The 141,181-nt window shown below is 43.6% G+C and overlaps 7 protein-coding genes, 2 long non-coding RNA genes and 5 other non-coding genes across 23 annotated transcripts in view; 3 read left to right on the top strand and 11 right to left on the bottom strand.

The window, feature by feature from the left end:
- The window catches only part of Rfc4 (replication factor C subunit 4), a 17,944-nt gene extending 12,009 nt beyond the window's left edge, over positions 1–5,935 (top strand). For both annotated transcript variants that reach the window (XM_063261212.1, XM_005006870.4), the window contains 7 exons: positions 2,488–2,607; positions 3,423–3,566; positions 3,910–4,030; positions 4,548–4,673; positions 5,415–5,495; positions 5,578–5,694; positions 5,769–5,935. In XM_063261212.1, coding sequence (XP_063117282.1) covers positions 2,488–2,607; positions 3,423–3,566; positions 3,910–4,030; positions 4,548–4,673; positions 5,415–5,495; positions 5,578–5,694; positions 5,769–5,864 — 805 coding nt within the window. In that variant the 3' untranslated portion in view covers positions 5,865–5,935. The remainder of the gene's footprint in view (positions 1–2,487; positions 2,608–3,422; positions 3,567–3,909; positions 4,031–4,547; positions 4,674–5,414; positions 5,496–5,577; positions 5,695–5,768) is intronic.
- On the bottom strand, positions 5,929–12,052 carry Eif4a2 (eukaryotic translation initiation factor 4A2). 5 transcript variants are annotated; one of them, XR_010051640.1, is made up of 12 exons: positions 11,937–12,052; positions 11,146–11,194; positions 10,929–11,061; positions 10,502–10,641; positions 9,601–9,769; positions 9,404–9,513; positions 9,022–9,165; positions 8,595–8,732; positions 8,255–8,344; positions 7,951–8,030; positions 7,419–7,527; positions 5,929–6,712 (listed from the first exon to the last, which is right to left on the bottom strand). XR_010051640.1 is itself a non-coding variant. In XM_005006868.4 (11 exons), exons 1-11 carry the CDS (start codon positions 11,963–11,965, stop codon positions 6,568–6,570), a joined length of 1,227 nt encoding a protein of 408 aa, XP_005006925.1. In that variant the 5' UTR covers positions 11,966–12,041; the 3' UTR covers positions 5,929–6,567. The 5 variants fall into 5 exon arrangements, 4 of the variants coding, with proteins under 4 accessions (XP_005006925.1, XP_003477124.1, XP_063117281.1 ...); XM_005006868.4 differs by lacking the exon at positions 7,419–7,527 and having other exon boundaries at positions 11,937–12,041; XM_003477076.5 differs by lacking the exon at positions 7,419–7,527 and having other exon boundaries at positions 11,146–11,191; positions 11,937–12,012.
- On the bottom strand, positions 8,094–8,229 carry LOC111753667 (small nucleolar RNA SNORA4). The gene has a single exon (XR_002788452.1). It is a non-coding gene; the product is annotated as a small nucleolar RNA SNORA4 (small nucleolar RNA).
- LOC111753665 (small nucleolar RNA SNORA63) lies at positions 8,414–8,545 on the bottom strand. Its single transcript, XR_002788450.2, has one exon. It is a non-coding gene; the product is annotated as a small nucleolar RNA SNORA63 (small nucleolar RNA).
- Positions 8,810–8,987, bottom strand: LOC111753627 (small nucleolar RNA SNORA81). The gene has a single exon (XR_002788425.1). It is a non-coding gene; the product is annotated as a small nucleolar RNA SNORA81 (small nucleolar RNA).
- Positions 9,232–9,358, bottom strand: LOC111753666 (small nucleolar RNA SNORA63). Its single transcript, XR_002788451.1, has one exon. It is a non-coding gene; the product is annotated as a small nucleolar RNA SNORA63 (small nucleolar RNA).
- On the bottom strand, positions 10,743–10,812 carry LOC111753629 (small nucleolar RNA SNORD2). Its single transcript, XR_002788427.1, has one exon. It is a non-coding gene; the product is annotated as a small nucleolar RNA SNORD2 (small nucleolar RNA).
- Positions 12,053–26,722: 14,670 nt separating the features above from the next.
- On the top strand, positions 26,723–33,286 carry LOC134478765 (uncharacterized). 4 transcript variants are annotated; one of them, XR_010051636.1, is made up of 4 exons: positions 26,725–26,870; positions 26,991–30,476; positions 31,604–31,721; positions 33,031–33,286. It is a non-coding gene; the product is annotated as an uncharacterized LOC134478765 (long non-coding RNA). The 4 variants fall into 4 exon arrangements; XR_010051638.1 differs by having other exon boundaries at positions 26,725–27,103; positions 29,887–30,476; XR_010051637.1 differs by having other exon boundaries at positions 26,725–30,212; positions 30,350–30,476.
- A 1,986-nt stretch (positions 33,287–35,272) lies between these two features.
- On the bottom strand, positions 35,273–65,138 carry Kng1 (kininogen 1). Of its 2 annotated transcripts, XM_003476935.3 has the most exons (11): positions 64,753–65,136; positions 62,519–62,629; positions 59,911–59,995; positions 56,055–56,227; positions 54,835–54,942; positions 48,395–48,479; positions 47,437–47,609; positions 40,280–40,387; positions 40,069–40,155; positions 37,604–37,678; positions 35,273–35,510 (listed from the first exon to the last, which is right to left on the bottom strand). In XM_003476935.3, exons 1-11 carry the CDS (start codon positions 64,945–64,947, stop codon positions 35,460–35,462), a joined length of 1,251 nt encoding a protein of 416 aa, XP_003476983.1. In that variant the 5' UTR covers positions 64,948–65,136; the 3' UTR covers positions 35,273–35,459. The 2 variants fall into 2 exon arrangements, with proteins under 2 accessions (XP_003476983.1, XP_013015827.1); XM_013160373.2 differs by having other exon boundaries at positions 35,273–37,678; positions 64,753–65,138.
- A 4,940-nt stretch (positions 65,139–70,078) lies between these two features.
- Hrg (histidine rich glycoprotein) lies at positions 70,079–81,253 on the bottom strand. The gene is made up of 7 exons (XM_003476934.3): positions 80,980–81,253; positions 78,889–78,993; positions 78,162–78,252; positions 76,707–76,873; positions 74,945–75,025; positions 73,129–73,230; positions 70,079–70,831 (listed from the first exon to the last, which is right to left on the bottom strand). The coding sequence occupies exons 1-7, from the start codon at positions 81,193–81,195 to the stop codon at positions 70,157–70,159; spliced, it is 1,437 nt and encodes a 478-aa protein (XP_003476982.2). The 5' UTR covers positions 81,196–81,253; the 3' UTR covers positions 70,079–70,156.
- Positions 81,254–89,672: 8,419 nt separating this feature from the next.
- On the bottom strand, positions 89,673–96,699 carry Fetub (fetuin B). Its single transcript, XM_003476933.4, has 7 exons — positions 96,331–96,699; positions 95,929–96,039; positions 94,449–94,536; positions 92,473–92,636; positions 91,726–91,827; positions 90,812–90,895; positions 89,673–90,161 (listed from the first exon to the last, which is right to left on the bottom strand). Exons 1-7 carry the CDS (start codon positions 96,580–96,582, stop codon positions 89,790–89,792), a joined length of 1,173 nt encoding a protein of 390 aa, XP_003476981.2. The 5' UTR covers positions 96,583–96,699; the 3' UTR covers positions 89,673–89,789.
- Positions 96,700–109,652: 12,953 nt separating this feature from the next.
- Positions 109,653–117,250, bottom strand: Ahsg (alpha 2-HS glycoprotein). Its single transcript, NM_001172913.1, is given in 7 exon segments — positions 109,653–110,350; positions 110,952–111,035; positions 112,007–112,105; positions 113,025–113,188; positions 113,535–113,619; positions 114,686–114,796; positions 117,011–117,250. Coding segments are annotated over 7 exon segments (1,077 nt in total). The 5' UTR covers positions 117,224–117,250; the 3' UTR covers positions 109,653–110,029.
- Positions 117,251–129,036: 11,786 nt separating this feature from the next.
- On the top strand, positions 129,037–130,470 carry LOC106029179 (uncharacterized). Its single transcript, XR_001202847.2, has 2 exons — positions 129,037–129,417; positions 129,994–130,470. It is a non-coding gene; the product is annotated as an uncharacterized LOC106029179 (long non-coding RNA).
- Positions 130,471–138,457: 7,987 nt separating this feature from the next.
- Dnajb11 (DnaJ heat shock protein family (Hsp40) member B11) overlaps positions 138,458–141,181 on the bottom strand; it is a 14,173-nt gene continuing 11,449 nt past the window's right edge. The window contains exons 8-10 of the mRNA XM_003477075.5: positions 140,184–140,295; positions 139,615–139,774; positions 138,458–139,165 (exon numbers count right to left, since the gene is read on the bottom strand). Coding sequence (XP_003477123.1) covers positions 139,101–139,165; positions 139,615–139,774; positions 140,184–140,295 — 337 coding nt within the window. The 3' untranslated portion in view covers positions 138,458–139,100. The remainder of the gene's footprint in view (positions 139,166–139,614; positions 139,775–140,183; positions 140,296–141,181) is intronic.

The raw sequence follows: 141,181 nt of genomic DNA, 5'->3' as shown, positions 1-141,181 counted from the left end.
ATATGAAGACGTCTCCAAAATTAAAAGTAGAAATTCTATTTGACCCAGCTATTCTCCTTCCAGGTATCTTCCTAAAAGAGCTAAAGACATCATATTACAGAGATCCATGCGTGCCAATGTTTATAGCACCACCATTCATAATAGCTACATGTAGGAAGGTGTTTATATGTCAGTCAGCAGATGAAGGAATAAAGAAACGTAGCATCTACACCTAATGGAATAGTAAGGTAAAGCGAAGGCTAAACTTGGGACATTTGTAGGAAAACACTTTGGAAACAGTGTTAAGTGAAATATGTCAGACACGAATACTGTATACTTTCTCATTCGAGCAATCCAAAGTACAAATAAAAAGCAAAATAAAAAACTGATAAATGGAAACAGGGAGGTCTTTTGCACATGGGAAGAGGACCAAGAGTCTGAGGGTAGGGAGGAGGGGGAAGAGACGGGGCTATAACAAATGGTAAGATGCATCGTGTACGTGTTCTGATTACTCTCAGTGAATATAATCTCTGTCGGAAGCATGAACTAAAAATAATGATAATGAAAATAGGGAGAGAGGATCTAGAGGCAGAAGGAAGGAAATGGTGGGAGGAGAAGAGGAATAAAAAGAAGCAGATATGTTCAGTACGTGTTCCCACTCCCTGGGGTAAAGTAAGCATCATGTACTCCAAACAGGTACACATTTTTCTTTTAAATCATAAACCATGCGTGATGCCATCCAGTCAAGGGAAATGTAGAAGATACAGTATTCAGTTATAACTGCATTAAGTGAACTGTAGTATATGCCATACTTTTATAATTTCCTGTTGCTGTTGAACTGAGCTCAGATGTTACAGGTATGCTTTATAATCCCAGCACCATGGGAAGGTGAAGCAGGAGGATCACAAGTTCAAACTCTGCCTAATTTATCAAGTTAGTGAAACCCCATTTTACAAAAACTTTTTTAAAAAGTCTGGGAAAGTTCAGTGCAGAATCCCTGGGTTCAGATCCCCAGTACCACCAAAAAAAAAAAAAAAAAAATGATGCTAATCATCTCTTTGTTGAGCAGTCGGTCCTAAAAAGTTAGTTTTTCCAGTAAACTATGTATCTTTAGAACAGTCTTAAAGTTTACACCTGTTTTTTGCTGTCTATAATACTTACAAAGTATGTGTTAATTGACTGTTATCACTAAGACTTCAGGTCAGCCACAGGCTTGTAGGTTTTGGGAAGTTGGAAGTTAACTTGGATTTTCAGCTCTTACCTGCCATGAGCATCGACCTTTGGTTAGGCTAATTAGTTGTGTCAGAATGTGAAGGAAGACGAGAGAAGCTGCTGTGAGCCTCTTAGCAGACAGCAGCGTTTCTTCCTCAGAGCTTTTTTGATTGCACAACTCAGGTTCCAGCTTAACTAATTTAGCAATGTAATCATTAATGGAACTGTTAATTCCTTCATTATTGTCATGTGTATCCTGGAGTAACTCGGCCCAGATTATGTAACTTTTTGTATATCCCTTATAAAATAATATCTGTCCTTGATTTTAAAAAAAAAGCTTATAAATTTACTTTTTAATTGTAATTGTGGTTTCAGATAGAATATCTGTGCACAAGCTTCCTGTTTATGTTGGAAGAATGATTAAGATACGTTGCTAATTAGGAAAAAGAAGTGTGTGACAAAATCATTACTGTTGTGGGGTGGTGGGGTCTTTGTTTTGTGCTCTGCACTGAACCTAAGGCTCACTATGCACTGTGGCACTCTGTACCCCAGGCCATCTTCTCCTTGTGTGTGTCTGTGTGTGTACATGTGTAAAGAGATTAAAGGGAAGTTTCAAAACTGGTTTGACAGAGAATGCTGGGTATTTTTATTGTCTTTAGATTATTCAGACTTCTCTACAGTGATATCATACTACTTTTGGTCATTTAACTTTAAAAAAAATACACTTTAAAAATCGTTTGTGCTGGGGGGTATGGCTTAGTGATACAGCTCTTGCCTGCCATGAACAGGGACCTTGGTTTAATCCTCCCGCACTGCAAGAAAGAAAACACAACTGCTCACGTTTAATGCAGTGATTTCCCCAAGAGCTCTCCCTTCTATGGAACTAGTTCAAAATGTGCTGAACTGAAACATGTTTAAATCTAGATGTGTAACATTTGAAGAATGTTAAGTAAATTAAAAAACATCATCTAGCCATTAAAATGACATTTACAAGAACAGATGAAACCAGCCACCACAAAAAAAATGACATTTACAATGGATACTGCAAGATGTTTATTGTAGAAAATAAGTGGAAAATTGTCCTAAAATCTTACTTGCTATATAATAATCTACATTTTCTAATGAATGGGAAGGAACCAAAATGTTAATTGCATGACTTTGCAAAAGAAAATAAATTATTGTATGTCTTATATCTGTTAGGTGGATTCTAAACCAAAGTGTATGAATGTTAAAATATGACTTAGGCCTGGGTTATTTGTATGCTTTATGTTACATATTTGTTTCATTTTTAAATAGGCCTGACCTGTTTCGATCAAGAGTTCTTGAGTTAAATGCATCCGATGAACGAGGAATACAAGTAGTTCGAGAGAAAGTGAAAAATTTTGCTCAGTTAGCCGTCTCAGGAAGTCGTTCAGAGTAAGTGAACTTGCCTTTGCTTCTCCATAGCGTGACATTATGGGTTGTAGTTTGAATGAATCCCCAAAAGTTCATGTGTTGGAACAATTCCCAGATCCGCTTGCTAATACTCTGCGAGGAGCAGCTGAGTGTGCCTGGTATGTCCATGCCGCGCATGCGCTCAACTTCCGGCCGCGTCTCGGTTCTCAGTTCTCGGGTCGTGTGGCATCAGTGCTCGTGTTCCAGGCACCCTTGTTTTACCTAACAGTAGCTGCCAAACACAGGATTAGAAATCCTGTCAATTTTATTGTTACCACAACTGTTTGATTTTAAGTAATTGCTAATGGCTTCCAGCCATTATTCCAGCCAAAATTAATTTATAAATTTAGGTATCCTAGGTGCTGGGCATGGTGGGATATGCCTGCAGTCCCAGCATTCTGGGAGCCTGAGGCAGGAGGATCACAAGTTCAAGCCCTGCTGCAACTTAATAAGACCCTGTCTCAAAAAAAAAAAAAAAAAAAAAAAAAAAACGCTAAGGATGTAATTCAGTGTGAAGGCCCTGGGCACAGTCCTGCCAAGGAAGAGAGGGACGGAGGAGACAGAAAAAAATAGCACTAATAGATACCTATATGTAGGGAGAAACGGTTTGTGTAAGGTTTGATACTATCTGGTTTCAGGTATCCACTGTATTCTTAAAACACACCGCTATAAATAAGGGAGTTGTCACACACTGAAATGACTGAACTGTGTACACTTTCCATGAATTGTTCTGTGTCTCACCAAAGCTGTTAAAAGCTATACGTATTAATGCTCCACTCCGTGTTTCTCTGAATTAGCGGGAAGCCGTGTCCTCCTTTTAAGATTGTGATTCTGGATGAAGCGGACTCTATGACCTCGGCTGCCCAGGCAGCCCTGAGGCGCACCATGGAGAAGGAGTCTAAAACCACACGATTCTGCCTCATCTGTAACTACGTCAGCCGGTGCGTAGGTTGCCCTGACCGCAGAGCCTGGGCAGCTTTTCTGACCGACACATGGTGCCTATTTATGGAGTGCCATGTGACATTTCTATACATCAGTACAGTGTTATAATAATTAGTTCTGCTGGCCTTTCTTTCCCTTCAAAATCATGTATTAGAACATTCCAAGTTCTTTTTCCTGTTTTGAGTATTTGCTGTCAGGCGATCTATTTTGATAAACCCCCCAGGGAGAGAAAAATTTATTTTCAATACTGCACTAATTTCTCCATCAAACCTTACTTGTTCTTGATCAAAGTCTGGAAAATTCTTGAGACACCAACAACATGGTTTTTCCAATCTTTTTCAGAATAATTGAACCGTTGACATCTAGATGTTCAAAGTTCCGCTTTAAGCCTCTCTCAGATAAAATTCAACAGCAGCGGTTATTAGACATTGCTGAGAAGGAAAATGTCAAAATTAGCAACGAGGTAATTCTGAGCCCCTTTGAGGATTCCATATGGATCAGCTGAGCTGTGTGAAGCAGCAGTTGGGATGTCTAGGAAATCAAGGTTGAGCTGCTGTTGCTTTTGGAGAGATTTCAGCTGGTTTACCTGGTACTTTAGAGACTGGTAGATTTCATATGTTTATTCTGCAGTAAATCTCTGCATAACAAGTTTTTAGACTCATAACTAGCAGCCCAGGTATAAGAAAATGTATAGCCCTTACTCATCATAGAATTTACAATAACTTGAATTTTCTTTGCTTGGTATGATCCAGCAAATAGTCCAAGTATGGAAGATCTTCCATCTCTACCAGTTTTGATACATCACTATTCATTGGATAGATGCTGCCTTGATCAATTTCTACCACTGTACAACTGATATTCCTCTAGAAACAAGTATTTTGTTCCCCAATTCTAGGTTGAAACATACTGTATCATTTTTCTTTAAACTCAGAAAACTTTAACTGGTGATCACACATTAAAAACAGCTCTTCTGTCTTCAGGGAATAGAGTATCTTGTTAAAGTGTCAGAAGGAGACTTAAGGAAGGCCATCACATTTCTTCAGAGTGCTACTCGATTAACAGGTGGAAAGGAAGTCATGGAAAAAGTGATCACAGACATTGCTGGGGTAAGAACACTAGGTATTTTCAAATTATAGTTGACATTTTTGTGGCTTTTAGAAAATTATGTGCAAAAGACTATACAAGAAAGTGTAGTAAATCACTAGGGAGTTACCCATACTTGAGAGGAAAGAGACTGACACCGGCTTTCAGATGTCAGGCATGTACCACACATCACACAGCTGTAAAATCCAGTTGCAGCACAGTTGATTTTCAGTAATTATGGTGTTCACCTACAGTTTTCTCCCAAACACATCCCTTGACATCCATAGGGCACGGACAGAAATTCCTTATGCAAAATGATGTATTTGCAGAGACTGAATCCAGGCACTTTACAGCTTCCCCGCAGCTTTTCTGAGATGGGCCCATGGTAAACTGCCTGACTGGATGACTCCTTAGCTTTTAAATGTTACACCTGGCTCACTGTATGTCTGGATTATTCGTATACGTATGTCTTTCTAAATTCCATTTAGAAAATGACGTTTACTGTAACAGCTCATCAAATGATTTTTGTTCATGGTGCTGATTAGAGCCAGCTGTATAAACAGAACATGACTAACTTACAGGACATTCATAACTTAGGGTTCTAGGACATTTTAACTGGTAAGTTTTCTGTCACATTACTTGGCCCATTGAACATGCTGAGGGCCACAGGATGGCTAAGTACTGCACAGACTATATAATAGTTCCCTACCCTAGGAACAAAGTTGAAATAAGTACATGATATCCAAATTGCCTCTACCCCAAAGGTCATCCCAGCTGAGACAATCGGTGGAATATTTGCTGCATGTAAGAGTGGCTCTTTTGACAAACTAGAAGCTGCAGTAAAGGTACTGAGTACTAAGTCATAGTCTTAACTAAATGGGGGGGGGGGGTGTCGGGGACTTTGTGGTCACCTTTTCTCTTTTACAGGACCTGATAAATGAGGGTCACGCAGCAACTCAGCTTGTCAGCCAGCTTCATGATGCAGTTGTAGAGAACGATAACCTTTCTGATAAACAGAAGTCCATCATTACAGAAAAACTTGCTGTGAGTAGACATTGGGCAGTATAAGAAGCAATTGTGGCTAGAAATGTCCTAACCTTAATATATTTTTCTTCTAGGAAGTTGACAAATGTTTAACAGATGGTGCTGATGAATACCTGCAATTGATAAGCATCTGTGCAACTCTAATGCAGCAATTAACTCAGAATTGCTAGCCTGAAAACTGGCTCAAAGATGCTTTGTAATACAGAACATGAAAATAAAAATGACCAAACCACCTTATAAAGTGAATATACAATTTATTTAACATTCAAACTTCATTAAGACATGTGCAATATGGCAATTTTACTGGGGGTTTAACCCTACCTAGAATATGATTGCTTGCTGGGGTTTAGCAACAGGGTCCAGTTCACACTTAGCACTAATTAAATACTTTATTGAATAAATACAATACCAAAACAAAATGCATTCAAATGCTTCCTTAAAAAAAAATCAATTTTAAAGGCCTTTCTATCCAGGCTAAAGACAAACACAATAAAGGCAGATATGCTAGTTTAACATAATTGGCTGATTTTATACAGCACTTATATCTTTTAGTCCACAAGTATATTATTAAATGATAGAGAACATCTAATACAACCATTTCTACAGAACTAGGAAATAAATTTCTAAGAAAGAAAGATTTTACAGACCCCATCTTTTTATACCCACCCCAACAGTCTAACTCTAAAGAGGATAAAGCCAATGACTTTCCTCACAAGAGCTCACGACTAATGTCGCTTTGCTATCAAAATCTGTATTTCTGATCCGTTATGAGCATTGAGACAAGATTCAAAAATTCCCAAAGCAGCACAATGCACGTTGTGATTGCCTATTCAGCAACAGCGAGCACTGCATTCGAAACTCTCATCCCAGGAATTAAATAAGGTCGGCCACATTCATGGGCATTTCCTCCACTGTAGTATTGTAGAAAGTCTCAATGTCACGAAGAATCCTCTTGTCTTCTTCAGTAACAAAGTTTATAGCCACACCTTTCCTCCCAAATCGACCCCCTCTGCCAATTCTGTGTAAGAGAAAGAAAACGACAATGAGAATGTTACTTCTCACATACTGTATGAACTACTGAACATGAGGATCCACTTGTTAACCATCAGCTGCAGTTTACTTAAAGGTTACAGTTCGTGCTTCTAATTGGAGCACTAGCGGCCAAATCAGTGTGTAGAGGAAAAAAAATACTACTTTGCAGTTAGTGCCAAAAAGGATTCAAAGACTTGTCTGGCTGCAAAATGAGATTTTCAGGCATCTTGAGCATTACTATAAAGCAGATGACAGTATTGTGTTTGGGGTAGTGAAATTAAAGCCCATACCAAAGTGGGCCAGCCAAGAGCAGTTGTCAGCCTGGGACAGATGTGAACACCAGGGATAAAACAAAAGAACAGTTATGTAATCCACTTCGACGCACTTCTGGAACTGTAAACTGTAAATACAAATGCTGAAGGTTAACTAATTTCTAAAACTTAAAATGTTTTCAGTGGGAAAACAGATTTGGTATGGTGACCCAAACTCATCACTGCTTTTGTTTGCTCAGTGTCACACGTTGTACTCAATTACTCAAACGTGTTCACCTCCAAAAGAACTCAACCTTCCTACACAAACCAGACAACAAACCACCTTACGCTCCCTAGTAGAAATGCCAACATGAAATGCCTGGGCTGGAACAACTTACAATATCAAATAATCATGACAAAAGAAAAACAAATTATAAATACCGACTCGCTCTTTATTCAAACAGTGCTGTTTCGCTTATGACTCCACGTCCTAAATTACGTCAACGCCGCTTCTGAGCGCCATCTCGTCATCAACTGCTGCTATCGACTCCTGTATTTTTTAAAAAGTCTTTTTTTACATCATATAACAAAGTACAGTTCCAATTTACTTAGGGATAAAGCCACTATGACTAAACCAGGGATCACTCAAAATGCTATCAAGCACACCAAGAAAAACCCCAACTACAGAAAAATCACCAAAAAAAAAGCACATAGACAAGAGCATCACTAACAATAAAACTCAAGACCTAAGCAACGTCAAGTCATCTGTATGTATGCACAATCTGGTCATAGTTACAAGTTTTCCCACTTTGCTCTGTTCTGGCCAGTCTTCCCAAGTGTAATTTTAACTGTATCTTACTAAACTGCTCTTTTCAAACAATCTACACCCTGATTTGACCATACCTTTCCTACAGTTCGTAGGAATACACATGAATTTCGCCAGCTACACAAATGGTCAGGATGCTCTGCTCACCTGTGAATGTAGTTTTCACGATTGGTAGGTAGATCATAGTTTATAACCAAAGACACTTGTTGCACATCAATTCCACGAGCCTAAAGCACAAAGAAGTATGTTCAAAACTCTGATCAAATTTTAAAAAACTGGATTACCTATGTAATGTAGCCACAAAATAGTAATGAACTATACTGAGTGGTATAGTTCACTGTGGAGTGTGGTCTTTTAGTCTCCCAAATAGCCTAGATTGGTAAAGCTTATTTAAAAACTTTACCCTTGAAATTTAACTTTTGGTAGATTAGAAAAAATTTAAAAACCTTACCAACAAGTCAGTAGTGATCAGAACACGGCTGGACCCTGATCGGAATTCCCTCATGATAACATCTCTCTCTTTCTGATCCATGTCACCATGCTGTATGAATGTAAACAAATGCAGTAAGCTAATTCAAGAATCACCTGTAGGCCAAGTTGCAGTTTCATCATGTATGAGACCAAGCGTCCCTGGCTGCTACACAGGCATGGCAGACAGGTATAGTTAAGAAACAACTTTATTTTGAGCAGGGGGAACGACAGCACAGCACTTTACAGCCATGCTGTAGTCTGAATCCTGCTTTAATGAATGTATGTTTATTCTCCTCAGCAATACTAGTACCACCACTTACCAGAGCAGAAACTGTGAAATCCCTGGCATGCATTTTCTCAGTAAGCCAATCCACCTTGCGCCTCGTATTGAGAAAAATAACAGCCTGCGTAATGGTGAGTGTCTCATACAAATCACAAAGTGTATCCAACTTCCATTCCTAGGTATTTTCAAAGAAAAATTTACAGTCAATGACAGTCACATTTTTCAATAGAATTTTTAACAGTAAGCCTGAAGACATATTGCACCAAACCTTAAGACAAAGGACACTGGACATTAAGAAAGAGGTCCACCCCAGTCTTTAGGGTCTAGTGCAGTTACTTTTCTTCTTGTGTGTACTCTGCTAGCATTATTACAAAAACCAAGACATGATCCTAGTTTCTGCAATTTTAGCACAGTGCTTATACAAGAAGGTAAAATCTAGCTGTATTTCTAACTAATCAAATTACCTCTCTTTCAACATTAATGTAGAACTGTTTGATTCCTTCAAGGGTCAGTTCTTCTTTCTTCACCAGAATCCGAATTGGATCTCTCATGAATTTTTTGGTCACTTCCAACACATCAGTTGGCATTGTGGCAGAAAGCAACACAACCTGGAGACAATGATTATGTTGTCACACAAGCTCGTAGTGTAATTTTCAGTGAAAGTCAAGAAAAAAATGTTTGAGACCAAGCGTCTCTGTCTCACCATGGAATGATGTTAGACAGAGATAGTAATGTATCAAATACTTTAAGCAGGGGGAACGACAATAGAACACTTCAGTTATATTGTAACTGTACCTGCATTAAAATCTAATCCCTTTAACTATGAGGGGATAAAATAAAACTTACCTGAATACTTGTATTTAGTTTTTGGAAAATCTCATAGATTTGATCCTTAAACCCTCGGCTCAACATTTCATCTGCTTCATCCAAAACAAACATTTTGATCCATTTTGGAGCTGTTAATAATTAAGTCATACTGTATCATCTCCAGATTCTCCAAGATTTGACAATTACAACAAGCAATACACTTAAAATACACTTACAAAGGTATCTTCTGTTTAACATATCAAATACTCTCCCTGGTGTTCCAACAACAATGTGTGGTGCTTCAGCCTGCAGTTTTTGCATTTCATTCCGAACATTTGTTCCACCAATGCAGGCATGGCAAGTTGCTCCCATATAATCTCCAAGTGCCAGAATTACCTTTTGGATCTAAAACCCAAAAGACCATAATTATTACCCTATAGAATAAACTAACTTCCAAAGCATAATGGCAAAATACCTGGTCGGCCAACAGCTTCTAAGCATGCAGAGCATAACACCCCTTTTAAGCTTCAAACAAGACTGACCTGTTTCAAGCTAACACTCTCTTTAATGTTTTGTGCAGTTGTTTGGGATCCTATTGCCCCAGAAATCATTCCCTATATTATCCTTCACTGTGTAATAATTTGTTAATAAACCCAAGTTCCATAAATACAATAGGGCAAATAATTGGGGTTTTTTCCTCCCACAATGTACTGAGTCTTATTCGGATCTGGACCTTAATAAAGCCCACTGCTTTATTAGGTTTACTTCAAAGCCAATACAACAGTGAGCTTTGAAAACATAGCATGCAACAGATGCATCACAAACTACTGAGACAGTCAAATGGTAACATGTCACTGCAGTTTTCATGTTGCACAACTGCATTCAATCTTCAAATCTGGATTAGTCCACCCTGAGCAGAACACTTTGGATTCTCAAATGTCAGCATACAAACCTAAAAAACATACCTACACACCCAGTTCCTGCTTATCTTTGAACAAATACTCCCTGCATGCACAGAAAATTAAGAGGGGGCTCTGATAGGACCGAGTTATGCTAAGCTTTAAATTCTTCACAGTTGTGAAACCTGAAACCTATGCAACACGCAAGCAGTTTTTTTTTGAACTACACTATCAATACCTGTTGAGCCAGTTCTCTGGTGGGGGCCAATACTAGTGCTTGGGTCTCCTTGAACTCAATCTCCAACTGTTGCAGGATGGAAATAGCAAATGTGGCTGTCTTGCCAGTACCTGACTGAGCTTGAGCAATCACATCATATCCTAAAAAAAGTAGGATACATATTTACTGATCCCACATCAAATTGTCACTTCTACTTCACACCATGTATTCCAGTTGGAACATGAATTATGCCCAAACAATTAAGCGATCAGCAAGAGTATTCTCTTCATTTCAGGTTCAGTCCCGAAAGATGATTTGCCATCATTTCACTTTTAGGAATACAGAGAGGTGGTAGTAGACCCCCTGCGGTTGATTTCCCTTTTATGCTCCAAAGTCTACGTGGAACACTGAATTTACTTTCTTAAAGAGCCAACGAGTTTCCTTTTACCTTTGATACAAGGAATAATAGCTCTTTGCTGAATAGCTGAAGGCTTCTCAAAACCGTAAGCATAGATGCCCCGAAGAAGTGATTCCTTTAAATTCATATCATCAAAGTTATCGACAATCTCATTCCAGTTGCTCTGTAAGTCGAAAAACACTAACGTAAATACGGATGCCAAGCACCCACCATGTCACAGATCCAAGCCCCACACCCATTTTCTTACCTCGATGACACCATCGGGGTCCATTCCCTCTGGGCCTCCATGTTCTCTGCTGGCAAGAACACTGCAGTTAGGCAACATCCCTTCCCCAAGCCACCTGTGCCCCACCTTTAAAGCGCGCCTGCCTTTTATGACCCGCTTTGTCACATCACTCCTCCCCACCAGTGTACTCTGCCCTCCGACAGCTAACAAAGCTGGCACCGCGGACGCGGGCACCGCGCTCCGCCACCCACCAGCCCCTTTCCCCGCACGCCCGTGCGGGGCCGCTCCCGTTTCGGGAGCCAAGGCTCTCGCGAGAACGCCACGCGCCGAGCTCCGCCCCCAACTCTGCGCAAGCCGGGTGATTGACGCGGGCGAGGCGGCCGGCGAAGCGCTGCCAACCGCCCTCCGGCGCCCCCGCGGCCCGTCCCGGCGGCTCCCGGCCACCACCCCCTCCGCTACGGCGCAGGGCCCCGAGCCGGGCTGAGGACCGAAAACCATGCGTCGGCCGCCTGCCGCACCGCGCTTAACGCGGGCTGCGCCACGGCCCTTTACGAGACGCCGTGTCCCACAGGGTGGCAAAGGCGCCAGGCTTCTCAAGCGCCTTTGGAGTCCCCGTCACCATAATGCTGTCGTCCCCTCGACCTGTCGCCCCGTAGCCCTTCCCATGATGGAAGCTTCTCGAAAGGCACAGAAGACCTGTGCCCTAGAGACGCCCGTGGAGCTGTAGCTCCTTACCTCCAGGCCCCCCGCGAAAACGCCAGGCGCTCCGTGACCTTCCCCACTCAACGCCTCCCGCCGAAAGGGCGCCATACCTGTTATAATCCGCAGAACCACCAGACATGATCCGAGAAACCACTCAGCGCCCGACTGAAAAGACAGCCGCACCGCGCCGCCCGCTTTTTATAGCCTCGCGGCCGGAACCCGTTTCGCGCGGAGGAATTTTCTTGTAGCCCTCCGGTCGGTCACAAAATTAGGACCCTGGTGTTGTTACCTCAGGTAAAAGCCCAAAGCGAGTCAACGAGAAAAATTCAGATTTCCTATTTTTTCCATACTACTAGTGAGGTCGCCAATATCGAGGCCCGGAGGCGGCCTGGGACTCTTTGTTCTGCGGCGGAAGAATATTGCAGCAGCGGTGAAGAGACTCGCGTCCCCGCCCGCCCTCCCTGCTCCTACGGGGTTTCCGCGTCCCCGACGCAGAGGCGGGCGGCGGAAGCGTGCGGCGTGCGGCGCGCGGCTGCGGGGCTGCCCGGCTCCCCCGGGTGCCGGAAGAACGAAGGCTCCGTGCTGCGCGCCGCGGGGGACTCGTGCCGTGCGTGGGGCCCGCCACTGTTGAGTCCTGGCGGTGTGAACCGCGTCCCTGCCGGGGAAGGTGGTAGCCCCGCGCGCCCCCGAACCCGCCCGGCCGGCCGCGTCACCGCCGGACGCCTCGGGGCTGGCTGCTCTTCTGTCGCCTCTGCCGTCCCTCGGTCTTTTCCCAGTAATGCTAAGGATTTGAACTGGCCGGTGCAGAGGATGACCGACGGGGCCGTGATTAACGCCTGCAAGCGGCAGGGACGCTCAGGACCACCGAGGGTCCTGGCAGCCGGAATTTCAGGGGACGCTTCTGGCGGGTAGAGCTGAGTGCTCTCTCGGACCAGATAGGCCTGGATCCTGATCTCAATGGGTGTTTGTTTTAAGACAGTTTTAATTGCCTCTCATGTGAGATATTGATGCCTTGAGATTCAAGCAAGTAAACGTGCTGCTTAGATAAACCGCAAGGCCGCTTGGGCGGCATGTTTCAGCTAGGAGCAACACAGGCGGCTTACTAAAAAGGAGTATTTGTATTCGTGGGCTTCTAAAACAGTGCAAGATACTCAAGGCAACATTGTGTCACTTAAAAAGACCAGCCTAAAGTCTGCTTAATGAACCAAAGTAATTTTCTATGTTAGAGAAGACATTTGGCTGTCAATAACATTTCACATCAAGAAATCATTTCTGTTGAAAATTATTACCATGCCAGTAACTGTGACAAAAATCAGTACTGGAATGTCCCTCACCCTAATGATCCTGCCCCTCATGCACCTCTCTGATGTTCTAATTCAGATTGGAGGCGATGCCAGACCTTTTCAGAGAATGATGATCAGAGACCTTGTTTCATTTGAAATCAACTAAAAGTATCTTGTGATCTAAGAGTACTGAATCGGATACTAAATACTAATCTATAGTGTCTCTTAAGTCTTAACGTGAAATCATTCAATTAATATCTACTTGCCCAATGTTTTCCTAAGGGTTAGCGTTACCTAACTATTCCACTAGATGCTGTGGCTTCAGGAAGTCATCAAAGGCTGACTTTTAGATTACACGTGTCAAATGAGTTTCAAGTTTTAAAAGCATACTGGAAATTCAGTGTGGTAGTGCACACCTATAATTCCTAATTCCAGTACTCTGGGAAGCTGAGGCAGGAAGCTGCCAAATTCAAGCCAAATCAGGGCAACTCAATGACTTAGCAAGTCACACAATGTCTCACAATGAAATAATAAAAAGTACCAAGATACAGCTCAGTGTGAAGGCCCTAGGTTCAGTTGTCAGTACAATAGGAAGAAAAAAAAAAGTTGTTCAAGTTATGTTTCAGATCTAATCATTACTTACTAATATTATTTAGTAAGTGTGGCATAGTACCTCTTGTCTCTACATGTCTAATTCACACATTTGAAAAGAATCGCCTCCAGAGTGCTGGGATTACATGTGCGCACAACCATACAACTTTCTCTACCCTTCAAAAGACTAAAATAGGGGCTGGGGATTTAGCTCAGCGGCATAAGCACCTGCCTTGCAAGCAGGCAGTCGTGAGTTCGATCCCTGGTACCGGTAAAAAGGAAAAAGACAAAAAAAAGAAAAAAAAAAAAAAAAAGAAAGAAAAAAAAAAAGACTAAAATAAAAGGACACTGCTGTCCTTCAGATCAGAGGACTAACACTGTGGTATGAGAGCTGGGGGCGAGGGCAGCTCAGTGGTAAAAATCTAGTCTCAACATGTGCAAGGCTCTGGATTAGATTCCTAGCACCACACCAAAAAAAGAAAAAGAAAAAAATTTAAAATGATAAAGGGGGTGGCAAAACAGCAGAAACTGAGACAGGAGAACTGCTGTGAATTTGAGACCAATCTTTGCTACAAAGTGAATTCAAGGTCAACCTGAGCTACACAGTGAATCTCTGTCTCAAAAGGAAAAAAAAAATTAATGGGAAGATGTATTTGAAATGCAAATGCCTGTGTCTCTGTCCTTCCACCCAGATGTATTAGGTCTGCTCTGAGGTGGGAGTAGATTTTTTATTCTGGGAAGTATTAAACCTACTGTAGAGTTGGGAAGATGAAGCAGGAGGAATGCCACCGAGAGTTTGCAAGAATAAAGCAGTAAATACCAAATGCTTATCATAGTTACCATTTGTTAACAATTTTGCATTGTTTGTTCACTCTGTTCTAAATCTTCTGTAAATCCCAAAGGTGGATGCTTCATTCCTAATACTTCAGCAATATATCCTATACATCTGGAAAATGAAGATACTCTTCCAGAAAACCATAAAAATGCCGAGCATAGTGACACATACACATGTAATCCCAGCATTCAGGGTGCTGAATTTTTAATAATTTAAATTTTTAATGATTAAATTGGTCACATCAAAAATTACCCAGACTCCAATTTGTGGTCCGTCTACCTCAACCTCTCAGGGTGCTGGGATTACAGCTGCATACCACTACCCCCAGCTCATTAGGAATCTTAAACTGTGCCTGTGCTGACACAAGATCCCAGAACCTGTCTCCATCCTCACAGCCAGAGGCAGTTCTTTCCTCTTTTTTTTTTTTTTTTTTTTTTTTTTTTTGTATTTTGAGATAGTCTGCTTTGGTGCCAGGCTGATCTTAAGGTCCTGGGCTCAGGTGATCCTGTCTGAGTTTCCCAAGTGCTGGGATTCTAGGTACACACCAGCTCATTATTTCAGTAGCAAGACAAAAGGAGCCAAAGTCAGCATTAGACCATCAACAGCTTTTCTATGCTCCAGTAGTGGACTAGCTGAGCAAAAAAATGAATAAAAGTTATTTCATTCATGATTGCTTAATAAGCAAAACCGAGAAATCAACCTAACCAAAACCTCTGCAAGGAAATAGTAGAACACTAGAAAAAAAAATTGAAGACATGCTAAAAATGGAAAACACCACCCATGTTCATGGATCGGCAGAATTAACATTGTTAAAATGACCATATTATCAAAAGCAATCTACAGAATCAATATGCTCTCTGTCAGAATTCCAATGATCTCCTTCACAGAACTGGAAAAACCAATCCTAAAATTCACATGGAAGCACAGAAAACCCAAATAGCCTAGGGAAACAGAGCAAGGCTGGAGGCAATCACAATTATAAAGCCATAGTAACAAAAACAGCATGGTACCAGCCCAGGCAGAGACAGAACAATGGAATAAAACAGAGCACACAGAAACAAACCCACACAATCTGATTCTTGACAAAGGAACCAAAAACATACTTGAGAAAAGACAGCTTCTTTAATAAACTGTGCTGGGAAAACTGGATAGCCCTATGTACAAGATTGAAAGTAGACCCAACTCCACACCTGTACACAAATCAAAGCCACATGTGGTGGCACACATCTATAAGAAAGAAAAAAAATCAATTCAAAGTGTACCAAAGACCTGAGAATAAGACCTAAAACTTTGAGACTGCTCAGAGAAGATGTAGAGGAAACACTCGAAGCTACAGGCAAAGATTTCCTGGATAGGAAGAATTCCAACAACCACCACAAATAATAGCAAGAATTAATATATGGAAGCTCATCAAATTAAAACAGCCAACAGTGGGAAGACACAGCCTGCAGAATGGGTGGAAAAGAACTCAACAGAAAATAAAACAAAGAAAAAATCAAATACTGTAGCCAAGTCAATAAATGGACTAATGGGGCTGGAGATTTAGCTCAACAGCATAAGCACCTGCCTTGCAAGCACGCGGTCCTGAGTTCAATCCCCAGTACCAAAAAAAAAAAAAAAAAGAAATAAAGAAATGGGCAAATGAATTGAACAGATACTTCTCAAAAGCACAAAGGGCCAACAAGTACACGTTAAAAGTGTTCAACATCTTTAGCCATTAAGGAAACAGAAATCGCCAGGCATGGTGTCACAGGCCTGTGATACCAGCCCTCCCTAGGAGGCTGAGGCAGGAGGATCATCCTGATTTTGAGGCCATCTGGGTTACATAGTAAGTTACATAGTGAGTCCAGCTACCTAGTAACACCCAGTCCCAAAAAAGTTTTTAAAAGCAGGGAAGGGGTGCTCCAGGGACTAATTATGAATACACGTGAAATAAATTTTTAATGATTAAATTGGTCACATCAAAAATCTTGACCTGTTTTTCTCCTTCTCTCTGGCCCTCCTCCCTTATTCGTCTCCTGTGACTGGGAGATTTCTTTGGCCTGGGGGACCTGGGACACTAGGAAAGGGTCCCAACGGGAGGGCCGGTGCAGGAGAGGAGTGCGGGGTGGACAAGCCAGACCGCGGGGTCCCTGGTCCACGGCTGCTTCTCCAGGGCGGAGGAGCCCTGGGCGGGGGAGGGTGAGGTAGGGCGGGGGGGTGGGGGGGGCTGCCTTGCAGAGTGCGCACCCGGCCACGCTCTGGATGGGCCGGAGGCAGCTGGGCAGGAGGCTCGCAAGGAGGAGCTGGGGGGCGCGGCTCCGCTGCAGCCCGGGCCCGCCCGCTGACCTCCTCAGCGAAACCCCAGAAAAGCTGGCGCTTCTCCATCAGGCTACAGCTTCTCCTTTTTCCTCCGCTTTGTTTTTCCTTTGTTTTGCTTTGGTTGGTTGGTTGTGAGACAGGATCTCGCCGGGTATTCTAAACCCGCCTTGAATTCACTGCGTAGCAGGCTGGCTTCGAACTAGCACGACCCGCCCGCCTCGGCCTCCTAGGGAGAGCTAGGAGTTCAGGCGTGCGCCGGGCTTTTTCCTCCACCTTCTGCTCTGTGCAAGCTCTGTGCGCTCACTTGGTTTCCTCCGGACGCCGCACCCCACCACACACACCGCCCCGCTCCTCCAGATCTTGGGCACGTGGGGCGCCCAGGATAGCGGGTCTCACTGTGCGGCAGGAACCCAGTAGGACCAGGGGGGAAACTTGCAGCCAGGGCTCCACCGCGAGCGTGGAATACTGTACCCTGGCTTTTCAAAGATCCTACTACAGAGAAGGCCAGGCGTGGTGGCATACACCTGTAACCCCAGCACTCAGGAAGCTGAGGCAGGTGGAGCTCTTCGAGTTCAAGTCCAGCCTAGACTACATAGCAAAAACCTGTCTCAAAAATCAAAACAGTGAAATAAAGTAAGACGATTACAAATTGAGCATGGTGGTGCATGCCTATAATCCCATCACTGGGGAAACTGAGTCAGGAGGCTCATGAGTTCAGAAACAAACTAGGCCACATTAGTGACACCTTGTCTCAAAGAAAAAAAGACAACTGCAGATTGAGAGGAAATGTTTGCAAACTGTATAACTGACAAAATGGTGGCACTTAAAATGTATTTTAAACCGGGCGTGGTGGTGCATACCTGTAATCCCACCACTTGGGAGGCTGAAGCAGGAGGATTGTAAACAAATTTGAGACCAGCCTGGGCTACAGCATGAGCTCAAAGGCCAACCTGAATGCATACTGCGACCCTGTCTCCTAAAGACAAAATAAATAACTAAATAAATTTAATTAAATACAGTATATTTTAAAATTCTCAGTAACAACAACAGCCCTGATATAATGTGAGCAAGACATGAAAAGGCATTTCACTGGCGAGGAGATACAGATAGCAAAGAAGCACAGGAAAAGACCTGGAACACTTAGCCCCTTGAGAGCACAGCTATGGCTGGGGCTTTGGCTGGTCCGAAGGCCCTGGGTTCTGTCCTTAGCACCACCAAAGGGAGGGTGAGAGAAATAAACCACAGCAAACACTTACTGTGTACCTATTAAAATAGGAAAAATGGAAAATAGTAACAACACCCAATTCTGGCAAGAATGCGAAGAACCCGGATGTTGGAGGGACCATAATATAGTGCAGCCACTTTGGAAAACAGGGTGGTAACTTCTGGAAAGAAGAGTCTGATAGACACAGAGAATGGTGTATCCGGAGGCCTGGTGACACCCCGAAGGCCAGGAGCTGGCTGTGCTTCTTTGCAAAGCCTGGCTGCCTTCTCCTTCCCAAGGCCTGGCTCCCGGGGGTGGGGCAGCTGCAAGGGCCCGCTGGAGCAAGGATGAAGTGATTCTCCGCATTGTGCAAGGCACCACTTTCAGACCCTGCGGGCAGCCCTGGGGCAGCGCCCTGTGCTGACCAATGGAGAAGGGTCTCTGCAGGCCCCACCCTGACCTCCCCTGCCCTCCCCAACCGGGAGGATGTTTCTCTGTAGATTCATGGGAATAAAATTTTGTTTGTTTGTTTGTTTTAATTTTATTTAAGGAGAAAAGAAAAAAAAAGCAGGGAAAGGGTACAAGTTATACAGATTTACAGAAAAAAAATGAACAGTAGGAAATCACTAGTTAATGGATTACATATTGTCATCTTAGAAATAATTGTTCAAGTCACAAAATTAAAGCTTGTAAAGTGGACATTCCATCAATGATACTGCAAACAGTTCTGTTCATTGATCCAATAAAACTCTGTGATATCATTTTCTATCTTATACACTTAAATATACATGCAGTTATATAGTTTGGAGCATTTTCTTTTCCTCTCTTTTGTACCATGACTATTACACATTTTGGGTTTCATTGCTCCCATGGTTCTTATTACTTTTTTGGAAGAGAGTAAAACCAAATGAGACATAACAGAACAGAATCGGTCAAGTCAAAAGGGTGGACATAATAGATAATGTAAAAACATAATACAAGGTGATCAACAATGGTTACCATAATGCCTCCCGCTATCTCTAATAGAATTGCCTATATCGTTAGTTATAATACAATTGAACAAAACAGTAAAGAATAAAACCGACAAAACCAAAACTTTGGAGACATTGTAGGTCTTCAAAAGTAGATAAAAGTCAACAAGAATGGGCGTCAACCTTGATTTAAAGCCCTGTCTCTCACCATCTGGTTTTTAACTGATGTTCCCCTATTCTGTTTTGCTGGATAGTATCAGGTTCGAAAGTTTAGGCATCAGCTGTGAAGATCATGGGAATAAAATTTGCAGACTGATGGTAACTCCTGCTGTCTTGGTTACTTTCCTCTCATTGCTGGGACAAAATACCCAACACCCAAAAGGAAGGAAGGAAAGGTTTATTTAGCTCACTGTTTGTGGAGGTTTCAATCCATAATCAGCTGGCTCCAAGGCAGGTGGCTTAGCCCTGCGGCAACACTTCAAGGCAGCAGCTTGCAAAAGCAGCCAGAGGAAAGGAGGGGATGGGCCTCTGAGCAAGCATCTCTTCCTCTTTTATACTGTACATAGGGCACCACCCCCACCCCCCAGGGTGGATTTAGTGCTCACAAAATCTCCTTTCCCCCCTCTTGCACAAAATGAGGATATTTACAAAGTGAGCCGGCCCTGGCTCCCTGCTGATAATCTCTCAAGTTAAACTTCTAAAGTGCTCAAATTGATACAATGTATCAACCATAACTCCTGCCCTCTCCTGACACCTCACTAAAATATAGCAAAGAGGGTTTCCCTTTTTATAAATTCGCCCTCACAGCGCACAATGATCTCATTGAGGTGAGGAGCTGGAGGGTGTACATGGCTTAGTTCTTTTTAATGTGCCCTCCACCCCTCCTTCCCTGTCTTTTTCATTTATTATTTTGTTTCCTTTCTCACACCTGGTTCCTATTTCCAACACCACTCCAAGCCTCTGCCCCCATCACAGGCACTGGGGGAGGTGGACGCCCCAGAGGTGGACAAAGCCCTCCAGCTGCAGTCAGGGGGGGGGGGGGCAAAAGGCCTTCAGTTTCAGGGGTGCAAAAGGATTCTTAGAGCACCAAGAGCAGCTCATTTGATGCCCTCCACAGCTACAGCCAGAAAGGAAGGGTGTTTTCAAAAATGACTTTAACATTAAAGAAAACTGGAAAAGGGACAACAGCCCACTACGCTTCTTAAATTGGAAAGCAAATGGGGAAACGGTGACAAAAAATAGATGACAGAAAGCTCAGTCCCCAGCTGGATGTGAGGAGAGCTGACAGGCAGCCCAGATTACCCAGTGGAAGGAGAAGGCTCAGGGTAACAGCACCACATACCTTTGGGTGAGGAGCTGAGAGAGGACACCGAGATGCTGGAATGAGATCTGCTGGGAAAGCAGCTGGACCCTGGACCCCCGGCTACCCGGCAGCCACTGACCAGGAGGCAGGGCTCAGGGCCTGGGTCTCATGGCTTGTTTCCCATATCCCGGGTCCTACGTCCTGCATCCCTTATCCATATCCTGTGGTGGTGAAGGAGGAAACCGTGGACAGAGGAGCAGGCTGTGCACAGAAATTTGTTTTTAAATATAAAGGCAAAAATGTAGGAGACAGAAAGGCAAGAAATTTGTAAGGCTTCCCCCAGCCAGCAGGGGCTGAGTAGGACATACATGCTGACCCATGTGGCACTTGAAGTTCTTGGGGTGAAGGATAAGAAAATAAAGAAGAGACAAAATCTGGGGAAGCCCTTACTCACCTGATGGTGTTACAAGGCAGCTGAGCTAGTTAGAAGCGTTACAGGCAATCAGACAGGGCCAGGCCTGCGAAGAACCAGCACAGAGGACCAGATAGATGTCTGGTGATCTTGGAGGAGACACACGCCTCTTGCTGTGGGCCAGATCTTGGCACAGAAGGCAAAAGAAATGCAACCACACCCTAAGTATAAACCTCAGGGATTAGATATGGATCCCCTTGAGAAGCCAGGGGTCACCATCCCAACCCTTACAGGAAGAGTCGTTGATCCTAAGAATGCTCATTTGCTGTGTGACTCACTTCCCCGTTTGTCCCTGATTTGGTCAATTTTACCTGAACAATTACACTTATTGGTTGACCATAGCTCTGTCCCACCTCCTGCCCCTCTACCTTGCCAGTTCCCAATTTTCCCCATCTTAGACCCGCCTCACCTCATGGTTTTCCTCTCTAAAAATCCCTATTTGGCAACCCACTCGGGACCCCTCTGTCTCTCTCTCAGATAGATTCTTTCTCTCAACAAGTATTTCTGCTCTTAACCTCTGTTATTCCTAAAATTTGTTGTTCAATTTTGGGGGAACACAAACTCATACTGAACATACAACCCCTGTATCAATGAGAGAGAAGGAAATGCTCAACCACTATAAGGGGTTTATTTATACACTCAAGAGTAAGATGTCAATTGCAATTCTGCTGCCTAGTAACTTGTTTGCCTGGCTGGGCTGGACCCCTGGCCTTCCTGGAGCTGGTACAGCTCCTTTACCTGGCTTGTTTTGGGCTGAGTTTTCAGGACTGGTCTTGCCTTAGCCCCACTGGTATGATCATCTCCAGCTTCGTTGGTTCCCTACACACCCAAGAAGGCTTTGTGTCTGGGGCTTTTAGGGGCTTTCAGGGGCTTTCAGGAGCTCCAACCTTTGTGGAAGCAGCATAAACTCTCCCCTAAGGAGATGCCATACTCTTTAGGTCCAATCAGTACAGTGCTGACGCAGTGTCTACATGGAGTCCATGTGTCTCTGAGCCAGGGGACTGTCTGATCCTGCACTGGGGTAGGAGTGGGGGGGTTCCCAACAGCCACACCCTGATCCCCTGCCTCACTGGGGCTGAAGGACCCTCAAGAAAGTACACCTTGAGTTCAGTGGTCCTATATAGAGAGGTCTGGTTTTGCTATCTCACAGTGTTAGACTCTGGGCAGGGCCAGGTGTCTACTCTCTGCTCTGGAAAGAGTTTTGTGGAAGTTTGACGCCATAAGGTTACTTTTCTATCCAATTGGTTACTCCAGTTGGAACCAAATGGAGAGTTCTCCTATCAGATTTGACATTCAAAACAAGGATGTTCAGTGGGCAGTTGTATGCATGAGCCTGAAAATCAGATTGAAAAATCTCTTACTGGGCATGGTGACACAAGACTGTAATCCCTGCATTTTCGAGGCTGAGGCAGGAGGATCAATGTGAATTCAAGGCTAGCCTGGGCTATATAGCAAAACCTGTCTCAAAAAAAAAAAAAAAAAAAAAAAAGAAAAGAAAAGAAAGAAAAGAAAAGAAGAAAGTGGCATTTATGTGACACTTAAACTACTGGAATGTTTCGTGTCATCTAAGGAATAAGTGCAGAATTATGAATCTGGGTAGTATATGGAACCCAGAGGTACTCAGCATCTCTTTCTTTCTTTCTTTCTTTCTTTCTTTCTTTCTTTCACAAAGGAACATTTAACTCTTACATGTTCATATAGGGCTGAGAATATGATTACCAAGAATTGGCCACAGCTTTTATAAGGGAGATGTTATTTATAATGTGGGCTGGGGCAGATGCTGTGGTCAGAATGAGCTTGACCAGAGAGGGTTACAGACAAAATGAGAATTAAAGGTCCCTGTGTCATGCACTAATGTGACTTGAGACTGCACTGGCACCGACTTTGAGAAGTGCTACATGAGTTACAGACAAATTATTCTCTTTGTTTATTCATTTTAATTATTCATTTTTAAAATCAGTACCGGGGATTGAACTCACGAGCATGTGCTTGCAAGGCAGCACTTATGCTGCTGAGCTAAATCCCCAGCCCTAATTATTCATTTTTGAGATGCAGTCCTGCTGTGTGGTCCAGGCTGTCTTTGAACCACTATGAGGTCTAGGATGGTTTCAGACTCAACACTTTTCCTGCCTCAGCCTCCTGAGTGCTGGAATTATGAGCATACACCACGATGCCTGGCATTACAAGTAATTTTAAATCCAGCTGAGCTCAAGGAAAAAATTGGTATCTACAGGTACCCAAAGTGAAGAAGGAACTGAAACAAGACCAGTAAATTAATCTGACACCAGCTATGTAAGGATTAAACTGGATTCAGGAAGCTGGGAGCTTTGCTTTTTATGTTTATTTATTTATGTATTTATTTTTGTGCCGGGGATTGAACCCACAACTCCATGCTTGCAAGGCAGGTGCTTATGCTGCTGAACTAAATCCTTGGCCCCTAATTTTATTTTATTTTTTGTCTTTTTCCTTTTTATCGGTAACGGGGATCAAACTCACGACTGCCTGCTTGCAAGGCAGGTGCTTATGCCGCTGAGCTAAATCCCCAGCCCCTCCTAATTTTATTTTTTGACACAGGGTTTTGTTATGCAGTTCACGTTGGCCTTGAACTCACTTTGTAGCCCAGATTGGCCCTGAACTCACAGTGATCCTCCTGCCTCAGCCTCCTGAGTGCTGGAATTACAGGCGTGCATCACTGTATGAAGCCTTGTATTTATTATTATTATTATTATTATTATTACTATTATTATTTCTTACAGCAAGGTCTTGCTATGCAGTCCAGGCTGGCTTTGAACTCACTTAGAGTTTACTATAAAAATATTCAAATCAATGTCATCCTAAAACCCTTGGCAGAAGTCAATCAATGGAGGAAAAATCTTCCAGGATTCTTTATCACTGAGGGCACAATGGATCTCACTAGAGAAGGAAAGCCTTGTGACAGATGATCTCATAATCAAAACACGCTTGGAAACAATTCGTTATGCAAGAGAGAAACAACAAGCCAGGCATGGTATAATCCTAGCCCTTAGGCATCTGTAATCCCAGCACTCAGTTGGCTGAGGCAGGAGAATTACTGTGAATAAAAGATAAACTATGTAACAAGACTTTGTCTTGAGGGGCTGGGGATTTAGCTCAGCGGCATAAGCACCTGTCTTGCAAACAGGCAGTCGTGAGTTCAATCCCCAGTACCCATAAAAAGTTAAAAAAAAAAAAAAAAGACTTTGTCTTGAAACAAAACAAAACAACAAAACCCACATGCATGATGACCCATGACTGCAATCCCAGCTTGCATGAGACTAAGGCAGGAGGGTCATCACCAGTTTGAGGCCAGCCCGGGCTACATGGTGAGTTCAAGGCCAGCCTCAAAAGACAAAAAAACAGCAACAACAACAACAACAAAAAATCAACCAACAACACTTAGAAGGATTCAATGCCTATGGCCTCCAGATAATAGGGTATCTATCTAAAAGACGACACAAAGTAAGAATATTTAAAACAACTGCAATGTGGATGAGCTGCATCTCTAAGACTAGAAGTCATACAAAAAGGAAACACTTGGAAACAAAGACTGAGGGGGAGCAGGCTCCTCTTCTTCCTCATCCTGGTCTCTCGGGAGCCTTTATTTTCTTCTCCTTTTTCCTCCCAGTTCCTCTGCTCTTTCTTCCTCTCTTTCCCCCTAAACTAACATAAATGGGGGAGGAGAGACAAAAATGCTTTCCCGACTTAAAAAAGAAAAATCACAAGCACTTATATTTCTCAAGGAGAAAAGATGATTTAAATATTTTTAGCAGATCAGTTATTTATGACATGGGGGTGGGGTGGGTCTTGCCATGTTGCCCAGCCTGGTGTTGAATCCTGGGTTCCAGGGATCTTTCTGCCTCAGCCTCTCAAGTAGCTGGGACTCGTAGCATGCTCTAGGCCATACCTAGCTTTAGACCAGTTATTTTTCTGTTTCTTTTTTTTTTTTTTTGAACTTTTTATTTTATTGGTGCATTTTATTTTATTTTGGTACCGGGCATCGAATTCTCGACCTCGTGCTTGCCAGGCAGGCACTTGTGCCACTGAGCTAAACCCCCCAGCCCATTTTGGTGCATTTTAGTGATCACATAATGATCACATTCTTCATAGGGAATTTGCACCTGCACATGATAAAGCTTGCTGCTGTTTCCTTCTTTCCTCATTCCCTGCCCTGCCTTCAACCCTTCTCCCCTCCTTGTTTAGGAAAGCTTTGTTTCCGTTTTTTCCTTTTAGTCTCTTTTTTTCATATCCCTTCTTTCCTTTGTCCCCCTTCTTATTTGAACATTTTCTTCCCATTTCCCAAAGTCTATGATACATTTTCTCCTTATTTTCACTTTTGGTTTCCCACCCCAGAGAAACCATGAGATATTTGAACATGTGTGTCCGATGTATTTCACTTACCAGTGTATAGACCGGTTATTTATTAAGAATGACAACCAACGAGAAGTCAAGCATTAGAGGGTCAAGGTAGTTTACAGAGACACAACAATAATTTCCAAACTAACAGTGTATGTTTCCATTTCTTTTCTTTGGTACCGGGGATTGAACTCAGGCTCTTCGCTCTGAACGACATCTCCAGATTTTAATTTTTTACTTTGACACAGGGTCTCTCTAAGTCAGCCTTCTGTGGAAAAGTCGGTTCCTGTGTCTTTTTTTTTTCTTGTACTGAGGGTTGAGATCAGATAATGCTGAGCTACATCAACTTTGCTTTTTAAAAATTTATTCTGAGGTCAAGAGTCTCCCCGAGTTACCCACGTTGGCCTTGAACTTGCACCCCTCAGGCCTTTAGGTTCCCAGGTAGCTGGGATTACAGTGATGCATCACCAACGCTGGCTGATACATTGTCTGCCTTTCTCTACCACAATACTGCCATAAACGACTTCGCACCATGATTTCCACATGCAAAGAGGAATCTATGAACAGTGCAATCCGTGGGTCACAAATATAAAACTGCAATGTAGAGGCAGTGTTTTATTCATTTTTAAATACGTAAAAATATAAATTGTACAAAACACAAAAGAACATGCTAAATGGTAAAAAGGAAGTCTCCTTCATTCTCTTTTACCTCCTGTTCCTCTTAGAGGTCACTAAGGCTGCTCGTTTTTGCCATGGGCAATATTTCTGCCACTGTACTGCAGTTTATTGAAGTCTTTGGCTCGTGGGTTGGCCTTGTCTTCTTTTCTTCCTTTTTTCTTTGTTCCTTTTAAATGAAGACTGACCCTGACCCCGGGCTCAGGCTGGGCAAGTGCTTGACCACTGAGCTACACTGCTGTGTCCTGCATCCTTCCTTTCCTTTCCTGCTTTCCTCCTTTTCTTGTCTTTCCCTCTGCTCCTTCTTTGCCTTTTTATGGCTTGCTAGTTACTGGTTTAACATCACTGCTCCTGTATCCAGTCTTTGTCTCGTCACTAAGAGGGTTAGTAAGTCATTCAATGAAAGATTTTTCTTTTTCTCATCTACTAAATGGTTTTGAGACTGTCTCCATTAGAAAATAACAGACACTTGAAATTTTTAATAATTTAGGTACTTTTCTATCATAATTCATATCATCTAAGTTTAATTTTGGTCAAATATAGATTTTGATATTTTGTCACAGCCTTTTGCTTGCCATGTACTCAATTTGTCACAATCCTCCTGCATCAGCCTCCAAGTGCTAGAACTACAAGCATTCACCACCACATCCAATTAAATATAGGTGTTTTGGGGGTTTTTTTGTTGTTGTTGATGTTGTTTGTTTGTTTTGGTACAGGAATCAAACTCATGACCTCATGTTTGCCAGGCAGGTGCTGCTGAGCTGTATGCCCTGTCCCTTAAATAAGTCTTTAACTCACATCTACGCTTAAACTTTTCCATTTAGAGGTTATCTTTTCAGAGTCAAAAACTTCCGCTAAGCTTCAGCTCCTGCAGAGCCCTGACTCATTCCCGTGAGTCACAGAGTGTGCTCTGAGGGCTGGACCCGCACAGGCAGGGTGGTGGCTGTTTGTTCTCTCAGCCGGGAAAGTTTTTACTCTGGCTCAGCGCCTCACTCCCGTAGATTCACCTAAAGTCCTAGGGGTTCTTGGAATCCAATCGTAAGGGCTGCTTTGCATTGGTGACACTTTTCCGGGCCTCGTTTGCTCAGGCTCCGCCTGTGAACCTGGTGACTTCGCCACCCCAGTTCTCCAGGAACAGAGCAGGCTTTTCCACTGCAGGTTTCAGAACGGCTGGAGCCCCTTCCGGGGCCCTGGACCCTCCTGCCTGCCCATGAGGTCTCAGAGAAAGCAAAAATCACAGCTGGCTACTGAAGAAAAGCTGACACTGCCAGGTAAGCCAAGGGGGCTGCAGGACGAGGTCACCGGAGGAGCACAGGAGGGCAGGGGCCCGAGGGCCCCTGGGGTGCGCGCGTCCTGGGGCGCAGCTGCCCCCCACCCCATCGGCGGTCTCGGGAGCGGGGACCGCCGGAGCCCACCCGCTCCCCGCGTCTGGACGGGAGGAAAAGCGCCCCACGAGGTCCCCACTCAGCTCGGTAAGGTCAGAGGTGCAAGCGAGTCAGCGCTCACGCGCGGAAAGGCGTGTGAAGAAAGCGGGGCTCCGTCCGCTCCACCCGAGGGCACCGGTCACCGCCACCGCCCCAGAGGTCTCTGCTGCCCTGCCTGAGGCGTCTCGCACTGGACCGCGATAAACAGAAGAATGCAAGTGTAAAGACACACAAAAAAGAAACAGACACACACACACAAACACGCACACACAAACACCCTCAGAGAGAGGGGGAGAGAGAGACAGAGAGGAACAGACAGAGAGACAGAGACAGAGGGACGTGGGGGGGGGCCGAGAGAGAGAGATTACCTGCTGTATTCACAGTGCGATTCCTTTTGAGGAAAACATAAAGCCATTTCTGAACTTTGCAACCAAAATCTCAACCGCAGTTTCCTTGGTTAGTAAGTTACTATAATTTTTATTTTGTTCTTTCCATTATACTGTATTTTCTTTTTCTTTTCTTTCTTTCTTTCTTTCTTTCTTTCTTTCTTTCTTTCTTTCTGGTCTCAGACTCACAGTGATCCTCCTGCCTCAGCCTCCAGAGTGCTGGGATTACAGGCCTGAGCCGCCGTTCCTGGCTTATTTTTCAAATTTTCCAAAAAATAAAAAAAAATCACCACATCTGCTAATTATTGAGATACTTGGCCTTGTTTTTAAACGTTCTAATTTTCATCGTAAGGAAGAGTCTGTTTCTGTGCAGCCTCCACGTGAAGAGGAATAAAAACAGGATTAGAGCTAAAAGGGATAAAGGGAGCCAGGGAGGGAGCCGCGGAGGTGAGCGCCCCTTCTGCTGTCACCCTCGTGAAGCCTGGGTAGGAAGAAGTCCCTGCCTGGGGAAAGTGGGGTGGGAGGAGTTTCAGTCACCGAAGTCTTCACTGCTGCAAGAGCCAAGCTAACTCAGTAAGCTGCCCACCGGTGTGTGTTCAGTCTGGGGAGCCTTGAGTTCCATTCCATTTTGTATTTCTACTTCATCTGTACTTCCTGTTAACCAAAACCCTTGGAATTCTCACAATACAAGATGCCCTTGGGTGAGGGGAGGGGGACCCAGCTCCCTGGCTTGCTGCCCACTTCCGATGCCCAGGTGGACCGGTGGCCACGTGGGAGTAGTGGCTTCTGTCCTGTCCCCAGCAGCTGGGGTCCAGTTGTGGGCTCCGGCTCAGTTGCAGAAAAACACTTTCTGGGGCTCCTGTCAGGGACGCTGACTCTGGACAGCCACACCTGAGACCCACTGCCGCTGGGGAGAGGCAAATGTAGATGTTTCTGTTGCTCAGGTCATGGTGATTGAGTATTCGGATGGACTTGTTTTTAGGACTTTAGTGTTGTTGAAATCGTAGAAGAATTGGATCTAATCCAGCAGTCAAAAAAAAAAAAAAAAAAAAAGCAAAGATTCTCACCCCCTGTCCTGCCCCAGGTTAAGCTGAGTTCAGAAAAGGGGGGAAATTCAGAGTCCACAGCTTGGCCCCTACAGCAATGGTGGGCATTCTTCTGCCACTGTGTCCATGGAGGTGACCAATGTGCAGCCAGATGTGAAGATGTTTCTGAGACAACTGTGTGAGCGCAGCAGAGCTGGAAGCAGCAGCAATAGAGACGCCGCTGCTGGGCAGGTGCAGACCAGGCTGCCCCCTGCTCACCGCACTACTGGGGACCGGGAACTCACCGTGGCTAATTTGGATAGTTCCCTGAGCGATGGAGGCTTGGGATTATGGTGTCACCCTTTGGAGACTTCCCATTAATTCTTGCGATGGGCCATCCTCTCCCACCAACTAAGGGTAAACTAAAACTATTAAGATGAAAAAGAACACTCCAAAATAAGATCCTTCTTAGCATAAAATCATCTCCACACTCTTGAGTCATCCCAGGATTATTTGCTGCCCGCAGTGTCTTGGTGCCATGGACTTCTGAAGCTTCCCCAGCCCCTCCTATCATGGCATGCCCCTGTTGCATTGCACACACCCAATACACAGCAATTGGTTTGGAGTATCTAGACTTTTGCCCATCCTGAGCCACTGACCTCCAGGCCTTCATCATGCATTACTAAATTTATCTCTGTTTCTTATTTTATCCTTCATATACCCCTCACACAGGCAGTTGGAGATCTTGACCCGGTCCCTGATACCACCCCACAACATCTCCAGCCCCAGCCCTTGGTTCTTAGCACCTCCTGCCAATCCCTGCAGTGCTTGAGTAAAGAAAGTGGCAGATGGACTTTTCTCCCCAGTACAGGAAAGAAAAACCATACCTATTTCTTTTGAATACATCCAGATTCTATCAGGTGATCCTGAGTTACAGAGGATTGTAAGTCCAGCCTCCTGCTTTATCTCCAGGTTTCTGTGGATGGTTCCATCTGTCCTGAAATCAGAATTGAAAGCTCTCTGGGTCTCCTGGAGCCACCGCAGGAAATTTTGTGATGCTGAAAGCAGATGTGATCCTAATCAGTCTCCTGTAGAATCCCTGGGGGCCTGGAGGGCCATGTCACACTCTGGCGTCCTCTGCAGACAACAGGGTTGTGCTCTGAATAGACAGAATGTGTCTCTTTTGATGCAGCTAGTTTGCCAAGGTACATCTCAACAGGTACTGAGCCAGGAGGACGTCCTGGGACCCTGTCATCTCCTGAGTCATGGACAGAGTGACAAGTGCTGCCTGCCTTTGGAAGAGCAAATAGTATAGGTTATATTAGTAAACACGGATGTTTGTATCTGATTTCATAATGTTATCATGAAGTGGTAAGTGTGACTTTCACATTAGAGGGAGAATGTGCTCTCGGAGCCCAGCAGCATTGGAGGTGTCCTTGGGAGTTTGGGGTTGTTATTTTGTTTTGTTTTGAATTTTTGTCCTACAGGAATTATGGTAAAGTTCATTCTAGGTGTGGAAGAAACCTGAACTGTTTTATCAGTAAAGTAAGTGCGCATGGGTGATGGTGAATGTGTGTCCTGCAAATGGAAAAGCAAGTTTTATTCTGTTAACTTACTCACCTGGGAACCAGCGTGGTTCTTTCTAATCCGCTCTTGTTCTCCAAAAAACGCTTGGCTGAAAGTTGCCAAAGTGGAGATAGACCAGTGACGATCAGATGTCATCAGGGATCGTGAATTCACCTTATTCTACAGTGTGGAGACAGCAAATTTGAAAACTCACTGATCCAAAAGAAGCATTTCCATATATGTGTGAGAAATAGAATTCATTTGTTAATTTAAAAAACTTTTCCTCTTGGTCTCTTAAATTACACCTTTCATGTAGTAAGGATGGTTTGTATTTTCAGAGAAAAATTGTTTCCTTTCAAATCATGTAATTTTACTAAAATTTTATTTGAATGAGTATCTTTCCCTTTGACATTTTTCTTGTTTCTAACTGTAGGAAATCCAAAAGAATATGGGGGGGGGGGAACTATATTTTAAATTTGTCATTGACCTCTGTCCCATTTTTGCTTTGTGACTTCTCATTTAACAATAAATTACCTAAAAAAATAAATAAATTTTTCCACACTAAACATTAAATTTACATATAGTATGCCAAAGAAAGAATAAACAGGATCCTTAGAAGTTAAAAGTGAATTTCAACACTTGAATGAACTTTTTTTTTTTTTTTTTGTCTTTTTCCTTTTTATCAGTACTGGGGATCGAGCTCAGGACTGCCTGCTTGCAAATGCCGCTGAGCTAAATCCCCAGCCCCCCCCTTTTTTGAGACAAGTTTCACTACACAATTCAGGTTGGCCTTGAACTCGCTATGTAGGTCAAACTGGCATCAAATTCACAGCAATTCTCCTGCCTCACCTTCCCAAGAGCTGGGATTATAGGCATGTGCCACCAATCCTGGCTTTGAATGGATATTTGAATATGAATAGCCTCAGTCTTACATTTTCCTATTTATTTATTAATATTGATAGTACCTAAATTGCTAGCATAGTTTAAAAAATTAAAAACTAAATAACTAGAAATTCCAGGGCTGGGGATTTAGATCATCTGCACAAGTGCTTTCCTGGTAAGTGCAAAATCCTGGTTCAATCTTCAGTACCAAAAGAAAAACAAAAAACAAAACTCAACCATAGCTAGAATAGTTGTTTGGGGTGGATAAGATTTCGTGACCAAATAGTAGTAATGATCAAAAAAAAAATGGGAATGAAGTGCAGTGAATGAGCATAAACTTATCATTTCAGGGCAACTCTGAGGAAATGTCTGTGCTCATGTCTTTCCATTTTCCTTTTGTCCAGTAAAGCAGCCCTCATGTAAACCCCTCATAAAGCATTCTGGAAGGGTGCTGACTGGTCATCTCTTCCTGCCCTCACCCCACTCAGGAACCCTTCCACGATCCTCCAAAATCTTGCCTTCAGAGACGTGGAGCTCCAGACCCCATGGGATCAAGAGTTTCAGATCAGTCTTGGCAACTCAGTGGGATCCTGCCTCAAAATTAAAGTAAGGGTTGGGATTGCAGCTCAGGGGTGGAGTGCTTGCCTTACAGACATGAGGCCTTGGGTTTAATTCCCAGTATTGCCTCCCCCCTAAAAAGAAGATTCAAAAGTATTAATCAAGTAGCACCCTACAAAACTGGAAGATTACTATTAAAGAGAATAGAGAAGGTCTCCACCAGTCATTCTTACCCAGAGATACATTCTCAGTGGGGAATTTTGGAAAAACACCAATACCCCAAACTCCTACCAGAGAAGTGAATTCAAAGCATCTGGAGCAGCCTACGTTAGGACCTGGGGAAATGGAAATGAGGGAGTAAATATGGCCAGCCAACTTGATAAGAGCTGACTACAACATTTGAATCCCAAGTGTATCTGCAAATGCAGAGAAAGAGTCTGTACTGTATCACACATATCTCACTTTCTGACAAAAATATTTCTTCCCAGAGCTAAACTCTAAAAGAAAGCTATCATATGTCCTGGTAATGTCATAGTGATTCATTTTCACTAAGTGCTTACAACATGCTAAGTATTACAATACAGTTTCAGGAATTAATGCCTTTTAATCCTCATGACATGCCTGTGAGGTGATTCTATTAATCTAATGTTTCCAGTGAGGATTCTTACTTAGACTTTGAGAAGTTAAATACATTGCCAGCTTTGAGATTTTTAGTTCTAACCACAGGATCCTAGTTCTTCACCATTTCATGGTATTGTTTCTGATGTGAATATATTAGGTAATACTTGCAGTCAAAGTCTTGCAAAAGACAGAAACAAATGGAGAGGCATTCGGGACACAGGTTGGGGAGAGCCAAGATGGAAGCTAAGCCCCCGCCTGTGAGCTGCCAGAATACAGGCTGGGGAGAGGAGAACAGCTCCCCCTTCCTAGCAACTGATTCGGAGGAACAGTATTGCTTGATTGACTTTATAAGCCTAAATAAAGCCAAGCAACTCTTAAGAGGACAACAATATGCAATATAGTAACTATTGTAGATTTCTTGCTGTCTTATCACTGTTTTGATTTGTTTTATTGCCCTGTTTTATTCCTTTTAAAATTACAGAGGAAAAATATTGAAGAAGTTAGTGGGATCCAAAATGTACAATAGATACTGTGAAGGTGAAAGAGGAGGAAATGACTACAAAGGGAAGGAGGCAGCCACTGCTGATTTCCTGTTGCCTTGTTTTGAAGTCCTGTATCGTTTTCATTGTTCTGTTTTGTTTGTTTTGTTAGATTCTATTATATCTGATGGTATGGGCAGTTATTCTTTTTTTTTTTTTTTACTGCTATAAGATTTTTTTAAAACATTTTTTTCCAGATCCATTTTATTTCAAAGATTAAAAAAAGAAGACGAAGAAGAAAAACAACTGCAACAAAATTTCAGAACACATCAGTCAGGGGGCAACAGTGGTGGGCAGCTATTCTGAAGATAACATGAAACAGTACTGTAGCCATTGCTGATTTTCTGTCATCTTGTTTTGAAGTTCTGTATTACTCATTGTTTTCTTTCCTTTTTTTTTTTTTTTTTGCTTTTATTCTCTTTAAAATAAAATTAAGAACAAACAAAAAAAAAACCCAAATGGCGATTCCTTTAAAATAAAGACAGGAAACTATGAAATAAAGGCTGGAGGTAAGAGCTCTAAGTGATTTAACACATGCATTTCTGTGAGGTCTTGGGATACTGTTTCGCCTTCTGGCCATCTATGGGGAGAGCCTGAAGTTCCAATTCCTTGGGAGGCTGGAGCTTCTAGAGGGTGGTGGTTACCACTGGTTACCACTTCCACTGGGTCCTCCGATGCACCCTGGCTGCAGCCTGGGGGAGGGTACGCCTCTCTCACAAGGTGAGGTAAGCGCCCCAGCTCATAGGGAGCACAGGTGTAGCGCAGGCTGGAACGAGGCCAAAGAGCATATATTCTCCTGTGAGTGAAGGCTTTTGGAAGCAAACTCAGCAGGACGTGGAGGGTGGGGTGAGATGCCAATAAAAACTTCCTATTTGAGGAATTAGACGTGGGGAACATAAAGAAAGTGGGCGGCACTGGGCCTAAGGAAATCCCCTCACTGAAGAGAAGCATTAAGGGGTGAAGCAGTGTGGTCCCAGGCCAGGATCCTAAATGTGGGGTGTGCCCTTGGCCTCAGAGGCAGCAGAGAGGACAGCTACTCTAAAAGTAAGGAAGGCTGGCCTGGGAGTGTGGCTCAGTGGTAGATCACTTGCCTAGCACCGGCAAGGCCTGGAGTTCAAGCCCTAGCACCGAAGAAAAGAGAGCAAGAGACACGGGGAAGGTCGTAGGAATTCAAGCTTAGGGCACCCAATAAGGGGCCGAAGAGTTCACACGGTACTTCTTGTTGATGAATGAAGGGAGAATCGTCGGCTGTGTGGGTCGCCCCTGGGTGTCACCTTTCCCTTGAAACGTGCCGGCCTGGAGACAGCGGAAACACGACCCGGGCCGGAACCTCTGCATTCTCCTTCAGGCCACCCAGAGTCTTCAGAGTCAGGGGAGTCAGGAACAGCACAGCAGGAATGGTGCCGGGCACTGCCGCCTGCTTCACTCCCCGTCATGCATGCTTCATTCTGCATTTCCAAGTTGGCCCCTCCACCTGGACAACACCTTCCAGACGCAGTGGCCCGGTGGGTTTGAGGTTCCATGGATACCAAGGTGCTGACCGAGCCTCTCTTCCATCTGCTTGGCTTCCCGATGGCACGGCAAGCTTATGGAAGGGGAGGATTCCTGTCTTTTAAAATGTCTCTTCTTCCCAGGACTCAGGGCTATTCAACTAGAGTTTACCCTGTGTATTTTTCAGAACAGCACCAGACACAATGACATATTTAAATGCTGTTTTTGATTCAGTCTTTACCAACTCAGAGTTGGAAATTACCGGTTTTTTTTTTTTTTTTTTTTTTTTGGTAAAGATAATATTCATGATAAAGCCTCACTTTGACCAGGTGGGTTGGAGTTCAACAAGTCTGAGACTGAATGCCAGCCCTGGCACTTATTAACTATATGACCCTAGGCAGGGCCCTAAGAGCTACAGTTTCCTGGAGGAGAAATCTGGTTATAGGGCCTCTTCAGAACGGCTATAAGGATTAAGCTGCACTCCAAAAGCAAATGGTCTGACGCAGTCAATGGTTACCATTGCATTCAATAAATACTTTTGTTAAAGAACAATTAAAATTCTCCATGTTTTATTTCTATTTTCTCTTTTCCCCAAATCAGAATGATATTTCCAATTTACCTTTGGAGGTTAGATATTTTCTGATTGTAGGATGTCGGTAGGTATCCTGTTAAACCAAGGTTTTTTTCTTTTTTGGTAATGATCTAAATTCTAAAACCAATCATAAATAAGTCTAACTATTCCCAGTTGAGGCTATAGGAATGTGAGGCCCTAATCCTTCATTTAGCCCCCACGGAGATGATGACCCTGGTGGTGGTAGGCAGCGCCCATCTGAGGATTCCACTTCCGGTGGTGAGCTCAGAGCGAGCCCTGGTGGCAGAATTGTAAGCCCTGGTGATCAGCTGAAATCAACCACCACATGGCTGTGGCTGAAAGGAAACCACTGTGAATCACTCAAGTCTAAACTTTATTTCACCCAGGAACAGAGTGATAAAATGGCATTCTCCTCCGTTTAAGTGGCAGCCCAGTTTCTTCTTGTCTCCACTCAAGGCTGCTGGCAGGGGTTGTTGGAGGTTATAGTGCCAGGCATGAAGATTCCGCCCTCCAGGTAAGAGACCATGCTCTTGGCTGTTGGCTTTACCCTCGCCTGTGGGGTCGGCCCTGGTACTCGCAGACCCTTAGATGCCTCTGTAAGTATAGTAAAACTCTGTTAATTTGACATTAGTATTCAGTTTAGAAAGAGTGAAACAGCCAGTTGACAAGGTGAGACATTTTCTTGATATAATGGGTTTTTTTTTATTGACAGCGTCAACAATATTTGAAATGAACTAAAAAAACTCAGAGCCCCCATGCAGCCAATAAATCACAACAGCAGTGACATTCACACCCTCAGTGGGCAGCTGTGAACAGTCATGTCTTGCTACTCTAAGCTGGAACACTGGATTATAAAATACATGCTTTCCCTGCACTAAGGCAATGAAAGAACATTATTAGTCTCTTTCATGATTTTAAGGTAAGGTAAAGAAGAATTTCCTGATTAAATTTCTGAACAAAGTTTTCATCACATATTTCCTTGTCAGTTGTAAAACAATGTTGTCCTAGCATCTCTGATTTTGTTTTGTTTTGTTTGAGACAAGAACTTGCTATATCATTCACACTGGCCTTGAACTCATTATGTAGCCCGGGCTGGCCTCAAACTCAAGGCAATCCTTCAGCTTCAGCCTCCCGAGTGCTGGGATTACAGGTGTACATCACTGCACCCAATGAAAACCTGCTTTTATATAACTTGCTGTGTTTTTCAAACCTTATCATTTAACTCAGAGGTTGTGAAAACAAAACATTACTCAACCTAACAGCAAAAATAAACCAAAAACTCCTATTTAAAATCCTTGTTGCAAAGCATAGTTAATGAGTAAACAGAAATTATTGACTTGTGAGAAACATCCTTATTTAGATAAGGAATGACCAGAACACACCGGAAGAGGAGGAGTACCTATCTGACATTAAGAGCCCATTGTGGAAACAGAAAGTCAATTAATTTACTTTCTCCTTTCCTTCCTTTTGGCCAACTTGTCTTTCTTTCTGGCTCATCTTTGGTATCTGAAAGTTCTTATATATATTTTTATCCCAATAATAAACTCAGACTTTCCTTATATCCACACATACTTATGGACCGGGTGCCATACTTTACTCAGAATGGCAAGAATCTTTGCATGAAAATTGATAACATACATTTTAAGGTGCACAACCATTTTAGAGAAGCAGATTGCAGTGGGCCATAAGTTTGTCCATTTTCTATGCTAGTTTAGAAAACTTATGAGGAAGACTGAGGAAGGATTTAGCACCCTTGCACTCAATTTTACCTGTCTCAAAAAGGCCAAAAAAAAAAAAAAAAAAAAAAAAAAAAAAAACCAAATGAAATCCATAGGAGATTGATGGTGTCCCCACTGGGAATCTCACACATCTCTAGCTGTTCTGAAGCTTCATGGGTTCTGCTGCCTCATATCAGGATATTTAGGTTTGGACAGTGGGGAAAGAGTTGTGAAATGTTAAAAAAATATCATGGCTGTTAATATTTTGCCATAGCCTTAGGGAGTTCAAAATTAGGGAAATTCAACCATTTGCAGGAGAGCACGTTGATAAAGTGGCTTCCAGAGCTGTCCAGGACATTTGGAGGGGGTTGTTTCTGGAAAGTCAGGTATCGGTTTAAAGGAAAGATTATCTGGTTTTATCTGGATATTTGGGATCCAACCATCATCATCCTCTGTGAGAGTTGGTGGCATGGCAGGCATCACAGCTTCAATGAGATCTGAGTCCTGAAATCCAGCAAGGGGAACTGTTACACCTGGCGGGGGTAGGAAAGGGACAGGTGTTGGCCCTCCTGCGTTCTCTTCGGTCTGTGCAGGAGATGAGGTACCAGCTTCCAAAGAGCCTGCCACATGCTCTGTTCTCCGGTCACTGTGCCTTCCATCGCTTTGGCCTTTACTTTTATGTTTTCCATGGCCTTGACCATGCTTATGCTTATTTTCATGTCCATGGTCAAGGCCATGTCCTCTTTGATGTTTAAAATCATAGTCAAGTTCAGGCTGATATCCATGACCAAGGCCATGTTGTTTTTGATGCCCCTGGCCAAGGCCAGGCTTATATTTACGGCCATGGCCAAGCCCATGTTTTGTTTGCTTTTTGTGGCCCCCGCCATGCCCAGGAGTTGGTTCTTGTCCTTTCTCTGGATCCTGCTCTTCGGCTTGTACAGGTGCTGTGGTAGTGTAGGGTGGACTTACAGTTGTTTCTTTGGTGTTCTGTATGTATGTGGTTCGGAAGGGTGAAAAACCTGGAGGCCTTCTCGTCAGTAATACCTACATAGGAAATATGAAGATGGATGCATTACTCCAAAACCCACACCATCAGTGAAGACAGGAGGGACCTGACAATGCTATCTTGCTTATGACAGGGTAAGTCTTGGCCCAGTTTTCAATCCTATATTAATCTTCCAGAAAGGATGAATAATATATTATCATTTGTGATGGATCTTAAAAAGTGTGGATATTGAGTCTTGTTCTTAATCATACTCTAAAACAAGCTGGAGGGTTTTGTCTTCTTCTGGAAAAGCTGAGTGAACTGTCTAATCTGCAGTGTACGTATCTTGTAGGCCTAGGATTATGTGAGTCTATGGCACACTGTTGTCATAGACTTGATAGTATCTCTTACCATTACCGTGATTGCTTTAATCCTGAAAGGCCGTAAGTGTCTTTACGAATGAAATGCACAGGGAGCTTGCACAGGGAGTGATCACCTTGCTGAGCTGAACCACATTAGTATGAGGAGCCACACAGGCAATTCTCTTTGACTCTCCTTGAAAAAAGGAGCAACTATCTCCATTTTGAGTAAACCTGCCTTATGTACTCATATCTACAGAGCTGGCTAGGTTATTTCTTTGTCCCTTCAGTTGGCTTTAAGCATTGTAAACTGGGCTGGCTGAAGAGCTGATGTGTCTTCTCTAAAGCAAAGCGACAGGTCAGTATTACCCTACCCGGTGACTCCCCAAATACATGGTTGAGTCTGATGGGATGGAGAGCCATGCTCCACACTATTGGCTGGGACGGAGTCTCGAGAAATAGGCTGTAATTTCCCAGGGCAAAAAACGATTGTCCATCAGGGCTGAAGCACCAACCTCAAATTATTAGACACTGCCTTAGCTGTGTTACGCAGACTGCTCTCTCTGCATTTCTTGCCCTCTGCATATTGCAGAGGTGATCTCAGGCCTCCTACTTAGGCCAGCTCATGGCAGTCAGGTATTTCCCTGCCACTCTTACTGTCACTCATCCCTGAGCTCCGCCCCTCACGGGTAATTAACATACGTAAGGCTCTGGGTCATGGCCTTTGTTCCAGTGAACACCATCTCAGCTGAACTTAGGACCCCTTGGCTCCCCACAACTGTGTATATGTCTCTGTGTCTTTCTTCTCACTATAGGTTGTACCTCAAGTGGTAGATTGGAATTAACTCACTAGAATTCCAGTAGCTTCTCCTTGGGATTACAATTATAAACCTCCCTGGACCACAACAAGGACAGGAAAGGGTTCCCTATAATTAGGATATGCTCCTGAACTGGACATGCGACCTTTGTGTGTCTGCATACACACACGTGACAAGCATCTAAATTAGAAAGGAGAGAAGAGGAAACTAGTACTAAAAATATGAATGTGTGGATTATTGCCATCCACGCTTGTGTTACCCGTGAGAACATACTGTAAGACAGTGTTCAGGGCCAGGCAATGTGGGCTTTGGAGTCAGGGCAGACTCTCCTAGTACCCTGTATTGCAATGAAGTGTGGGCTCCGATCTGAACTATACTTGGCTTCACTGAACTACTAGCTCCAATTTTTGTTCCTGCAAAGTAAGATTACTAACAGTACTTGCCTCATACAGTAATAGGAGAGCAAGCAGAAAATGTACACAAAGCTATTCTGTACAGCACCTGGGGCCGATAGAGTTCTTAATAATGTCATTTACTCTGAAAGTTAGCACTTAGGTTTAAGTGTCTCCTGGCTGACAATGGAGAAAGTGCTACTCATCCCGAAGGGGTCTCTTAAGACTTAAAAAAACAAAAGATGGGGGCTGGGGATTTAGCTCAGCAGCATAAGTACCTGCCTTGTAAGCAGGTGGTCGTGAGTTCGATCCCTGGTACCGATAAAAATGAAAAAGACCAAAAAAAAAAAAAAAAAAAAAAAAAAGATGCAAACGAATGCTTTTCACACTTGAAATGTGTGGCTAGTCGGGGATTTTTGAAAATGCAGATTCTGATTGGGTAAATGGAGGCTGAGTATTTCCCACAGTGCTCCACAGTTGCCCCAGACACACCATCAAAGCGCAAGCCGGAGTTAGTGCCTCACAGCAGGTACTGTGGCCCTGTTACCAGCCCATAGAAGATCCAGGGACACTGAGGGCATGAGAAGTGATCAACAGAATTGTTGCTTTCTTCTCTAGCCATAAAAAATAAAAGAGAAAGGGAGAGAGAGAGACAGAGCAGGCTGTCACTCAGTGGTACAATGCTATTCCTCATGTGTAAGGCCCTGGGTTCAATCCCGGGCACTATAGGAAAAAAGAAACAAAAGAGAGAGACCATCACAAAAATACAAGGCTTTGCCCCACTTTAAAAAAAGGTAGCCTTCTCCCCCATGTAATTCAGGGACAGTTCATTTCCAGAAGGAGCAGAGCCATCCCACCCCGACTGCAATTAGAACGGTACCTCTCCTAGAGTTTCACAGGTCACAGTAGGGTAGATTTTCTTCTCCCAAGGTATCACAAGCACGTCAGCTTTGCAGGCAAGACGTTTCTGTTCACGAACACAGAAGCCAGAAGAGAGACCAGTGTTATGCTTGAGATACCTTAGCAAGTGACGCTTAAACATGTAAAACAGGTTTCCAGAGAAAAAGGTAGACCAGCACACTATTACTCACACCAGGCTTCTTGGTCTCACAGCTTTCGGTTAATTGTTGATTGCTTTCTTTGGAACATGTGGTTTCGCTGGCTGTGAACTCAATAGAAAACTTTTTCCCAGCCACTACCTGGAAAGTTAAGTAGCATAAAATAAATGCTTAATAGATATTTGCATATTAAATTACATATATTGAGGGGGGAGAGGATACCAGGAATTGAACTCAGGACCTCACACTTGCCAGGCAAGTGCTGAGCCATATCCCCAGCTCTGTAAATTGTATTCTTTTCCCCTAAGGAGTGCAATGAGAATCTTGATGGTTTCATTGTATACAATAATGACCAACTTCAGTTACACCCCCAAAAAGTACAAATACTTGATATCAAAATTTTCAGTTTGTGTTTATATTTAAAACATTTGGTTGTTGGTTGGTTCCATTTCCTTTTTTAAAAAATTTTATTTAAAGAAAGACTAAACAAAACAGAAAATGGGTAGAAACAATACATACTTTTTTTTTTTTTTTTTGTCTTTTTCTTTTTTATCAGTACCGGGGATCAAACTCACCACTGCCTGCTTGCAAGGCAGGTGCTTATGCCGCTGAGCTAAATCCCCAGCCCCAATACATACTTTCAAAGAAAGAAATACAGTAAGAAATCACTAGTTGATGATTACAGATTTTCCTCTTACAAATAATTATTCAAGATACTAAAGTGGAGCATATAAAGTGGGGATTCCAACAGTGAGATTGCAAACAGTTCTGTTCAACTATCCAACAAAAACTTAGAAATATGATTATCAATCCTATACACTTAAACATACATGCAGTTATCCATACCTTCAACTATGTTGAGATTGAACAAACCCAATCAGTCTAATATCATTCTGAACAAAGCATAGTACTATTGCTGGGTTTCACATTATGACCCTCTAGGATCAGCACTGGGTACTTTAGTGTCTCTTTTTCTTTAAAGTATCTGTTCATTTCATCATGTGTCTTAAGGTTAGTTCTCATAAACTGTTTATAGACTCTACATATGTATGAGTCTTAACATGTATTTCTATCCTTTCTATATTAGAGGGAGAAACAAAACAAAGCAAGGCAAAACAAAACATATTCCTATAAACACACGAAATGAAAAAAAATATAAGACCATTGTACAAGGAGTTCTACCATAGTTACTATGTTGTCTCTTGTTATCTTCAATAGAATTGGCTATATCATCAGACATAGTATGACTGAATATATCAGTACATAACAGTATTAATAAAAACACAACTTTGTATATAGTATAAAACTTCAAAAACAGGCAGTTATCAAACCAGAATGTGTATCGTAGAGTCTTGTCATCTTCAGTGTAGTTGCTTATACTCTCAGACTTGATGCTATCGATTGTATCAGTTTTGAATAAAATCTGTCGTTACCAAACAGCAATCCAACAAACCAGATTTAACTAAGATCAGTCATGATAAAACAGTATAAGTCATACAGGGCTCTAGATTAAGATAACAGGAAATTAAAGATGATTACTGTGCTATATCCTAATGTTTTTGGGATAGCTGTCTGTGCCTTCAAATCTAATGCAAGTAGACAACTGTGGTCCCATTTCCTTTTCTCAATGGAAGAAAAGCAGGTTACAATGTTTTTTTCAGGATTGTATCGTTCAATAGCTGCAAAAATGTACTAGGTCCAAGCTGTAATAGAATCAAAGAAGTAAGGAGAAAACCTTAATGTTTCCCTTAAATGTCACCTTGTTTTCCTGCCAAATCTTGAATCAGTGAAATACTGAGTTACTACTACTGTAGAAAATATGTGAGGTGAGGCATGGTGGTATACGCCTGTAACCCCAGCACTCTGGGGGCTGAGGCGGGAGGATCGCCAAGAGTTTGAGGCCAGCCTGGGCTACATAGTGAGTTCAAGGCCAGCCTGAACTATATAGTGGAACCCTGTCTCAAAGAAAAAAACAATGTGCGAATTAAATTATCCAAGTAGAAAAATTTTGGGGATTTTCTAATGTTTCTCTTACATTTTTAATATTAAAAACTACTTTAATGTCTAACCACCATTGTAATCACTGCACAACACTGTCTTCCATTAAGCATTTCGTACCAAATATCTTAACCCTGGTATTTAGTATTTACTTGTAAAATACATGTGTATGTAATATTTTGTAGTTATTAAAAGAACCTGTGCCTTACATATTTATTGACTTGGGATGTAGGGGAGAACAGCCAGTATTTATTTATCTTTTTATCTTTCTTTCTTTCTTTTTTTTTTTTTCTTTTTGGTACTGGAGACTGAACTCACAACCTCGCCCTTGCCAGGCAGGCACTTGTGCCACCAACTTAAATCCCCAGCCCACAGCTGGTATTTCAACAAAAGATAGTTACAAAATGAGAGTGTAGTCTCCTTTTTACAAAGCAAACTTCAAGTCTCCTCTGTCTCTTTATGTTCTCGGTACTTTCACAAGTGATCCCTAACATATAAAATAGATTTTCAGTGAGACACGTGACAGGTGGATATGGAGAGGAGCGACACAGGAAGAACGGAATGCCTGTCTCCTACCTGGGATTGAACTCACAACCTCATGCTTGCTAGGCAAGCGCTTAGCCACTGAACTAAACCCCCAGCCCCTCAGAACTCCTGTCTTATCTGGCATTGTTTGGCTGCATCATTCTGCCTGTGGTTTTATTTATTTATTTTATTTTTTGGCTATGTCTTTAGGATGAATTTATTGATTAACTTTTTTTTTTTTTAAATCGGTACCGGAGATCGAACTCACGACCACCTGCTTACAAGGCAGGTGCTTATGTCACTGAGCTAAATCCCCAGCCCCTATTGATTAACTTTTTTTTTTTTTTTCACACACCTGAAAGATGTGGATGATTAACTTTTTAAAATCTAGGTATGCAAAGCAGATTCCAAGAGGCCTCCTGAGCCTGTACTTTGTAGTTTATGAGTTCTCTTGCTCCTTTCAAGTGTATATTTTAAATCACTCATTTTCTTTTGACATTAAAGTCAGTCAGTGTGGAGATGTGGGGGCACACTCCTGTTATCCCAGTACTCAGGAGGCTGAGGCAGGAGGATTGCTGGGAGTTTGAGACTAATTTGCTCCACACAGGGACTTCAAGTCTAGCCTGGGCCACACGGTAAGAACCTGTCTTAAAAACACATAAACAAAAAGCTGGTCAATGTAGTATCAGCTCAGACAACTGACAATCTGTGATGCAAACAACAGCTTAAGGCTTAGCTCTGCTCAGTGCACAGAAGGCAGGAATTAGGTGGAACTAATAGCATTTCCCACCCCAGGGCACAGGCTCAGGACCCTCTTGCTGTGATTTCCCAGGTGCTCCTTCTTCCCAGAGGTCTTCCCGACTCAAACCCATCCTGCCCAAGTTTTCTTTTTAAGGTAGAGAACCACTTGTATAAATATAAATAGTCATATAATTCCCAAATGCATTTTAAAAATTAAAGTAACTAGAAAAATATAAATATTCATCAGAGCTCAGGCTGTCGAAGGGCTTTCTTAGGTAAGAAGTAGAGGAAAGAATCATAAAAGAAGACCACGCTTGCATCTGACCACACAAATGAAAACTAATTCTCAAAAATCACAGCAAGCAAAGCAAAAGGCAAATTGGGAAAACTACAGAGCAGGGTCAATATTCTTGCGTGGATAAAGCCCAACTCTAAGAAATGGACAAAGGGCCTGAGCAGGTATCAGGCGGGAAGTTAAAATGGGCCTCTAGGGTGAAAGCAAGATTCAGTTTTGTTATTGATATTTTGTTTTGTCTTTTTTGAGACAGGGTCTTGCTATTCCATTCAGCCTGGCCTTGAGCTCACTTTGTAGCCCAGGCTGGTCTCAAACTTGCAACTATCTTCCTGCCTTAGCCTCCTGAGTACAAGCTTCAGTGTTACCAGCCAAAGGCACACACATGAGAAAGCAGCACAGCGAACTTCTTAATCCTCTGCACTGGCAAGAATGGAAACAGCAGCCCTACCTGGTGTTCACGGGCCATCAGCCATGGGCAGCGCTCAGCCTCAGTCATAGCTGGTAGGAGCAGAATTCAAATCAAGATCCCAGGCCAGTGCTTTACAGCCGCTTGGTGTGAATATAAATTGGCACCATTGCAAATAGTGTGGCGATTAAGCAATTAGTATCCAGCCTCAGACAACACATTTCTATGACTTGGTTAAAGGGAAGACTCCCAAATATGCCTGCATAGGTTTCTGACGTTTACTTGTTGGAGCAGAGGCAGGGAGACTATCCACTGCCTCGGGCCCAGCAGCAGCACGGTGCAGGGGAGACTCAGGAAGTGTAGAGACCCCGAGCTGGCATCTGCTTTGGGATGGGAGGGCACCGCACAGGATCTGAGATGCAAACCCCAGCAAGATGATAAAGTAAACCCCTGGGAAGCTGGAAACTGATTGCTTGCTGATTTGTTCTTAGCATATTTATCCTATGGTTATTTTCTGTAAACCAGCTGCTTCCACCAAGGCTTTGCTAAATGGCAGTGTCTAAGGAACCACATTGCTGTTTGAAATGCTGGCATCAGTAAAGATTCATCTGTTGAAAGTAAGTTTGAAATTCTCCTTCACTCAGGTGGATCGGACAGCTCCCTAAAGGGTTACTGGCTCCCTCTGGTTCACAGCCTTGTGCCTGGTGCTCCTGGAGTCTGTTCCTGGCATTCTAACTGAGAGTGCACATGAATTTACAGAAAAAACTATCTATCAGAGGTCCCGCAGGCAGTGTTTGAGGATAAATGATTTCCTCCTTGATTGCAAACCTCTAACATGAAATATACAGCAGACAATCCCAGCATCCTTTGGAAGGGAATTTCACACCACAGGAAACATGTGACCTGAGAAGCAAAGCTGGTGTAAACAGGAGTAGCATGAGTTTAATCCTAGCACTCTGGGAGGCTGAGGCAGAAGGATCATAAGTTCAAGCCCGGCCTAAGTAACCTCGTGAGTAGGTAAGATCTTGTCTCAAAAGTAAAACTAAAAACATGCTGTGTCGCTCCATATCAAGGCCCTGGATTAGTCCCCAGTAGCACACACACACATGCATGCACACATGCACACCCATGGAGCAGGTTGCAGTCAGGGAGGATGTGGTCATGGTAGTGTCTCAGGTGAGAATAAACATCTGACTCACACAGAGATTCAGGTGTTGGTTATGATTTTTTTCTTCTTGTCTTTTTGAGACAGGGTTTCACCATGTAGTTCAGGCTGGCCTTGAGCTCACTTTGTAGCCCAGGCTGCTCTTGAGCTCCCAACAATCCTGAATGCTAGCATTACAGGAGTATGCTATCACCCCTGCAGTAGCAGTATGCTCCTGCTCCTACTGGCAGTTGTGATTTTTTAAAAATCAAGTTTGTTTATTTAATTTTTTGGTTATAATACTAACACAGGGAATTAGGAAGATGAAAATAATTAGCTCTTTGTGTTAGCAACTAAACCAATGACTGAACAGCCTGAGATATTTATCTCTCTCCAGTCCTGCTTTTTGTACTTTTCTAAAATATAATTGAGAACATAACATACCCTTAATTTCAGCCTCTTTTTCCCACTGAATTTTACCACACAAGATATTTCCCACAGCTTCCTGAGGTACTTTTAAGTTGCTGCTTAGTATCCCATTGTTAAAGGGATGCCAGGCATCATCTAAGTGTTCCAATCATTTTGACAGCTTCATATTTTCTTGTTCTTGTAATTAAAACCACAGTGGATATCACTGTTTATAGACTTCTATTTTAGATTCCTAGAAATCCAATCCCTGAGCCAAAAGCATGAGTTTTTAATGAAGAATTTCCTTACCACATTGTGAGGATCTTGTTGGCTTGCTGTAATAATTTGGCTCTAGGTGGTGACTTATTTTTAGCTTATGTTTAGAGAAGCCTTTGAGTCTTCAGAGGGGGACTCCGTCCATAGGCATGATGGTCATGGGGTGCTGGAGTTAGTAGAGATTTGAGGTCTGTATTTATTTGTTTATTGTGGTTCTAGATCCTGAACCCAGGGCCTTCACACTGAGCTACATCCTCACCTCTTTTAATTTTCTTTAATTTTGAGATGAGATCTTGATAAGTTGGCTAATTGCCTAACCTGAGTTTAAACCTTAAATCTTCCTGCTCAGTCTTCCGAAGTGCTGGCATTACAGATGTATGCTGTCACTTCTTGGGATCTTGTTTACAAAAACTGAGGACTTTGGAATGGCTATGTAAGGTCACCCAGGATACAGAGGCAGATGCTGTAGCATAGTTGGTTTCTGACTCCACATGAGAGGATTCTTTTTTCTCTGTGGATTGGGCACGAGAAGGGAGATGTAAGAGAGAGGAGCCTCCCAGGCTGGGGGAAAAGGAAGAGAAATAACATGGTGGTAATGGAGATAAGAGTGTGGGAAGTCTAAAGACCGGCAGGCCTGCAATCCCAGCACTGGGAAGGCCAGGCAGGAGGATCAAAAGTTCCAGGCTTGTCTGGATAATTTAGGAAGAACCAGTCTCAGAATAGAAAGAGGTTGGGGATGTAGCTCAGTGGAAAGGCCCTGCGTTCAATCCCCAGAATCTCAAAAGAAAGAAAGAAAGAAAGAAAGAAAGAAAGAAAGAAAGAAAGAAAGAAAGAAAAAAAGAAAGAAAGAAAAGAGAAAGAAGTGGAAAGTCCAGCTAGTTAGGGATGGATTGATGTAGCTAAATCCAAGACATTAAAGTTTTGTTTTGTTTGAGACTGGCTCTCACCATGCAGTTCAGGCTGGCCTTGAGCTCACTTTGTAGCCCCAACTGGTCTCAAACTGGAACGATCCTCCTGCCTCGGCCTCCCAGAGTGTTGGGATTGCAGGCATGCACCACTGCCCCCTGGCAAAGACACTAAATCATACAATGAGAGATAAGTCTGGAAAGATGCAGAATAAAAGTCTGTTCCTAACCCTGAATTTTAGTGAAATATAACAGTCGATGGTTTTTAGCACTGTAGCTTGACATGTATAGCATATTTGATCTTCGTGCCATCATTTACACACAGAAAAGACATCACACATCTAGCATGCTGCCTAATTGGGACTTGGAATTCAAATCTAGCAAAGCTCATGACTAACTGTTTCCCAAGCCAGAGCCAAGACACAGGTCAAAATTAGCAAGTAATCTGGACGCCAGCTCTACATTCCTGTTCATGCAGCACGATTTACAGACCTGGACTGTAGCGCTCTTCACGGTTTCAGTCTTGAAATAGTAAGGTTCATTGTTCTCCGCGTTCAGCTTCTTCAGGGAATGGGCCAGCGCCTCCTGCAGCTCGGAGCTGTCCACAGATATGCGTGTGGGGCAGCCAGGGCAGATCCGGACAGGAGGCTCCACAAAATCCAGCCCTGAAAGAATCCGATTTTAAGTTAGCTCGTGCACGGGAGAAGCAGCCTCCCATCCTATCTGTCCCTCGCGAGACCTGGTGTCCTCTTTGATAGAGTGCCACACTGTCCAAGCCCAGCGGCCAGCAGGGGAAGGTTGTCTGTGTGACCCTCGCTTCCTGTCTCCCCTCTTTGCCCTCTGCAGAGCTCGGTGTGTTTTGACTAAAAGGTGCTGGGGATTAGTCGATGTGCTAAATTTTTTCCTGAGTTTTTGCATCTTTGAGGGAAACTGTAAAAAGCCATGCTTGATTTCAGAGTGTGACTTTAATGGAAAATGTCTCAGTCTTGTGACTCTGCTTCTCCTCATGGGATGGGCTCAATATAAGAGCCAACTCTTTTTATAAGAAATGCTAATTTGACCAAAAACGGGTACTGTCTCCCTCTTCTTTCATTATAACATGAAGGAAAAAACCTAAGTAATGAGGAGGATTTTTTTTTCTGAGCTGTTAAAAACAAGACACAATTTTTTCTAATTTACAGCACCAGATTTAAGAACAACTTGCACATAAGGGAGACCCACTGGTGCTGTCCCTGAAAGCCAGCTTTGCCCACCGAACACATGTTTTGTTTCTGCCACCGTGTTTCCCCTGGTCACTTGCAGAGTGGTCACGGCTGGGCAGGAAAGGGCGCCGAGTTCTCAGCAAGGCCCATGGGCTGCAGAGGCCTTGTATGTTACCATGGGAACGAAGGTGTGGTTTATCCCAGACCCCTGCATCACTGCTGGGACCTCAATGTGTGTTATCACTCACCTGGGTAGAGTTCACAGCTCTGTGAGAAGGATCCGAGTTTTTGTTGATGGTTCATGAATGCATTATCTACACATTCACCCACGTCCTGGGTTTTAAAAAGCATAAGTTAAAAACACTTGTGGGAATCTTTTTTAACCAGGGATCGAACTCACAATCTCACACCTGCTGGGCAGGTGCTTGAGCCACTGAGCTAAACCCCTGGCTCATTTGTAAGAACCTTAAACGGCTAGTAAAACTGAAAGCAAACTGCAGCTGAATGTAGCGGTTTCTGCTTGTCATCCCAGAACTCAGAAAGTTGAGGCCAGATGACTGCAAGTCCAAGGCAAGCCAAAAAGCTTAAAAAGTGAAACACGTCCACTTTCTACATCCCGTCGTAGAGGAAGATGAAATAAAACAATGTGACCGGGAAAGGGAAAATAAGAAACAGGAGTAGAATCAATAACAAAACAAATACATGCGTTTGAGAAAACATGAAATAACATAAAGGTAGAGGTGAGGTAGGATAGAATCAAGAAGCATAAAGAAGGCAGTATCAGGTACATGAATGTAAACAGAAAAAGCTGTGGTGAGAAAATTTTAAAGTTTAATTGTAAATCCAACACAGGGCAAATGGATAAAGAAGAAATAAGATCACGGAAGACTTTTATATGATACAAGAGCTTTTAAATGATACGTTCATGAGTATCCCACAAATATTTGTAAATGTTTTTACATTAGATCACAAAAAGTTAAATGAATTTTGCAAAGTAATGATATAGGCTATGTTCTCTGACCTCAACACCAAGAAGAAAAAAGCTCTTAAAAATTATAATATAAATTTAAACAAAACGACTCCCCTCCCCAAACCTAAATACTAAGTACAAACACATTTGCCTAAACAGCTAAATTCTCCTTGGACAAGGGAAAAGAGAAACAAAACAACAAAGAAGAGAATTCCACATAATGTTGTCAGATAGCATTCCGGGTTCATTCTTGGTTTTACGTGGTTTCATCACCAGGCCTACTTACTGATCTCAAGAAATTAGGAACAAAGTAAACAAGTAAAGCAAACGAGAGGAAACAATAAAGACAAGAGCAAAACTGCTCAAATAGAAAGCAGCGCTAACATCAGTTAAAGCACTCAAATGATTCTTTTTGGAGAAAGAAGAAACTCAAAATGTGTAAAACAGACAATATAGCAAAGCATGCAGATATACAGAAATCAAAGAATATTATGAACAAACAAGTGTGTGCTAGCATAAATCTCCAGAAAGGGACTCACTTCTGGAAAACCATTTTTTTCTGTCTTTTCTCTTGTGAGGCAGTCTCACTACGCAGTTCAGGCTGGCCCTGAGCTCACTTTGTAGCCCGGGTTTGCAATGATTCCCCTGCCTCAGCCTCCCAAATGCTGGGATTACAGGTGTGTGCCACCTGTATGTTCCCACGCCCAGCCTGGGAAACCATTAATGATCAATGTGATTTAAAATCAAGAGAAAGGGTCAGGGGTTTAGCTCAGAGGCCTAAGTGCCTGCTTGGCGAACATGAGGTTGTGAGTTTGATCCCTGGCATCAAAATAAATAAATCAATAAAATAAAATCAAGAGAATTTTTTTAATTTTGAAGAGAAAGAAACAGAAAAATCAAGAAGCAAACAATCAAAAACAACAACAAAACCAAAATGACAACAACAGCAGCAAAACTATAGCGATATAGATGATAGGAACTGAACAGTGATTGTTACACGGCATATTGTTATCTTCAAAATAGTTGCTCAGGTAAGAGAAAAGTTTTTGACTAAAGAAGAAACAGAAAATTCTATCATTTCTTTTAACGTCCCTCTCACTTCTCACTAAACAGTATAAACATTTTACAGATGAGTATGTTTAAAAGTTAAAGATATATTGTGTATTTTCAGACCATTTAAACTATGTCTGGATATAGAAAATAATGTCAAAGTATCCAATTCACTCTATAAAATTATAATTTGGATGCCAAAACCTAAAAACAACAGCAGCTACATGCAAACACACACAGAGAAAAGCTTGGCTAAATGAAAATATATAACAAAATTTTAGTCTAAAAAGGCTAAATATAGTATGTATGCCAGTTCTCAGATTAATTTGGTAAGTACAGCAACTCCAATTAATGTAACAATGTACAATTGTCTTATAACTTTAAGATTGATTTTGAAAATACAGACTTTAGAATTATAATCACATAGTTAAATTTAATATGTTATACCCGTTAAAATATGATAAAATTGGTACAAAAATAAAGAACAGAGCTTTTGTAAGAAACCATTGTGAGATCAGGTGTGGTGGTGCACACCTGTAATCTCAGCACTCAGGAGGCTGAGGCAGGAGGATCACTGTAAATTTGAGGCCAGCCTGGGCTACAAAGTGAGCTCAACTACATAGTGACACCCTGTCTCAAAAAAAAAAGAAGACCCAAAAATTATCATGGTTTATGTGGGTGGCCCCCAGGCCTCATGCATTTGCATTGTACATTTGTGATTGGTTCATTGTCTAGCACATGGATTGGGAGTGTGAGTGCTACAGTGGCCTAGGGGTGGGGCCAGGATGTGATGTAATGGCAGGAAGAAGGTGTGTCTTGCTCTCTCTTGCTGGTTTCTGCCTTGCTGTTTGCAGCCGCCATGAACTGCGGCCCCGCCATGCCACCCTGCCTTGGAGCCAACTGAGTACAGACTGAAACCTCCAAAAACTGTAAGAAATTGACCTTTCCTTTCCCAGCTTTGGTCATCAGATATTTTGTCTCAGCGACAAGTAAAAAATAACTAAGACAAAAATGAAAAACAAAAACAAAAACAAAAACATTGTGGGCAGCAGATTGTTGTAAGTTAATATAGAAGGGAAGAATATTAAGATGACCACTTATGCTCTTGAAAACTCAATTTAGATACCTCTAAGATACACCACAGATAGTTTTGGGTTGATTTAAAAGCTATATTTAAAAGTAATGACTATAGATCCTCTAGGGAAACATTAAGTGACTTCTGAGCAGATAGTGGAAGAATTTGAAAGGAAAATATGCATACACCTGGTCACCTCTAAATCTCTATTTTTGTCAGAAATACCATAAGGAAAACTGAAAGATAAAGAGTTAGATAAAACAGCAAAACACGGATACCTTTAACGGATCAATAGTCTTTCTCAGTTTACTAGCATTTGTCTCAAAGGAAAATGAACAACAGATGCAGACAACAATTCATAAATTTAACCTGTCTAACATATAAAAATATTACGGAGTCAGTGAATGCCTATGACTATAGTGTTTTTTTAAGAAAATTAAAACTAAAGATATTTTCATCTATGAAGTTAGCCATTTTTTTTTTAAAAAAGCACTCAGCTCTATTAGACATTGCTGATAGAATGTGAATGAATGCATTTTTATCATTTAACATATATATATGTAGTCTTAAAAGATTTAATATGATATGTATCTGTTATAAAAGTAGGACTTTATTCTGAAGGAAAAATACCAAATACAGAAATAGTTTTGTCATCAAGAGTTGAAGGATGGGGTACAGTACAGAGGAAGAGAGCTTTACTAGCATGCACGAGGCCTGGGTTCAATGCCCAGCAATGCAAAAGAAAGGGAAGTGGGGGATAGGATGCAAATTAATCACAACCTCCAAACAGAAAAAGTCACTGAGGAGTGTCTCACACCCCCATCCCAACCAACAAGAGGAACATACACCTTGATGTCTTTGGCTGTGTGGCTCAGTATCATTTTTTTCTATGTTCCTTCGTTATCTCGAAGTCTTTCCTCAGTCAAATTTCTTGGTTCATCTTAGAAATACATAATGATCCCATTCATCATAGGGAATTTGCACCTGTACATGATATATCTAGAGTCTTCTTTTTCTCTCATTCCCCTCCTTTTCCTCAATTCCTCTTCCTTTCCTTATTTATAAAAGCTTTGTTTCCATTTTTTCCTTCTTTTCTCGTTTTTTCTTTTCCTTTCCTTCCTTTCACCCTTTCCCCTCTCCCAAGTTCCCCTTCCCATTTGAACATTTTCTTCCTATTTCACAATATCTATTATATATTCTGTTCCTTATTTATACCTTCAGTTTATCACACCAGAGAAACAATATGGTATTTACATATATGTGTCTGATGTATTTCACTTAAGAGTACGGTCTCAAGGTGCATCCATTTACCTAGAAATGTCTCAGGCTTATCCTTATTTATGGCATAGTAGTACTCCACGGTGTTAGAAATTTTTAATAATATATTTCCGACACAGGAACACACACATAATAAACATCATTTTGTAAAGTTTTTTTGTTCATTTGTTGGTTGTTGTTGTTGTTTTGGTACTTGGAATCAAACTCAGGACCTCACATTTGCCAGGCATGTGCTGTGATACTGAGGTATATCCTCGGCCCTAAATGTCATTTTTTTGAGACAGGGTCTCTCTATGTAGCCTAGGCTGATATTGAACTCACTGTGTAACCCAGGGTGGCCTCCACTCACAGTGATTCTCCTGGCTCAGCCTCCTGAGTACTGGGATTACAGGTGTGAGCCATCACATCCAGCAATAAATATTGTTTTAAAGTATAGGAAGAGCTACATTTCTAATACTCTAGTTTTGGAAAGAGGCTATGGGGGTAGCCCAGTAATTCTGAATTCTATTAGTGCATCTGATTCACTGAGAAGTTATGCCTGCAGTGAACTAACTGGGACCAATTAAATCAGAATGTTCAGGGAGAATACTTGGGAATGTCTTAACAACAACAACAACAACAACACTAGCCAGATGGCCTGGTGTGGTTGTGCACACTTGTAATCCCAGCACTCTGAGAGGCTGAGGCAAGAGGACTGCAAGTTTGAACCCAACCCAAGAAATTTAGTAACTTAGCAAGACCTTGTCTCAAAGTTAAAAAAAAATTTAAAAGCCTGGGCCTAAGTAGCGAGGCGATTTTAACGATCTGCATGGGTTGAGAACTACTTACCAAACCTTTTAAATCCTGGCTTTTAATTTGACTTTCCTGAGAATTGCACTTTGCATGTACGTGTTGGCTGTTTTTCAGAGCAATGTCTATTCGAGTTCCCTTGCCCATTTTTGAGTTGACTGGATTGTCTTTCTGTTGTTAAGCTGCAAGGGTCCTACACCTACTTGCATATTAAACCCTTTTCAGAGATATGATTTAAGACATTTTCTTTCATTTTGTGGATTGTCTTTTTACTCTCTTGGTTGTTTCCTTTTTGCTTCTTTCCTCAAGTATAAAATGAATGCACACTTAATTAGAAAATGTGAAAGTACAGAGGAATTCCAAAAAGTATTCAACATTGCAAAAAATACCTAAAATTTCAACTGAAAGTTAGCTATACTTTATATTTTGGCATATTTGTTTTCCATCACTTTGTATGTTTACAGTTACTTATACTTTCTACATGTGTATGAATCTGGCTGAATCTACAAGTACTTTTTTTGTTTTTTATTTAACATATCATAACCGTTTGATTATGTCATTGACAACTCTGTAAACAACATTCTAATGTATGGATATACTGCAATTTACCTAACCACTCCCTAAAGTTGCCTATGTAACTGTTAAAATCGCACTAAGCAGGCATGGTGATGTCCATTTGTAATTCCAGCCAGTTTGGGAGGCTGAGACAGATTGGCAAGTTCCATGCCAGCCTGTGCAAAAAGTGAGACCTTATTTAAAAATAAACAGGTTAACAAAGGCTGAGCATATAGACTAGGGCACTTGCTTAGCATGTGTAAGGCCCTGGCTCAATCCCCAGTACTTCTAAAACCAACCAACCAAATAATCAACAACAAATATGCCAAAATTAGTATCTTGTGGACGAGAGTACCCACCTCCAGGAATATTCTGGAATCTTAGAAGCAGAGTCACTGGATTAAAGACCTGCAGCAAATCCTTGGGTGAAGTAGTCTTTGTTAAAATGCAAATATTCCTGGAAAGGCCTTTGTCACCTGCACAGTCACTACCTGCTGCCTCCTGGAGCGACACCATTTAACATCACTATGGTTGACAACACAAGTGAACCAAAAGAGGATAGATTCCGTGTGTTTGTGAGAGGGAAGAAGAGAAGAAGAAGAGTTGGAAAGCAAGTGGAAAGAAGTCTAAAGGGAGGAACTGTCCTGCAGAGGTGGAGGACACTGTGAGGACGTGGATCCTACAGGGAAGAAGAGGCGGCAGGGCAGTGGGAGATCAAGACAAGCGTGACAATTTCACCATTTATCTCCGGCCACCCCTAGTCCTTGCAACACTGTAAATACTCACTGCTGGAAATACAGATCTTTGACTGAGTGACCAGTGATGTGAGCTTCAAGTGAAAGTGTGCACCAGTAACCAAATGTCATCCAAATTTTAGTGATGGTCTTCCCGCCTAGTTTGACCATGTCTATGCCTATAAGCACCATAAACACAATGCTGAGACCTTTAGGATTAAGCTTGTGCCTACTTACACCGTTCGGGAAGAACTTGCACTCTGGACTTAAGAGCTGAAATTTCCCCTTGGAACAATTCGTTTGTAGAATCGAGTAGGTGATTTTATAGTTCCATCCATTTACCACCTGCAAAAATTTCGGATTGAGTATTTAAAGTACCTCTTAAACGTCATTTGGAGCCATATGACAACAATATAGTTACCATAGTTGTTTAACTAATTACTGGCAATATAGCCTATGTTAGACTGCAGGAAAGAAATGCTTCATTAAATTCCATGAAATAAAAACGCTTTTCTATATGAGAAAACTTTGGGGTCATCTTTAAGGTTCTCAGAACATGAGCTGGTGAGGTTTCTCCTGTGAGTGGCTCCACTCTGATGGCTATAAATGAATATAACTGAGTGAAACATGCATCTTGCCTCCAAGTCACAAGATCTGTTAATTCAGAGATGGTTCTGACCAAAGTGAATCACTCCTAAGAGGCTGACATACGAGGGACCCAGTCAACCATCAGAAAGGCATGGTGCACTAAGCCAAGACAAAGCCCAGATTATTATCATCTATTTTTTCCACCCCCCGATGATAGGGCAACTGTAATTTAAACAGTACCCAGACAGTCAAGCCAACTCTTTTAGATGCAGTTTAGTATTGGGGACCGTGCTTACCTTATGATAGCAAAATGATGAAACAGATTTTCACAATCTCCCCACAAAATGGCAATAGAGATTTCTTAAAGCCCCAAAGCCAGAATGACTTTTCCACTTCTCCATCTCCAGGAAGATGTAACGTGGGCACTCGGTCATTAGAAACACCCTTCAAAGGAAGAGAGTACGACTACCCACCTCTCTGCCTTTCCTTATCACACAACCCTATGTGCTTTGACCACGGGGAAACCCTTCTCCAGCTGAGCTATTTACAGAACACGTGGACAAGTTTCTCTCTGCCAGATGTGCAAACCTGCATGTTCCTTCCACGGCTGCTTCAGACCCATCTCCCAGGAGTGTTTAAAGTACCTGACACCATGCAGTCGTTATTTTAAAAGTAGTAAAGCATCTTTAGTTATAAGAGCAATGCTTGAGTTTATCCTTTTAGAAAACCATGAAGCATTACAGGAAGGTATGTAGGGTAGTGTAATAGATAACAGGCGACTGGTGTCTCATCACCTTGTCTTCCTCTTCATTATTGAGTGTGCAGGGTTAAGTGTAAAGATATGACAAATTTAAGTGAAAGGCACAAACCTGTATCTGGGCTGATTTCACTTCTCCAAGAGTGAAGAGGTAGGCATGCCCGGTGTTGTTGTTGAAGTGTTGGATGCCGTGCGACAGAATGGGCTTCAGCTCGGGGCTCTCGATGGAAATGGGGTGCGGACAGCCCACGCAGGCGTACTCAGTGGTCACCACAGGGCCTGCCGCTTAACGAAGAGCAGGCAAAAAGGCAGAGTTAGCACCCAAAGCCAGCAAGCAGATACCTCATCTAACAGCCACGAAGATAACCAATTAACAAGTCTTCCAGGAAACCTTGTACAGATTACAAAGAAAGAGAATAAAGGATTGCATTTTAAAATTCAGAGGGAAAAAAAAATCACTCAGAATTTTTTTCTTTTTTATGATACTGGGGATTGAACTCACAACCTCATGCTTGGCAGGCAGGCACTTGTGCCACTGAGCTAAACTCCCAGCCCTCAAGAATGTTTTATATGTGCAACAAAGGGCATTATTTTAAATGTTTCTTATTTTTAGTTATAAAAGCAACACACGAATTTAGCCTTTCATAAGAATTTACAGTACTACACATGCCGGGACCTGGAGCACTGGGAAACCGAGCAACCCCTCCCCCTCTGCCTGTTTTGTTTCGTTGAGCTTCAGTATACAAGAAGGTGTGGACGGCTATTTTGAGGAGAACGGGAGACTCTACGACAGCTGTTAGTGACTTCCCTATTGTATGGCTTTGAAGACTTAAAACGCCTTCCTCATTCAGTTCAGATCAGTTTTATACTATGTTGTTTTGTTTGAATTCTCTGTATGCGAAGACACGGACAACTATTTGGAAGAAAACAAGAGACAATATGATAGACAATGAAGATCTCAGGTCGTCTAGCTTTGAAATTTATATCTCTTACATTGCTTTCTTATGTCCTATTTTGTTCTGTTTTGTTGTGTTTAATTTTACCCCCTTAAAATAAAAATAAAAAAAGAATTTACAGTAGTACAGATATATCACTATTTACTCTCCAGTGTTAATGGAATTTCCTTGAAGCTCGAGGCTTCAAGCATATTCAGCATATTTTGTATCAATCTGATGTGATGAACATGCCCTTTTGCTACTAGAGAAATAAAAACAGCCCAAAGACATATTTGTTTTGCAATTTTTCATGTCACACAGCATTGATAATATTTGTTAGATTTTTCTGTGAGGGTTTCATCACCTAAAATAAACCATCAGTGGAAGGAAAATGCCAGACAGTGGTGTATCTGGCAGGAGGAACTACTCTGTGTTTTCTTTTCTTTTTTTCTTTCCTTTTTTGAGAGGAGGGTGTCCCGGGAATCGAACTCATGACTGCATTTGCCGGGTAGACGCTGGTGCTGCTGAGCTCTAACCCTAGCTCCTGCCCTGAGTTTTCATGTGAGCTGTACTGAGGCAAAGGCAGTGTAAGGCAGTGCAATGTGAAGAGGAGAAACTGGCTAACCCCAAGCTCTGCCCTCGAAGCTTGCATCTGCCCTAATGGGCCAGGCGCTGCACTGGGCGATGTGGAAGCCCTAATCCTTAGCAACGGTCACTGCTCTGTGGGAAGGGACAGCTGGTGGGAGAGACCGAACTGCAGCCTGGTCACCTCGATAGAATTCAGCGAGATCTTGGAAAGACAGGAGCCCAGTGTGTGGTTAGAGAAGGCTAAGAAAATGGCCCAGATGCCTGAGTTAAGAAGGATGGAGGTGACAGAGGCATGGACACTAAGGCATGGACATATTTTTATTAAAGCTTTGGGTACCGGCAGTAGAGTCAGTGCTACGCTGTTGGGCCGTGGCCTCTCTCTGGGCCAGGAACTGCTGGGTCCAGAGGTTACTAGATATTGGAGGGTCATGGGCATCTCGTCGTGGCCTCCTCCCCAGGGACATGCACACCCTCGACATCCCATGGTGTTCAGGGACCCTCTGGAGCAGATGCAGAATGGCCTGCTGTACATGACGGGCATCAGAAAAGGGATTCTGATAAAGGACTTTGTGATAAATTACCAACTCGTGCTTATAAGGGGGAGCCTAACCTGCTGGTCAGTAGGGGGCAGTGCACAGGAAGGGGGCTGTGCTGCAGTGAGCTGCATGCCTGGGGACAGAGAACAGACCTCAGGGTCTTCTCAGCGAGGGGATATAAAGATGCAAATGCAATCAGTAGACTGCCATGTGGGACAGCCCTGCCCCTCGGTGATGGGCTGCCTTTCAAATGGGTAAGTCAGTCAAGTGGGACCGGGCTTTGCTGTGGAGGGTGGGTCAGTGGCTCCTTCTGGCTTCTTCCAGGTGATCAATACCTATTTAGAGTACCAATCCTGATGTTTATCCTTAGAGTATAGGTGCATTTATTTTATCTTTGGGACATTCTTTTTATTATTATTATTATTTTTTGAGACAGGCTGGTCTCAAAATTGCCACCTGCAAGCCCCCTGAGTAGTTGGGATTACAGGTGTACATTATCACACCAAGCTTCTACAGAGCCTTTTTAAAAATCAAAATAAATATTTTTAAACCGGACTCTGTGGTACACATCTATAATCCCAGCACTCGGGAGACAGGCAGGAGGATCACTGGGAGTTTGAGGCCAGCCTGGGCTACATAGTGAGTCCAAGGCCAACCTGAACCATATAAGGAAACCCTGACCGAAAAAGACCAAAAATAAAATAAATTGAGATTTTTAATCACTTGTGATCTCTTCTCTGTCTTAGACTGTTTTTCTTTTCACACTGCCTCTCATAAGACCCACAACTCTAGGGACAGGACTTTGAGGGCTCCACAAAGATAACTGAGGCCAGAACACCTAACACTGGGCACCATGGTGACGCACGATGGTGGCGCTGATGATTCAAGCCTCACACACTGGAACTCTGCTGGCAGAAGGCCAGTTCCAGGAGGCTTCCGTGACCACCAGTGCCAGGATTTGCCAGTGCCTCTGTACTTGGCAGAGCTAACAGGAGCCATATCTTTCATGAGCCACTTCCTAATTATATTTGTAAGGAATTTCATTCATTGAGGATCTACTGCACCAAATCTGCTACCATGTGAGTTTCTGGGTAAATCACTTAACTGCTCTGGGGGTCAGTTTGCTTAACAGAAAACAGGGATAGTGAAGCTGGGTGTGGTGGTGCACACCTATAATTCCAAACTCTAGAGGGCTGAGGCTGGAGAGTCACAAATTCAAGCCCAGCCTGGGCAATTTAGTGATTTAGGGAGACCTTCCCTTCTCTAAACAGAAACTAAAAAGGGGTTGGAGACACAGTTCAGGGAGGAGGCCGGCATTCAATCTCCGGTACCACAAGAAGTGTGTGTGTGGGGGGAGACTAATATTAATATCTACCTAATATTAGTATCTACCTAATATTAATATTTACCACATAGGATTGGGAGGATTGAACAAGTACATGTAAAGTGCACAGATCCAGGACTGGCACATAGGTGCTTAGTACATGCTAATTATTTTAATGTAGATTTTCATTAGCATATTATGATTGCTAGGGGTTGTGCCTTTAGGTGAATGTCTCCGCAGTTTTAGAGCACACTATCAAGGGAGGAGTATTGTACTCCCTCCTTCTAAAGAAAGAAAAGTGAAAGAAAAAGGAGCCCTGAATGACTGAAGGCCAGGGCTGACCCCTGGCCTAGGGGCTCTTGTGTGGATGCTGTCTACAAGACAGGCTGGGGCCTTCTCATGTATCAGGAGGCCCCCGGTTCAGGCCTGACACATGGGGCACGAGATGGGGCAGCCCCACCTGTGTCTCTGTGTACCCCAACACTGTGCTGTACCCTCTGCCGGGGGGCCGCAGCCCACTGGAAGCTGTTTCTGGTACCTAGAAACAGTGACTTCCTGTCTCCACCTGACAGTCACACCAGCTACCTGGAACAATGTTGCAGGTCTGGGTGGCCACAGTGAAACTGCCGTTTCTCCTCTTCCCCACGGTTGCTGTGCATTCTCCAGTGGCCTAAGAGAGAAGAAAGAGGACATTGATTCTAATCTTTCTAGGGAGAAGGCCACCTTGTACCATTGCTAAATACGACTTTCTTTACAATGAAAGAGAAAAAGTGAATGGTTTTTTTTCCTAAAAAAAAGTTTTAGAATGAATATTTTTGTAGTCTAGTGACTCTTTTTTTTTTTTAAAGCCACCAATACTCATGAGGCAGCAAAGGAGAGGCACTGAAAATGGTAAGTTCTTAACCGTCAGTGTTTGTTTAGAGCTCTGGAAATACTCTTCCAGAGAATATTTCTTCCAGATACTTCTTCATCCCAATGTGCGCAGTACCTTGGAACCTGCCTGCTAAACTCCGCACTTGGTCTGCTTCTCGATGTCAGTGGGTGAATACTGTTGGGATGACTTGAGTTTAATCCGTCAGACAGAGCGAGGAGGCAGCGCTGTCCGTCTCCAGCTCTGCCCCTGGCTGGCTGTCCCTTCTGTTGGATCCTTTTGCCTCTCAGTGTCTCAGTTTAGACATCTCGTGAACCCCACCTAATTCACTGGGGTTTTGTGAAGAGTGAATGTGCAAATATGCACCGAACACCTACCAGAGTCCACCGTGCCGTAGACACTTAACAATCCACACCTGTCCTCTGCTATCATTGAGCTGTGGCCTTTATCCTCAGCACTGCAAATGGAAGCCAGGACCTCACGCATGCTAAGCAAGCCCTCTACCACCAAACCATACCCCTAGTTGGCCGTACAAAGTTTCCCAGGCTGGGCTTGAACCTGCAATTCTTCCTCCTCAGCCTCCTGAATAGCTATGTCACTAAACCTTACCTAAACAGTGTTCTGTTTTCCTGTCATGCTTTTGTCATACTCATTGGAGTATGACAAAGTGGCAGATAGTATTTCTTTGGGATAAAGCAATCTTTCATCGGCTTGGCCCTGAGAGACAGGCAGTGTGGGGTAGAGCTGCTAATTCTCCCTAGCCACCAGGTGAGATCGCTGAGGGCAGAGCCAGCCCCATAATCCTGCTCTCGTGACTTGGAGACCAGTGTCGTGTCTCAGCTGCACAACACAACACAAACAGTATGTGAGTGCTCTGGCATAAGAGGGGAATCCAGGAACTGCTAAAAGGCCTTCTCAGGCTATGCCATGCATGTTTTAAGCATCAGGTTGAGGTAGCCCTTTGTATAAGTGGTTTCATTTTATCCTCTGACAACCCAATGAGGTCCGTGCTCTCTTCCCTTTTGCGGGTAGAGCATCTACTCAGAGAGCCCAAGTTTGCTGGCCATCTCTCCACTGGCCAGAAGCAAAGGCAAGATATGTCCTCAGGCTTATGCAGCCAAAGCCACCCACATTCCCTTGTTAGATATTGAGCTGAGCCCAAATTTGATCTGTTGTCTTTCTGGGATCTGACTCACATGCTCTGGTTGGACTAGGGCTCCTTCTTGTGGAAGGGCGTTCACTATGTTTAACTGTGGGCTTTGCTATAATTTCTCTGTTTATATAAGAACACATATATCAAGCATCTGTCTTACCTGCGCATTTAAAGTTTTATGTGCAACTTTAATATAAAAGCTTAGCAATAATAATTATCCCTGTATGAGGAAAATGAAATCCACAGCTGCTGAATGGATATGGACAGTGTGATACATACACACAATGAAATTCTGCTCAACTATGGAAAGCATAAAATCCTGTCATTTCAGCAATCAGCATAGAACTGTGAAACACATTTAGTGAAATAAGCTGGGCACAGAAAGTTAAACACTGCAGAGTCTGACTCGAATGCAGAAACTAAAAAGGTTGACCTTAGAAGTTGAAGGATGAATGGTGGTCTCTGAGGCTGGGGAGAGCTGGGAAGGGAGGGTTGGGGAGAGGTTGATAAATAGGCTCTGAGTTACAGTTAGAAGGAAAAGGAAAAGGCTCTGGTTGGCTACTGCATAGAAGGCTGACTACAGATAACAACAGTGTACTACGTATTCCAAATACCTAGAAGAAAACATTTGAATGTTGGTATCACAAAGGAAGAATCAATGGCTGTTAGCTGGGGAGAACCAGGAAGGAGGCCATGCCCCACCTCCACAAGCCAGAGGTGCACAGGCTGGAGGAGAACACCACCACCCCCCACCCAGGAACTGGCTGATTCAAAGGAACACAGGCTGAGATGATAGCAATTGAAATAAAGAAACAACCTAATGCTTGTATTGTTTGATTGACTTTGCAAATGCCAAGCCCCTAGTCTGAGCAAGTGTTTAGAGGTTAACGATGCGCAATAGAGTAACTATTGTGGGTTTCCTACCGTCTTATTACTGTATTGTTTTGTTTCATTTTATTGTTGTTTTATTCCCTTTAAAATAATAAAAAAGAAAGAATCAATGTTTGATAGATAGAAATGTTTGACCTGATTTAAAACCTGAGAGTATACATCTATCAAAATGTCACATGGTGCCCCATTGATATCCACAATTCTTATGTCTTTATGCATCAGTTTCTAAAATTAATAAATTTGTGAAAATAAATCCAGCTTTCTGACGGCACACTTACAGCTTCCTCAGCGTCCCTATAGTCGCAATCCTGCCAGCTTTTGCCACTTTGAACGGAGCAGTTCCCTTCCTTGACTTCATACTTGAGAGAATAAAATACATCATCATTCACCTGAAAAACATAACCAAAGACATTTAGAGTTTATCCAACTGACCCAACAGCCAACAATTTGAGCGGATTCTGGCATATTATAAACATAGGTCTTGATTTGATTTGACTCAAATGAGAGCCAAATATTCATTAAAATATGAGAATTTACATCTTTATAAATATTTTCTTGGAAGGATATTTATTAAAATACTTTTATTTATTTTTTGTTTTGAGACAGGCTCACTAAGTTGACAAGATAGCCTTGAATTTATACTCCTGTTTCAGCCTTTCATGTAATTGGAATTATAGGTGTTCACCACTTTATCTAGCAACAAATATATATTTTTTAAAGGTTACAGAGCAGTATCCACAAGTCTAGACAGATATACAACAGTCTGTTAAAACATTTATTCCTCAGTGGTGAGATTTTAATATCTCTCACTTTCTTCTTTAAGTAAACATTACTAAATTGTTGGACTTTTCTTCCTAATGAACATATATTTCTTTTGCAGTCATAAAAGATAAACAAGTCTCTTTTTTAAAAAATGTTACCAGTTGTCTCCACGGTAGGATTAATTAATTGTGGGTGATTTTAGTTTATTTCCTTTTTTTTTCTTTTTTGGTAGGGGAGATCAAACTCACAACCTCATGCTTGCCCTGCAGGCATTTATGCTATGAGCTAAATCCCAGACCTTTCTTTGTTTTCTAAATTTTCTTTTTTCCCTTTCTTAAAACAAAAGTCACATGCCATACAATTTATCCACTCAAAGTGTGGGCTCAAATGTTTTTTACTATTTGCAACAATTGCCATAATTCTCAGTAGCCCATGTGATCAGCCCCCCCCCCCAAAAAAAAGAATTCCTGGGCCTGTTAACAGTTATTGGTATTTACTTCCCATCACCCCTTCCTTCAGCCCCTGACAGCCAATTACCCACTTGGTGAGTTCATCTACCACGTACCTCTCATCAAGGGAATCATGCAATGTGCAGTCCTTGTATCTAACTTCCTATACTCTGTTTGCAAAGTTTAGCCTTGAAGGTTGTAGAATATAGATTTATCAGCACTTCATTCCTTTTTCGGGGGTGATCTAGATTTTCTAAAATGTCATGCATAAGCGTTAAGGGTGCCCACTTCTCAGAAGCAGAATCCTGGGATGTGAACAGTGAGGGACCTGGGAGGGACGCCGTCCAGATCCTCGCTTAGTAACCGGCAGTCCTTGAGTGATCTGGGGCCTGGCTTCCGTGTCTTATCCCCTCAGAAAGGCAGGACTAGCCCCATGCCCTTGCCTCCAGCTCCCTCAGAGCCTGCCTGGTCACAGTTTGCTAACCCAGGCCTATCGAAGGCTGACTGCAGGATTCCTTACATAACCACTCTGGATTGTGAAACATAATGGTTTGATTTTGCTTTCTGGGGAAAAAAAAATCAAAAACAAACATGCCTGCTTTTTTCCTCCCCCTTTTATCTTTATAAGTCATGCGGCTGGGTTTTTCCCTGCCATTTGCTTACTAACCCAAAGACATAGTCTCTTCATGTAAAATTGATTTAAACAAACTGTAAAAAAAAATTGCATTTCTTTAATTCATGCCTCCTGCCAGAGAGGAGAAAATTTTTTAAACCAACTAAAACCTTGCTACTAACTTTGATGAATTCAGACTTCATGGTAAATATTTTATCTGAGGCAGTAAAATCCTGCTCATCTCATTCCTGACTGCTTGTAGACACACAAAGAACTTCCTTCTGTTTAGGCTGTGGATATTTTTATTATTTTTATAGTTTAGTCTAGGGCCAGACACCCAGTGAATCCTCCTCCATCAGCCTGAATCCCACTCTGCCTAACTCCCATCAAATGTCTGTTTCAGTTCATCCTAAGATACTGTTTTGCTGACCACTCCAGAAGCCAATCTTGGCTGCTGGAAGATTGTCATACTCTGCTCTGTACCTGTAGGCCAAGGGTAGTAGATTTTTCCAAGAGCTATGTGCTAATAAAATTGGTTCTCTGGTACGTATTGATAGTGGTGGAGGGTGGGGGAAGAGAGAGAGAAAGAGAGAGAGAGAGAGAGAGAGAGAGAGAGAGAGAGAGAGAGAGAGAGAAGCACTGAGCTCCAAGTTAGTAGAAACCCCAAGGTTGCACAGAGCTCACTCACCGTCTTGGTGACCTCAGTTATGCGGACCAACACAAACTGGTTGCCACTTTGGTTCCTACTGTTGTACCTCGTCAGAGCAGCATCCATGGCCTCGAATACATCCTTGGCATTGCAGTCAGTCTCCTGGGAGTCTGGTTCCTGGGTGAAGCTAAGGAGCAGCCGGGAGCAGAGGAAAAGGATGGCAATTAGTTTCATGATTTAACAGTCTCCCTCTAGGTACAGAGGGATGGTTTCGTCAAGAATCAGGCACCAATTTGGGTGCTGATTTTAGCAGCCTCCAGCCTCTTATCTCTTCTGTCTTCTCTCTCTGCCCTGGTTCGATTGCCGCTGCTAGACGCTATTCATCCTCTTCCAGAAGGGCTAATGACTCTGCTGAGTTACCTCAGCAGGTTTTAGGCTAGAGCGTTACAACACTGGGGTTATTGACTTGATCCTTTGACTTTGGAAAGCATCAAAGAGCACAGAACACATTCCAAGAGGTTGCACAATCTTGTATAGCAAATGAGAACAAACTATAATCAAGAAGCAGAAAAAACTACCAGCTAGCTCTGTTATTCCCTGTGACTTTCCCAAAGCCATCAACGAAGATCACTGCATATGTGAACAATGCCACAGCAAGTCCAACGTGCAGACATGGCTCACATAATTCGTTTGCAGGACAGCCATCTGCATAGAAACCACTGCTATTATTTCTAGTGAGTGCCTGGGAAGTCTTAGCATCCAGTGAGTTCTAGGAGCTCCCCAATGACCTGAGCATAGCTGAAAATAAACTATAGACACCCTGGCTGGTCTCTGCCAAGCCAGCCTTTCTCTGCTCAGTTGTATTAGTTTTATGAAGAGAAATGCCCCAGTATTCAGGAGACAGAGAGCATGCATGAAAAAGAGATAGCTTAAACCAGCGATGGCAAACATTTTATTTATTTTTTAAAATCCATTTTATTTCCAAAGAGAAATAAAATTTCAAAACATGACAACCAGGGGGCAACAATGGTACAATGCACATTGTCATCCCAAAATCATTCACTCAGATCACAAGATATTGTCTGAACAATATCAGCACAGATCTTTCTCTTCAATGACCCCAGAGAAATCAGTCGTGTAACTATCTCAACCATCTATACACATATACATACACAAATGCATATATTGTTTCTTTCAGCTTCTCATACTAGTGAGACAATATGATGTTTATACATGTGTGTCTGTTTTATTTCACTTAAGAGTATGATCTTAAGTTTATCAAAAAATGCCAGCACTGAGATTAAGCCAGAATCTCCTGAGGTTTTAGTGTCAGAAAAACAACTCATTGGTTAGCATCTTTTATCCTGAAAGAAAAACAAGTAGCATGCCTGCAATAGGTCCACCACCACTGGCCTAAACCATCAGACTATTTGCAGAGACAGGCCTAGGGATAGTTAAAATGATCAGCAAATGCTTGCCTTTAAGTGCTACGAAGAACAGGAAGATCAGGAAAAGTGAGGTGGGGTAAAATGAAAGGTTTTCTTCCATGGGGTCTCCAGTCTACCTGAGAGGTGCTGGGGAAGGGGGCTCAGTGCAGGCTGTGGTGGTCTGGTCATGGTATGGCAGGAACGTGTGCTTGGCAGCCTGGATTCAAGTCTGACTCTGCTGCTTAACTGCTGGGCAACCCCAAGTGAGTCAGCCTCACATGACCTTCTTATGCTCAAGTTTTCACTTGTATTTTTTATTTTGTTTTGTTTTGTTTTTTTGGTACCAAGAGTTGAGCTCAGGACCTTGCGCTTGCCAGGCAATCACTTTTGTTGCTGAGCTACATCTCTGGCCTCCTCACTTGTAAAATGTCAAAAATCATATTATCTTCACGGGGTTGTTTTGAGGAGTGACAGAGGTAATTTATGTTCAGGGCCTGGTAATTCATTCTTACAAGCTATGTCTAATATTAGAAGGGAATGGTTAGGAATCCCTGACTTAATGAAGTAGCTCCAAGTGCATGTAATGGTAGAAGGCAGATTCTAACGGGGGAAAATTATAGGGAAAGGGGGGGGTAATTAAAGGCGGCAGATACTTGGGTAAGGTCCTGGTTTAGAGGCAGGCACACCTGGAGAAACTGAGAGTTGAGGGAGTGAGGAAGGAACAGTGTGTTCCGTGCAGAGGGAGCTGTGAGGTAGGAGATTAGGGCTGGTGTAAACTGGAAGGAAATGTGCCAGAAGCCAGAGTGGCAGAGAATGTACAGAACACAGGACTCGAATGACTCCAGGCTTAAGGCTTTTGGGCACCATTCACTGGACCAATCAGGAAACCCTATCCCTAGTCCTTCCTTCAGGGGTATTCATGGGACCAATCAGAAGATGCTATCCTTAATCCTTCATTTAGATCTGGACACAACCAATCAAAAGGCACTGCTCCTTATCCTCATCTGGCATGAGGCTGAAATGGTTTTTCAGTGGGACAACCGTCCCCTTATCATAGTTACATGAGATGAGGCCAGCCAGGGTATATTTTGGATACCAAGGGCTCTTTTCTCTTTACTCATGGGGGGACCACACTGAACCTTCCTTGCCACCTGGCTCCTGCCCTGCGGGAATGGTATCATTTTGCCTTCAGCAAATCTGTACCCCTGCCGTCTTTACAATCTGTCTTATCCACTTGTTCGCTCAGGACACCAGAGTCCTGGAAAGAAGCTGCTAGAGTCCCTGATCGTCACAGAGGTTCAAGTGAGAATTCAGAGCTGACTGGGCCTGTGCAGTTAGGCAGTGTAGTGAAGAGGAAATAATGTAGTCTTGGAGGAGGCCCGCTGAGGATCTAATCCCAGTCCTTCCGTGTACGGACTGTGAGATTGGAGGCAAGTCCCAAGCTTCTTTAATTCGCATTATTCTTCTTTAAACATGGCTGTTGAGGTGGCCCAGCTTCCCTTCTTCCCTGGAGTATGTGGAGACTATGCCAGATCTTCCTTGTGTTAGATGTGGTCATTGCCAGCGTGCTGGGAATGTAAGGGATGCCTGTTACTTCCAGGCTGGGGCCCTCAGAACCACTTTCTCTGTTCTCCACTCTCTCCCTGTGGGGGTCAGTTGCAGAGGATCCAGGAGGAAATCCTGAGGCTAAGGACCAGGAAGAGCCACAAGACAGAAGGAGCCTAGGACCCTGGCTCCTCCTGGGATGGTCACCGTTAGTGACTCACACGAAAGCCAACCTGTCGGTGTCGCTCCCGGCCGGCAGGAAAGAACACCCGACAGATTCTGACGGTGTGCAACCTTGTCTTTATTTGTCTCCGCGTGGGCCGCGCGAGGCCTCTGCTCTGCCACCAGTCCTTTCTCACCGGTGGACTTCCTCTATCTCTCCCCGCCGGGAGGGTCACACATACATATATATGGACTCATCATCCAATAGGGCAACAGCAAGCAATGCAAGCTGATTGGTCATCGTCATTGGTTGCTAGGTAGACTAATCTATTGCGCGGGCTGTTTACGTCGCCAGGGCAATCAGGGGACAGGAAGCAGGCGCCATCTTGGCTCACTCGATGGGAGGGGTAATCTAGCTCAGGCTTTGCTCTTTCCTACAGGCCTCACGTCCGCCAAGTAAGGCGACCGGGCTCGGCCGCGGCTCCCAACACCAACCAAATTCTGTGTCATTAAGACCCGGAGATTGTTTGTTAGGGCAGCTGTCCTACCTCCATCCAATGGTATTACTTATATAAGAGGGTTGTTGGTAAACATTAAATCATAAAACATGAAAATCCATACATGTTTACCATATCGATTCAATAAATGAACATTCTTGAACACTTACTCTATGGTAGGCATTTTAATGAGTAAAACAGTCAGGATCTATGCTGACATACTGGGAATAAAGAAATGGAAATAATTAATAAATATTTCTGGTCTTTACGTCAAGAATGGAAGTACCATTGAGATAAGAAGCTATGTAAGAAAGGAAAAGAAATTCTCAGGGGAAGAGTGAAGATTTTGGAGCTTAGATGTTTGGCTAAACAGTCACATCCCTTTTGATAAGACACCTGCAAATAAACATTCACATACCCATTAGCCCTCATGACCTGAAAATACCAGAAAAATACCCAGCAATGGCTTGTTGTGTGAAATGTCTAGTAGGTTGAAAATTCCCTAGGGTGAGTATACATTATTTTTTTACTAATTTATTTACTGCAGCAACTGTATTTGCATAAGATTAATGCATTTAATTAAAATGGATTGCTTTCAATCCTTATGCTTTCTTTTATTGGTTTTAGTGTTTAAACATTTTCATTAGCTCACGTGTGCAGTATGTCACAGGGAGCTGGTGTGTGCGTGTGACACGCCTTCCTTTTCACTTCTCCTTGCCTTCTTCTCTCTCCCACCTCCCTCCACCCCTTGATCAATTCTTATGCTTTCATGAACTCAAATAATGTTTGTGAAAGTACTTTATAAATTATAAAACAAATGCTTTTAAGAGAATAATATACTTTGAGTTATGGATATCTCTCTCTCTCTCTCTCTCTCTCTCTCTCTCTCTCTCTCTCTCTTCTTCCTGGACTTCATCTTTCTCAAATCCTCATCAGACAGCTCACCTGGGGAAGAGCATCATTTGTCCAGGCAGTGTCCAGCTAGTGCCTGACCAGGATGGCCACAGTGGTTGTTTATGCACAGCGAGGGTTCTGATTGGTTGTTATATCTGGTCTGGCTGCTCAGTGGTTACATCACTGGTATTTAGAGTATCTAGCAACCATTGTGGCTGGAAGGTGGAAACAACCTGAAGTGTTACTAGCCTGTTTTTAATGCATGAACTCTGGGAAGAAGGGAAAGCAAAGAGGACTAGATTGTGGGGAAAGAATCTTTGGCACCAAGAAAATGAATAAAGCAAACTTATGTGAGACTGGAAAGAGACACTCCAGTCTGGGGAGAAGACAGAAGGATCTGGGTGTCCTGAGACAGAGGAGAACTTTCCCTACTTTCTAACTTTGCAGCCTGGAAGGCAGCAAATTCCCAAGCAGAAAATAACCATGGTGTGTATCTCTTCAGTTAATGTTCTCTGTGGTCTTTCAGAGACGCCTATGCTATCCCTAGTTTGATAGAGAAGTAGCAAATAAACCAGCTCAGTGATGAGAACATGCTAGAGAGTATCTCTCAACAGGGGCACCTGGTTGGCCAATGATCAAAAGTCATGTCAGGTATAGTGGTGCATGCTTGTGATCTCAGCACTCGGGAGGCTGAGGCAGGAGGATTGCTGGAAGTTCAAGGCCATCCTGAACTATATTCACATATTCTTGCCATTTGTCTATGTATTCGTATACCATCTCTTTCCCCCACCCACATTTGGCTGTACCCTGAGTATAAAAATAAAGGTTAATGGACTGCAATTTGCATTTATAGTGACCACATTTTATTCATGATTCTCATTCAGAACATTTCATTTTTTTCTTTTAAGGAGTCAGATTTTATTTTGAAGACTTGTATGCAAAAAAGTCTTCAAGTTGCGTGGGGAGCTCGCTCTTGAACTTCCCCGGACATGATGCGGAGGGGAGCGTGGACTGAGGGAAGGGCTGAAACTCTGGCGGTATGGAGTAGTTGTGGAATGGTAACAGGAAACGGGGAAAATTGGCTTCAGGCAGAGGAAGAACTTCACCTACTTTCAGTGGAGGCAGTCGGACAATATGTCCAGATTTTCTGCGATGGAAACGGAAGTGTCCTTTACCTGGCTCTTTTTCTCCTGCATGTCTATGTGATGGACCATGACCATGATCATGACCATGATGCTGGTGATCTTTGGGACCTTGGTAATCCTGTGGTGGATCACAGGGTCCAAAGTCATGGAAACCATGACCATGGGGATGGTGTCTATGGGGAGGGGGCCCATGAGGAGGATGCCCATGGGGATGGTGTCCATGGGGAGGGGGTCCATGAGGATGGTGTCCATGGGGAGGGGGCCCATGAGGAGGATGCTCATGGGGATGGTGTCCATGGGGAGGGGGTCCATGGGGATGGTGTCCATGGGGAGGGGGCCCATGAGGAGGATGTCCATGGGGAGGGTGCCCATGGGGAGGGGGTCCATGAGGACCAAAGTGGTGATGATGCCCTCCATGGTGTGGCAAATCACTGATGTTTTTATGATCCTGGTAAAAGACACAGAAAAGTGAAGTCATCATGCAACACCAAAGGAGAAGTTTGATATTTAGCACGGTTTAAGCAAATCACTCTCAGATGTCACGACTGTATACATGAATTATTCTTCTTAAAGAGGGAAACAAAAACATGTCTCAGACTTTTATCTGGCCAACTTGACCTTTAAAACAAAAACAAAAACTGCCATCTAACACCATCTCTATTTTTAAAAAGGATAATAGTTTGACAAAAGTGAAAATGATAACCTCAGAGCAAAGGATGGCCCTTTAAGTGACTACGTGTTACATTATGAAATTTTTTTTCATTATCCTTATTTTTCTTATTTCAACACAACATGGTAAAATGATATTAAGGAATGGCACCCATTCATAGAGCGATGTTTGAAAAATCAATGCCATAACTGATATTTCCAGCAGAGTTCTAAAGCTTGATGGTAAAACTTGCTTTTGCTCCTAGAGGAAGAACATTTAACCTCTCAACTCAAGACCTTTGCACTTGCCAGATAGGCATTTACACCACTGAGCCAAGTCCCCAGCCCTCTTTCCGTTTTCTTTTTTGTCTGATATAAAAATTACTTTGAGAAACAGTTCTGTGTATACTCATAAAATAATATAAAGATTCCTAAGGCAGATATAAAATATCATTTTGTGTCTTATTTTGTATACCTTTACATGATACATTTTTTTATTTTATGGAAAAAGGGTAAAATAAAATTTCATTAACAAAATAATAGGAGAATAACAATAGTTAATGCATTGTGTATTGTTATCTTTAAAATAGTTACTCAGGGTACAAGAGATGGGTATAAAAATGTCTCCAATCAGCCTGGCAATATAGCTCCAAATCACAAGTGCCTGCCTGACAAATATGAGGTCATGAGTTTGGCCCACAGTGCAAAAAAGATTTCTGCATTCAGTATTAGCACAAACCTTCCTTCATAATGCACTAAAAGCACCAACAGTACTGACTTGCACTGTTTCCTTTTCCGTACTGTCCTTTCTCCTTCACCCATTCTCATTCCTTTTTTGTTTTGAATAATTTCTTCCCACTTCAAAATATCTACTGTACATTTTAGACCATATTTACTCTTTCAGTTGCTCCTACCAGGGAGACAATCTGATGTTTACATATTTAAGTCTGATTTATTTCACTTATGAGTGTGGTCTCCAGTTGCATCCATTTACGAATAAAAGTCTCAAGTTTATCCTTCTTTATGGTGCAGCAGTACACCATTGCATGAAAATACCATATCTTTTTTATCCATTCCTTGGTCAATGGACATTTTAGGTGTTTCCAAGATTTAGCTATTACAAATTGTGCTGCTGTAATCATAGGTGCACATATATCACTGTGGCATGATGTTTTGAATTCTTTTGGGAAGATACCCAGAAGGGGAATAGCTAAGTTGGATGAGAACTCTAAATCCTAATTTTTTAGGAATCTCCATACTGATTTCCATAGTAGTCACGCCAGTAGATACTCCCACCAACAGTGGAAAAGGGTTCCTTTTCCCCCTACAGCATTTGTTATTGCTTTACTTCTTGATAATAGTCATTCTTTCTAGGGTGAGATGAAATCTCAGTGTTGTTTTAATTTGTATCTCTCAATTGACCAGTGATGTTGAATAATTTTTATTTTTATTTTTCATATCACGAATAGAGCTCAGGACCTTACCCTTGCCAGGCAGGCGCTAGTGTCTCTGAGTTATATGCCCAGCCCTGAAGATTTTTTAATATATTTATTTGCCATTTGTGTAAGTCATCTGAGAAGTGTGCATTCATCTCAGATGCCCTTTTTTTTTGGTACCAAGGATCGAACTCACAAGCTTCTGCCTGTCAGACAGGCACTTATACCACTGAGCTAAACCCCATCTGAGGATGCCCATTTTGTTTATGAACTCTGCCTATGCATACTTTACATGATAAATTTAAGACTTGTTTGTTCCCCTTATACTCTATGTCTAATGCTAAGTGTTCAGAATTACTAAATGTCAGCACTGAAGTTCTGATTACAATGACCATTTTCATATTCATTCAAAATTGATTGAGTTGTTTGTGATTTTATGTGTCTTCTAAATCCTACCTTTTCCCCAGTTTTGGAAATATTTCATATGTTTTGCACCATAACAGCAATTTCACTCCTTTCCCCAGAGACTGCTCTGCATGCATCTTTTCTCTGGGAATGTTATACAAACATACACATACACACCCAGCTGTAGGAATATGCTATGTGTGAAAATATCCCTCATGCTGCCATTGTTTAAGACAAAACATCCTCAACAACTCACCTCAAAGTTAAATACTTCACAGTCTACAAGAAGGTCTTTTGGGGTTTCCAATTCAGAAGGCTCTGTAGCATAGGACAAATCTGCTCTACAGAATCCAAAGACCTACAAAAGAGAAAGAAGCATGTTAGTGAGCATGTACATGGAGGGTGGGGGCTGTGTGTGTGCCCCTGGGCTGTGCATATGTGCCTACACATGTGTGCATGCATTTGCACATGCACGGAGTGTAAAAGTTCTCAGTCAGGGTTGTAAACTTCTAGGCCTTCAGGAAAGGAAGGTGAGTGTTAGAAAAATCAAGGTAATATTATCAGATATTATAAGGTAGCTCCATCAGGTATATATCAGTCTTTCCCAAGCAAAAATACTTGGGGAAGCACAGGGTTCAGAAAGTTCTTTACAAGTTTCCGTGCTTCTCACCCATGAGCAGTCACCAACACTGGGCTTCCCCACACATGGCAGGGAGTAATGAGCATCACTCTTGTTTTGCAGTCAGGCCAGCGTTTTTTGCGCTGAACACCTGAGTTGCCTGTGCCCACGTGGAGTGAAGAATGATGTAGAAGAAGGATTCATGTAGCTTTAACTAGCCAGAAAAGACTGTTAAACTTTGAGGCCCTGAGTACAATTCTGGCATCACACACACCTGTGTAAACCCAACTTCACCATTTACCAGTTACACAAAATTTCCAAAACTCGGTCTTTGTAAAATGAGGAGGAAACCTTCTCCCTGTAGGCTGTGAGAGGGCTGGGTAAGTGAAAGAAGTCTGTAAGGCACTTAGCACTGAGCTGCCTTCTCTGCAGCCCTCATAGCTCCCCTCTGGATTTGTGCTACCCACACAAGCGTATCTAAGACTTCGCTGGCGGTGGGAATGGGGGGTGGGAAGTGAGGTGTCTTTTGTGGTGGGCACTAAACAGGAATCTAGAACTGGTTCAGGTTAAAAATGTGAACAGTCAGAAAGGAAACGCTGAGTGCTTTCTTTCTTTTGGCCAAGAAGAAACCTCAGAAGATGTGTCAAACCTCAGAAAAATCCAACTTGGAATCCGAATTCAACTCTGGTGCTCTATACTTTCTAGTGAAGAGCTTTTAGGTATGTGGCTAAAATTCTAGGTCCCCCTTTTCTGGGGAAATGGAGGCAGAGGCCTCATCTCAGCAAGGTTGTCAGGAGACTCCTCTTAGTATTTATTACGGGTAGAGGTGTTTTGTAAACTGTACATCTCTATGGAAATGTCAGGTAATACCTCCAGTAGGTATGCAGGTCACCATGTAAATGGTTAGGAGAAAACCCCCCTGCACTGGGCATGAGAATAAGGATTTTATTTTATTTTATTTTTAAGGGTAGAAAAATTTATTGGAGAATAGGAACGGGGAATAGGAACAGGAGGTGTCCTAAATGGGTTGCCTGGAAGGATTTTAATCTTAGCGCAATTTTGAACATCTGTAAGACCTTCACTTGCTGAGCCTTGGTTACCTCCTCCGTGTTGAGTGGGATCTGTAGGTGTCCACAGGACCTAATGAATGACAGCACCTAGTACGTACAGAGTCTTAATAAAAGCCCTTATTAGTTTTACCTAAACCTTTTGGGTTAAAACCTCAGTTTTAAATTTAAATATATGTCACATATATTCTAAAATCATTCTCTCATGGTTTGTTTAATGGTTCTGTGCCTCAGTTTCCCAGCTGAAAGTCGGGGTTTAGGAAAAGCATCTTTGGGTGGTGGGAGTATTAATAAGTGGTCGTATGTGCAGAGTACTTAGTGGAGCCCCTGACTGGTAGGAAGGCTCTTTAGATGACAAGGATTTCACAGACACTTATTGTACTCACGTTAGGGCTTCTGTGGAATTGGTATGCAGAACAGTTCCTCACAGAGAAATCCACATAGTAATTGGTTCGTTCTCCTCCTTTCTAAAACAGAAAGATCAACACTTTTTCAGGAACAGAAAAAGTAGGAGGGGAAGCGGTAGATACCTACTGTCCAGTATGTGGTAAAACACTGTGAGAATTACAATAGCCAATGCGAGCTGTGTTTCTTAGTTTCTGCCTTTTGTTTTTGAGACAGGCTCTCCCTATGTAGTTCAGCCTGGCCTTGAACTCGCAGCGATCCTCTTGCCTCATGGGTTTCTGACTTTTAAAAACGTGTCACTTTCTAAGAAGAAAAAAAAAGACAAAGGGAAGAAGGACATAGATCTTTTGCAAATGAGAAGATCTAGAGGTGGCAGAAGGGTAAGAGGGGGGCTGAGGAGATGCCATGAAAAATCAAGATGTGTCATATCCCGGCACTAACTTCCCATGATGGATGCAATCATGTGTCACCAACATGAGCTAATAAAAAGATATATCACACAAGCCGGGCATGAAGGCACATGTCTGCAGTTCCAGCACTCTGGAGGCCTAGGCAGGAGGATTGTGAGCTGAAGCCCAGCCTGGACAATTTAATAAACTAGCAAAACCCTACCTCAAAATAAAAAATAAAATGAGCTAGAAACGTAGCTCAGTGAAAAGATCTTGGATTCAATCCCAGTGCCCTCCACCCCCTCACACACACACACACTAGTAATAAAGGAAAGAAAGAAGAGAAAAAAGCATCACAGAAGTAATGAGGGAAGTATCATTTTGCTGATAGGGTTCCTTATACTGACATAATCAGACACAGCATAAAAAGATTTTTCTTCCTCCAGCCCTCCTCGGTTCGATGTGTTTCTTTTTCTAGCCTTTCCCTACTTGCTTGTATACAATGAGATTTAAGTGTGAACATAACAGTGTATTTTTCTGTAACTCAGTTTCCCCCTCAATAACATGTCTTGAAACTGTTCCCAGTATGCACCTGTCTGAAACATCGGGGATTGAACTCAGGACCTCGTGCTTGGGGGGCAGGCACTTACACCACTGAGCTATACTCCTAGCCCCATCCTTTCTGCTAACTGCATTTATTCATCCTGCAGCTCGTGTGCACCATCCTTCACTTAACTTTGCATTTACAGAATGCAAGCAAACATCAAGTAGCTGCTCTATCCATCACTGTGTCCTGGTGGAGGTGCTGGAGTCCTGGGACAGTAAGGCTGGGGGCCATCTAACTCCTTAGAAAAACTGGGGGTGGCAAAGTTGCTTCTCTGAGCCTCGCTTTCTTTTCTTTTCTTGCTCTTTGTTCCCTGAGCCAGGGTCTCACTATGTACTCCAGATTGGCATTAAACTTAATATGGAACCCAGGTTTACCTCGAATTCATGGTGATCCTCCCACCTCAACCTCCAGACTGCCCGGATCACGGGCATGTGCTAACCACTTCTGGCTAAAGTTGCATGCTTTTTAATAATTCCTATAACCCTAAGACACTCTTATCTTTCCCTCCCTTTTCTTTTTTGGGTTTTTCTCTTCTCGGCCAGCTAGCCATTCCTCCTCCCCACAAAATAAAAAAACCCACGGAAGATGAGTTCTTGGGGACCTGCTGTGTCTCTCCCAATAGCGGCAAAGGTAGCAGCAATTTAAAAGACAGCCGACTGATTGAAGCAGGTGCAGAGAGGGACGCTCGGCCCACGTGGCCAGCAGCAGCCTGGCCTCAGACTCTAGCAGACGTTGACACAGACTTACCGCCACTATGACACGTGCTACTTGGTCCACTCTGAAAGAAGCAAAAGCCTCGTTCTCCTTTTTGTACTTGTCCAGAGCTTTTTCAGCTTGTGGTCTGTAGGGCTCAGTGTCCTCGAAGAAATCAAAGAGCACAGGACTGTCTTTGGTGTTGCTCAGGGCTGAGGAGACTAGAGGGAAGATGCAGTGTGGTGGTTACGGGGTCAGGGGTGGCAATGCCAGCCTCAGAGCTCACTGTCATTCGCATTGGCATGGTAGCAAGAATAACAACAGTTTCCTTTACAGATGGGCGAATTGTGGGAGGGAGAACCGGAGTAACTAGTTTAAGGACTTCTGATCTTTTCTTCTGATTTTACTGATGTCTGTGTTGAGACCCCCTATTCATAATCCCCTTCCTTCCCCCAAAAACAAACTGTTAATATTCTGTCCACTTATCTTAGATTTCTTTTAGTGAAACAGGATGTTCTTATTGCTTTCTGGCCAGCCCAGAACTTGAGATCTTCCTGCCTCAGCCTCCTTAGTGCAGGGGTTTTAGGAATGCACCACTATATCAGGTTCTGGTGCTACTATTTAAATGAATTCTTCACTTTTTTTTTTTTTTTACCAAGAAGGAAGAGAACCCTGAACATAAAGTTTTGTCCAGACAGAAAAAAATATATCTTAACCTTTCTTTTAAGTGATCTGCAGAAACTGTTTGATGTTTGACTATGTTTGACTATTGTGATTTGCTATTTAAAAAGGGTTTCTGTGGTACAGTTTTTGGAAAAAGTAGGTAAGAAGAGCATGGACTTTAGAATCAACAGTGCTGAGAAAAACACATGTCTTCATCGCCATGGGTGTGTTCCCAAGCCCACATCACTGAACTCCTCCAGTTTCAGTTATCTTATCTCTAAAATAGAAAGTGTCCAAATCTTTCCTTCACAGCCATGTGTGAGGTTAGATAATACAAAGTTTCTCTATAGGCTCCAACTTTTAAATGCTGAAGCCAGTCCTCAGTGAGTGCTAAATACTTTGTGTAGTATGCTGCATAGAGCATCTTATTAGCTCTAATGAAAACCCTGGGAGCTATATTATTATCATTATTATTATTATTACTATCATTATTTTACAAATGAGGAAAGCAGAAGGAAGTTAAGTAACTTGCTGCCAGGACCACAGAACTAATATATGATAATGCCGAGATTCAAACTCAGGTCGGAACCCAGAGCCTATATCCACAGTGATGCTATGTTCCTTCGTGTAAATGTCTAACTTTGTACGCTGAATTTCTTTAAAAGAAGCTGTCCCAGCAACAGGGCAACCTTATCTTCTCTATGCTCTCAGAAGAGTGACTAGAGTAGACCCTGCGAGGACAGGGACCCCCTCTGAAGTATATCATGGTGTTAGGTGACAATTACCACCATATGACTGAGTTTATATTAATCTGTAATTCATTAGCAACATAATAGAAGAACATACCAGAACTTGTGGTGCAGTTAAAGTCTTTCACCTTAAAATCCTGAGATTCTTTTGAATATCGCTTAGCTATTACCTTACACTGTCCAATCACCTGTAAAAGAGAGGGTTTGAGTTCTTGGCTTCTTCTGATGAGGGTGCATACAAGGGAACGGCCCCCACTGGCCATTGAAAATGGATCTGGGGTCTACTCCATCAAACCCCGTACTTTCTTAGTCTGTTTCTGTGTATCACACACAGAACATATTGTTCCTCTGCAGATCTATCCTCCCCCCTCCACCTATGGCAAAGAACTGGCATTCAGGTCCCACACCCAGCTCATCCAGCAAGATCCTGCTCCTCAAGAGAACGGATTCTTTTGGCCATTCCTGCTAATGAGATCAGGCTTCGCGGGATTCATAGACTCATAGCTTGTGAGGGTGGGAAATGATCTTGCAATTCATCTTCTCTAAGTCCCTCTTGGGAGTTTAGGGATGCTAGGTGCCTGGCCCAAGGACCCCCAAGTTGGTCATGCTGTCCTAAGAGACTTGCTTGTGTACCTTGCACAGGGTTCCCAGGAATGGCTCTCCAGAGAGTTCTAGTCAAAGTCAATGCAATCTCCACGAATCTCCATCGTAAGCTGCTCTTACCTCTGGGATCACTGGAGCCCGTGGCTCCCAGAGGAAGCAGAGTCGTGGAAAGAGGGTACAAACATGGGGTGGGGCAGGAGACTCGATTCCAGATTACTCACCATTTCAGATGGTCGTTTAGAAGCTGCTTCGCACTTCTTCCTAGGTAGGACCCAGCAGTCAGATTCCCGGACATCTAAGGCTAAATAGTACACTGTCGCAGGTCCCTGAGGAACATCAACACAGTGACAGCTGAATAGGGTGTGGAGCTCACTGGTTTCCCACGGGGCTTTTTTTTTTCTTTTTAATAAAACCGATTTATTTCTCCTAGAGAATTCTTGTTCTCCTCTAAATCTTTACAAACTTCCTACCTTTGTGTCACTCAATCTATTTATTGAATACATAGTTTCAAATAGTTTTATTTTCAATTTGTGCTTTTTAGTTGGTCCTTATGTTTCTTCTGCCTGCAGGTTTTGAAAATGCTGTTACCCAGTGGCAGTGTTGGTTTGCATGGGGGTGTGGAGGTCCAAGCCAAGAATTGTAAGTGGAGATCATCTCTAATCTCTGTCTCTGGTTGTGTCCTCTCACCTTGACCTACTTGTGAATTTAGATTTCTTACCTTGATTTTGATTTGCCCCAAACTGAATATAATCTTTTCTCTTACAAACCTCTTTAAACTTCCCTGTCATTGGCCGTTAATTAGTGTCTTGGGTTCTGGCTTTTCTTTTTTCCTTTTTGAGACAGGGTTTCACTATGCAGTTCAAACTGGCCTAGAACTCACTTTGTATTCCAGGCTGGCTTCAAACTCATAACAATTCTCCTGCCTCAGCCTCCGAGTGCTGGGATCACAGACATGGGCCACTACACCTGACTGGTTCTGGCTTTCAACATGTAAATGAATTTGCATTTCTTCCCTGTCTTGGCTCTGGCTACACAGAAACCAGGCTGGGAATGACCTTCCTTTTAAATGTTCTCTGTGCTTTAATTTCCATCAGCTGAGCCTGGGTCTCATTTCCTCATTCCTGAAGACAACAGATAGCTTCCTAGTGCGCATCCCTGTCACCTGCCTCATTCTCCCTGGACACGGTGGGTCCCCTCTCCACACCCACTCTTCCTGCTGCCACTGAGAGACAGCACAGTGGCCATTCACACCGTGTCCCACACCTGTGGCCGAGAACCTGGGATGAGTTTGAGGATTATGGACTCGCTTTCCTGAGCTAAACCCCTCTAGTGCTTCCTAGTCCCGGTTCTGCAGCGCCCTCCTTCCTCTCTAACACTCCCCAAAGTGTGAATGCTCTTGTGCCCTGTGTAGTAGCCCATGGCCTGGCCTCCCTGACTTCAGTTGTTCCACTATTTCTCCACGACCTCTCACTGCCCATCACTCCCATTCCCAACAGCTGTAAATCTCAGTAGAGACAGAAAGCTTGCTGGGCTTCCCAGTTTCTCTCCCACCATCACACTGGTCTCAGTCTCTCCAGAGCCCACACTATACTTCTTGACTCCCCTCCACTTACTCAGTTACTTCCTGGTACTCCTTTTCTCGTCTCTTCGCAGTTAGAAGCAATGCCTGAAATTTGCCTGGAAAAACCTTTCTCCACATCCCCTTCCTATTCAGATCTACCCACTCTTTACAACCCAGCTGAAGCCTTCTCCCATTCAGTCTTAATAGAGCTCCTTTCATTCAGTTGCTCCAATTTCTCCTCCACATACCCACTGAATGTATCCTCTCTTTTGTCTCTGTACATCAGTAGATTATTATATCCATGAAGGCAAGGCCTACAGTTAATTTTAGTTTCTCTCCTTCTCCTTCTCCCCCTTCTCCTTCTCTTCGTCCTCCTCTTCCTCCATCACCTCTCCCTTTTCCTCTCCCTTCCCTCTCCCTCCCCTAGGCAGAACTTGAATTCCTGGGCTCAAATGATGCTCCCACAAAGTACCAGGACTAATAGACCTGTGCCAACAAACCCAGTTTTCAGTTTTTCTACGTGCTTAGCACTCAACTGGGCTCAGGACAAATTCAAAGTATTCGCAGATTTATTCATAGTTAAGGACACACCAATCATAAAAATACTAGTCAATCTCAGGGCAGCCAAAGCAACTACCAGAAAGCCCTGATCAAAGCCATTGGTTGTGCCAAACAACAGGCTGAAGGGCTATAGTCACATTCACCTAGGACACGGCCTCCCCACTCAGTCCTGCCATTGGCGAATTCTCACCATTGTATCCAAGTGGGCATCAGCGACCCGCAGCAGCTGGAACAGATAGCCATTCCATCGCCCTTTATTGATCAGGTCTACCGCTTTCTCAGCCTCAGGCTCGACAGCAGAGCAATCGGTGCGACTCAGGGCCCAGGAATACCGCAGCGTGGTGACAAACAGTGCTGCAGTGAGCAGGCTCATGGTGCTGAGCCACCCCCTGCTATGGTCACCCATAGCCGAGAATTTAACCTGGATTTTCTAGAACACACATGCACACACAATGGATGGAATTTAAGTCTTTATACATTTTTGTTGTATAACTGCAGATGTTCACCTTGAACCCTGGTTCAAATATCTGTCAACAGACTGTAAATGATTAGTGGATCCCGAGGGTAGAAAGTTGAAACACACAGCTGGTGAGTGGTGAAACTGTGAGATGAACAAAGCTGATTATTTCTGGTAGAGAGCAAATCCAAAGTTTGTCATTGACCCTAAATACTGTCTGGGTGTGTGGGGGGGGGGAGGGGGACTTGGAGTAATTTGCCTCCATCTCCCTGTTTGCAGCCCTCTCTTTGGTTTATGGCAAGAAAACTCAGGTCAACACGACTACATTATTGAGGGAGACAATGAGTTAGAGTAACGTCCTAACGGGAGTTGATTAGTTGATTAGCCCCCACGCTGGCTACTCCTGGGGCTGAGGCAGGAAGATCTCAAGTGTGAAATCAGCAGGGCAGCTTAGCAAGACCCTGTCTCAAAATTAAAGACAAAAGGGGCCAAGAAATAGCTCAGTGGCAGAATAACCTTGGGGTTGATCCCCAGTACTAGAAAAAATAAAATAAAAATAAAATGAAAACAGACTTCAGGCAGAACTGATTCTTAGTTTCTTCATTTCTAACATGGGAATTGTCACTTTGGCCAGGCCTGTGTGATTTAAATAAGGAAACACACATATTACAATGGACACAATTCTTGCCAGAGTCAGCTCCACCTGAATGGTGTTATTTGTTGTTGTTGTTGCTGTTGGCTTTGGGAAGAGCTGGGGGTCCCTTCCATATCATCGAAGTTCCCCAAAACAGTTGGCTCATGTGTAAGAGGACAGTGGTAAGAGAAGGAGTCAAATAACTGGGTGTCCCTCGCACTGGAAGTGGGGCTCAGCATGGGGTACAGGGCTGGGATACAGACACCACCCTTCCAAAGAAACCAATACACTTATGTGGAATTTTCACACCAGCAGAGGCCAGCAGGCTCAGGAAGGACCAGAAGGAATCATCAAAGAGCTCCCTGGCAGCCCTTCCCTTCTGCACTGTATTTTCTGTACTGTGACGGTTTGCAGCGATGGTCCTTGGCCTTGGCTTCGTGTTAGAATCATCCAAGGAGTATCCAGGGCTTTTCTGAACAATTCAATCAGAGACTCCACGGTGGACCTGGGTCTTGGTAATTTTTAAATTTCCAGGTAATTCCAATGTATGCTCAAGATTGAGAAGCACTGAGCCTCTAGACAAAAAAGATTTGAGGAGAGAAAGAAAGCAGGGATAATTACATGAAAAGCAGATCCCATTTCCAAAGGTCACTGATGAAATTGGAACACATTTAAAATGGTGTTTGGCATTAAGTTTTTTAGTATCAGCAACACTGGATTTCAAATATCCAAATGGAACCACTCCAGCGTGACCCAGAATGACAGACAGGACTAGCAAGGAACCTTCTGGAAGTGTTGTGAAGGAGCTTTCACCCACAGAGGAAGGGAAGGCTATTGGTTAAAACAAAAATCAGTCTATATTTCAATGAGTTGAGTTCCTTAATTAAGCCTTTCTACAACTGCTATAGCAACCTCATCCGATTTGCAGTACCTGGATGAACCAGATGCTGGAGCAGGACAAGGGCCATGCTGGAGGTGCCACCAAGCAGGAGAATGAGCTTTGCACACAGTACTGTTGTTATGCCGAAATCTGAGTCCACTTGGGATCCATGCATCCTCTTTTCCTTGCTGTCCTGAGTCAAAGATTCAAGGCTGAGGGTGCCATTCCAGAAATTAAGGTGGCTTCATGTGAGACAGCCAGGTAGTTAGAGATGAGAGATGGGGCGGGCAGAGCAGAATAGACCATGAGCAGGAAAGATCTTCTTACCTAATGCTAAGCTGTGATATTTGGCATTTGGGGAGATTCCTGGACAGCCTGGAACCAGAGAATGTCCTCAGATGTGACCTAGGCAGTGGAAGCTTTTCACAAGATGGTTTATGGAGCAGACCTGAGTAGACAGATCTTTGTTTCTTTGGGCTCATTCAGGTGCTCAGGTGCTTCCTGGTGTCTTGACCATGTTATCAGAAAAAGCCAGCAAAAATTTTTTTATTCTTTCAAACTTTTTTACCCATAATAGAGTGCACTGTCTTTGCAAAAAATGTGGAAAAATATAAAGAAAATTCACCTGGAATTATACCATCTGGAGAAAAATTTAGTATAAAGTTTCTTCACAAACTTTTTTCTATTTGAATATATATATATATATATATATATATATATATATATAATATATTTTGTATCATTGGAATTTTCCTGTAGATTATTCTGTGGCTTATTGTCTTCACTGTTTATTTGCTTATAATCTCTATTATTGAAAATCATGTAAACTTTATAATTTTTTTTTTTTGTCTTTTTGAGACAGGGTCTCTCTATGCAGTTCAGGCTGGCCTTGAGCTCACTTTGTAGCCCAGGCTGGTTTCAAACTCGCAACGATCCTCCTACCTCAGCCTCCTCCTGAGTGCTGGGATTACCGGCATGAGCCACCACACTGGGCTTTGGTTTTTTTATAGGGTTTTAAATTTTATGTTATTTTAATTATACAACTTTTAACCATACACATAAACCCTGCACAAAATAAAACAAAAAGAATATTACAGATTGTTATAAAAATGGAGTCTTTCTCTGCTCACCCTCCAACAATTACCCAAAGGAAGAATTCTTTTTTTTCTTTTCTTCTTCTTTTTAAATTTTTTATCCTTAAAGTAAAATGGATTTGGAAAAAAAGAAAAATAAAACAAAGGAAGAACTTTTAACAGTCCCTGTTATATGTGGTTTAAACATCTTATTTTCTCTGAAGATTGTACTGTGAAGACTTTCCCACATGGCTAAGTATTCGTCAAAGGACTGAGAACATAGCTCCATGGCAGGGCACATGCTTAGCACGCGTGAAGCGCTGAGTTTGATTCTCAGCATTGCCAAGAAAAAAAAGTACTCTTCAGAAAGATTCTTTCCAGTGATTACAAGATGTCACATTGCATGTTTGTTAAGGTATTTAATATTCCCCTTTTTGGGACATGTATGTTGCTTCCAATTATTTGTTCTTATAGGGAATACTATAGTAAATACCCATATAAATCATGATTATTTTGGGGGGACCACTAGAGCAATTAGAATTATATAGCATTCTGGGCTTTTTTTTTTTCCAAAGGAGAATCAGATTTTATTAGGCACCTAGTATATCTATGTTGATTTAAAAAAAAATAACATTTTTAAAGCAGATCAGGTTGATGGAAAACGGAATGGAGAAGACAGAGAGCTCCTTTGTCCTTCCTACTTCCTGCCCACACTTAAAACCTCCCCCACCACAAACATTTGATCCTGGAGAGGCATATTTGCCACAGTCAATGAACTTACAATGCTATGTCATCAGTGAAAGTCCACAATTTCATTAGGGTTCACTTATCAATCATTAGAGTACATCCTGTGGGTTTTGGCAAACAGATAATAACATACAAAGCTCCGCCAACACAGTGAAATAGTTTAAAATCATCTATGTTCCACCTAGTCATCCCACCCTCCCCTCCAGCCTCTGGCAAGCACTGACCTTTTTGTTACCTTTACAGCTCTGTTGGTTCTTTCCTCCACTCAGATGCTTGAGGAAGTGTGAAGAGTGAGCAGGTAGGTGTTGCCTGTTGCTTGACAGAGGCTAAGTAAAGGTGACTAGAAATGTTTCCCTTTAATATACAACAGAGTGATCCTTGGGCAGCACCTAATCATTGGACTATGAGAAAGAAAAGTCGCTTCATGCAGGCTGATGAGTGAACAGAGGGTAAGGAAGGGGCAAGCATGGCAACAATCTTTTTCAAGAATTTAGCCAGGAGATGAGAAAGGACATGGTGGTGAGAGGAAGACACAAAGACTGAGGTCCCTCTCTACCCTCCTTTCGGTGCAGGAGAATGTTACAGAACACCTTTGCAGAAATCCCTCTCGGGGCTTTTGATGGTCTTTCTCTGTTTGGGCCCAGGTTGGCCTTTGACTTTTTAGCCTTGTTCTGTATTGCAGGCTGACTTCTGAGATCAATGAACTCAGTGTCCCTTGCTGTCTGGTTTACTTTTGGAGATGACAACAGGAGATGACAACAGATGACTGGAAGATTTGGAGAAGAGGGGGTACCGTAGTTAATTTTCTCGTTGCTGATACAAAATACCCAATAACCAAATTTAAAGGAGGAAAGGTTTATGTAATTCACAGTTTGTAGAGGTTTCAGCCCATAATTGATTGGCTCCAAGGCAGAATGGCAAGATAGAGGGGCTTTGCACAGGAGAAACAGTTCACGGCAGGTAGCAGGCACAACTTTGAACAGCAGCCGGCGATGGCAGCAGCCCTCTCTCTGTCCCTTAGGCTTATCCAGGCTCCCCACCCTTAGGAGAAGTAGCATGCACACTCAAGGGAGGGACCCCTTTTTAAGTTTTATTTTAAAAGGAATAAAACCAAGCAAAATACAACAGAATAAAGCCAATCAAAACAAGACAGTGTAAGTGACACGGGATTTCAAAATGAGACAATAGGAAATCAACAATGGTTTACCATAATGCCTCTTGTTGTGTTCCAATAGCTGCCCATACCTTTACACATAGTCAAATCAGACAAAACAACAGAATAAAATAAAACAGAACCAATAAAAATAAAACAGTGAATGAAGTACAGGACTTCAAAACAAGATAATAATAAATCTAAAGTGGCTACCATAATATATCTTGTTATCTTTGAAATAGCTGCCCATGCCTTTGGATATAATAAAATCAAACAAGATAAAATGGAATAAAATCCAACCAAAGAAAAACAATGAGAATGATCCAGGATTTTGAAACAAGATAATAAGGAATTAACAATGGCTATCACCTTCAGAAGGAGATGCCCATATGCTACATTGTGTATTGCTATCCTTTCACTAGATGATCAGACTACTGCAAAGCCAGTGAAGCAGTAAGTTGTATTTTACCTCAATAGCTGTCATCACAGCCTGTGTTTCTCCAGATCAGCTGGTCACTTACGGGGGGCAGGTGAAGTTCACTCTTTTTGTCTCCCTGCTTGCAGGACAGAAAGGGCTGGTGTCAGCCCATGCATGGCACCGACTCACAGGTCTTAGCTTCTTGTTGACCTCTTGTTCTCCTCTCTCACAGTCCACAAATGACACTAATTCACAGGACAGGGCTGGTGTTTGGCTCTTCAAAGGGGGGCACTCAATCCTAGCACTGCACCATGAATCAGTCCCATCCTTTACCCCTATATCACACACCCTAGATCCAGCCACCCCCTAAATCCCCACCTGTTGATATAAGACCTTCAGATTATACAGGGGAATTAAATGTATTTCCCAAACTGCTGGATGGCCAGTATGTCAAGTTTGTGCTTTCCAAGGTTGAAGAATGAATTCTAATGAACCACGGAAGTTAGGAATAGGAAATTCAAACAAGAAGCCAATCCTCCCTTCAAGCTGATGCCATGCACAGGCCACTGTGGGGAGAACCAGATGCCAGCCTTTTCCTGTGAGTCAGTGCCACTCACGGACTGTGGGGAAGAACAAGAAGCCAAGCCCTCCCTGTGGGTTGGCACCATGTGCAGCCCCCTGGGGGGAGAGCCAGACACCAACCCTTTCCTGTGTGTTGGTGCCATTTGTGGACTGTGGGGGAGGAGAACAAGAAGCCAAGGCCTCCTGTGAGTTGGAGCCCATGTGTGGACTGCTGGGGGAAAAACAAGACACCACCCTCTTCCAACAAGTAGGCTAGAAGACAAGAAGAGCCAACCCCACCCCCACCTCCCCACTCCACCATATGTGACCAGCTGATCTGGAGAAACACAGGCTATGATGATAGCTAACGAGGTAAAATACAACTTAATGCTTGTAGTGTTTAGTGTTTGACTGACTTTGCAGGCCTAGAGCCGGTAGTCTGATCATCTATTCAGAGGGTAACAATACACAATGTAGCATCTATGCAGAATCTCCTGCTGAAAGTGGTAGCCATTGTTAATTCCCGGTTATCTTGTTTTGAAGTCCTGTATCATTCTCATTGTTTTGTTTGGTTGGGTTTTATTCTGTTTTGTCTTACTTGATTTTATTATATCTAATAGCATGGGCAGCTATTTCAAAGATAACAAGATATATTATGGTGGCCATTTTGAATTTACTATTTCTTGTTTTGAAGTCCTTTATTGTGTTCACTGTTTTGTTTTTACTAGTTCTATTCTATTTTGTTTGATTTTTTTTTTAGCATGTCAAGTTGTGGGCAGCCATTTATTGGAAACAACAAGAGGCATTATGGTAACCATTTTGGATTTCCTATTTTCTTGCTTTGAAGTCCTGTATCATTTACACTGTTTCATTTTGATTGGTTTTATTCTGTTTTATTTTGCTTGGCTTTATTCTTTTTAAAATAAAGTTACCAAAAAAAAAAAAAAAAAAAGGAAATTCTATTGAGGGAGAAACAGTTCTTGAGAGGCAGGAGAGGTCCTGAGTGGATACACTTCTCAGAGGAGAGCTTTCTTTCTTTCTTTTTTTGACAGAGTCTTGCTATACAGTTCAAGATGGCCTTGAGCTCACTGTGTAGCACAGGCTGGTCTCAGACTCACAATAATCCTTCTGCCTCAGCCTCCAAGTGCTGCAATTACAAGTGTGTGCTACCACACCCAGCTTTCAGAGGAAATTTACAGAGCAAAATCACAAGATGGGTACAACATGGGCTAAACCTATGATCAATCAATAAAATTATAAGTAGAGCCACTTAGGTAATAATATTGGCCAAATGGGGAAGCAGATCACATAGCAACTGTACATGGACAGAACAAAGAATTTTTCAGGAAGGGATGGATCTGGGGGTCACCACCCCTAAGGTGGCTGATTTCTAGCTAGACTATTGGGCCAGGTGTTACCACTTATTTTATACCCTGGGGAAGCACATAGGCCTGGTCATTCTGTCTTTGTCTTGAGGCCTGACCTTCAACAGATGCACCCCTGGCCACAGTTGTCGTGTGTTTTCATCTTTTGTGATGTCTCTCTCCAGAGCTCAGCCCTGCCTGACTGCCTATATTATTTCTAATTCAGTTGTCTGTAATACTGCGACCACATGAGGCCTTGGGAGATATCTAGATGTGAGGCATAATGGGGAAAAGGGCAGGTGTTTGTCCAGAGCCACTTCCCGCACCTGCATCCTGCCACCAAGGCGGCTCCTGCCTTGTCCCCAGCTCCAGCTCCCACTGGACATGAGAAGCCAATGCTTCTCCCATAGCCTGCCATGGAGAAAGCTCCAGCTGCTACTGTGCCCCGGGTGCCTCAGCGCCTGCTTCCTTCCCTCACCTGGCCTGCAAGGTCTCACTCAAGGGCCTCCACCGATGCCTTGAGAGCTGGCTGGTGTAAGTGCCATTCTGCTTCCCACCAGGCCCTGACCGAAATGGTATAAGAGCTTACGCATCATTTGTGGGTGGCAGAGAAGAGTAACAGAGTGCTGGCGGCATCGTCTCCTTCTCCTGTGTAAATTAGGCTGAGGCTGATGGGCTTTTCCTAAGAAACGACCAGGATGGAACACGACCCTTCCATCTTCTAATTCTGTCGAAACATCAGAGGTCCTGTGGCGAGTGTGTATGTGTGTGTGTGTGTGTGTGTGTGTGTGTGCGCGCGCGCGCACATGAGTGTGCACACATGCATGTTTGTATATATACTTCCAACTGAAGGGAAATTCACCCATGGTTACTTAAAAAGATACTGTCATCAGTGAAGGTCCTAGGAATTGAAGCCAGAGCCTTCACTCTGACCTACACCCCCAACCCTTTTTCTATTTTCCCAATTTGAGACAAGGCTTCATTAAGTGCCTACATTGCCCAGTTCCAATGTTTAATCCCCCTGCCTCAGCCTCCCAGAGGCAAACATATGCCACCATGCCTGGCTCCTCATAGTTTTTTTTTTTTTTCCGGTACCAGGGATCAAACTCAAGACCACACTTGCCAGGCAGGCGCTTATGCCACTGAGCTAAATTCCCGGCTTCCTCATAGTTTTTTAAACAGAAGCAAAGAAGAGTATGATCCAAGATCATGTTGCCCCCCCCACCCATGTCTGTTGCCAGTGAGTCTGTAACACTGAGGGCCCTGTGTTCCCACGGGGCCTGGCACAAGCCACAAGCTCACTCCTTTCCCTGGTGCCCATCTCAGTGAGTTGCTTTGCTGGTGAGGCCCAGAGACCCACAGGCAGATGAAAAAGGCAGAGTGGGTGGGACTCAGAGGGCAACTCCACTGAGCCTCAGTATCTCTTAAAAGAGGGGAAGTGATCTGAGCTAACGTATACCCTGAAAGAATAAACTCACTTTAAAAGTGAGAAGCTAAAGATAGAGAGACTCTGTCCTTGGTACAGGAAGGCACAGCATAGCCCAAGAGAGGAGTTCAGTGTCATTATGTCCACTTCTAACCAGTGTGGAGACAGAGGACAGTCAAAGGGACACATTTTATTAGCCATTCTACATTCATGCCCTCTGTCTCTCTATCCTGTCCACACCACATCTCTTTTCCTATGGGACACCCATGGGACGACCTCTGTGATTCTCAAGGAGGGAGAACAAGAGAGCTGGTCTCGCGGGCAGGCCCTGGGCACTCTGCAGAGCGCGGTGCTTTGGGGAAAGGCAGGACAACCAGCTGCTCTTTCTGGGGGCCTATGAAGATGGAAGAGATATCCAGGTGGCCTCCCAGCGGATTGGTGGTCAGATCCAGCTGCACGGGGAAGATCTCCTGGTCCTTGTCCTGGGAATCTTCGGGTTTCTCATGATCTACAGCAGGGAGGTGCTGGATAGATCCTCGGGGCTTCCTTTCAGCAGGGGAGCTGGAAGGAGCTGTGTTTTCCTTTGGGGGCGGCGTCCCCCCCGGGAGGTGTGGAGGGTTGTGTTCAGCAGGGGAGTTCTCACTTCCAGGAGTCTGGACCTGAAGCGAGAATGTTTGCACATATGAAGTTCACAGGGAAAGCTGGCCATGTCTACTGCTGGGCTAAGCTGATCTCTGCTCAGTGAGCAGTCTCTGTTCCCAACAGCGGAAGAAGCGGGCAGTTTTTTGTTGTTTATTCTGTGCCAGATCCCATCTGCTCCTTCCTTTCTCTTTAGGGACCTAAAGGTGAGTGTTGCAATGCCAGCTCAGATGGGCAGGTAAATGCCAAAGCCCACGCAGCTCACAACAACAAGAGGAGGGGTGGAGCCTGGGTGGGAACTGCCGGCTGACTTATAGTATGTGCTCAATAAATACTGCTAGAGAGGGACTGAATGTTTTCATAAAAATGACTTTTCTCTGAGGTTTGGGGCAAGGTTTCTTTGGAACACTGCATTTAATACCTCAGAGGCTTGAGCCATTAATGCCAGAAATTCTCTGTTTCTGAGTGTTTCTTTGTGATTCTGTGGGACCATGCTGCGACTCAAAAATGTTTGATGGGTTTCTGACACCAGCTACCACGCAGGTGTGACCTTAGAGTAGTTTGAGCAAAAGCAGATGTCATGGCTCTGGATAAAATCAAGGGGGCAGGGTAGCTAAATACAGATAATTTTCTCTTTCCTTCAGAGGAAGAGTATTAGTCTGAAAAATACCTGTGATTTGAAGATGTTGCAAGTCACGGAGATGTACTTTTTAAAAAGACTTTCAATCAGAGAACCGTGGCAGAAGCCAACAGGCTAAAAGAAAAAAAAATACAAAGTCACATGAGTAAAACAATGATCAGTGATCATAAATGGAAATCAACTTGCTTTCTACCTATGTAGACCCATAGCCAATCAATGCATTAACAGTTTTACCATGTGCCGGGGGGGGCGGGCCTTGGCCACTTTTCTCTAAATTACCGTGAAGGAAGAAATCACACAAAGTAGGCTAGTTTGCCTCCAACGATGAGAAACTCGGTATTTCTTGAAGAATAAAATTCTTATTATTGGGAAGTTCTCTGTATTGAGCAGAAAGACCCACTGCCATTAAACCCTCTCAAAGTATTTTTTCTCACTTCAAACACACTCATCCCACTGTCTTTTCCACTTTCCAGGCAGTCCTGGAAGTCTTCCTTGAAGGACTTGTGCTGTGGTAGGTGTTTGGATGTCCTTAATCCATCTAAAGCATTTACCTTTCATGGTCATTTTACTCTGAGGGACGAGCTCTAAGTTGTGTGGTGCAGTGTCCATGAATAAGGGGGACAAGGGCACCCTTTGCTGTTTTTACAAGCCCACCTTTTGGTTGCGTCCACAGCATTTGCCAAATTTGTTTTTTATTATACCTTGGAAAGACCCTCATGCAAGAGGACTTCCAGAACTGCTTCAGGAAGGGTAAGAACCATGATACAAGTGTGTTTAGGGGAAGCATTTCAGGGAGTGGGAATGCGTGGCAAAGTGTCCTTTAAAAAAAAAAAAGAGTTAAAACTCACTGTATATTTTGATCAGACTTTTTATAATTTGTGCTCAACAGGCAGAGACAATCTATAAATACATTTCTTAAGACACGTTTCTTAAGGGACACTTACCGCAGAGGCAGAGGGCTGGAGTGGGCAGCTGCTGGCCTGGGACTTGTTACACGGTGACTCTCTGATTAAGTATTCCACATAGTAAGCAGGGCCAGACACCCACTGTTAGGAGACAGGAGGCGACACATTAAAGTGAAACCTTCCTCCAGGAGGAGCAGACACAGGCCTGGCAGATTACTTTAGAGACGCGACCCCTCTCCAGAGGCCCTGCCAACGTGCATTCCCACCCCTGCAGACCCTCGTGGGCCTGAGCCGTGTGCTAGAATTGTATTTAGAAAACTTAACCACACCTTTCTTCTTTTCTTTAGCATTTGAAGAGGTCCTAAATGTTTTCGCTGATCAAGTTTAATTTTCCACATGGAGATTTATCTTTTAGATTGTTTTCTTTTATAGGCTAATATTTTAAATATCAGTGTAACCCAATTACGAATAAGTCTCCACTCCCCCTTAGTCTATGTAACTCATCCTCGGCTCAGGCTTCCACTGGGATGGAGTCAAAGCTGCCTTCTGAGTGGTCCACCACCATTCAGACCTGCGCACAGCAGTGGACAGTGAACATGGGGTCATGGGGTCTTGGGGTCATGAGGAAGTAAATGGAGTCACACAGCTCCTGAAAAACCCCATGGAACAAGAGAAACTGATACACGACCTCACACGCATCAGGTCTCCCAGAGCAGGGCAAGGTGAGAAGGGCTCTGGGTCCTCAGTTTAGGAGTCCATAGCTATGGTTAGGAGATGCATTCATACCTGTCTAGACACCCTGGTGACTTTGTCGAGAGAGTACTGCTTCGAGGCACTCTCGTTGTTGTATTTTGCAAGAGTCTCAGTGGCAGCTTTTAAGATCCCATCATCTGAAAAGTCAGTGGTGCTGGGAAAGGGACAGTCCGGGCACAACAGTTTTCTTCTAGAAACTATTGAGATCAATGAGAACAGTTTTTTCAAAAAGTATCGATTTTCAATCTTATCAATAGCCACAAAGCATACGACTGTAACAGAGGCAAAACTTTCATAAAAAAGATAATATTCAGTGTTGGCAACAACGGCATAAGAAAAAATATTTTCTGAAAAAGAAATTACTAGGGCTAGGATGTAGCTCAACAGCATAAGCACCTGACTGGCAAGCGTGGGGTCAAGAGTTTGATCCCTGGTAAAATTTTTTAAAAAGGAAAAAGAAAAGAAGCTAGCTGCTGCAGTAAGTTTTCTATTATGAGCAGCATTATTTGCATAATTAAAAAGAAGTCAAAGCAAGATTGTTTTTAACTCACACAAATTTTCTTACTTTAGGAATTTTATTCCAATATCTATAATGTAGTGTATGGAAATAAGATATCCATTTGAAGGGTTTTTTTTCCTTGTCATTGTCTTAAAAATAAACTGAATGTCTTTAAAAGGTTAGGACTTCATTATTACCATGTTTTATTTGTCTTTTAATCTTGAACACCAGCATAAAATCTAACACAAAGGAAATAAGCCAATGGCATAATGCAAGGCAGGTGCATATCCTCTTTGGTTAGAAAACGTGAGCTAGAAAACAAAATTGGTCAAATCACTGTGTGACCTGAGAGAATGACCACATGACAACCACAGTTTCCGTCTGAGAGGAGTGGGGGTGGCAAACCTAGTGTGAAGATGAGGTTAGGAAATCTTTCTTGACGTTGTTTTGTGAGAACACACATGATTTTGATTAACTGCACACATTGAGGGGCTGAGGAACGTTACAGGGAAGTTATATCCACTTGAGCACTCATCTTTTCCTGGCCCTTCGAAGTCTGATCACTGTGACTTCTATCAAAGCGCTGAGACTACTTCCGAGCTGTTGTTCTCTAATTTGCTCTAGCTAAGTCTGCGTTCACACCAGAAACTTTAAACTGTGGCTAACACAGTTGGTTCTGTTGCCTTGTGACAGCACTGTTGTCCCCCGGGGCACTTTAACAAGGTCCACAAGGGGAGTCACAGTCACATAGTAGCTTGGTATCCTGTCTGCCCACGCTCCAGATGCTTGCTTTCCATGAATTTTCTTTGTTAAAAGGACGATCAAGAATGAACACATGTGCATATTCAAATGTCACTGGTTTCAGCCTTATTCTTTGCCTATTTATTCATTTATCCAACAATATTCATAAACTTAAGCTTACTAGGAACCAATGAGAGAATGGCAGGGAGAAGAAACAATAAAATATTTTCCTAACAGAAGATACAAAGCTCCACACCAAGGCACTGAGGTAAGGCTGTGCTGTGAGTGCTTTGGCCTAAGTTGATAGGAACACATGACAGGAGAGCATCATTACTCCCTTGGAGGCACAGCACTGCAGAAGAAGCAATATGGGTAGCATGCTTGAGGGAGGAGCACATTCTAAGGACAGAGGTCATCATCAGTGGAGGAACAACACAAACAAGATGCAGAGTTCAGAAAGTGTGGTGTGTGTTCAGGTCACAGTAGCTAGAAAGGAGCCTGAGGACCACTTGTAGAGATCGTGCCATTTATGCAGGCCTGAAGACACAAAATTTCATACAGGACACACATGTCGAAGTACAAGGGTGGTTGAAGTGAGTGCAAGTTGGATTTTATTAGGGAGGCAAGTATTGGAAGTATTAAGCAACTTGTATCAGGATGAATAAAAAGTAAGGATATGAGAAATCTTATATCTTCTTGGCAAAGCCCTCGTTAAATGGTTTTTAAAAGCTCTTTTATTATAATTAACAAAATCATCACAATCTCTTACCTGGGCGAAGAGTACAGTTATAAGCCAGTAAGAGGAGAATTCTTTGTGATTTGTTGACATAAAAAGCTGCTTTGCATTGACCATAAATCTGTAACCAACAAATACATTTCATGACACGGTAGATGGAATCATGAGGTTTTAAAACACCCCTCCTCACACAGCGAAAGTTGCAGACTTTGTTTTAAAGGAATGAGAAATGTAAACTCAAACTCTGTGGTTGGGGAGGAACTGCAGATGATGGGGCTGTTTAAGCTTTCTCTGGGACACAGTGAGGTACACTTCCCATCCTCCTGGAAGTTACAAACGAATAACTGAGTTCTAACTGGTGGAAGGTGAGTACAAGGACTGATAGGCAACCACTTCCGTCCTGGTACACTTTCTCTTTTCTACGCTGGTTCTCTTTTGCAGCTTGAGGCAAGTGAATGGACAAAACAGGACCATAGTAGCTGTGAGTGGAATGTGGCAGAGTCCGGGTCATAGCGTAAGAGGAACCTGGATCTCTGCCTTGCTCCTGGAGTTCACCCCTCCTGATCAGTAGTATCTATTTCAAACTCTAAGTGAGGGAGAAATAAGCCGCTGTCGTGTCAGAGTCCAGATGCATCACAGTAGTGAGTGTCACTGAAGCAAATGTAGTGAACAATAGGGCGAGTGGACTTGGATTTCAAAAATTCGGTGCAGTTGACAAACTAGGTTAAATGATTCGAAAAGATCTTCTGATCGCTGAATTTATGTCTGAGCATTTACAGCACTATCCTGTACTCAGGATGCATAATTCATATCAATTAATGGAAATTCTCCCAGGATAATTGAAATCAAAAGACAAGTGACATTTTTCAAGTGTCTTCAATGGTCATCTTTGAAAGAACCAATTCTGAGAACGTTTAGACTTGATAATTGTAGGAAACTCTTTCTTTGCAGCCCCGAGAGCCCCTCTATTGTAAGTCATCCCTTTTTTTTTAAAGCCTAAACCTCATATTATGTTCATTAAAACAAAATAAAACAAATTTAAAGAGCTATCCCTCCATTGCTTCTGTTATCTACTTTAATTCTTTTTCTCAAAGACTGATTCAGAGACCTCAGGTGAGTCTTGGAGGTAGAGTATAATGTGTGGACAGCTTTTCAATTCTGGTTAGCATCACTCCAAAGAAATTTCTCAGAAACCCCTCTACATAAGCTGGGTTTTGTCTGTGGCTTAAAATAAGCCTATGGGCACTTTGGCCAGGAATTGAGAGAGATATTTATTTCTTTTTGTCTTTTTGGGACAGGGTCTCCCTATGCAGTCCAGGCTGGGCATGAGCTCACTTTGTAGCTTGGTCTCAAACTTGCAGTGATCCTCCTGCCTTAACGTCCCAAGTGCTGGGATTACAGGCATGTGCCACCATACCTGGCTCAGAAAGAGGGACATTTAAAAGACAGCAGGCAATCTTCTCAGTTTCCTGGCTATTTGGTTTCCAGCGAGCCCCTGAGAACGAGCACTTACTGATTCATAAAGTGGCCTTCCCCCACAGTCGGTCCAGTCCTTCCTGCTGAGCACATGGCAGCTGGTCTCCAGCACATCCAATGTGAGGTAGAAAAGCGAGCCCCGGCTGCCCTGCGGGGCAGGTGGAGAAACACAGCACATTCCACTTGATACAGAAACTCGTGCAGGCTGGACAAAACCATCTCTGCTTTATTAGAACATCAAAGAATGCCATGCATTTGAAGATGCTTTACAAACTGCCAAGATTTGGGCAGGTATCTCCATAGCATCTGTTTCCAATCACAAGAGCACTGCAGCACACCTGCCAGAGGGTTTCCCAACAGGCAGCTCAGGCTTCCCACCCTTTTCCCAGGCTTTGAAGCCTGTCCATGTGCCTGTCCCAGCCGGGGAACCGTGCCTTACCTGTATGTGCTCCCATGCATCATGCACTCGGTTGAGCCCCAGCACATAACCATCCTGTTGGTCTGCGTTGATGTGCTTCAGGGCCAGGCCTGAGAAAAACAGCACATCCGAGTCGTTGCAGCCCCGGGGGAGAGGATTTGGGAAGCTGAGAGGTTGCAGGGGTACAGACCTAGCCCCACAGCAAGTGACCTGGGCCAGGGCACAGAGTACCAGGGACCAGCGAAGATCCATTTTGCGGTAACAGGACCACATAGTTCAGTATGTGCAGCTGCAGGAATGAGCTGTGTTGTGGGGTTCCGTGAGGCAGATGAGCAGATTTTATGATTACAAATGACCGGCCAGTATTTAAAAGATGGTGTTGTAACTGAGCACCATGATTTCTCCATGCAGATTTGCTTTGGATAGGCCTTAGCAATGTTGTACTTCAGACTCTTGGGCAACCCCATGCTCCTGTGTACCTGTCAAACAAATTCAAATTTCCTAAACTTTTCCCCCAAGAAATCATAGCAAACATTTAGTTAAAGGTCTTGCCAGGCTATGATTGGATTCTGACTTGCATCCAGGTCTCAGTCTGAAGCAGAATCTGGGGAGACTATCACCCTCTTCCCTCTTCCCTGCAGCCAGTCTCCTCCTCGGCCACATTCACAGTTACCTGAGTCAGGGGCATGTGGCGACAGATCCCAGAAGGGGCTCAGATTTCACCACTTCATTAGACCAGAAAGGTGACTTACACTTCTCAGTCCCCTGCCAGAAGCTCGGTGACATTCACCATGCATTTTGGGCCATTTAGCCTCATTTAGGATATGTTAAGCCAAAGACAGTATTTAAGGGGGGAGGAGCTAATGAGGTATCGAAAGTTCTCATATCATACTTCAGGTCTATTCTTTCTCCTGTGGATCTGTATGAAAGTGGATTCATTAAAGCCTAAAGCATCACACCAGGGCCAGGGATATAGCTCAGTGGCACAGTACCTGCCTGGCAAGTGCAAGGTCCTGAGCTTGATTCCTAGTACCAAAAAGATAAAAATAAGTAAATAAATTCTTAGGGAAAATCTGCCTGATAGCATTGAAAATGAGATTTCTTCCAAGAATCTTTACAGCAGTGCAGTTAAGAGCATAGACCAGGTTCAGACAAGCCTTGGTTCAAATCCCAGCCCAGCATTGCAGGCTGGGATTAAGGATAAGTTCTCCACCTTCTCTGAGGCCATAGTTCTTCAAGAGATGGATGTGAGAGTCGGGTGGGAATTCAACACGAAGTGCTTGGCACATGATTTACCTCCAGAACACTAACAAAGTAATTCTGAAAGATAAGAAGGAGCCAGGGAGGATCTCCAACCCACATGGCATACTCACAGTTATGCTGGTCTATAAAGAGAGACATTACAGTGCTTAGAAGCAGTCTTCTTAGGGAAGTAGCACCTCAGGAAGGACCTCAGCTTTGTGGGTCTTCCACCCAGGAATTCCTGAGGACCCAGTGTCCCTCATACCTGGGAACTGACTCACACCAACTTTCTGCACAAGGAACTGTTGAAGAAACCAGCAGCTTGCTTGTTGATTGATTCAGAAGAGGGATGATTCTCCTGTTGTCTTCCCAGCAGGGCTGGACAAATGCTGGGCACCTTTTTATAACCTATAAACAGATTGCATGATCATTTCAGAACACCAGGGAATAATGTAACCATGTGTTAGCTAGATCCCAGGAGCAGGCATACACCCTAATCCTGAATTAGAGGTGGGTTCCTAACAGAACTTCAATTAGGTACAGTGTTTTACTGAGGCACCTCCCTGCACCTTGCAACAGACAGGGTATTTCCCAAGTAACCGGATCAATCCCTTTATAAACCAACCTGGAGGGTGTGACTGTCTGGCAGATGGCTTTCTCTATATTTTATTGCCAAATTCCACCATAACCAATACTGCCTACATGCTGGCCCAAGAAAGCACTGATTGAGTACCTACTGCATGCCAGGTACTAAGCTAGGTATGAGGTGCTTCCTCTTAATCCTCACTGACTTAGTTACTTTCTCATTGCTGGGACAAAATGCCCAACAACCACAGATGAAGAGGAGAGGTTAATTTTGCTCATAGTTTGTAGGGATTTCAGCCCATGGTCAACTGGTTCCAAGGCAGGGAAACAAGGCACAGGAGAATGGCCATGGAGAAACAGCTCATCATATAGCAGGTAGGAAGCAGAGACCCTTCCTTCTCCTTTCCCTTTTTATTCCATCCAGGCTGCAAGCGTATTGGTTGGTTGACCCAGGGTAGGTCTTTCCAATTACTCATACCCAGAACTATGCTGAACCAATCAGTATACTAATTCAGTATCACACATCCATTATCCAGTGCGCCTAAAACTCCCATCTTTGAGTGTATGAAGCTTTGGGTAGACAACTAGAAATAAGACATGATACCCAGAAATGAGATTTGTCAAGAAAACATTTTTATTTTGTGTATTGCCCCAATGTGGGGCTGTTGGCCAGAGGTATGTATGAGATGGATATGCAAAGGTAAGGGAGTTTTGGAGCCACAGGCTTCCTAGAATGCATGGTTAGAGGTCTGAAAAATAGCCCACAGAGCCACAATTCCAAGTAAGATCCCAACACACTGGCTTAAGGAATGAGTGCTCTGCTCCTTCCTTCCCATACTCTGATGGTCACTTAGACTGGCCCTACAGTCAATCATATGACACTTCCCTGTCCTTCCTCTGCCCCCTACACAAATTCCTGCACAGACATTGTCCTTTTTTGTCTACTGTCTTTGCTTCCTGGTTCTACCAATAAGAAGACACGGAAGTTTCAGTTTGGAGCTGTCTGTATGAGACTGTTTGATACTGACAGGTCTCAGTTAAGGGAAGTCCTTCTGGGCCTTCTTAACAGTTTGAACTGGACTTTCACTGTGAGTAATTTCTCATCCTTTGTGCCATGCCACTGTCATGAACTGCCACCACCCCAAAGCCTGTGTCCCTTTCTATGCTCTACATGTTGTGATAACTGATGGCAGTTGATAAAGAAGGGGAAGTGGGTTGAAGAAAGAAAAAGCTACAACCATCACAGATTCTTAAAGACAACAACAGTGGGGGTGAAGAGAGAGATTGTGACGTTCCAGGCAAGAAGCTGCTCCAAAGGTTGAGAATTTGTTCCTGACATGTTCTGGGAACCGGTTTCCTCATCTTAAGAATAAGAAACTTCTTCTGAAGTTTGGCAACAACAAAAACTTTGAGAGACTAGAAATGTGTGCTCCTGTTCCCTTTCCTGCCTAAATGTGGTTTGATATATATTTTATCACAGATTTGTACAGTTAGGAACTCTAAGGACCTTAAAAAATCAGGATGCCATACCCCACTTTCTTGAAATGATGTTGTCAGAATCATGAGAAGTTAGATACCTAGCCTGAGACCAAATGTCCAGCCATGGATTGAACCCCAAGGTCTGAGTCCAGTGTTCCTCTTGGGGAGCCCTTCTTCTCCTTCTCCTTCTCCCTGTCCCTCTCCCCCTCCGCCTCCCCCTCCCCCTCCCTCCCCCTCCCCCTCCTTCCTCTTGTTCTTGTTCTTGTTCCTGTTCCTGTTCACATGGATCTTGTTGGGTCAATACTCAGACAAATACATCCTTATCCATCCGCTACAAGGTAAACCAGTGTATTCCCCACAATTTTGATTTGCCATCTGCTAATCCAAGGCTCACTGGCTTCTGGCAGGCTTCTCTCAGAGGACAATGTCTTGAGAGACTGATTTGCTTTCACTCTTCTAAGTAATAATACTGACCTGAGAGGGGCACTCACAAGTGGGACCATCGGTGTGTGCTGTCACTGAAAGGGGCAGAGCTTATGATTAGATAGACCTGTAGGATGGACTCAGTCACTGGCTGTGTGACTTCTCTGATGGGATAATTTATTTCCTCTGGCATTCAAGTTCTCACTCATAAAAATATAGGCAACAGATATATTTGCTGGACTATGTGAGCTTATGCATATGACACATGTCTGGACAAGAGTAAGTTATAATAACTGATACTTTTTTCATTGATCCAAAAATATTTCTATCTGTGAGTGGAGATGAATAGAGAGCTTGGAGGCTCACTATAAGTTTTTAAAACTTTTTCCTCATTAAAATAATATTATTGAAGTGATATATGTACTTCATAGAACAATAAAGCAAATAAGATTATTATACATTGATAACAGTTATTAATGTTTTCTAGATTATCTTCTATGCATATATCACACTTAAAAGTAGTATTATACTGTACATATTATAGCATAGCTTGCTTTTAAAAGTTTAACAGTCACTTATTGTAAGGGTTGATTCAGACATGACTCTCCCAGTACCCAACCTGAGGCATTGTTAGCAGACTGGCATTGGGGCTGCCCTCAGCGAACACAGGATGTTGTAAAAGAGATAAGAGGGAGCATGTAATCTTTCACAAACACCTGGAATGTTTTAGGAAGACACCCAAATGCTCACATAGGATGCCTCAAGGACTTTGCCTACCCACCCACGAAACATCCAGAGAACTTTGGCCACCAATATTTGCTAAGATTTTCCCACTAATGCCCCTGTCCTCTTTCAACCCCTATTTTAAAACGCCTACTTCTCTTTGCTCCCTACACATAGCCCTATCGCCCTCTGTCTGCCTGCATCCAGGTATGAAACCATAAGCGTCTTTGCTTTCACAGAAGACTGTTGAATGGTCTCTGCCTCGGGTCGTTCCTTACAATTATGAATAGCTGACATATAAATACACCCACTTCTACAACTTAATTTTCAATTACTACCTAATAGCCCATTAACAGTTGATTCAGTTGTTCACACCAATCTCTTTGTAAGACAAATTGTTTCTGGTCTTCTAGTATAAACAATGCTGCAACTAACTTTTATGGTTAAACCCTCATTTAATTATCACTACTTAATTATTTTCTTAGTTTAAATGCCTAAAAAGGTAATCACTGGGTCAAAGGTTATTTCTAATATTAAAGCTTTATGCGATTGGTATATTGCTCTCCAGAAAGAATCCACACTAACAGTGTATACACCACCAGGATATGATCTTCCTGTGACTGTCACAAGCCCAGTAAGCAGAAACCTTTCTTTCTGAAAGGGTACGGAGAGGTCGTAAAACTTGAATTTCTGGACTCAATAGACAGATGGGTCTGAATTTTGGAGGGTAAGAAAGTTCCTCCACCCAAGTACTGTAGTGTCTCAAGTTCTTCACCAGTGACTAGGATAATTCTTCTGTAACGGGCACTACCTTAGCTGCTGAGAATAAAGAACCAAATGCACATCCGGGTGCCCTTAGCACACTTAGAAACAAAGGCGTTAAATGAGTCACTGGATTCCCTCTGTTTAACTCTAAATAGCACCCAACAGCCATTCCTGCTTCCATTATTCTAAGAGAGGTGGAAAATAAGATAACAAATGCCTAGAAAAACACCGATGCTGTAGAAAAGAGGACAGCGGCCATGGCAGAGTCATTGGGAGGCACCTATTAGAGGAAACATCTGGCCTTAAAATTCTAAAAGCCTGAGCTATTGGCCCCTTTTTCCTGTTGCTGTTGCTACCTTTGACCTGTGAGCAGTGTTTTTGCTGTTCTCGCGACGCATTTCCTTCTCTATGTTATACCTTTTTGGGGATAGACTAACCCTGAGAGCAACTTCCGGTGACCTCAATAAGCATAGCTGCTTACTACTGGGTGTACTCTTGGCAATGCTTTCCTTGCCATACGCAAGAACCTGATTCATTGGTGTCATACCCAGGAGTGTAGGAATCAAACCAGAAATCCAAACTCAGCAGTGCTCTGAAAAAGGCTTTTTAAATGACTGATCTCTTTCAATCCACTGCATGGTACACACTAAAAACGATTTCCTCTCATGGCTTGTGGAGGATCACAGGCCCAGCACGGGTAGGAAAGACCAGGGGGCGTTCCAGGTTGTGCTCATCCCAAACAAAGAATTAGATGAAACCAGTGAAAAACAGTAGCAAAGTTTATTTGAAAAAAGTAAAAAGTGAAGAGTGAGGGAGAAATTGGCTCTGCAGAGCACGCTTGGAATGAGTAAAAGAGGAAAAAGTACACCCTGGAGGACGCAAGGCAGGATACTGGGAGGAACCCAACAATAGTGAGATCTTCCTGGCATCTATGCCCTTTTATAACACCCAACTCTCTAGGGCACCAGTAACAGCCGTTGTTGGGGGCGGGGCTGGGGGACTCCACGCCTCCGGCTGACTTAAGGTCTCAGCCGTCCTATAGAAAACCTGCTTGAGTTCTCGCGAGAAGTCTGGCAGCTGGGTTTTGGAAGCGGTCCTATGCATGTGTGTGGGATTTTGTAATTCATAGATCATTTATGAGTGTTCTGGCTTAGAAAGTGCAGATGAGATACAGCAGAGCTGGGGGCTAGTGACAGCCAAGGTGGAGACCTTACCCTACACACAGGTTTGCCCTACAGATTACACTGTGTGTTGAGAATGAGGTACTTTGATAGGGGGTCTCTGCATATCTTTTAGGGAAGATGTGTTACTCTGTGGGAGAAATGAATGGGTACAAGATTTGTCGCTGTCTTTTGACCACTACCTACCGAGAGTGGGATGTCTTTAACCAGGGTTCTTTTGTTAAGGCTTTTAAATGAGCTGTGGCTGTTTAGAGTGTTAAATTTTTATTTCGCATGCTGGGTGTGGCGGTGCATGCCAGTGATCGCAGCACTCAGGAGGCCGAGCCAGGAGAATTGTTGCGAGTTTGAGACCAACTTGGGCTACAAAGTGAGCTCAAGGCCAGCCTGAACTGCATAGGAAGACAAAAAAAAAAAAAAAAAAAAAAAAGGTTTTGTTCCCAATGGGTAACAACTACATGAAGTGGGGGAAAATAAGATGCCAGGCTTTTTATTGAGCCCACTAGGGTCTTCTCTCAGGAGCCTCAACTGCAAGAGGTCTGAGCAGACGCTTTTCTTAGTCCTTTCACAGTCTGCCTTTCTCAACTCCGAGTTCCAGTGCATTCACAGATCATTCTTCTGGCTTTTCTACAACTCCAACTGCCTTTCTTTTTTATTATTCTTGTCCTTACAAACTCCTTCCTGGTTTTGTTAGCGTTTTCACCAAAAAGCCGATTATACAGCGATTCAAAATTTACCAGAGTCACTTAAAACATTAGAGGATAAAGACTGCTACCCTCAAGGTGTCCCTAAAACTTAAATATCACTTCAAAGTTTGGTAACATAAGGATTATATGATTTAGGCGTATATGTAGGTTTCTGTGTGTTAACTGGGGGACTCATGTGGCTTAAAAATAAGTTAATTTAAATTAATGAGTACAATAAGAGGAAATATGTCTTTAAAATTATACATTATACCTAATTAGCCAGTCAGGATAATATTTACCTTTGTTAGAACTTTTGGATAGTTATTGCTTTCTATATTTCAAATATAAAAACGTGGGCTGGGGATATAGCTCTGTGGCATAAGCAACTGCCTGGCAAGTGTTGAGGTGGTGAGTTTTATCCTTGGTACCAAAAACAAACAAACAAATAAAAATTTAGGATTTTTTCTTTCTGTAAAAATTGTGTATAGCTTAAAATATTAACTATGCTAAGCTAATACCTCGATTCTGAAAAATAATCTAGGCTAATTGTTAAAATGAGTAGGTAACTATAAATGGGATTAATGACTATAAACATTTATAACTGAGTCGCTAAGTTACTAAATTCAAGTATTCTTGGCTTAAGTTTTAAAAAAGGCTCAATTCTTGTGTTTTCACATGTTTAAGATTGTTTTCTTAATAAAGCTGCCAAGAGGTAAAATTCTCATGTATGATCTTATATAAGAAGGTGAGAATTTATTAGAAAAGGTCCCTTGGTCCTTTGGGACTGTCCAAAAAACCCTCTGTGGCTAAACAAGGTAGCCTCCTGAATGTCATATAATTAAGATGATTGTAATTAAAAAATTAGAGCCTTTAAAATGTCCAACCCAAGAAGATTAAGATACTAAAATGCTTTTTGTTAAACTTATAAAAATATATTAAAAACCAAATTTTTGTGTTTTATCAAAGTAAATCTTGTGTTTTCTGCTGCTAGGCTGATTACTGAAGAAAAGACTAAAACCAACTGTTAAAGAGTTAAAGTTTATTTAAATGTTAGCTTATGAAAATTTTTCAAAGATCAGTTTATAACTGGTTAAATATTATCATATATTTTAACAGTTGTATATATATGACAAGAGATGTATATACATCTAAAGTCAAAATATGCTGTGATTCTAAGCATTGTCTAAAAAGTTTATAGAGTTAAGAGTAAATAAATTTAATGCATACAAAGCAACCAATAAGTGCTCTCTTTTGTATTACACTACATGTAGACATTGAGCATAACATGATCAGTTTCTGGTGTTTCTGTTCTTTATACTTGGTACAGTTCAGTCCTGCCATTTAAAACCTAATCTACATCTACTGGCTTTGACTAAACAAACATTTGTTTATTGTATAAATAATAAGATGCATTTGCTATGATTTGCACTGACTTAATTTTACATGTTTCTTTTTCTTTTCTTTTCTTTTCTTTTTTCTTTTTTTTTTTGGTACCGTAATTAAACTCATGACACCTTGCTTGTGCCACTGAGCTGTATCCCCGAGCCCTCACATGTTTATTGTAAAACTCTATCACTACCATTTGTTATTCTATAGGAATATTATCACGGACAGTAAGTTAGATAGAGATTAACAGCAGTCAGAGAGAGATCGGGCCCTGGAGGCAGTCAGTGCAGAGGATGAGACCACCAAAACTGTGGCTGCAAGTGAAGCTGGGGAGAGCCAGGCCTCAAGATGGAAATGACAACCAGCCCCCAAATAAGCAGCACCTTGGGACTGCACTGTAAGTAGCCTCCCTCGTTCGGTGAGCCCAGATGGGCATCAGCATGTAAGTCAGTGACCAGAACATCAGGACCCGACATCTCGGTCCCTTTCTGGAATGCCTTTGTTCTATGTTAAAACTTACAGATAAGCTAAGGTTAATGATCCTTGCCATATACTCTTGTTTTGTGCCTCACTTCCTACTTGGATCAATATTAGCCAAGCCACTATGCTTATAATCTTGTGGGTTGATTGCAGTTGGATCCATAGTTGTACGTGGGTCAACGTCGTGATTTTGCTGTATAAAATATCCTTGGAAAAAAGCCTGTGCAGCAACCCACTTTCAGAACCCCTCCTATCTCAAAGGAACCTTTCTGATTCTTAACCTTTGTCCTCAAACTTCATTCTTCAGTATAAGGAGGCACAAACTTGGAACATCTGACATCTAATGGGTTGGGGGTCATTTTCTCAGTCACAGTGTGACTTATAACAAACAACCTAAACAGTTGGATAGTGTCCGAATATCCAAAAAAGATTATAGTAGTTGAGACTAAAGCCTAATACCCACATTTCAAGATTGGTATAATGAACTTTCTAGTCATTCAACAACTAAGACTTGCAGACATACATACATGCATGCGTGCATACAAATATACATACATACGGTAAGACAATGGCCAATATTTTGACCCTTGTGGGACCCAAGGCATGATTCCAACCTCTAAAAGGACCCCTCACCCAACCTCCCAAGCAGAGGCAAGAAGTTGGACCCCAAAGGACAGGAGTCAACCAATGTATATTCTACAAAAAGAAGGGTCATAAAAGCGGAGAATGTCCTCAGACTTCAAAAACAGCCATATGGTTGAGTAAGACCATGACCCATCTTGGCAGATAACACAACTAGCACAGAAAAAGCATGAGGAGCTCAGAGATGTCTTACACAGCCCAAAAGGAGTTTGGAGAAACCTTAAATGACGTTGTCTGACAGACAGACAGATGATAGGTAAGTAGATAAGTAGAGAGAGAAATAAATAGGATAGGTTCAAATTGCAAAAGTCAAATTTTGGTGTGATTTTAAACACCCAGAAAGAAGGTATAACCAAAAAATTTTCACAATGGCAACATAAACAGAGCTAAACTAGATATGAAAAAGGACTGCAGACACCACACCAGCTGTTAGCAGTCTTCAGCCACACTTATTACATCTTAACCTAAAAAACATCTAAACTCCTGCACTGCTAGTTTTTGCAAAACGTGTCCTTCAGCCTGTTTAGTATAGTATGCTTTTTTGATGTATGTTAAAATATTCATAGGGTTAAAATGTAGCTTCACATATATCTACTCATAGAATAAGAAATGCCAACATAAAATATTCTAGTTGCTAAACATTAATATTGTTGGTTGGTGCCATCCACACCCTGGATGGGTCTTCCCTCTTCAGTAAATCCATCACCCACATCCACAACTATGCTAAGCCAATCAGTAGGCTAATCCAGTATCACGCACACATGATCAGTCACTCCCAGAAGCCCCACCTGTGAGTGCATAAGGCTTTGGGGGGACATCCAGGTATAAGACGTAACACTTGTCTATTGGGTAATGCAGATGTAGGCATGGGATTGCATAGCTAGCCCACCAGGAATGAAGGCGAGCACTTTACCACCTGCCTCTCCAGCCCTCTGTATGCCTTCTCATATGGCACTTCATATCCATCTTCTTTTCCTTAAAGGCTGCTCTGCGGATTTCAGGGTCCGGCATCTGAAATACAGCCTTACAGAGGTTGATTCCCCAGTTTCCACAAATGCATAGGTCAATTTCTTATAACACCTCCCACTGGTTCTACATTTGGTTGAACCTTGACTGATACAGTTGGGAATTAGGGAGACCTGCTGTATAGAGATGGAAGTGACCATGGGAATGGAGAAGGGCTGGGTCCTAGATGTGCTGATGGTGCAGACATCAAGATGTTCAAACCCATCAAACACAGCAGCAAGGAGAAGGGTGGCGCGGGGATCCAGTCTGAGGGTTCAGGCTGGATCTGGGAGTTGTGTTGTCATTACCAAGTGGAGCAAATTTGCGGAGTTGGAAGGGGTGGAGAGAGAGACTTAGATTTGAAGAATCCAAGTGAAGATTTATAATTGTGTTGGATTTAGGGGCCTGAAGCTTAAAGGAAATGAGTGAGACTTCACCAGCCATAGGTGGAGGAGAGTGGATGAGCTCACTCTAGGAGCGCAGGTCAGGTGACAAGATAAGAAGGAGCAGGACCCTAGGAAAACTATTCTCTGAGGGGAAGCAAAAGAAGATGAGCTAAATGGAAGAGCCTGGGGCTGAATGGCTGCAGAGAAGAAAGCTGGACTATTTGGACAAGGGAATGACTGCATTTAAAAAGGAAAGGGATGGCAAGGGGTTGGCATGTCATAGAGTTTCATCCAAAAAATAAAAAGGCATACTCCTTGGTCACATTACCCCATTTCCTGCCATGGGGTCTTTGTGTCTGCCACTCTACTGGCCAGAATGCTGGCCATTTCTCCTCCTTCAGACGTGGGCATTAATGCACGTGTAGGCATGGGGCTGCATAGCCAACCCACCAGGAATAAAGGCGAGCAGAGGTAGACCTGCTGAGACCTGCTGTTATCTGCTAAATTCCCATCTTCTGAACTGTAGGGGGTGTTACTTCCACCCCCCGTGCACCGGGAACACTATAACCTGCGCTACAGCTTCCCAGATGTGGATTCAGCCTCGTGCACTTCATTTTTCAGTACACAAGGCAACCAATAGCATTCTCCTTTGCACTTAAGCTCACTTGAGTTGCGTGTCTGCCACCTGCCTCATGAAACACTCTTAGCACTCCATGTGCTCCTCTCAGTGATATCTGTGCAGCAGGCACAAAAGTGGATGACTGTCTTGTAGCGCTGGGCAGCATCTATGTAGGATCCCTAAGGAAGGACTGGAATCTCCACTAAACATCTCCCCTTTCCTCCGCTCAGTTCCTCTCTCTCTCTTCTTCCTACCTTCTGCCCTAAATATGCTCCAGAGCTTCCACTTCATATTTTATCTCCTCTCTCCTACCCTTTACAATCCATCCGCTTTAAAGAGATGAACATACCTACCCTCATTTCCTCCTCCTGTCCACTGTGCAAGCCTCAATGACTGGATTCCCCTCCTGGTGTGGTGCACCTGCCAGTGGTCACCATGGCACCAGAGTCAGCCCTGGTCCTTGTTGCTCCTTCTGCAACATCTGGCACAGCTGCCAGATCTCTGTCTTCTTATCTGGCTGTTGTGACACCTAGCAGTTTCGTTACCATCCTGGATAATCCTTCTGATTACTCGAATGCTGGAAAAATCTCTAGGCAAAAGTGATAGGTGAGAGGTGATGCCTGAATCAGTCTCCTTGGTTCAGCATGGCCACTCAACTGGCTGTTTATCTCAGCCTTTAAAAGTCTACCTGGAAGAGTCCATCCCTGAAGTGAACCACATCGACCTAATGCTGATAGGCAAAGTTGGAAGTTACCATGGCACCATTCATGACTCAGACCTTTCGTTCCCTTAAGCTGTCTGAGCATATGGATTGTGGGAAGCCCTGTAATTGACTGCCACCTTATACCTGCAGGCCATACCACCTTAACTCCCTCTAGGAGCTAAGTTTGGTAATTAAATAGCACCTTGCCTAGCTTGTTTGGCCTATTCAGGGATTATGTTAATCAGCCTGTGCCTGGGGAAATTTGAAAATTTGATTTAACCTATAACCCTCAGTCTTGCCACTGTTGCTAAGTTACCTGCTGCTGTCTCAGAACCCAACTCCCTCCTCAATACCCTATATGTTTGATACTTTTTCCTTGAATAAACGAGACTTGATCGACTTCTGACTTGTCTCCATTCTTTGCGTCTCTTGTCCCCTTTCATCCCCATTCCCCCTCTAGAACCTCCATGGACTTACCCCCAAGCCGAGACAATAGATGGTGTCTACAAATGTCCACAGGACCCACCTGGTCAGGTACCGTTCTCTTTCTGTACCATATACCACGGCTTTCACTTAGGTCCTTGGAATGGATCAGCTTGAAAGATCAATCCCACACCACAAAATGAAATGAATACAGTACATTTAACAGGAGTTTTAAACATAAATAATGAATAAATATAGTTAATGCAAAATTCCTGTATTAATTACCAATCCTTCCTAACCCAAGTCTTGAGAAAAACAAATGGTCACCCTCTCCGTATGAAGGTCAGGCACATGGCTCTCCTTTGGCAACACGTTCTGTCCCTTACTGAATAAAAAGCATTGCTTTCTCAGAAAGAAATGGCCAATGGGCTACAGGTTGTGAGCAGACCTTAATCTCATTTTTCCCTTTATACTGTAACACCGCAGAGCTTTTCTCTCTTCTCTTTCTATCTCCATGGAGATCTGCTGGAGTACAAGGTTTGGGGGAAGAAAGAACACACACACAAGCAAGCAGACCTGGCATTAAGTAAGTAATAACCACGATCGCACTGCATTTCAGTTCAGAGCCTTCTTTATTAAGGAAGGTCCCTCAGGCACTTTATTAGTAGGCAGATACAAGCTTGGCAAGAGCACCATTAGAGTCACAGTCCGACTGTGAATACAAGGTCAACGAGAAGGCAGAGAACACCATGGCAGTGGTTTATCAGCAAAACAATAATGATCAAGCTGGTGACCTTCCATCAGACATAACCATCACCCTGTCTGTTTCTATCCTCCAAGGCATGAAGAGAAGTTGGGATTCAAGACTTGCTCTGACTCCAGACACACGTGATACTGGCTTTCACAACGGACAAGGTCCCCACCCACACCCAGACTTGGACAAACTAGTGGCTGTGTTCTCTTTGCCCAACCTTCTCATCTCTGCTGTGTCTAGGCTAGATCTTGAAGTGTCTGATCCTCCCAGGGCATGGGGGAGGAGGCACTGGGCCAACACCACTGGCCACGCCAGGATGTGTCACCTTGGGCTTCTGCCTTGGGCCGAATGCTTCTCCTGAGGCTGAATCCACATCTGGGAAGCTGTAGCGCAGGTTATAGTGTTCCCGGTGCACGGGGGGTGGAAGTAACACCCTCTTGGGTCCCAGTGCCACAGAATCCACAGGCACACTAGGTGAAGAGGGTGGAGATACAGCTGGGTCGGCTGCAGGGGGTGGGTTTGCTGATGAGGCTGCATCTGGCTGGGGCAGGGGGGCCACAGGCTAGAGAGAAAAACATTTCCCTGGGTTACTTTGCTTCCTCCTCCCAAGCAAACCCACCCTCAGGTCTGGGTGGTACCCCTACCCAATTTCCCCACAGTAATGACTTGTATTTGCAAGGAATTTAGCAAAAAACAACTGCATAGATACAAAGGATTGTTGTCAGAGCTACCTGGGACCCCAGCCTCACCAGGATTATCTGGGTATCTGGTGTTCTCACATACAAGTGTTCTCACATATAGCAACTCAGCATGTACAGCTCACTTTCACTCTTTGTCCTCCACATGTGCAGCCACTGATATGCCAGGCAACTCTGCCCATCTCTTCCTGTAGCTCAGGGAGCCACCCACCCCTCCCAGGAATCACAGGTGGCCTTGTCAAGCACATACTAGGACTGCTCTACCCTGTAGCCACCAGTTCAGGGGAAGGAGACATCCTGAAATGTCCTGTGTGTTGATGATTCTGCATCCTCCGGTGTCACTTACACTGTAAGGTTCAGAAGGACAGGACAGCACATGCCTGTTTTTACAAATGCACCATCGAGAGATGGTAAGGGACAGCTGGATTCAGAAGGCAGGAGCAGGAGTCTCCATCACACTGTTACCTGTGTTGGGAACACCGTGCAGGTCACTGAAACTTCTTCCCCACCAAGCTTCTCAGCGACTGTCGCCTTGCAGAAGCCATATTGCTGCCAAAAGAGAGGGGTTATTTTAATACATTAAAAAAACAAACAAACGAATTTCTCCCTTGGCGTCACTGATACAAGTATACATCAAGGTAAAAAAACCAAAATTTTAATCCTTCTTAAAAATACCTTTTTCAAGTTTACAGTTTCTGCTTCTAAAAGATATATAATATATAATTCTATGTCCACACAGACCAATGCAGAAGTACTACTCAAGTGACCAAGATCACCCAGCATCCCAGAAATGGTGGTGGCCTCAGAAGTCCTATTGCTAATATCAATGCATGTCTTTATTATTTTTTAAAAATATTACATGTAATTTGTTATCATATCATTGGATGTCCTGGTTTTGTTTGTTTGCTTTGGTAGCAGGGGTCAAACTCATGACCTCATACATGTCCTGTTTTTTTGTACACTTTAATAGAATAGCATTTTCTCCTATCTTTCATTATCCTGCATAATTTTCTACTTAATGATGCACATGTACTTTACAATGATGCCATCCTGCTAGACACTGGCATCTTTCCCTTTCTGTCATTTTATATCTGTGGTGATCTATCTTCATCTCTGTAGATCTATCTCTGTCAAACATCTCTGATCACTTTCTTAGGCTAAATTCCTGCAAGTGGACATGACTGACTGGCGCAAGGACTTGAAAGCTTTTGCATCCGAGGTATTTCTAGGAAATCTATGCTTCCTACACCAGCATCTGGGCATGACCTGTCTTTATTAGGACATACGTACGCCCTATCTTTCCTCTAATTCTGTGTACCTGCAGTGAGGGAGTCGATTTGGTGACCATTGTTAAGGGGGGGGGTAAGACTGCAGAGGAAAGTCTGCCATGACCCAGCTCCCCAGGAAATGGAGATTTTGCACTGTTATTTTCTTCCCACAGCCCCCAGATACAAACTACATGAGGGTTCCATGCTGTACAACCAGCCTTGCCGGGTAGCACTGACCATTGGCCTGCTTACCTTTTTTGGTGGCCCGGAGCAGGCTGGATCTGTGCCGTCTGCAGCAGCACAGTCAGTAGCTACCACTGCAAACTCTACATAGGTAGAAACTGGGAGAGGCTGAGAAGAAAACAGGAAAATGAACCTGAAGAAATATGACCTGAAAGGAGCTGCATCTTTCTGGTTAAAAGAATTATCACCTGTTAGGGTTGATACAGTGTGTCAACTTGAGAAGTCTAGAAGTTTAACTGAGAGACTCAGCAGGGAGCCACGATCCTTACTTTAAATATCCTCATCCTGTGCAAGAGGGGGGCACAGAGATTTTGTGAGTGCTACACCCGCCCTGGGCAGGGTTGGCCTGTGTACAATATCAGTGAGGAAAACAGGCTTGCTCTTCCCCATTTAGCTCTGGCTGCTGCCTTGAAATATTGTCCCAGGACCACCTCACCTTGCCTTGCAGCCAGCTGATTATGGACTGAAACCTCCGAAAACTGTAAGCTAATAAAACTTTCCTTCTTTAATTTTTTGTGTTGGGTATTTTGTCCCAGCAACGAGAGAAAAGGAACACCATCTATATAAATGCATCTCCAAGTATGCCATGGCGACTATCCAGGTTCTCAGGCTTCTCACATATTGTAATTATATTACATCCAACCATGCCAAACCATCTTGGAGAAAAGTAGATGTTTCCTTCCCCGATGATTCAAAAGGCATTTTAGGATCCTGTGGCTCTCTGCCAGTCAGTATAAGCAGCACATGCTGGTGAGTGCAACTGCAGGCTGCTGCGATGCGGTGGCGCTGGGTGGTGACTGTGTGGAGGCCGGAAATCGGCAGTCTGCACCCCGAAAGCCGGGCCTTTAGCTACGCCCAGGAAGGGGGCTGTGCCCATCTGTGGCAAGCCCTGGGGAGCCCCTGAGGATTTCGGGGTCCTCACGACACTCACCAGCATACTCTGGGAACCTTGTTCTTCCCTCACCCCGCCCTCGCCACACGTGCCACTCCCACCTCCCACTCTGGCCCCGGGTTTTTCCGTCTTTACCACGAGCTGAGCGCGGGAAATCTCCAGCAGCTCAAAGTGGGAGCCGTTGTTCTGCGCGTTGAAGGCGGCCAGGGCGGCATTGGCCGCGTGCACCACCTTGGTGTTGTTCACAGGCGTCAGCAGGGGGCACTGGGGGCACACTTTGCGCACGTCCTCCCTGGAGTCTGCACAGAGGGGCAGAGGGGAAGCGTTCACTGCGCGCCCCACTGAGCGCCCTGGCTCCGGATGCTCCGCGTGTGCAGAACGTGGCTGGGCTTGGGCGGGCAGCTTCAGGCCTCCTCCTGCTTCTTAACTAAGCCTTGGGGTGGGCCACGCAGGAGTCTCCGCTACCAAGGGCCCATGTTCACCCCCATGAGAACAGCTCCTTAAAATCCCGAGACCCGGGAAGGCTAGCTGCTCTGGTCCTCGCCGCCGACAGAGCTACTAGAACCGTACGGTTAATTATGCGGATTCCTCCCCTAGGCGGTCTACAGGGACGAGAAAAATAAGAAAATGACCCTGTGTCTGTACCTGGAGTGGACTCGCATTTTGCAAACACCACGGAAAACTGGCCGTCCTGTTTTAGCACGTGCATGTCACAGTCCCCTTCCACCGCCTAGAGAAAAACCCACCGTGAGGTCCCAGGGAAAAGCGGCCTCGCGGGCCACAGCACACTGTTTCCAGGGGAGACTTCAAGAGAGTTACTTATAATACAGATTAACGCTAGCCCTAGATATGGTGGCACGCTTGTAATCCCACCTACTACAGAGGCCAAGGCCAGAGGGTCTCAAGTTCGAGACCAGCCGGGGCAATTTAGCTAGCCCTTGTTTAAAAAACAAAAACTTAAGACTATTCTCATTAGTGAAATAAATAAGAATCATATTTATAAATATCACATTGTGTCTCTAGAGTAAAAAGTAGTAAGAAATGTAGGAGTAATAAAACCCAAAATGTGTAATTGCTATTGTAAAAAAGAGAGGAAAAGAAAGTGCTCTAAAGTTTATAACTAGATGTGTGTTTAGGTGTGTAGAATTGAAAACCGTATTACTAAGTTTTTGTTGGATCGTTGAACAGAACTGTTTGCACAGTCTCGCTGTTTGTCTATTTTGTATGCTTTACTTTTGTAACTTGAACAACTATTTCTAAGAAGACAATATGTAATTATCAAGTAGTGACTTCTTACTATTTATTTTTTAAAATTATGTATTATTTCTACACTTTTTCTGTTTTGTTTTTTTCTTTAAATTAAAAAAAAAAAAAAAAAAAAAAAAAAAAAAAAAAAGAGCCGGCTTGGTGGCGCCCGCCTATAATCCCGGCATTCGGGAGACTGAGACAGGACAGTTGTTGCAAATTCAAGACCAGCCTGGTTACAAAGAGAGCTCAAAGCCAGTCTGAACTGCAGAGAGAGACCCTGTCTCAAAAAGCCCCCCCCCCAAAAAAAAACAAGAAAGAAAGAAAAAGAAAAGAAAAAATAAAAGCACCGGGAATGCAGCTCAGAGGTACAGCGCTTGCCTAGCACGCGCGAAACCCTGTGTTCAACCCCGAGGGGTGGGGAGGAAAACAGCCCACAGAAAGCAACGTCCAATAGCGATTTCAGAAAGCTGCAAAGCTGGTACACGCGCCGAGTCCTGCTCTTTGCTGCCCCCGGGTGGAATCGCCTGATACGCTCGCGGGGCACTCACGTGTTGGGTCACCGTTCTCACAGAGCAGTTCGCCAAGGGCGTGATGTCCAAGGCGTGGCAGGTGGTCTCCAGCGTGTCGAATTCAAGCTCATACACCTCTCCGGAGGGCCGCTGTGGAGAGAAGACGAGTGCGTGAGCAGCGCCCTCCGCCCAGGCCCGCCCCACACACCCTTCCTCCGTCTCCATTCTGTCCAGTACTGGCCTGGCCCGTGGTCAGGCTCATGACCCATCTTCGGGGCTTTTCGGGGTCTTCCTCTGGCGTCTAGGCAAATGCCGAACGATGCTTCAAGGAAGGAAGGACTGTGGGCTTGTGCAAGGGATCGAGACACAGATCTCACTTTGGACTTTACTTGGAAACTTGGAAATGTGTGTTGGTACTTTTTTTTTTAATGTTAAAAATATCGCTCTTCAAGCAGTGCTTTCAAAAAGTCAGCTTTGGGTTTCTTCATCAAGCTGTGTGCAGGTGTGGGGTGATAGCTTATTGCCTTTCCTTTATCCTCTCTATCCCTCCCTCTAGACCGTTCTTCCTTCCCTCTCATCGCCTATTTTCTCCCATTGTCTTTTCCTTCTTACGGGTTATTTGATGCTGTGGCCCTAGGCTTTTGCTTTGTCCTTTGGCTTTAATTTCCTGGGCTCGCAGCGGGTGCTCTCTACTGCACCCTGCTGGCGACTGCTGCTGGTGAGAAGAGCGAGTCTATTCTGTAACTAGGAAACACTTTATCACCAACGCAGAAGCCCTTAGGATGCTTGCCTAACTCTTTGGAATTGTTCTTGTTTGTTCACCTGTTTAGGTGTCCTTTCCGTCAGGTCTCAGCCTGGATCTGTCTCTCATTTTAGTTCTGCCTGACTCACTCGTACCTGAAGCCCCTGGAGAAGTGCTACAGGTTTTGATCAGAGTGCAGGTGTATCCAAAGGCACTTCCGGAAGGGACTCAGAGCTGCAGTGACCAGGGGCCAGGCATATCTGAGCTCCTCACGATGCCTACCCATTGCTCTTTCATTCACAGATGTGTGATCCGTGCTTATGTCCCCTAAACTGATCAGTCGCTTCTCTGAGCCACCAATATTAGTTCAGCATCACTCTTAAAATTCCCCAGCTGAAGCCGAGTGTGGTGGCACACATCTGGAATCCCAGCACTTGAGAGGCTGAGGCAGGAGGATCATTGCAAGTTCAAGACCAGCCTAGACTACAAAGTTCAAGGCCAGCCTGAATGGCATAGTGAGATCCTGCCTCAAAAAGAAAAAAAAAAATTCCCAGCTGGTCCTCGTTTCAAATGGCTTGTCCCTTTGTGAAATCAGGGGTCGACCATCAGTCCTGATATCCTGGTCTTTACCTTACTTTCCCTCCTATATTGCAGGTCCCTTGTGGGCACAAACTGTCTTTCTCACCCATGTATTGGGTTGAAACATGGAAAATGATCACTTTTGTACGTCAAAAAACAGCCAAATGTTGGTAATCTTAAGGACTTATCCTAATAGCTCCCATAGCACCTGAGACTAGCTCTTATTCAAGGAAGCTTGAGATGATTGCTGAAATATTATCCATAAATAGATGTCAAATCTAATTCCAAAATGAGTAGCTGACAAACACTTTTTTCCCACCCTTCCAAATTTCTCAACTGATTTCCTAAACACGTTTTCAGTCTTTCTTTAGGGTCACTGGCTTCAGCCTGCACTGTTTTCTTGTCAAGCATGTGGAGAAGTGAATCCTCTTAAAATTTCTCTCTGAAATGTAAGGAATGTGTTTTGGGAGACACCTTGTATGGAGGAAGGAAGCCAGGTCTGAAATAAAATCCCACCCCGAATGCTCACTATGGCCTTGAGCTAATAGTGACAACACATCAGAGCCCTTGTGTCTCTATCTACCTAAAGATTACAGCTACTGACCAGGACTGGAGTAGGGCAGGGAAGTCCAGGAAATGAGCTGTGTGGAAGAGCCTGACCCAAGTAAGCACTTGCCAAATACAAGTTCCATTGACTCCCAGTTTTTATGAGAGAGAAGCCAAGAAAAGTAAATGATTGGCAGAGATAACTTGGTACTAGGAGCCAGTCTCTTGGGCCCTAGTTTTCTCAGCAAACCGTGCCTTCCCTCTGTGATCTGCAAAATAGCCATGGAAGCATTTTCTTCTCCTCCCTCTTCCCACACATCCCACTGATTGGAGAACTGTCTCCCGCTTGCTGTGCACCTGCCCCTTCTTCCAGGCTTGGCAAGAACTCGGTTTCCCCACTGCGGCTTCATTTGTGCTGGGAAGTGCTGGTCCTCTGCAGCACCAGCTTGGGCTCCATGCACAGGTGCTTCCAGCTCACTCACCCCAAGCTCACTTACCCGAGGCCACACTCTGACTTTGTCAATTTGGTTCAAGACGTGCTTGTAGCCCCAACGAACATGCTGATTGAGGTAGTCCACACCTGCCAGGGCTGCCGCCTCGGTCTCTGGGTCATCGCAAGCTGGGTTCCTCTCCTCCAGCCCCAAGACAACTGGGGTTGAGTGACAGCCCCAGAGCTGAACAAGGCAAAGGAACAAAACAAAGAACTTCATAGCTGCCCCTGGAGAGTCCCTGGCAAGTGAGTGGATGGCAGGAGGCTTCTGAACCAACCCAGGTACTCTGCTTAGGAAGCTAGGCAGATAGAGGGGCAGAAGGCCTCATTTATCTGTGGGAGCCTACTGAAGGCATTGCGCAAGGATGTGGAATGATTTCAGTTTTAGTCTCTGCAAACATCAGCCCTGGAAAAGCAAACAAGTTGGGACATCACTGGTCCCCCAGAAATCTTCCAAAGTCAATTCTGCTCTGGGGGAGGGGCTCCAATGTCTGCTTGGAACATGGAGACCACAGCAGTGAGGGGGCTGATGAGGGGACCAGGCAGACAGAGCAGCCAGCTTCAGAGTGTGGCAGGGCTGGCAGGCAGCGGGGCACCCTCTGCCAGGATCTGAGCACACCAGGGGGTCTGTATGTGAAGGTGGGGAGTATTCAGACATTTGAGGCTATCATCAGTGCTGGGGGCAACAGCTCTTCCACAAGGGCCCTGGAGGGAGAACACAGCTCACACAGATAGCAAAGGCGCAGTGGATGATGGGACACAAGGTCTTGGAGGCCCTTGAAGGAAAGAAGAAATGAAGAGAGATGTTCCTGTTGCAAAGGAGGGGTTCCTACAGTAGGGAGGAATGCAACCAAGGGTTTGAGGGTCCCCTCATCCTCCTTTCTCCAGGCCTCACTGCCAAGGCCCTGCAAGTGTGGATGGATGAACCAGGTCTCCAGGGGAGTCGCATGCCATTGGCACCAGTAGCTGTATGCCCCCAGACAGCCCATGCGTACAGTGCAGTACATGAGTACAGTCCTGGCCTCACAGGCTCTGGGTTCCAACCCAACACTGCCCTGCTGATAAATTCCTGGGTCAGTTGAGAACACAACTGTCCCCTTCACTCTCTTTGTAGGCTTAGCAGGAGGACAGCTTGTCTTTGTGGCCAGAGCACAGGACCCGGGTGTTGCCTACACTCAGCATCCTTTAAGCGGCCCTTGACCAGCACAGGTACCACCACCAAAGAGGGTGTCAGGCCAGGTGGGGGCTTGGGAAACATCACATGAGGACTTGGTTTAGTCTGGAACAAAGCCACTCTAACATGGAAACCAACATGCTCTTCAGAGAGTTAGAGGTTGTCCTTGTATGTGGGTGGACTTGTTCTGTGCTTTGATATTGCTTCAGGAAAAATAAAATTGGGTTTAAAAAAAAGAAGGAGAAGGGGAATGGAGAAGGAAGAAGGGGAAAAAAGAGGAGGAGGGAGAAAGAGAAGAAGAAAAAGAAGAGCAAAGAGAAGGAGGGAAGCAAGGATGGGGAGGGGACAAGAGAAGAAAGGGCCCTCTGGAAAGAAGCTTAATACTGATTTTCAGGTGCAGGTGAGGTCAGGGAGGTGGGGGGCAGGGACAGGGCACAGAGGAGGTTGTAGGGAACTTTCACCTTCGTTCCCAGTGGCATACCCACATATCAATGGCAGAATGTGGTCAGTCTCCAGGTCCCTAAGGACAGGGACTCCTGGTTCCTAGAGACAAGGAAGGGGCTCCGGTCATCCCTCAAAACAACTCCTCAGCACCTTGTGCCTATTTAATTCAAGGGCCTCATTCATGAACATTCTGAGCATGTTACACCTTTCTTTAAAATAATCTTCAAAAGTACAGTAAGTGTAGTCATCACTAAATATTTGAGAACTTTGAAAAAGGGTCTCTGTGAGCTTACATCTCATTATTCATGGTCCCAGGGATATAAAATACAGCAGTATTTTCCCCCAGCAATAGGGAGCCCTTTCCTGGATCACATCCTGGTCTGGGAAGTTTATAATTGTAATCCCATGGGAACGTTACTGGAATTCTAGCAAGTTAATTCCAATCTACCACTTCCAGTGCAACCCAAGGCTAGAATAAAGACACTAAGACATATTTATAGTTATAGGGAACCAAAGTGTCCTAAGTCCAGCCAAAATGGTGATTCACTAGAACAAAGGCCACGACCCAGGGCCCAACCTGGATTTTATTAATTCTCCGTGAGGGGAGTGGCTCCAGGATGAGCAACAGTGAGAAAGGCAGGAAATACTGAAGAGCCATGAGTTGGGCGAGATAGGAGGTCTGAGATCACCTCTGCAATATGCAGAGGGCGAGAAATGAAGACAGTAATCTGCAAACACAACTGAGAGAGTATCCAATAATTTGGGGTTAGTACTTCAACTCTGATGGACAATCCTTTTTGCCCTGGGAAATCACAACCTCTTTCTCAAGTCTGGGTCCCAGCAGATAGTGTGGAGCATGGCTCTCCTTCCCACCTGGGGAGTCGCTAGGCAGGGTAACACTGACCTGTCGCTTTGCTTCAGAGGTGCCACATTAGCTCCTCAGCCAGCCCAGTTTCATTGCTTAGAACCAACCAAAGACACAAAGAAATGGCTTGGCCAGCTCTGTACATATCAACACATGGAGACAGGGCCACATTTATCCAAGAAGGAGACAGCTGCACTTCTTCTGAGCAGAGTCCTCCAGGTGTTCCCCGCATCCAGCTAACTGAATTTCGGACTCTGGGCCCCTCTTTGTGAAAGTTTGATCTAGTCGTTTCCTGGTAACCTAATTTCCCAGACACCCAGGTCAAAGCTTTAAGATGAACTGGAAAGGGACACTTACGTGAATGGCACTAAAGGCGAGAGGGGTGTCCTCCTTGCCTTGTACTGCAAGGGCCTGTGGTGGCTCTGCCTTCAGGTAACCTGCCTCCTCTGCTCATCAGGCACCCACGTGTCTACTGTGGCTCCACCTGTGAGCTACTGTCCTGCCTGTCCCCTCTTAATCCACAGCAAGATAGTCCTCCCTGTGTCCCCGATCAGGGCTCCCTTCTTCCAGCTATGAAACCTTTTATAGGCCACAGCTTTCCCTCAGCAAGGTGCCACTCCATCCTTTAAGCATGGGGAAACTACACAAGGTGTAGGGCCTCAAGAAGCTGCCTTCTTTGGGGACACTTGCTATCATCATAGGTTCTGCACTGCTCTGGTACCCTGGGGGGCTTCTCCTACAATGTAACACCCCACCTCCACTCCTCACTCCCTCCAGAATGGGCTTGGTTCTTCCTCCACTCTGGGATTCTCATGTTTGTCCCAGGATGGTTCTATTGCCATTCCAATCTGAGGATGTGAGGAGAAAATTAAAAATCCATCTGCCCATTCCAATCTGAGGATGTGAGGAGAAAATTAAAAATCCATCTGCTCATAAATCCTCCTGATCATAATCTGCTTGGGTCATTTCTGTCTTCTATATGAACTATCTCTTTTGATATCTTTGTTCTTGGATCTTCCACTAATGATGAGTTCTAAAGCACTGAATAGTTCAGGTGATGCTAGATGTTTAGCTCATTAGGTGTTTTGCTAAAGCTACAAAAGTAAGGCACGTGGTAAAGACCAATGAATAGCTCACCTGTCATTCTACCACTTATAAACAGAATCCCAACAAACATCTTCCATCTTATCATGCAGAAATAAATGGTGTTAATTTCAGTGCATTTCCATATTGTATTTTCTTCCATACAAAACACTTTTAATATGATTTGGATCATAAAGTATGTACTTTGACCCAGATTGTTTGGACATTTATAAAGCACGTGATTTCTGTGGTCAAATTACCTGTCAGAAAGGGTGGGACATTGTAGGCCCCAGCTATTTGACTAATGTGCTGTCAGCTCTGCTGGTGTCCTGTTTCCATGCTGACTTCTGTGGGAATTTAGATATTTAAAAATCATCAAAATTCTTCTTCAGAAGCAGCAGCCAGGCCCAGAAGAAGATGCAGACAGCCCTTCCCTCACTCCCATTGAGGAAGTCTCCTCAGTGTAGCCACAAGGTCTGGAAAAGCCTGCTCTGCACCCCACCACCTGCCCAGGAACCCAGGTGCCTGACCCATGTGCCTTCACCACAAATGGGCAGCCAATGCAGGAGGCACCTGGGAACCAACTCATCTGGAGAAACCCAGGAAAGTGTCAAGATGAACAAAAGGCAATCTCTGGCCTCCAGCCCACACAGAACAAGTCCAGGAGACATGGACATGGAAGAAAGTGAAAGTCACATGTCTGAAATTTCTGGGATGATGGCAACTGAAGCAAAGAAACTACTTCATGATGCTGTAAAAGAAATCAGATCATGAATAATACCTCCAGTAAAAGAAGAAATGACAAACATAATGAAAGGGTTGCTGCATTTAGCTAAAGATGACATAGATTTAAAAGAGGAGCATAGGAAAATGAGGTAAACTTTGAAAGAGCAATATAGGGAAGAATTGAAATTCATGAAACAGATTCAAAGAGATATTCAGGAAATTAAATCTCCATTGAAAGCTGGCAAAACTGCTTGAAAGAAACTGAAGATAGACTTTCAGACCTCGAAGACAGAATTGAAGCTAGTGATCACAAAAGGAAAGATCTCTTGAAAATAATAAGGAACCAGAAAAACCATTCAATGGCTGCAAGACAATGCAAAGAAAAGTAATTTAAGAATGACAGGTGTCAGCAAAAAAGCAGAAGTCAACACAAATGATGTACAGACTATTTACAGAAGTAATAGCCGAGAACTTCCCAAACATGGGGAAAAAGCTGACATACAGATAAGTAAGACATATAGAACTCCAACCAGCCATAACCAAAATAAATCTATCCCCAGATATATAACAATGAAGATCCCAGGAATTCTACACAAGAGCAGAATATTAAATGCTGTTAAGAAAAGAAATAGATCACCTATAATGGAAAATCCATCAGAATCATGACAGACTTCTCAATACAAAACATCAAGTCAAGAAGAGCGTGGAGTGAAGTACTTCAAGTCTTGAAACAAAACAACTTCCAACCCATATCGATGTACCCTGAAAAGCTATCTTTCACAATTAATAGAGAAATAATATATTTCCATGACAAAGAACAACTGAAGGAACTCATGATCACCAAGCCAACCCTACAAAGAGTACTGAAGGATAGTCTAGAAAGAGATCAAGATGGCCATGGTTCCAGGAACACCAGTAGAGGGGGATCACTAAAGGAGACAGGCAATTGAATGGAAGAGGAAAGTAGGAAACCAATTGCAGGAAAATAACATAGCATAGATGATCCAGGGTATGTTGGTCATAACTATTAATGTGGATGGCCTCAATTCATCAATAAAAAGAAACACAGGCAGAGTGAATCAAGAAACAAGATCCATCAATACACAGTATACAAGAAACACATTAAATCAAAAGGAAATTCATAGGTTGAAAGTCAAAGGAGAAAAAACATGCTCCATGTGGCAAGGAACCAGAAAAAAGCAGGGCTAGCTTGCCCATCAACCAGAGAATGGATAAGGAAGAAATGGCATTTTTATACAATGGAAAACCACTCAGGTATAAAGAAGGATAATCTCAAAGATCTTCTTGGTAAATGGATACAAGTTGTGATCATGCTCTTGGCTGAAATGATTTGAATTCACATTGGTAAACATTATGTTTCCGCCTTAGTATAAAAGTCTGAAGGATTTGGTGGAATCCAAAATGTACAATAGATATTGTGCCTGTGAAAGAAGAGGAATTGTCTGGAAAAGGAAGGTGGTAGCCATTGTTATTTTCCTACTATCTTGTTTCAAAGTCCTGTATCATTTTCATTGTTTTGTTTGGATTAGTCTTATTCTGTTTTGTTTTGTTTGATTTCATTATGTCTGATGATATGGGCAACTATAACAAGATATATTATGGTAGCCACTGTTGATTTCCTATTATCTTGTTTTGAAGTCCTGTATCATTTTCATTGGTTTGTTTTGATTGGCTTTTTTCTGTTTAGTGTTATAAAAAATTTTTTTTCTCAGTGTATTTTATGAATACCCTTGGTTTTCTCTCAACTACTCCATTTATGTAATAAATACAAACTAAAATAGCTTTAGTGTCAGACTGAATAAAATGATCTCTTATTTTTCTTTTTTTTTCAGAAAGATGTGTTGCCATTTACCTACTAACAAATGAGAAAGTACATGATATTTTGATATGTCTTCCAAAATAACTGTCACACTGGTGACAAAGGAAGGTTACTAGTGTTTCCCTGGACCTGAAGATGCCGATTTCAAACTTCAAAAGATTTCCTCATGCTCAGTGCACACACTCATGAGTGATGTTGCATCTGTTTTGTCTGACTCCAGCATCTTTGAATGCCAAAGGCCGATAAACTCGTATTTCATTTGTTGATCACAGCGTCTTTGAACACCAATGGCCAATAAGCTTGTATTTCATTTCCTGATCATCTGCTTCATTGTTCTGATTCCTCATCTGTGCATTTTTCTCTTTGGGCCCACATCACTGAATATAACCATGTCCTTTGCACTCACGCTATGATATGGATATAAAATTGCTTGAAGAGAGCAGGCTCAGAGGTCTTGGGAGCAGAAGAGGAGACACAATCTCCAGGAGATGGCAACATGGTGCCAGACAGTGCCACTCAAGGTTGACACCTCAAGGTGACCACTGAGAATGGCACCAGTGCCCCCACTGATCAAAAGCACAGGTGGTGCATTTGAACTTTTCCAAGGCAGAGTTCAGTGCTTACGGTTGCCAGCCAGGAGCCAGGACAAGAAAGATCACCACAAACTCAGGGATGGCACTTTCAAGGTTGATTCCATCAGTGGCCCCACCAGTGGGCCTTGGTCTAGGAGAAGGATAGAGATAAATGGGCTTCAGGTAGTGAGTCAGACAGCATGAAAGGTGAGACCTAGAAACCCAGTGTTACACAAACAAAGCACGGACCGTGCATGTCAGTGAAAACCAGGGAATGACTGCTTTCCCCAGAGGGAAGTAGCAGTGGTTGGTTTAAGTCAGTGACCCTTTCTGATTCTTAAAGTGCCTCTGCCCTAGGAAGGCGGGAAGTCAATTGCTGATAAGCCTGGTGTCTCTTCATTCATGTGTTCAATGAACAAACGTTTATTGAGCACCTTCTGTCTCTGAAGTCAGGAGCCTGTACAGAGTGATAAGAAGATCTTATCTACCCCAAAGGTGGTTAGCTCAACTCATTTGGCCCAGCAATATTTCATCACCAAAAAATTAAAAGTTATTGAGCAAAAGGATCATGACTTATTATATGAATTATCCTAATGTCCTGTGGAGACTGACTGAGATTTGTTTCTCCAATATCCATGAAGTATAAATTACCCTCAGTAGCTTTCTTGCCAAGGTAACGCAGCACCTTGGAGGGCATTACCTAATAATGTGGAAGAGCCATTTGTACTCGGTGCCAGTGTACCATGGTTGCAAGATGTGGATCTGACCACAGTGACACAGAAAAGACTCAATCTCAGTAACCAGAGGAGACTGCTTCTTGTTTTGGTATAGAGAGACAGAACTTTGCAAACTATTTCCTAACTTGGCCTACATCTCGCAGCCTGGCACTGGAAATCTCATCCTTGCAAGGAAGCTGCATTTAAGGGCAGCTGAGGACAGTGGCAGGAGGCCAGGCTAAAATGGAGCGAAAAACGGGAAGCCGTGTTCACTCGGAGAGGCTCCTCCGTAAATTTTGCGTGTTAGGTCTCTCCCTTGCTTGCTGCGCCCTGGCCCTGGCCTTGAGGAAGAGTCACAATGTAAAAGTCGGAGTGGATTTAGAATAAGGGTTGGCCTCATCAAATGTTTCTCCTTCTGTAAGGGAAGTTTTTGTTGTCATCACTGTTAGGCTGGAGATATCGTGTGTGAAACTGACCCCAAGACACAGTGATCCTTGCAGTTGGCCTATATAAGCCCAGAAGAAAGGATGAGAAATCTTTCATTTGGAAGAAAACTTTTCCACCGTATGCTACTGTATGCTATTCAGTGTAGCCTTGGTACCTACTCTAATGTTCCGTCTCACAAAAAAGAACCAGTTCATTTTTTTAATGTATTTATTTTTGTTTTGTTTTGTGTTTTATTTTTTTGAGATAGGGTCTCACTATGCAGTTCAGGCTGGCCTTGACTTCTCTTTGTAGCCCAGGCTGGTCTTGAACTCACCACGATCTTCCTGCCTTAACCTCCTTAGCCTCGTGAGCTACCACATCCTGCCAAAACTCACTGTAGAGTCAAAGCATTGGAGAGACTTTTTCTAGTGCTAGAATAGCACCTACTTAGGAAACCAGCCTCGTTGTGGCAAATGTTATTGTCCTTAGCAGTGAAAGCATAAGAGTTGCACTATTTTCAGCCTGCCTTTCTTTCCAGGGAGGAAGCAGATTCAGAAAGGCTCTGGAGAGCTGGGGATACAGCTCAGCAGTGCAGCACCTGCCTGGCAAGCATGAGATCCTGAGTTTTATTCCTGTACCCACAAAAAAAGAAGGAAGAGGAGGAGGAGGAGCAGGAGGAGGAGGAAAAGGAGAAGGAGGAGAAGAAGGAGAAGGAGAAGGAGGAGGAGAAGGAGAAGGAGAAGGAGAAGAAGAAGAAGAAGAAGAAGAAGAAGAAGAAGAAGAAGAAGAAAAGAAGAAGAAGAAGAAGAAGAAGAAGAAGAAGAAGAAGAAGAAGAAGAAGAAGAAGAAGAAGAAGAAGAAGAAGAAGAAGAAGAAGAAGAAGAAGAAGAAGAAGAAGAAGAAGAAGAAGAAGAAGAAGAAGAAGAAGAAGAAGAAGAAGAAGAAGAAGAAGAAGAAGAAGAAGAAGAAGAAGAAGAAGAAGAAGAAGAAGAAGAAGAAGAAGAAGAAGAAGAAGAAGAAGAAGAAGAAGAAGAAGAAGAAGAAGAAGAAGAAGAAGAAGAAGAAGAAGAAGAAGAAGAAGAAGAAGAAGAGAAGGAGGAGGAGGGAGGGGAGGGGGAGGGGGAGGGGGAGGAGGAGGAGGAGGCACTGGAACCTCACCACACCACACGCTCAGGAAGTGACGGCATCTACCTTTGGCTGCATCACTTTGTTAAGCCCAGACCAAAAGAATATGCTTCCCCTTTCCCCAAAGCTGGGGAGTTTGGTTTCTGGACTCTACTTAGAGACTAACAAATCATAATTTTGATAGCAGAAAACACAGTTAGGGGAAAGAAGTCAAAATAGTAGCAAAATAGACTGAGTTTGGTTAACAATGAAAAAAAGAATGAAAGTTTGCCCACACAATTTCAGTCAGTAGAAAAATACTCAGCAATCAATTTTTCTGGAAAAAAATCCTGTTGACTTTAGTTATAACTAACTGTGGTACTGGAGTTATCTCAACTGCAAGTTTGGAAGACAAATAAAAAGTAAATGATTACTCTATTTCTACTTAGCTGTTTTTCAGGGAAATGCAAGGCACTGCAGAAAATCGTACCCATCTCTCCTGCTGGTTTCTGTCATCACTTTTTGATATCTTTGAAACAAGCAAGAGTGAATGACTCTCTTTAGCTAGAAGGGAGACAAGAGGTAAATCCTTCCAGTGAACTGCATGGTGAGCTTTCTGGGCCCTGGACACAAATATTTTTCAGTAGAGCCATGATCTTACCCTTGAAGCCTATCCCAAGGCCACTGGAGTGAAATAACTTATGATATCCTCTTAAATTTGAGTACTTCATGGGGCTGGGGGTTTAGCTCAGCGGCATAAGCACCTGCCTTGCAAGCAGGCGGTCATGAGTTCGATCCCCGGTACCAATAAAAATGAAAAAGACAAAAACAAAAACAACAACAAAAAAACCCCCAAATTTGAGTACTTCATTATCCATCGTGCAGATAACTGGTATGGGAATGGGTCTTTCCAACAGTAACTTGATATTTAAGACTCCGTGAACCCATTCTTAAAGTGTTTTCTGGACACATTCATTAACTCCGACACTGTTTCTAGGACACTGACATTGTGCTTAGAAAGGTTTAAAACTTCCCTTCCGTATACTACTCACTGTTGGGTCTGACCCCATGGCATCATGGTAGCTACTGCAAGTGCCTAAGAGTAGGGTAGGCTGTGGTTCTTGCCTTCAGTCCACATGAAATCCAGAGGAATTCAGTCCCTGAGCGAGAAGGGTACTTAGTCAATCTCAGATCTCCAGTACTTGCTTCCACGTCCCAGAGTGAGCCCTCCACGTCGTCAAGGGCAGCGCTCTGGAGCAGCCTTCCACCCAGAGCAGCCCCTCTCTCCAGTGCCCAGCGTCTGCTTGAGACCATTCACGCTCAGGAACCCCTTCTACTCAGGCAGCTCATTGCATTGTGGAATCTTTCTGGTTACTGGAGAGCTTTTCCTTCGACACCTACCTTCTTTGTAGCCTCAGTATAGGCTCAGATTCTGCGCTGTAGGAGCTGCACAGATGAAATCAACTACACAGACTAAATGCCTGGTCTCTAGAAGGATGCATCTCTGCTGAATCCTGCCCACCTTCTCCAGCCCACATTCTCCTTGTTCCTTCAGACGCTGCTCAGATGAACTTGTGTTGAGGCTGCCTGAACACGGTATCCAACAGGCAAGACTGGCACCAGTGGTTAAGCAATGGGATAAGTCATCTTACGATTAGGACTCAAAGTAGTTCTGTAGCTATTGGGGTGGGTGTGGCCTTACACATGCGCATGTGCCTACAAGTGGATGAGCCACAGGTTGGTAGTTACCACGTATTGCCTCCCAGGATAGGAGATTCCTCCTCACTTCTAGAGGCTTCTCTGGACCTTCAGAAGGATCAACAAACCAACGCATACGCCATTCTTCTCCATAGAATGCCCCGATTAGGCATCTTGAATGTGGAAAGGGACAGAAGTAGGCACTCTTGGAAGACCTGGAGGAGGGGGTGAGCCTCCTGCTCATCTTGGACCTGGCAAGGTTCTCGGCTGGCAGTGTTTCTTTGCTTTTTGTTGTCTAAAGTCTGCTTTGGGTATTCTTACTCGAACCCTGGGAGGCAATGGGACACTAACAGATGACAGCTTGAAATGGAGAGGGTGCCAATCACAGGGCCAGGGCAACCTAGGTAATGTGGGCAATTTCCTCAGTCTGCACCACGATTGGGCAACTGGAAGCCAAGTCATTTAGTGTGTTGTGCAACAGACTGAGCCTCCAGGACTCAGATTCTGGGAGAGACTGAGGCAGGGGGAGGACAGATCCAAGCAGGAAGCGAGGAAGATGGAGAGTGGCCAGACGTGTAGGAGACAGGAGCAGGTTAGGAGCCCTAACATGGAAACAGGATAGACCCAAGCCCAAACCCTGGGGCTACCATTTGCCAGTATGTGATGTTCATGAGAGGCTGAATCTTGCTGACCTTAGTTTCTTCACATGTTAAATAGGAGCAATAAAACCCGGCAAGTAGAGATATGCTGAGGATCTAATGAAGGCCTGGCAGATGATAAGCAAAATGCTCAGTGCAGGGCCTGGCACAGGATAAACTATCGATAAAGGGGAGTCCTGCATGGACACTGGCACTGAGGGTGCAAAGAGGTAACATGCTGACTAAAGACAGCCTTTGTGTTCATGTAGCCTGTATAACGAAGCAACACAGCCTGAAGGCTGAGGGTAAGGGCTCCTTAGCTTTATTACCTGGGGCAAATGAACCTGTTGAGTCTCATACTACTCACCTGTAAAGGCAGTAGTTACAGGAGCATGTACTGCAAAAGATTATCAAGCACCTTAAAGTAGGTGGTATACCAGACATTCATCAGGTAAGCAGCTATATTACCACTTACTAAGAAGTAACACAGTAGATAAAAGAGTCGTGGGTACATTTCTTTGCACCAGTGTGCTGCCAGAGAGAGGGTGTGTGCTGGCAACTTCTGGCAACCAGAGGAAACAGAGGATGGAGAAAGGGAGAGAGTGGTATTGTGGGAAAATAACCAACAGCTCTTTCCCTGTTGCTTGTATGGCCAACCCAAGGAAGTGAGGCAGGGTGCAAGGGTGAGGGCCGTAGGCATAGGTCAGAGCGGCTGGTGGAGCTCAGGGCACACAGCCCTTGCCCAGTCTCCAGCACGGCAGAAAACCAGACAAGGAGGTGTTGGAACCCTGGAACTAGACTCAGGAAGGGGAGGAGAGCAGTTCAGGAGCTTCCGGGGAGGAGATTCGAATGGGCATACAAGAGACCATGCTTGCCCGGTAGGACTCTCAGTTTCCCTTTGGAGCCTATGGGTACAAACGCCAAGGCTGGCTTTCCAGGGATGTGTCCCGTGCGGGGGTACTGGATGCTGCACCTGGAGGAGCCTTTGCTTCATGGAATGCTCTTGACATTCTCAATAATTCTTTTTAACCAGGAGAGTTAAGTTTCTGTTTTCTACTGGCTCCGTGCAAGTCATACAACTGGTCCTGTTCATCTCAAGTAGGACATATGAGAAACCAGATGCTCCAGGTATTCCCAGAAGGGCAGACTCATTTTCAGCTGTGGGCAGGCAGGGGAGGGGAAAGAAGGATGAGGGGACATTTTGTACTTGACCCTGAAGGACATGGGCAGGATTCGGACAAGTGAAAACAAAAGCGTGGTTGTCTGGTCAGAAGCCTTACGTTAGCAAAGTGAGGAGATGGAGAAACACACACTTTCCTTACGGAATGCTAAGAATCCTCTGGGCTCAGAGTCTTTGCTCCTGAGCTGCTGGCGCCTGGGCTGTGCCTGGGCTGTGACACACTCAGCTGGCCTTTCTAGGGTGGCCTCTCCTTCACGGTCTTTCTCAGACTTTCCCTACAAGTGCCATCTGCTCAGCATCTGCCCAGTGAGTGCATTAAACTTGGCCCTCGAAGCTAGTCTTGAAGTCAGGAGGATGAGGAGAGCAGGTCCAAAAAGTCAAAGGGAAATTCTTAGCTGAAAATGTGGTTACTGAAATAAAAATGAAAAATGTGTAAGTAGGTCAAATAATAGAGCAAATACAGATCAAGAAAAAATTCAGTCAAGAACCCTCAGCACCTCATTGACTGTCTCTGTGTCTTTTAGAGCACAGCTTTCGTGTAGCATTGGGACAGCAGGCAAAGGGTAAAGGAAGAATTTTGATCAAGGTCTCCATCTTCTGCCCCACACTGCCACAACCCCGCATCTGTTCAAGAGAAATCCTCAGACAGACATGACTACAGTCAAACCATGGTGACACCAACGAGAGGGAAAATGAAAGGAAGAAGCCATTTTTCTTCTAAAAATCTCACAATTTCTCCCTCAACCTTCCTACCCTAAACTTTGTGTTTAAATATTATTTCTATTAATGTGACACAAATTTAATGGTTTGTAGAGATGTAACATGTTATAGATAACATGCCAATATATGATTCATTATGTTTCCATTTGATTTACACAATTTTTTTTTAAACCAGGGATTGAATTCACAACCATACGCTTGCAAGGCAGGTGCTTATGCCACTGAGCTAAATCCCCAGCCCCAATTTACACAATTATTAAACTGTCACATGATTAACAAACTTTTGCTTGCTCTTGGTCCATGGCTTCTACAGGCTTGAAGTCTTTCTCCTAATTAAACAAGACAGATTTGTATAGATAGCTAGTGTGTTTTGTGCAGACCCAAGGCCTTGGACTCCCTCTCAGCCCTGTGGCTACTGATGTGGGGACAGGTGGGACATAGGACCTGCAGAAAGGGTGCAGACCTTCTGGGGCAGAACCCATCTCCAGGGCGTGGAGGCAGGGGCTGGACACTCTGTGGTCACCTGGAAGAGCACAGTGATGTCTGTCACTGGGGTTTGTCTCCTGGCACAGATGTCTGAGTTCTCTTACAAAAAGAACTAAAGAGGCACTGTTCTCAGAAAGCTCAAGTGTCTCCATCTTGATGGCTGCTGACAGCTTGTGACAAGAGTAAAGAGGCATTAGCTTCTAGGCTGCACAGAAGAGAAGCAGGAAAGAGAAGGTCCTCTAGGTGCCAACAGTGCCCAGAGACATGTTCCGGGGTGGGCAGTGGTGGCTGAAGCGGGCAGCAGTGCCTTACAGTAGAAAGCAGTGTCCAGGAATGGGCAAGGGTCTCTAGGGGCACACAGTGGGTCTGGAGCTGGTGCAGTGCCCAGAGGCTAACTTTAGTGCCCGTTGAAGAAATTAATCCCCAGGGACAAGCAGCAGTGCCCAGGGGCAGGGAGCGACATCCAGTGGAGGTTGGCGGCAGCAAGTTGCAAGAAGCAGTGCCCCGGAGAGAAAGTGAGGACCAGGGATAGCTAGCTTGGCTCAGGGGCAGACGGCAGTCCCAGAGCATGAAGTGCCCCCAGGGGATGGCAGCGGGGTCCTGGGGCAGGTGGCGGGATCCAGGGTTGGGCAGTTGCACTCGAAGAAAGCAATGGAGCCCAGGGACAGGCACAGTCAAAGGACAGGAAGCTGTGTCTAAGGGTGGGCAGGGATGCCAGGCATAGCAGCAGTTCCCAGGGACAGGATGCCCAGGGACCCTGCAAAAGGGTCACAGTCCTCTTCTAGTCCCTAGGTCCCTTGGTCATTCTACAGACTTCTTAAATAACAACGTCCCCTCATTATGAATAGCTAATATACAGCATGACTCCTAAACAGACAGGATGACATGTCACCAAAAGAAATCTGGTAGCATTGTGGATAAAGAGGTATAAGAAAAGGTTACCAGGGAAAGTTTAATGCAACAGACTGTGTCGTGGAGCACTGCAGAGAGGGGGCGGCAGCACGGTCTCTTTGTAGGAAATCCAAAACTAACAGTTCAAGGTGGATGGACTCTGACGCAATGAAAAGTCCAAAGTCAGCTTGATATGCAGGTGTCCTCTGTCCATGGTTCAAACCTAAGTACAGGGAGAAGCTATTGACCAGACAACCCCAGTAGGGTTGGGGGAGCACAGGGGATCTGGAAAGAATGGGGGTGGGCCTAAGGCCCCCTCATTTCCATCAGCACTTCCTTCCTTGACCATGAGTGATTGGTGTTTTCTGGGTATTTTGGGGGGGTCTCACCGCCCAGTGTCAGCTGTTCCCCCTTTGTACCCCCACCAGGGCACTGTCAGCCTCACTTCTGAGAAAGATGTTTCAACTCACCAGCATCAATAAGCCACAACCCTGAGAGGCTTATTTTTCTCCATGCACACACATGCACAGACGTGTGTGCCTCACACTTATAGCCCAGACCATTTCAGGGTACAGAAGGGCAGAGCCGGGATCCTGCCCTGGAGATGGGGCTTTCTTTCTCTGTCTCTTTGAAGGGGCACCATACCATGTGCTGGCCTGGGGAAAGGCACTGTGCTGATTACTTGAGGAAGTATGGCCCAACGCATATGCCATTTAAATAGATGCCCTTAAATAAACCCAGGGAAGAGATCGCCTTTCAGAGTTCACAGTCCTGCTTTTGCAGCAGCCACAACTTACCTGATGGCCCCAGCCAGCACAGGGCCTCCTTTAGGTGATGTGAATGGCGGTAGCCAGTATCTAGCCCTGGGTCAGATACAGGGAGGTGAAAAGGACACTGCAAATGAGTGTGTGTGGAGGAGGTAGGGGCAGATGGAGAAAGTGGCTGAATGGAGAAAAGGGCTCACTGCTAGACATAGCACGCCAGTAGAAGAGCCCGCCCGTGAGCCAGGGTCACATGCAGCCAACACTGGATCAGGGTGGCCTTGTTGGGTGCAGCTAAGTGCTGCAAAATGGTCTGAGCTCAGGGACCCATTGCAGAGGGTGGGGTGGAGTCTGACTGAGCTTCATCCACCCTGCACTGGCCAGGCCACTCTGAGCAGAGGCTGGTGCTGGTACCCTGGGTTCCCCAGAGCCTCTTGAAGTCTGTGCACATAGCAGGTGCTTAATGAACGTCAAATGAAACAATAGAGTGCACTTTTTGATTTTGTATTTCCCCTTGAGAAAACTTACAATTCCTTGTAGACATCTTTTATACTAAATTAAAGCTTTAAACTAACACCCTCTGTTTAACTGTGATCGATCTCTCTCCCTTAGTGTAATTTTGGTCACTTCCTCTCTATTCCCCTGTCAGCAAGAGTACTGAAAGTTCTAACCTGGGCAGGAAGAGTCAGGGGCTCAGAGGCCTGGGTTTCAGTCAAAAAGGGGAAATGAAATGACACTAAAATAGACTTAAAGCCAGAAGCAGTCCTCACAGGTTCCAGATCTGCATACTTCTTCAGGACCTTGAAAGTTTGCTCTTCTGCCATAGGTCAGGTCTAATTTCTCTGCCCTGGAGTATGACTGAGCCTTTGTAACTACCAAGGAGTGAATGGAAATCAGCTGCCAGACCTGTGAGAAGAGTCCAGTTAATGTTCTCAGTGCCAAGCCTCTGAGCTGTCCCAGCTGACACCACGTAGAGCTGAAGGATTGTCCCCATGAAGTCATAATGCAGATTTGTGAGGAAGAATAAGCACTGCTGTGTGAAGCTTACTACATGTCAGGGACATTTATTACATGACAGTTGCATCAAGGGCATCATCGTTACGGCATCGTGAGGTTCTCACCTAGTTTCTTGTGAGACTCTGATTTTTCTTCAACAGCAGTTGCTGGGCAGAATTAGACAATGATTCCTACTCCAGCCAATATCAAAATTCCTTAATACACAAACCACAAAGTACAGAGGTGTGAACTCACACATGTAAAGTCTTTATGATTTGAAGGCTTACAGCTTCTTACGATGGCTCTAATGGTTAGACCCTTTATTCACCCAACCCCTTTGTTATAATTACTCTGCCCACAAAATTTAGTACAAAACCCCTGTCTGTGATAGGTGACATCAATTCAAGTGACAACTTGACAACATTACTGTCCAATGAGTGATGTGCTTGGAGCTGGAGTAGCCCCATTCTTTCCCCCCAGGTTGTCACTTCCCTGACCCTGAAACATTGTACAAGAGTCCAAAATTGGTTTGTTTGGCTGTAATATAGGTGTGTCCATACCTGTCCCAGGACCTTCTGGACTGACAAGCATGTTAGACTTGTGGAAGCTCTGTGACTTGCGCACATGGAAGACATGTGGCATCTCTGCTCTTCCTGGGACACCGAACACCGGAAAAAGTATTGAACAGACCAGGACTGAGAATAGAGCTCTGTTTTGTGCCAGTAGAGCCTGCCTCCCTCCCCGATGACACTGGTCCATTCATCACACAGCAGGTTCAACCCCAGTTAGTGCGGTGTGAATCCAGCCAGGTGCCTCCATTGCATCCCCAGGGATATCACAGCTGACTCTTCAGACACCTGGTTTGGAACCTTGTCTGTCACCTTTCCTGACATCCTAGCTTAACGATCCAGCTCAAAGAAGAGACAGGTTCAAGTAGACAAGTTGTTTCTAATGATCAGCCCAGTGATTTCTACAACTGTTGGTTAATGCTTTTGTGGGGTATTTTTTAAAGTTAATTTTGTTAATATTTTTGGTAAAATCAAGCTCTAAATCAAAACACAGCCTTGGAGTCTGATCTGTCTTCTAGGATTAAGAGATTCTAAGGATAGGAAGTCAATGTGGATTATTTGAGTTTGCACTGAAAATTATCATAATGTGATTTATTTACTAGCTTGACTTCTTTCTTTCCTTCCCTCTTTCTCTCTTCTCCTCTTTCCTCTCTCCTCTCCTGTTTCCTGTCTCCTCTCCCCTCTCCCCTCTTCTCTCTCTCTCTCTCTCCTGCTCTTTTTGAGACAAGCTTTCACTAAGCAATTCAGGCATTGAACTCACTTTGTAGCCCAGGCTGACCTCCAATTGGCAGCAACCCTCCTGCCTCAGCCCCCGGAGTGCTGGGATTAGAGGTGTGCCCCACCATGCTTCATGTAGCAGCAATAACCAGAAAATGCCTTCAAAAAACCCTGGCGGGGAGGGGAGGACGACACGACTTTACAGCTCTCACACCATTGTTTTAGCGCCATCTGGAGATCAATATTGTTTATTGCAGGTGGGAAGGAATAGAAAAAAATTAAACCTTCCTAACCTTAGTAACATAGAGATACTAACTTACTCCTTTTGCTCCTCTGTCCCAAGAGAGGCATTGCAGCTGTAACTCTATTAAGTAGATACTTCTACTAACAGCATTTTACTAATGGAGACGTTGAAGCAGTAAGTGGTAGAACTAGAATTCCAAGGTGCTAAGTCTGATTTTAGAACATATGCGGATTACCCACTACAGTAGATAAAGCTTCCCATTGTGCTTCTATAGCCTGTTGAGATAAATGGCGTCTGAAATATCAAGAGTAGAATGAGTGTCAGTGAGAGCAGAAGGCAGACAAGTGGGGAAGACCTGACTGATTATACAGTCTCGGTATGCTGAGTACATGGAGAGCTGCTACACATGCCTGGGAGTTAAGGCATTGGAAGAGAGGGGCTGAAAACTCAAGATGGGCACTTTCCTCGGAGGTAAGATCAGGACGCCGAGGTGGGCATCAGTTTTAAGCACCCAGGTGTGAGAGAGCTGGTCCCTAGGTCTCAGCATGGGCTCCCTAAGAATAAGCACTGTCACACACGTCCTATTCCTGACAGATTGTGGTAATGACTGGATTTCAAGGCCTCTCAGCATACCTTTGTGGGCATGCTAAAGAAAAATGGCTAGCAGCAAAATTAGTTATTTTCACAGAGGTTGACAGGCCCTTACCCTGTTCTCATGATTAGGAACCTAAAAGAGAATTTTAGCAGAAAGATCCATGAGTTGGCTTCCATTCCTTGGCCGCACTTTCATTTACCATTTGGGGGAGAATCTTATGTCTCAGCCAATACAGTGTGCAGACCGCAAGGGAGGGGCACAGGCAAAATACTGGATGAGTGAGTCAGGGGGATGTCAAACTGCTTAACCATCTGGGCCACTGGGCTGGCTCGAATGAGAGGTAACCGAACAGGAGTGAATACCAGCCCCACCCAAGGGGCTGGTAACCGAACAGGAGTGAATACCACCCCTCTGAAGCTTCCTCCAGAGGGGTGACCTGGCTAGCACGCGTGAGACTCTCTGGAGTAGTGCTGCTAGCAACAAAAGTGTAACAAACTATACACGTAACTGAACATTTTAGTAGCCACATTTTAAATACTAAAAAATGGAAACCTGGAGGAAATTTTAGTATATGTATTTGCTTTGTTTTTTACTAGGGATTAAACCCAAGGTCTTGACGCACACTAAATGGTGTTCTACCAATGAGCTACACGCCGGCCCTTTTTGAGACAGGATCTCACTACATTGCCCAGGCTGACCTCAGACTTGCAATCCTCTCACCTCAGGCTTCCCAGTCACGGGGATTACAGACAGGTACCCTCCACAACTTTCTTTTTAATCAAATACTTTAATTTCAAATGCTTCTGTTTTACCATAGTCAATATAAAAAGTTAAAAATATTTTACATTCTTTCTTAAAGTAAGTCTAGTGTGTATTTTACACTTCAGAGCAGCCTTGGTTTAGCTCAGCACATTTGGAGTGGCCAACAGTCACATGTAGCTACCACTTGCGACGATGCTGCTTTATAGATCAATTCTCAGCTCTGTGAGGAAACTGCCTTCTATGTGGTTTGTGTTTGTTTGTTTTGCTTTTTGCTGTGCAGTTCAGGATGGTCTTGAACTCATTATGTAGCCCAGGCCAGCCTATAGTCACAGTGAATTTACTGCCTCAGCCTCCCTAGTGCTGGAATTACAGGTGTACCCTACCATGCCTCGCTTAATTTTGTCATTCTTAAAACAGCTACATTAATAGTGTGATTGTCCCCAAAATTATTCCACTCAAAAATATTTTCCCCCCTTAGGATTCTGGATACTTTGGTGCATGCCCCCTTGCCTGTAACTCAAACTGACCGTGAATGCTGGGACCATTTACTTCACTGACTGAACTACTGGAAATGTGAGCCCTGACCAGATGTATTTTTCTTCTCCGATCTCCCTGAGTTCTGGGGTGTCTTTCTGTTTAGAAGTTGTTATGTTAGTAACTGCTTCTCTCTCTCAATAAATAGAATAAAACTCTCTTTCCATTGCTTCTAACATCCAACTCAACTTTGTAATTCGGCTTTAGGTTCCCACACCTCATTTCCACAGTGATTTTGGAAGCCAACAACCTCACCAACGGGAATGCAGCCAGGGAGCAGGAATGATGTCTGCCTAAACAGATGTGAAAAGTGCACAGATACTGCCCTGGATTAGCTTCACTTTGCAAATGAGAAAATAGACCCAGACAGATTGAGGCTTCACGAGTCACAGAGATGAAGCCTGATTCAGGGCCAAGCATCCTTTCTGCCCCACTTCCCAGCTCCTGGAATGGTTTTTCTTCCTTGCAGGTCTTAGACCCTCTTTCCTGCTCTCCGATCATCACCTGGCATCCTTCCACACTACTTCCCTACTAAGGAGTTTGTCTGCTGAATCCATTCTCTAGAGAAGGCTACTGGGCTCAGATCTGTGTCCTACCACTTGTAAGCTGGAAGATGTAGCTCCTTCTCCTCATCTGTAAACTGAGTAATAAAAATCTCTCATCCCTGTAACAGCTTATCTATGTGAAGTACTTGGAACAGAACCCAGCTCATAGTAAGCACTCAGTATTTTAAAGTTTTTGTCTCATTTACACGCTAATGCATACATGAAAGCCTCTGGCTTGAAAGGAAATTCTATTTTGACTACCTCTGAGGTCCAGGAGCCCATCTACAACAGTCCTGGACAGATGGTTATCTTGTCTCGGGGACCTTGCTGCATTTGGGAGCAGCATTCCATCTTTGGAGAGCACCGCCTCCAGGAAAGCACCTGGGAGTCATTTTATGATCCTCTTCCCATTCCCACCTTCGCCTGTCACTAGTTTACTGCAGGAAATTCTATGGAACTTTAATATAGATCTTTGTTATGTGCCTTGGATAATGCAGAGAACCGAAGCTCAGATCCGACAGTGAAAGGGTATCTTTCATGAGATCTTTCTCCTCAAGACTAGTAACTCCAGCTCTCAGCATCTTGACTGATCTTGTATGCACTGGAAAACTGGAAATAATGAAAAGCAAGTCCAAGTAATGATCAAGCATTCTCCTGAGCTAAGATAAATAATGGGAAATGTGATTGTATCTAAATGCCTCTCAACCAGAGGCAATGTGATACACAATGAATCTTAAATGCATGGAAAGCCTGGCCCATGCGGAAATATTCACATGATTTCATCTGACTTCTAGTAGCTGCACTGGCCGCTGCACAGCCGAAGGGAAGGATGCTCTAGGAACTGCACTGACTGTAGGAGGGCAGCTGCACACACACTGCAGTAGCAATCATTCCAAAGCTTTCAAATTTTCGCTAGCAGAGGCACAAAGTCCAAAGTACACGGGAAGTGGAAAGAGATGTGACTGTGCAACGTAAAAAAATGAGGGGGTCAGGAGCCGGATGTGCTCCGGTCATGTGCTCTCTCCAGATGACACTGGAAGCAAATGTAGTTTGTAATTTTACTTTTCTAAGGTCACTTCCATAGCCAATGCCTCGTTCTAAAAATAAACCAAAGGTTTCCTAATTATGAGGTTGACTGAGATTATATACATGAAATTTTTCTCAACAATAAAGTATTCATATCAGATTTTATTGTTCCCAAACGAGAGAAAATAAACGTTCTCGAGACAATCAGATCTTTTTGTACTCTTTGATTTTTGTAGCCTGTTCTCTAATGTACTCGGTTTCTTCGAGCTCTTTGCTAGAAGACGCCGTGTGTGTTTCATGGAGCAGGGGACTGCATCTCATCATTCTTTCGCATGCTTGTATGTCCATCTTGCTTAACGGGGAGAGGCCAACCCAAGTGCTCACAGGAGAAAAGAAACAGGAGTCAGGAAAAAAATAACAAGATGTATTTAAAAACAGACTTCTCCAGTTGGCATTTTGAATGAAGTAACTAACAATTATCTCCAACCCTTTCCATTGTTTCTTTTGTTCTTAACAGTCCTCTTGCAGCTTTAATTCTTGAAATTCAGGTGGCAGCACCAGACAATGTATCCCCAAAGGGAGAGGTATTAGTTAACCATTTTCCTGGCCATTCTTGTCTGAATGCAAATGGACAAATTCTCACGCCCCCTTATTCACATCATGATGACCATTAGGAAAAAAATTAAACTTGCGTATGAAAATAAAAACAAAACCACACACAAAAACCCTGCAGATAATAAATATCGCCGATTCACTTATTTTCAACAAAGTCCGATTTTATTCCCTCAGTATCCTTGCAGTCCATTGTACACCTTCTGCACTGAGCCTTGTTTCAGAAGCTGTTTGATTCCTGCAGAAAGAATGAACAATGACTCCATTAACAAAATCTGACTCTAAGAGTTTCAAAAGCCAGTTTCTGGGGAGAGACTCCAGGAGCCGCATGATACCCAAAGATCTGAATGAAATAAATAAGCAACTGCCAGCTGCAACACATCGCATCTTGAACCCCTCCCCCCCGCAGTTTGGTTTATTCATTGTAAGTGGTTTAGTTTTACCCTCATACGATCTGAAACATCCACATTTCAAGCCCCGCTCCCACTGCCTTTTCACACAGTAATGGCAGGATTTTTATTATCGCTCTTTATAGAGAACGATCAGTTCACTGCCACCTTGTGTTACACTAGTGCTAACAGATGAGGGATCCTGTCATCATTGAACAGTTCTGTTTTTATTGTCACTTTGCTCTCATACAAATGCACACACACACACACACACAGGCACACTCATTATACACCCTACCTTCTCTTGCTTCCTCTGTTAACTGTTCTTTTGGAAAATCCACATCAAAAGTGATTATCAGAGAGCCCTTGATGTTGTTATTGTCGAAGTTGGGGAGCCCTTCTCCTTTCTTCCATAGCTTGGCTCCTGGCCTGGTGATCTTGTCCCGGGAAATGTGTACCTAGAAAGCGAAAGAGACCAGCCTGGCGTGGACTGGCATACCCACGGACCCCAGCATGGCTTCCGGTGTGCACTGGTGCACCCAGCAGAGGTCACAGCTCAGCAAACAAAGGATAAGAGGCAGTGAAAACACTTTTTAAAAATACAGAGAAAAAGCAAATAGAGAAGGAGTAAAATGTAAGTTTTTTGCCAATGGAAATTGTAAGAATGAGCGTGTCAAAGGCTATGCCACCAACTCTGAGTGGCTGTTGATGCTGGGTGCTCAGCAGCTGAGCAAGCAGAAAAAGCAGAGTAAGACTGACAGAGGACTCCCTGTGGCCCTAAATGATGGAAGAGGCTGAAATAATCTAAAACTCTCTATTTGAAATCTTTTGAAGAGCTTTAAAAGACCGGAAAATCGGTTTGCTTACCTTGTGACCATCCAAGTGAGTAATGTCCATCTCAAAGCCGACCAGAGCCTCCACCAGGGAGATCGTCACGTTCGTGTACAGATCATCTCCTCTTCTTTCAAATATTCTATGCCTAAAATTAAAAGGTAAATTTTTCAAACAACAAGCATTAGACACATCTTTATGTATAGCACTGAGACTTCAAAGTTATATGTGTCTTACTGAGCCTTATGCTTAAGGAGGGTACAATCAACAGAAACCAAAATATGGAAGGAAAATTCTCAGTTTTTAGGTTATAAAAAAGAAGTAACGGTCAGCAGCAGGAGCTGGAGGGGTGGGCAGCAGCAGCAGGCCGGTGGTGGTTTTCTGAGCTGGACCCCTGAGGCAGGTAAGGACTGGAGGTGCAGGTAAGTTGGGGACAGGGAAAGGGGACTGGTGAGGGGGATCTGGCCAAGATCAGGACCTGGGAAGGTACCAGGCCTGCTGAAGGAACAGCACATGCTTGTTTCTCAGGGAAGTGATGAGATGCACAGGTGGGTAGGAAAAGTTGGAGATCAATGAGTGAGAAGGGAAAGTCCTCAACAGACAGAAGCTAAAACTGAATCCTTAGATGGGCAGTATCTTTGATTTCTAACTGGTAATGGGAAATAATAAGCAAGGCGGCCAAAGTTCTGGGCAAAATTACTGTCTAGGCAGTGGTCGTGTTAAGAGATGTCTGTAAACAAAGCACCTGCGTGTAATGTAACAGAAGGTCCTTTCCAGGGAAAGGCCTCCCTTCTGGAATCATGCACAGTTCATCAGCTAAAAAAATCACAGCTCTCTTTGGCTCCCTTTCCTGTTAACCTTTAAAATAAAATAGCTCCTGACATTTCCATTCCTTCCTCTTGGATTTTATAAATCTTACATCAATAGACACTTTGGGCTCAATCCCAATCCCCAATCTCAAATTTTTAGTATTGCTGTAGTTATGAATAATTGCTAATGATATAATGGAGAAAAACAGAGGCAAAAGTCCACAT

The sequence above is a fragment of the Cavia porcellus genome, unplaced genomic scaffold, assembly GCF_034190915.1.
Source record: "Cavia porcellus strain 051 isolate PalLab524CR breed Dunkin Hartley unplaced genomic scaffold, mCavPor4.1 scaffold_14, whole genome shotgun sequence".
Lineage (NCBI taxonomy): Eukaryota > Metazoa > Chordata > Mammalia > Rodentia > Caviidae > Cavia > Cavia porcellus.
Note: the sequence above shows the minus strand (reverse complement) of the source record. Positions and strands in the feature narration are given on the sequence as shown.

Coding starts and splice junctions, on each gene's coding strand:
- Fetub (XM_003476933.4), bottom strand. CDS start 96,582: ATGTGGTCCTGTTACCGCAAAATGGATCTTCGCTGGTCCCTGGTACTC. Junction 94,537..95,928: donor GAAGGCCACTTTATGAATCA/GTAAGTGCTCGT, acceptor TGTTGGTTACAG/ATTTATGGTCAATGCAAAGC. Junction 90,162..90,811: donor GCAACATCTTCAAATCACAG/GTATTTTTCAGA, acceptor TTCTCGCTTCAG/GTCCAGACTCCTGGAAGTGA.
- Hrg (XM_003476934.3), bottom strand. CDS start 81,195: ATGGGTGACCATAGCAGGGGGTGGCTCAGCACCATGAGCCTGCTCACT. Junction 78,994..80,979: donor ATGCCCACTTGGATACAATG/GTGAGAATTCGC, acceptor GATGTTCCTCAG/GGACCTGCGACAGTGTACTA. Junction 76,874..78,161: donor TAACTGCACCACAAGTTCTG/GTATGTTCTTCT, acceptor TCTTCCCTCTAG/TCTCCTCAGCCCTGAGCAAC.
- Kng1 (XM_013160373.2), bottom strand. CDS start 64,947: ATGAAACTAATTGCCATCCTTTTCCTCTGCTCCCGGCTGCTCCTTAGC. Junction 56,228..59,910: donor GACCTGCAACATTGTTCCAG/GTAGCTGGTGTG, acceptor CTCTTCGTTAAG/CGGCAGGCCCTGTGGTGACC. Junction 37,679..40,068: donor CCTGTGAAACTCTAGGAGAG/GTACCGTTCTAA, acceptor TTTCCTATGTAG/GTATTACTGACGAGAAGGCC.
- Eif4a2 (XM_005006868.4), bottom strand. CDS start 11,965: ATGTCTGGTGGTTCTGCGGATTATAACAG. Junction 11,062..11,145: donor ACCCCGATGGTGTCATCGAG/GTAAGAAAATGG, acceptor TTCGACTTACAG/AGCAACTGGAATGAGATTGT. Junction 8,031..8,254: donor TGATCACTACTGACTTGTTG/GTAAGGTTTTTA, acceptor TTTGTGCTTTAG/GCTCGTGGAATTGATGTGCA.